The sequence below is a fragment of the Dromaius novaehollandiae genome, chromosome 3 (genome assembly GCF_036370855.1).
Source record: "Dromaius novaehollandiae isolate bDroNov1 chromosome 3, bDroNov1.hap1, whole genome shotgun sequence".
Taxonomy (NCBI): Eukaryota; Metazoa; Chordata; class Aves; order Casuariiformes; family Dromaiidae; genus Dromaius; species Dromaius novaehollandiae.
This window is the reverse complement of record NC_088100.1, coordinates 125,096,533-125,240,711: the sequence shown is the minus strand read 5'-3', so window position 1 is coordinate 125,240,711 and position 144,179 is coordinate 125,096,533. Positions and strand designations below refer to the sequence as shown.

General features: G+C 37.5%; 2 protein-coding genes across 9 annotated transcripts; one reads left to right on the top strand and one right to left on the bottom strand.

Annotated features, from left to right (window-relative positions):
- The first annotated feature begins 32,037 nt into the window (after positions 1-32,037).
- On the top strand, positions 32,038-83,105 carry VRK2 (VRK serine/threonine kinase 2). 7 transcript variants are annotated; one of them, XM_064510043.1, is made up of 15 exons: positions 32,065-32,189; positions 32,412-32,552; positions 43,869-43,924; positions 44,396-44,465; positions 45,325-45,412; positions 45,558-45,666; positions 47,230-47,322; positions 57,133-57,265; positions 67,425-67,545; positions 70,730-70,788; positions 73,641-73,822; positions 78,314-78,487; positions 78,863-79,060; positions 79,888-79,979; positions 82,575-82,678. In XM_064510043.1, exons 2-14 carry the CDS (start codon positions 32,417-32,419, stop codon positions 79,957-79,959), a joined length of 1,491 nt encoding a protein of 496 aa, XP_064366113.1. In that variant the 5' UTR covers positions 32,065-32,189; positions 32,412-32,416; the 3' UTR covers positions 79,960-79,979; positions 82,575-82,678. The 7 variants fall into 7 exon arrangements, with proteins under 7 accessions (XP_064366111.1, XP_025955047.1, XP_064366114.1 ...); XM_064510041.1 differs by lacking the exon at positions 79,888-79,979 and having other exon boundaries at positions 32,038-32,086; positions 82,575-83,105; XM_026099262.2 differs by lacking the exon at positions 79,888-79,979 and having other exon boundaries at positions 32,040-32,189; positions 82,575-83,105.
- On the bottom strand, positions 82,211-123,300 carry FANCL (FA complementation group L). 2 transcript variants are annotated; one of them, XM_026099268.2, is made up of 14 exons: positions 123,107-123,300; positions 120,192-120,250; positions 119,141-119,201; positions 118,050-118,106; positions 113,917-114,014; positions 107,192-107,306; positions 98,680-98,748; positions 87,710-87,860; positions 85,578-85,661; positions 84,883-84,928; positions 84,715-84,796; positions 83,792-83,908; positions 83,385-83,456; positions 82,211-82,919 (listed from the first exon to the last, which is right to left on the bottom strand). In XM_026099268.2, exons 1-14 carry the CDS (start codon positions 123,197-123,199, stop codon positions 82,884-82,886), a joined length of 1,140 nt encoding a protein of 379 aa, XP_025955053.1. In that variant the 5' UTR covers positions 123,200-123,300; the 3' UTR covers positions 82,211-82,883. The 2 variants fall into 2 exon arrangements, with proteins under 2 accessions (XP_025955053.1, XP_025955054.1); XM_026099269.2 differs by having other exon boundaries at positions 107,192-107,288.
- Positions 123,301-144,179: the final 20,879 nt, after the last annotated feature.

Here is a 144,179-nt window from a genome sequence, read left to right as displayed (position 1 = left end):
ATTTACCACTGTAAGGACCTGACTTCTATTAGAACCACAAGGTGCTACAATAATACACAACATTTGATCAGATTGTCTGCATGTGGGAAGTCACAGAATTTGTAGTTAATGCCATAACATGCTCTTGCACTTAACAAGTTAAGTATTGCAACACATCATCATGCTCCAGAGATGTTGAGAAGCATGTTAGTTTCCAAGTTGATTAAACTGCTTTCTTTCATCTGTCACTGCTTGGAATCAACCTTTAAAAAAATACATGTTGTGAGCATTTTGTTCGGGAAATTCTAATGGATTCTCAGGACACCCAACAAAGTGCATTTTATGAGGATTCCAGGATATAGGTGATATTAGATAAAGATCCTTATAAGGAGCTCCGCGCTGACATCTTGTAAGTAGTAGTATTCATTAGCTTCTGTAACACAAAATCTAAATGTGATGTAACTTGAAAATTCCATTTTAATAACACCAACAAAGAGTTTTTATGTTTCTACAGTACGTTTTAAAAACTAAATCCTCCTGTTAATTATCAGGGAGTGCGGTCTCTCCAAGGCTGAGTACCTATTTCTGTTTAAAGGTCGACACTTTAAGCGCCCTAAAATCCACATACTTGCTCAAATTGCCTTGAAATTTGGTGTGCCTCATGGGGATCCAAAATAAACTTAGAGTGATAAGCTTAGGGTCATTTCTGCTAGTGCTTTTCCAGATATGGCCTGGAAAAAAAGCTTTTCCTAAAGTGAACAAATTCTGGTAAACTATTTTTTCCACTGTTGCACACCCTTGGTGGATCAAATCAGTGCTTTCACAGTGCTTCAAATGTTCTTAACATTCACCACAGAACATATCAGGATTTTGAAATCAAAATGTCTTCCAGCTTGCCAACTTTAGTGTGAGCTATGTGGTATAAGAGGATGTACAGTGTAACTTACTCTGCCTGATACCTAGTGGCAGTTTGCATCTGATCCTCACAAGGAATTCTGAAAGTGAACTGGGTATATGTTATTAATAATGCAAAAAACTTTGACAAAGACATATTTTATTTTGGGGGGTAAATACAAGTAAATTTTTTTTGAAAAAGAAAGCAAATTATATATAAAAATTCCCGCCTGGAGGAGAGGGGAACTAACAAACAGCGAGAGGAGGAGACCAAGGAAGAAAGAACATTTTAAGGGCAGTGGTGAGCAAGAAAGGGAGGGCTGGGTCACAAGATTCTGAGAGGAAGACCTTGAAGACAGCAAGGAGGAAAGGGGGGAGCAACTGTCAGGCCCTTGTTCTCCTCTCTCACGTGTGTTTCAGGATTCTGCTCCTCCACATTTGTGTCAGTCCTGGGGAAATGCTGTTCCCCAGGAACAGCGGGAAGAGAGGATGGATGTTCGAGAGCCTCTCCTGTCCACGTGCAAGTCAACAAGTAATACAATTTTAAACGTGTGAAAACCAGGACATTCAGTATTAGATTCTTGTCACCTCTCTGTAGAGGTGGGATGATGGAACAGCTAACCCTCACAACTGACTTGGCCAAAGCAGGCACAGAAGACAAGGCCACAGAGGTGGGCTAATGAGAAGTCATTAGGCTACAAAAACAAAGAATATTATGACCTTATTTTTATAGAGACATTGGCTTAATGAGAAAGTGGAAAGTGACTGGAAATGGTGACTAGGGAGGCTCTGCGTTGTGGGGAAAGTTACAGAAAAAAGAAGGACAGACACACTGGTTTTATAGTACCTATTTAAAATTCCCATAGCCATACTGTAATAAAAAAAATGCCCAAATGTTGGGCAATGTGTCGTATTTGTGATTTCTCTGTTAGTAAGCAGGAATCTCTGATTACATAAAGCATCTGCTTACTGATGGTGTTGCGAGGAAAACATGGCAGGAGCTGATGACCATACGCTGAGTTATTTCCCTGCAACAATTTGTTGGGGGGGGGGCTGCCTCAGCTCAGGGCATGTGGTGTCAGTCCTGTGAGGAGGAAGAAAAGTTGAGCTCTAGTGCTCACCGTTTAAGCTCTTAAAAAATCTTAAATTCATGCATGTCCATTTGTATATAAACATGCATGCTTCACTCATATTCCATGCAATCTGATCCATTTTTTTTCTAAGCGAGATCCGATATTAACAATTTGAAAATCCTATACAGTCCAGCACAACTGGGCCCTCCTTTTCCACATCTGCATGTCTTTTTTTTTTTTTTTTTGGCTAATGCTACCACAAAAAACAAATACAGAGTTTGTACAATCTTATGCATGTGGAATGGGATGACTATGTATTTGCTGCTGTTGTGCATCAATCTGTGAAATGCTCTGAATAGTAATTTTGTCAATAATAAATGTGATTTAAAACATCCCCAAACTATTAGTTTATTAATTAGTATACTATTAGTTAGTCTGTCAGCCTGAGTGACTTTAGAACTTTCAGCTGAAAAGAGTACTTGAAGGGAAAATACCCCAACAGGAAATTTCCAAGAGGAGATTGCTGCCAAGTAGCTTGGGACATTCACTCAGTATCTTTCCCTTTATTAGGACTCAATTCTTTCTTCCCATTCTGGAGACTCGACCCCCCCAATTCATGAAAGTAGCCTACAACCTGGTAAGTACTCCGATGTGTCCATGCTTTCCGTTAATGGATAATCAAGTATATTCATAATCAAACAGCATTAGTGGAGAACTCTCCATGCATTTTAAAGTCAGTGCCAAAAATTAGTCATTCACAGTTGTGCTTGCACAAAATTTAGCCTAAGAAATGCCGGACAGTGGGATTACTTATTTTAAGAATAACATTTTCCAGCATGGTTACACAGAACAGACAGATTTTCCCAGTTAGTACATAACCTTCTGGATTTGAACCAACTCGATTTTTAGTATTTCGTTAATCTATGTCAACTGAGGTATCACATTAAAATCATGCAAAATACATGTTTATCAAGACAGAAACTAATCTTTTTAAAGTTTCACCACAGCAAGTCAGGCCTTCTACTAATCATTACTACCATCCACATAAAGCCAAATGATTGTGGAAAGCCAAAAGGCTAAATCCTGCAACCTGCTCCATGAAGGAAGGACAAAATTGAATCAAGGAGAGGTATGAATCACCTCTTGTAAGAAAAGGCTGCAATCCCAGAAACATTTTGTTAAATGTCCTGTAACAATCCCACAGCAGAGTTTGGTCACCAGTCCGTTCCTGAAACACGTGCACCTCTGGGAACCATATGAAACAGTGTCAGCCTGGTGAAGATAGAGGATTAGGAGGGAGTTTCCCAAGGGTGCTCAGCCAGGACATGGAACCTTTTTAGCCAAGATCTAAGCCTTAAGAAGCAAAAAGGGGAGATGCAGCTACAGCATATTGAAGTTAATTGCCTGAAAAAACCTAAGCCCAATGTACTCTGAAGTGTATATGATCACCTTCTGATTGCTATACAAGGAAGTTGGTTTTAAAGAGCCCTCATTGTAGGTCAACACACATACTCCTGCTGCAGCATTCAGGCTTTGGAGTCTGCATGCATGTACAATTCATTACACACAGGAACAAGGCAAGAGCTTGGAGAAACCCAGGAACAGCATGGCAGAAGCCTGCCTTGCAAACATGAGCACAAATCATGCCCCCATAACAGCAGACAGCTGAAACTGCAGATGTCCAGAACACACTGCCAAGAGTGAGCTGGAGGTCAGAATCTTTGCCCCAGGCCAGTCCAGGGGGACCGAGAAGGGGAAGCAGGTGAAGTAACAGCAGTCTTTACAAACCCAAAAAAGTGACAGAGACAGAAGTGTATCTGACACTCCTGGGTGAGCAGTATGTTGTCCATCATTAAGAAAGTCTTAACTTCTCATAATTATATAAGCTTAATAAAGAGTTGAATTTACTGTAGGAACTCATAGCAGTATTTGCTCCAAATCCATACAGATTGTGATAGAATCAGATTGAACAAGACTATCTACTAACCAGGGCAAAAATTGGAACATTAGATGTGATCAGAAGAGATCACCAGAGCCATGAAAACTGACTATCATTGCTCTGAGAATGAGTTCATCCCAGAAAGTGGAGACACAAAGGATGGGTTCAGAACTAGGACAGGACCAGGCTCAGGTCAGGTGAACCATCCTACTGCTCCTGCTGGTGCTAGAAGGAGAGAGAAGAAAACCTTGCTGCTTTTGAAAGGAACAATTGCCTTTTACAGTAGCATTTAAGACACCTAGGTTAAATACTCCAAAACTAATTTGCTTTTCAAATCTAGTAAATATATCCCACTGCCCAGACACATTCCTGAAAAGTATAATGATGAGCGATTTAAAAGATAGTGAATTCCCATCAGAAATAATGTAATAGGAGGGAGGGGTATGCAAGGACTTAAAAATACACACAGTTTAATGTACAGGTTAAGTATAATAAAACATGAGCTCTTTCCAATTCTTATCCTAGTAACACAGCTCAAAACGCAAGACCAAAATGGCATCAACGCAGAAGATGAGGAATGCTGCTGCATAGCCACACATACAAGACTCCATGCATTTCTAGCAGCATTGATGTGATACATAAATATTATTTAAATATTAACAATAATGAAGACTGTTGTATCCATTATTTTAACATAAACAAGTTCTCATCGGGCACCAGTTCTATGCAACTGGGTGGCTCAGGGAAGTCTTTGTCAGAAGGGCGAAGAATGGAAAACCAGGGTAATGACAACAGGGTGATCGATGATGGAACTCGATTATAATGGCTAGAGAGTGACCGACAGCAAGACATTACTCTGTGGACACAATAGCTAGCAAAGCCAGAAATCTTTGCTCGCCATAGAAATTTCTTGCTCTGGTTAACTACCAGATGAAGTTAGTGCCGGTGTTCACCTTAGAGGTGCTCCATACTCTGAGATTTATAAGGGCCACCCTTCAGAGAGCAACTTTGGGAAACAAGCATATGTCAGAGGAAGAACTTGCTAGGAAGAACATAAGGACCATACAGTTAGAAAGGGACAGGCTTCAATTTCTTTGCCAGCACAGGGACTGTGTGTGCTACAGTACAGAACAAAGCAGCTGAAAACTGTGGGAGAAAATGGTTAGCTAAGGTAAGCTACTGACTTAGTAATGTTCCACGTGTGCTGGGCGAGTATCCTCTGAAATAGCAGGAGTCTCTCTGCAGTTACTGGGACTATAAAGCAACCCTCAACAACAGTTTAGCTAAGAATCTGTTCTAAATCCTGAAGCCCTGGAATCACTTTACTTGGTCAACAGTGGGGCAAAAAGATGATTTAGAAATAGCTTCCTGGTGTGTCTGGAAATACATCTGTATTTCATCATATAATGGAACAAACATGGCATGGTTCAAATGCAGGAATCAGTTATATAGATGATGTGTTCATTATAGGTACAAATTAGGAAGCTCCTTTGGGAAGATCAGCTTATTCTGAAGGTCACTGTCAGGTCAAATTTACTCCAAAGCAATTTTTTTTAACAGACCCTGAAACTAAAATACTGCAATATGCTCGGATTTTGTTCAGCTGAGTTTTTATTTGTGTTTTGCCTTTTAATTTCAGAGAGGCCCCAAAACTGACTACATTAGTTGCTGTGTGTAGATATATAGTCTTTGCAGCATGGAAAACCTTGATGTTGCAGTGCTGTACCTGACAGGAGCAGCTCTTCTAGAGTGACACTTGCTCCTGCTGTCATTCCTTCATCTGCTGCTGCTGACATGAAGCTCCTGAGCCTGCACAGCATGCATTGAGCCCTGTATCCTCTGCAGCCCTACTTCAACAAGACGAGAGTATAACAGGGGAGACGCAGCATAGCTACCCCTCAGCCTTCTCACCCCATTTGGATCTTACATCGCAAGAATGCAACATTGCTACTGTACAGAAGAACTAACCCTCAGCAGGAGAAGGATCTCAAAACTTCCTTAAGGAAGTGAAAAAGAGTGTGGAGCAGCCTGGAAAGGAAGTACTGAGGGGTAAGATAAGGCTCTTGCAGCAAGAGGGGAGTGCACTGGGAAAAGAAAACCAAGGGAAGAGCAAGGGGATCATCAAGGAGGAAGAGAGTGAAAAATGATATCAGAAAGCCTGAGACAAGCCGAAGAAAAGGAGGGGAGGTAGGACGACTGGGATAGGGTAGGGAAGGAAGGGCCTTGCAGCTTTACATTTATGTACACAGACATACATCTATTTCAGTCTTTGCTACTGATTTCCCGTGGGACCTTAGAAGAGACATGACTTTTCCCTAGGCAGATATAAAGTGAAGACAGAGAAACTTCCACCCCACAAGAAAGTGACAGCATTTCAGCTCACTGGAAGGAAATACTACTACTCATATAGATTATATCCACTCTAGTAGAAGTACTAATGTTTTTGTGTCAAAAGCGGGTAGTGAAAGCATTCAATATAAAAGCTTAAACAGCTTATTGTGGCAAGTCAGGCTAAGGAAAAATACGCAAAATCTTCTCTCTTCTTCACTGAGCAGTTAGCCAAAAACTCAAGCGTCTTAGAGTTCATTCTAGCTCGAAGGCAGAACTGGCAATGGAGGTGTGTATTCCCTTCATCGGTAGAGAACATGTAAAGCTCTGTATTCCTGAAGAGAGCAGGAATCCACAAGAAGCAGTGTCTCTGCTCAAATTTCGAGACCCTTTCCCAGTTTGGGCCTAGCCTATAACCCTCCTCCCTGGGATTTTCTGTGATCCAAAAGCTTGTTCTTGATTTTCTTTTCTTATACTCAGAATGCAGACACACACATTCAGTTAGTTCCACTAGATAACATGGTAGATGTATTAATCCTTGGGAATACATCTTCATGCTACTTGTCATCACTTCTGTTTATACTTGACAGACTGGAATATGGTTTGCCAGATTTGGATCAAGATTTTTAAAAAAAATTGTCCCCTGCTAAGCCTAAGTGGTAGGACAGTTCCTAAATTCATCAACTGTAGCTGTTTGTTCAGGGTTTTAGACTACCTCTTAAAAATAAACAAATTATACAACAATAAAGCTGTAGCTGATTCTTATTTTTGTTGCAGCAAGGATCCTTTTTATACTCCCACTGCTGTCCTCTGATATTTGAAGTATTTCATAAAGATCTAGCTTTCTTGGGGTATTGAGAGTCAAGAAAAATCTCAGATCTCATTTTGCAACATTTTAAGACTTGTTGTTAAAAAAAGAAGTTGAAAAACATAAAATCATACAAGTCTAAAAAAAAAAGGAAATAAAAAACCCAACACACACATTTATTTAATCATTTGAAGCCAACCCTAAAACTTTGCAGAGGTGGATATCTAATTTTTGAATGCTTGAGACTGACGAGTCTGTATTTCCTCTGTAATTATTTAATCTGCAGATGTAAAATCTGAATTTTCGAGTTACATGGAATTTACTTGACAGATGTGAGAGACTTAAAGCTACTTCCCAGGGGGAAGCAAAGCCATATACAAAGGAACTGTGTCCATGAGTATCACAAAGCTGCAATCATTTTCAATGGTAGCTACTTAGAATGGAAAATTTCAGCTATTTTATCAGAAGTCCATTATAGAGGTAATAAGTCTTATGACACAGTCCTTATGCAAGACCTTCTTTGAACTAGAAATTGTAGTAAGATATTTGAATACAGCCAGAAGTTGCAGATATCTTCAGTCTACGTTTTTGTGGGAATTATCATTAGCATTTGAAAATTCACCTGTAGTTATGGGTGATTTCATATCATGCAAAATATCAAAAAGTACTAAGAGCAATTTGCTTTCAGAACTTTAACTTTCCCTCAAAGCCACAAAAAGACAATCTTTAAAATAAAAGTTAAAAGGATGCTCTAACTGCTTGGGAAATTTGGAAATTCTGTGTATTTCTGAGTAGGAAGATATTTACATTTTTATTAGACAAACATCTTTTTAACTTGTTGGCCCCAAAATTACAGTGTTAAAAAAAGGCTCTAATATTGATATCTTATCACTAATGGTAAGATTCTGCCACGTAGTTTCAGTGAAATCAGTCAGTTCAATGGGACACTGTGCAGATGCACGACTCACTGAAGGTTCATGGTTTACAACACTATGTTAAGGATGGATAGCAGAAAATTGCCATGCAAGCACCTGCTAAAGCCAGCTGAAGAATACAGAAATTTGGATGCAATCTTTAGCTGTGTTTAAATGCAATAGATCTACCATTGCTATATCAGTTTCCAGGGATTACATTCTCTGATCTTGCAGAGCCCTACCGAAAAATTGAACCAGATTTAAAATATACCTATCCCCGTGAAGATAATTCTGTTCACAAGGGGAGATTGTGTACAAGTCTCAGATGAGGTGCCTCTGAAGTCATCTGAAGAGCCAAATGCCAGAAAGACAAGAGATACGGACCATATTTTGTGATGTTTATGTATGACAAAGGTGACAGAATTACTTGGAGGAATCCTCTGAAAGTCTGTGATAAAATTAAGTTAGCAAAAAGTAATGTTGGTGACCACATTTATAGGAGATGACTTTGGAGATGAGTGCAGAAAGTGGTGAGTAAAAAGGAGTCCGCTGTGTCTGATAATGCAGTCCCTTCAGAAAACATGCCAGAGCATAAGGAGCAAATGTTCCTCATAATGTGCTATAATTCTAAAGGTGGCCAAATATACTTTAAGCAACATGGCTTCCAAGAAGACCTCTAAAGTTATGAGTATTATGTTTTTTGCATAATGGCTTAAAAAACTTTTCAAATATTCACCTTTACTTTGTATCTGAAGAATTCCAAACATTTGTAAAAAAGAATGATAAGAAACACACTAGACTGGATTCTTATCACCTTGACTCAAATAGGCTCATAAAGTGCTTGGTCCAAATATTAGCATGATAGAAGAAGTACCTATGGGAACTGTACGCCATTCAAGTACATTGATGAGTCACCACATAACTAATTTAATCTTTTCTTCCTGTGCTGACCTCTGAACAACAATACATTCAAGCCCAGCTGAGTTATTTAAAAGTAACATCTTAAAACCTGATTTCCATTCTACACAGCAAGACAATAACATGATGAGCAAAAAGGAAAAAAAAACCATGAAAGCAGAAGTGAAAGAAGAAACAATCAGATATTCTGTTTTAAACCTTGTTTCCACACAACACAATGAGGAGTTTTCCATTGACTTCATTGAGCTGAAACTTTACTTCAGATAAGTGGGAGAAATAAAAGGAAAAAGAATAAAATGTAGAAATAGAAAAGTACTTAGCCTAGTAATATAACCTGTGGTTATAAAATGTAAAAAGATTAAAAGGAATTGAGATGAGTAATTTATCTAGTAGATATGACTGTGAGACTTTTAAGAACTCTGAAAATCTTCTGCAAGTAAAAGTTGTGCAGAAAAAGGTTACCTTCTCTTTATTTAATAGACTAAGTTTTCATCACTCAACCAAATGGGATTTCTCAATGTTATGCAAACTTTGACTAAACGCAAACTATTCTAGATATTTTGTTCTGGATGTTACAGTTTACTCAGTGGTTTTGTTCAGAACTATAGAAAAATCAAAAATCATTAAGAATATGACAATTATGACAATTAAATGTCAATTTGAAATGACAATTTTTAAGAGGGAGTAGAGGCCAGAAGAGAAAGCAAAAAGCCTGAAAGAATTTTCACTTGATTAAAAAAATTTTGTTTAAATCAAACTGTATGAAGTTGCGAAAAGCCATTTTTGTAGATGGCTGGTATATTAAATATCTGTCTTGGAAGACACATTCTTATGAATTCAAATATAATACACAAGTATGTTTTAAATACATTGTTCAAAAAGTGGAAATCATCTAGTATGTTACTATTGTCTGGAAAACTTTAGAGCAACAAAGATGATGTGTAGTCACAACTAATATTCTAGCCAGCACCTACCTGGGCTACAGAGTACTGTAGTCTGCTTCAAAAACACTAAGCTAATGTGCTTGAACGCAAGTTTGTTAGTCTGCTGCTTTGAGCTCTAATTCCTTGGAAATCAATAGTTTGGGGGGGGGGGGGAAGACAACAGTTTGTTAAGAAAATCCAAATTCTTAGATGTTTGTTTTACACAGAGGTGGACCATAAAGATACCAGCAGGATTACAAAACACCACAACAGTTTCATAAAAATCTAAATAGTAATAGAGGTGGGTTCCCTTTAGTATCTCACACTCCTGCCAAGTGTCCATTAATTATGTCATCAGACTAATCCTCTGTTGTGCCTTACTGAAGCACAGATTGAGATGTTTGGATTTTATTTAAATCCTAGAAATAACTATAAAGCAGGACTCTTCAATGCTGTGATCACACCAGTTAAAGTATGTGCTTGTACTCTACTTTCAGCTGCTTCCCCTTTCAAAGCAGTAAGAGTTCTTTAACAGTTTCTTTCTTTTTATGATGGTCCATAGTCTCAAGCTTGGTGCAGACAAAAGAGTTGTTCTTGTAAGTTAGTACACTGGTGCATAAATACACAGCATTTGCTTTCTTTGCAAAACTGAAAAATTCTCAAATGACCTCATATGCGAGCATCATAATATATGTCACATGGGAGAGCTCATCACATACTAGCTCCCCACATTATAAGATGCAGGCGAGGGCGCACTTCCAAGAAAACTTGAAAGCATGCTGTCTGGCCTTAATGGTAGCTAGTAAAACTGAAGAGTAATGCATGGAATGCCTGGACTTTTCAACACTTTGTCTACATTTCTGTTACATCTGCTTATGTTTCATGGCTCATTCAAATGTCAGCATGAAAATCACACTTATAAACAATGCCCTCTAAGCATTTATATTTTTTACGGTGCATTTTGAACAAGCTTTTTGATATTTTCATTTTACAGCCAATTAATGAAAAACCACTTTGAGCTATAAAAAGGAGATAATGTCAGGTTCTGACAGATGTTTTGTATGCGTGGTGCATTTATTGCAATGTTTTCACTGTAAAGCTGGAAAGGGAAACTGCAAATAATATTTTGTTTGTCTGCTGCACCTTAAAAACACATCTTGGGGAACCTTCAGGAAAATCAGTGAAAAATCATTCCAGCCATTGAAATCATTTCCTTCCAAGAACAGAAACCTTCAACACTGTTGCCCAAAAGAACAAAAGCTAGGTCCTCTTCTGACTCTCTTTTCATTCTCTTTTTATAATCTCTTGAAACCTGGAATGTAAAACATCTATTATCCGTTTTCCTTTTATTAGGCTTTGACCTCCTTTGCCTTCTGTTCTCTGGATTTCATTGCGCATATCAACTCCGCTCTGGGAGCAGAATTTCTTTGTCTCAAAACTGTTGTCGGAGACACAGGGACAGATAAAATCCTCACCTATTTTACCACATGACCTGTTCCCAGATGGGTCCTCCCCTGTGAGAGGAAATACAGGTGGTCAGTTATGATACATCCTCCTAGTTGTCAGCCACTGGACGTGCACAAGAGATGCAGAGGACAGAACCTCCATGGATGAAGTTATTCTTCCTTTAGTTAGCCTATTCCTGCTAATAGCTACAGAACTGAGGATCTCACCTCTCAAGTGGTAATAAATTCAGATCATATCAATCATCATTAAGATTTAATCACACTAGGATGTTTCCAGGGAGATCTTCCAGGGATGACCGCTGTTGCTGAACATGCATCCACACTGCAGTTTGGGTATTCAAGAACATTTATGTGAATATAGAAGGATATAAGATGCTCCTAGCAAACTGAAGATAAGGAGACAGGAGAACCAGGCAAGACAAGTTCTAAAAATGATATTGTTATTAAAGGGACTATGACAGTGAACAGACCACTTGGGTGACAGGTTGCTTGACTATATGTAGTACAGCCTAGAGCATCTACTGTATATAACGAAACTCAAAGAATAGGTGGAAACTGGATAGTAGCCATTGTTTTTAGAAACAATGCATGGAACTTGACTACTCACATAAAAATATACACACAACTCGATATATCTGGATGTAACTGGAAAGGCCATAAATGAAAGCAAGCAAAAAATCATCTTCTTCGTTTCCCCATGTATAGTGAATAAAGTTCAGCTCGGAATGATCTGCTTTCTCCAATGGCCCCCTCCAACTCTAACAACAAACAAGAACACAGAAGGAAAGGACGGTCAGTGAACTGAAGTGTAACAGATAAATATGACTTGCCTTTCATTAATCACCATCATGTCTTTTATAGCTAAAAGAAAAGAATTATAAGAGTAAACATAGAATTATAAGAAATAAAGGAGTAAACATACTTTCCCATGTCAGGTGATTCTCCAAGGGCTACATGGTTGGCAGAAGTGGAATAATTATCACTAGTACCATTCTGCAAGGGCTGAGTCTGTACCTTTATCAGAGATAATATTGTTTGCAATATTGTCTCATAAAAATGTTTTGTCCCCAACTATAGAGTTCAATAGGGGGTTGGGTTTTATACTTTCTCTGGTTAGAAGTCACTTCCTCATCTAATCCACAAACCTACCTCTTCTTCTCCCAGCTACTAAAAAAAATAAAAGCTATATTATGCCAGCAGATTTTCTCCATCAGGATGTACCTGCTGTCGTTAATGTAGGAGCACAAATTTCAAAATCAAGTTATCCTTGAAGTTTACCAAATAGCGTGGTACAAAACAACTCAGACTAGCTAATGGACAGATCTTTTAACATTTAGACACTTAAGCTTAGGTTCTGCCTTTTCTAACTGAAAATTATGTCTTTTTTTTGTCAGTCTGTCTTGTACTGTTGCGTTACAGCAACATTCAGCATCAGCAACACCGTATCATCTGGGGCAGCCTGGCTCTCAGATGGATAGAGCTCAAATGAAGAATCTAATTCCTCTGGGGGTTGCAGTGCAGTCCCTCGTGAAACTGGTCAGGAATCACAAGCATAGCTGCATTAAGGCTCTCTGCACTAAGCAATAGGTTCCTCATGACAGCAATTTCTCACTGAAGGAGATGAGAGAAAACAAGGGAGTAGGAGGGTTTCCAAAGGGCAACGTAACTTTTCAGTCATGGACTGATACCAAGTTTATGCTCAGCGTTACAAAGACCTTCTAGAGAAGCCTTTCTCAAAACAGACTAATGGTGATCTGGGCAGTCCATCAGCTGTACCCTTTTTTGTTGTTGACCAGGACAGCCTGCACAAGAACAGCAACAGAACTAAAGCCTTTCATTAGACAAATAAAAAAGCATCACAGTATTGAAGAGTCGAGCAAAATTCTTGGAGAGTGGGCACTTACTTTAGTTAGTAAGAAAGTGATTTAAAAGTCACAGTGAAACTCCTCCACAGCAGAGCCAAGGGAACAAAGTGCGTGAGACCTAGAGTATGACAAGATCACTGATAGCTTAAGGGAAACTTTGAGAACTTAGAAACAGAAAGAAAGTGTCATGAAAATTAAGCAACTCTAACCCATGTAATTCTAGGCAACAAGTACCTTCTCTAGGGCAGTGGAACAGTGTGAATTGATTTCTATCTGAATTACCAAGTTGTGTTAAGCTATTGAGCACAATTACTATGAAACCAGAACTAATGCATGCATCTGATTAACAAATTGCTATGGCTAAAATATTGTGTCTTTGGATGATGACATCTATTTGCATGTTAGGAGCAGGAGTAACTATACAGAGGTGGGAACAGAGTTCCCTTTCAATGCAACAGAAGTGGCAACCAGGAATACAAATCTCTAGTGGACACACCTTTGTCTGACAGAACATATGGTTGAAAGGTCTAGAAATCTGAGAGGGGTGAAGGTCATGAGAGCCACGGTGCTTATCTGGTCAAACCATCACAGGCTGTAGAATTTCATTCAGTAATTTCCACCCCCAATCTAGTTAACTAGAAATTTGTGGTCTATCATAACTTGATTGGATGGAAGAGCTGATAGAGATATATCTTGGAAGAAAGATTACTTCTATAGCCTCTAAGCAAGAAATTTACCTCACAACAGACCTGAAAGTCTTTCTTCTCCTCTATACTTAATATTTTCCAGAGTGGGTAATCAAGGCAAACCAAATGGCATACAGACATTTTAAAGTAATCTGGGTTTGGGAAAGCTAAGAGATGGATTTGTCTCTTCTCTCCCAATTCTGTGACTTGACCAATAATTTAATCTCATAGCTGCTGGTTGGGAGACCAATTTTATGTCATCAAGCCTCTTTAAAGTAATCTGGATATTTTCCATGGACAGAAATGATCTATTTGTAATGTAAAATATCCACTGCATGTAGCTATATGTCTAAGGACATCTGTACATGGTGACTGGCCATCTTTCCCTCCTGGAAGAGGAAGGAGAGTCTTGGCCAGGTATGCATTATATGGTTCATTCAACGGGAAGCCATTCCCCTCACAGCATGCTTCAAAATTTATGGTTGCAGAGTCTGTGAAGGCCTAGTAGCACTGTAGAGGTTTTGAGGCCCATATCTGTGTTGGACTAAAGCTGATAGCAAAGATTCCCTGGAGGCCATCACCTTTTCAATGGCCTGAGGTGCTCATTGCACATAGGTTCTTACTGCACTGCACAGTAGATATAGCCCTTCTATGTTAGTATGTGGTAGGCTTATCTTCTGTATGGGTAACATCCACCTTGTTTGCCTTACTGCTTTTTTACATGCCTTGCAAACAAACTTACAAAATGTTTCTTTATAGATTTTCTGCCATTTATTAGACAGAACATAACTGTATTTTCTTTATGCATATTGTTCCTCTCATTTGGATTCAGGTGCCCTTCACTCCTTAACAGTAGGGTGAGCTCTTTAAAAGAGAAAATTCACAGGATGATATTTCTCAATTTGAATGGCATGTTATCTATATGGTGATATTGCTGCTGGTTGTATTGTTTATTATGGTTTCATAAGAATGCAAATATAATTCAATATAACTTTAAAAAGCTATGTTACATAAATTGTTGTATAGCTAAAGCTACTACCTTCTCCCTACAATGTTTCATGCCCACCTATCCCAAAACTGTTAGCCACATGCCCACGAAAACCTCTTATCAAAATTCCTATGTCAGTTAGTTTATAGCCTCCTTCCCCCAAGCATTAACTATGTCAGGTGTTGAACCACATACAGGGCTACATACATACAGGGAAACACCTACAGGGATACAAAGAAGATTTACTGTGTGTGTACAGGCAGTGATGTGCAGGGGAGAAGGGAAGGTGTACTTTTTGCCCTACTCCAGCCCCATGGAGAAAACAAGAGAGTCACCTGAGCAAGGGAAAGGATGACCAAGATAGACTATTAGAGTATAATGACCCATTGATTACTTTGTTGTTGATATTTAGTTAGAGGAGGTAGAAGAATAGAGAAGAGAGCCATATGCAAAGGGAAGGACATCTCTGACATTGTACAGGGTTTGGCAACTAAAAAAACAAAGCTGCTGCATGCCTTAAAGGTACTAAATATCACCAGCTAAACAGCTGCTTTTTATTATTTATGTAAAAAATAGTAGCATAGGAAGACTAGGATTCTTAGAAGGAAATATTTTTTTTTCTTTTTTTCCCCTAAAGACATGTCTCTGGATTTTTGCAAGTAATATTTATACCCTTAAGGGATTTCATCAATTGCCTTCCCATGACAATCTCTTTTCCATAAAGGCTCAGTCTGATGAACCACTCAACTACAGTAGGTCACTGCAGTGATATAATGACAGTGTAAGGGACAGGCATTTAAACATGGCAATAAGGCTGTTTTACCTCATACAGGCAGAAAAATTTCTAGTGATTTCAGTTACAGTGTTTTATTTTGGAGTTGCTTTTATTTTCTTGGTGCAATTTTCCAATGGGGGCTTGACACAGTTTGCAAACAGTACAACTCAACAGGTCAAAGTCTGTATGCCATTGGAAGTACTGCTGGAAAGTGAGGGGCAAAGGGAGGCTCCCTGTATAACTAAAGAACCCAAAGAAGATGGTCTAAACTACAGCTGTTCCCCAAACCTGCCCCAAATTTCAGTAGCAATCTCCAATCTATCCAAAGCTACCCCAACCAAAGGCTACTCCAGAATGTGAGCTGCCAGGTGGACAACATAGAGTCTTGAACATCAGCTCTCTGGATCTCATGACCCAGCCTAGATGAAATTCTTTGCAACACCTATAATCTATACACTAATGATAGATGATGACATTCAAGTCTCTTGTGATTTACATATAATACTGTAAAAAGTATGATGATCTCTCCTTTGCTTCCTTTCTGCCTGCCTTTCCGGCCAATCTAATCTTCTAATCTTTTGGGAAGATGATCAGTGCTTCTGCCACTTGGATTCTAGTTGAACAAAACACTCTTCTTAGAGTACTCCTTGCTTGAGTCCCTCTCTACTTCACTAGCCTCACACATGCAAAATTCTCTTCTGCTTCAGCACCGTGGAAGGTATGGGAGACTTTAAGGGATTGTTCAGATCTTCCAGAACTGCGGCCAGGTAGCATGAGAAGGGCTATCGCATGGCTCCTTACCATGGAATGAAACTGACCCTGCAAACACACGATAGCACCTAAGGAAACATTCAGCTCAGCTTTTACAACTCAACACATTCCATGACAAGGTGGTTTCAGAGTTAATAATTATTTTACCTTCCTGTGTGAGCAAAATTTATACGGACAAAAAAAGCCTGTCAGATAAACAGACCCTCACTGTCTCTGGCATAAAATTCTGTAGCCCATTCATTTGCTACTTCTGGGTCATTGTCACCCCAACAAATTTGTAACTTTTAACATCCTGAGCCCATTTTTGCCAATGATGCTAAGATGTAGATACTGTACAAAGTAGGTTGAAGGGTATTTGTAGAGACTGTAGGTACATCAACATGAAGAGCTATGGACCACTACTGAAATGTAGATATTATCCACATTCATTAAATAACAAAATACTTCAAACCGGTGTATACAAGATACATAGTCACGTATGCCCCAATAGGTTACCAAAGATAGATGTGAATGAGTACTTGTATGTATTTTGCTTAAAGACAGCTAGTAATAGTCTGTTGTTTTCAATGGGATGACGCATTGAAAATGTTCAAATATTATAGATTTCTTTGGGAATAGGGAAATTTATCCAATGTGTTATTACTGTTGTAGCATGAATTGGCCTGAGTCACGGGTCCGGATATTGTGTAGCAGGAGCTATGCAAACAAAGCAACAGAAAGATGGTTTCTACCAACAGGAAACATTTTTCGCTTGTGATCATATGCTAAGTTTCAGCGAGTAGTCACTTCTGCCTATTTTTACCACATTTACTACAGAGAAATTCTAGTCCTAAGAAAGGCCTGTGGATGCCACTGTAATATATATGTGTTAAATGTGCGTTAATGTTGCAAATTAAAGCAATCAGAAAAAATCTAAATTGCAATAAAACTGCCAGACATTCAGTACCATAAACTATTACAGATTTCAAATGACAGATAAGCTCTTGTCCTAAGCAATTTGATCTAACTTTGAAGATGGATATAACTTCAGAATTGGTCCTGTTTTGTGTGCTGGGTTTGAACCAGAGGACCTCAAGAGGTCCCTTTCAACCTAAATTCTATGATTTTGTGAATTTACAGTTACCAATGTTAAATATAAACTATCTCAAACTTTTATGCAATATTAGTTTACACTTTCAAACCATAACTTCTATGTACAGTAAAATTACCTCCATGAAAAAAACTAAAAGCCTTCCTTCTTTACATTAGCTGCATCTCAAGAACATATGTATCACATAATGGACTGAAAAACACTGAAAAACAAATTAATATGGTGCATTACAAAGAAAAACCAAATGTTTCACAGCAAAGCTTTCTATAACCAAAGCTCTATTATCATGTATGACTTGCAGACTTTCCTGTCCAAAGATGGTGATTTAATAGTAATACTTGAGACCTGGACCTATTCTTGCTGGACCTGTTTTTCTTCTAAACTGTGGGCACATCTACATTAGTGTTTTAGTTCAGATCAGGACTACACTTTTGAAACAAAGCTCTTGATTGTTTCCACTTGTCGTGCCTTGTTGCACAACAGTTGCAGAGTATGAGAACTCATTCCTTTTGGAGTGAACGAAGCTGTGGAAGTTGTACTCTCAGAGTGCAGCTAACGTATCCCATCAGCCGAGGGGCACTCAGTTCGACAGATGAGGCAGCTAATCAGAAGTAAAACTCCCAGAACATGTGCAGTGTGGGAAATGAGTCATTAGCACTAATGACTGCACTACACATATATCCACTTTTGTAGTCCCACACTACTTGCTAACAGACACACCTTGCATGACATGGAAGTGCTTGCCAGCTCCAAGAGGGAGCATATTCCTAGTTTTGTCTCAAGCATTTTAGGACAAGATCCAGGTACACAATATCCCTAAACCTCTTGCACTCTCTTTAGTTGAGCAAAACATCAAGTTTTGGGGCAGTTATGAGGGGGAGCAGGCCTCAGAGGCAGTGGTGGAGCACAGCAGCCTCACAGTTTTGATGCAAACTAAATACCATTCCCTTCAGCCTTGTTTAATTTATATGAAAGCCTTCAATTACTTTCTCATTCTATACTTCCTCACTCTGAATGCTGTCTTTTACAATGGTCAGACTGGGTTTTTTGTGGTGCTTACTCAAAGTCTGTTTCCTTTAAATTCCCAACTTCCCCCTGTCAATTCTTTCTTAATTAAATCTCTCATTTGCTGAACTTGCAGTCTGGAGAGAGCCACCAAGAAAATTCTTTCCTTCCTCTTCTTATTTTAAAGGTGTACAGCAATATAGGGCATATCATTTGTGCATATGTATATACAGATAGCAGACCATAGGATATACACGTATGCCAAATGGTGCGCATATGTGCACACTATGGTCTCTCATTTGTCTTTCTACCTTGGAGACTGTGAAGAATTGCCAACATTCAGAAAGTGGGAGAGGTCTTTAAACTAGAGAAGAAAACCTGGGACCACTGAAATAAATGGCAAAGTTTCCACTGATCTCAATGGGACGTGCTGTCAGCCTACAAGCTATCCAGGTCCTCCTGCCATGCAAATATAGACAGAAAATGCTGTGCATGTGAATACATCTAGAAGATATATCCCAGAGAGTTCTAGCTTATGGATGCTGTTGAAGCTGTGTTGCTTTTCCCAACTCCGCATGTCAAGCATTAGTAAAAACTAACTCATGGTATACCTACAGGGTGGGTAAATATGAACCATATATTACTGAGGAAGGGAAGAGAAGCTGGACATAATGACTTATCCAGTTAACAACACAGCACTGGCAGAGCTACTAGAAAAAGGCCAGCAGTCCTGACTCCCTGCTCCCTTCCCTTCTTAGGCATACGGAAGAAATCAAAATGTTAATAAATGAGCAGAACTATTGAAAGCTGCTGCTCAGTGGGCCAAAAGTCATCTTAATGCCCTAGCATGGAAAGAATAGTTTCTGGCTTTCATACAACCTTTGACGCCCTATTTGCAACTTTGAGAGATGACTGCTATAATCTGTCCTAATGCCCATTCCCTGGCTTGCTCATGAATTCACAGTTTCACTGTTGTGTCTATATAATACCTTAAATATTGGCAATATAGTCTCCATTCAGCAGTTAAAGCAACTATGGAGTGTACTGTAGTAAAACAAACAGCTGTACCCTACACAGAATAGTTCAAACCTCCAAATGAAATACTAAAATGAATCTCTACAGTGCATCTAGCTTTATTGCACAGAGAGATGAGTCCATGAAGACTATATACACAGAAGCATTATTTTTTGATGGAAGTATAGTACTTAGCTTTTAGAAAAGCAGTTCTGACTGGATTTCCTGTGCTCTACTTGTAAGTACTGTGTACCCAGCTGTCCCTTTTACACAGCTTTATGTATCATTCTATGTATTATTTATACTTGGAAAAGACAGAGCCACACAGGAGTCAGAACTCATTTACATATCAGTTATGTAGTAAGTTATTGGTGCTATTGTGTCAAAAGGTATTTTTGTTTATTCAGCAGTCTTACAATCCAATGATAACAGAAATAAATTAAAAAATAAAAATTGAAGCTTCAATTAAGAGACAGTTGTGATATTTTCCCCCAAATATGTAATAGTTCTATATTGATTTAACGGCCTGTTACTTTTAAAGTGACTGTTTTTAAAACAGTTGCGCATAACTGCCTTTATTATTACAAAAGCACTGTCAAGTGTAGAAGTATGGAATTAGTGTACTTACATTAGAGAAAATTAAGGCAAAATGCCCATCTTCTTAACTTTACGTGCCTTTAATAGACAATCATTCTTCATCTTTTTCCTTTCAAATGTAAGAAAGCCTGAAAAGCTTAAACCAGGTTTAGTTTAATAAGAGAAAATAAGAGAACTGCCACACAGAAAATGACTAAATTATGCTCAGTTTAGGGGTTCCACTTTTCTCTTTTGCCTAAGGCTTTTGGGACATTAAGGCCATGTTATAAATCCTGGTCAGTGCTTTTTTCTGAAGAGCAGAAATGAGAGTTTATTAGCATCACAGTGGTTGCCTCAATAATGACAAAACAGTTGCTCATTACTGCTCATTAGATTCATATTAGATTCATTTGCAATAGCAATACATCTTCTATTCATACTCGATTGCAAAACAACAGATATGATTTGACACCTGCTGTAGTACAGAATTCATTAGAAAGTAATAATACAAATAGGAATTCAACGGATGGACTTAGTCTTCTCTCTCCGATGGCTCTAAAATTGTCATTTAATGTAGAATTTATATAGGATAAATACAACAGCAGGCGATCAACCTCCTCAAATCATATATGCTTCAATAAAATACGACACACACAGAAGTATATATACAAAAGGCAGACGTACAAACAAGCCAATTAACAGTACCATATGCAGTATATCATGTACTCAATAGTGTGCACAAACTGTTTCAGATGATATTCCTATATATATATTAATGTAGCTATTAATTTTTAGAATCATAGAGAAATACAAAAGTTACATTTTCCTCAAATATTAAGTCAATAAGTAAACAGGTCAGTTTTTCCCTTGAAAACTTCTGAGAGAAACTGGGCCCAGGATGTTACTTAAATAGTACTTAACTGCCATTATCTTAATTTACTTGAATAGTGTGTAACTATTAGTGTATCACTACACTTTGGAACCACCAAACTAATGATGGTGCTAAATTGGGCTGAATTCTCTTTCTTCAGAAAATCCCACGGGAGAAAAAAAACCCAACAACTCGTATTTCAGCAATTCTTGCCATCTTTCCTGTGCAAAGGATGAAGGTATAGCCAAGCAGTTGGTCTTCACATGGTGAAGAGTTGGAAAAGTGGAAGGATAGGTTGCTTCCAAAATCTAGCCCCAAACATCTGAAAATAATGCACATTATATTACCCTGTGCCTCGCTACTGCCTTTCATGATGTTTCTAATGTTATTTCTCAACATACAAAACAAATGTCCTCTTTCTATCCTCTGCCCAGTTCTTAATTCAGCTATCAAATTAAGTATTCCCAACCACTTAACTGTTCACGCAAAAATGTGTTTCTACTCCACAACACAACCAATGTCTGAAAAATTAGAGTAGTTTTGTTCACTTGACCTCTGAAAAGATTTCACATCCCATTTTCTTTTCAATCCTTCTCCTTCCAAAACCTGTTTCCAGCAGAAGAAGTCCTCTTCCAACTCATCCACAGTCATAATCTAGCTCTGCTTTCCACAGCAGAACTGAAGATAAGTCTCTGCCTGCACTGTTTTACAAAAAACATCCATGATTTGACACTCAAGGAATATAGAAGACAGCAAGGATGAATTTCCAGTGAAAGACTGCTAAAAATATATTCTGAATTTCATAATAAAGTACAGCTGAGGTTAGAGGAACATGCAGAGATGCTGAACTGGTATGATATGCTATAATTCTACTGTTTTTAGTGAAGCTATAATCCTTTAGACAAGCTGAAAGACAATGCATTGTATTACTGACTGACTTTCCTCTTGCTAAAACAAAGCTTACTGCAAAACAAAAACTATATCTGTAATAGTCTCTGCTTTGACGATCTTTACACACGGTTCAGTTTAATTGCCCTTCTCCATGTTGGACCTAAACAACAACAGATCATGATGTGAAGCTGCCTTCAGTCTTAAACACTGTGGTCCGTTTTCTGTCAGAATACTGTTTTCATCAGTCTGTCTTGAAGCCAGTTTGCTTTCCTTCCCCACGACTCCCACTGGGAGACTGTTCAGACCTACGTTTGTCTGACAATTAGAAAATTTATATATACATGGCCAATGTACATCCATTTAGCTTAAGATAAGTAAGGTGGAGGAAAAATTGTTATCTATCTTCCCAATATACTTCTGCATCTGTTTGCTATATGTGCTCTCTATATATCCCCTAGAAAGCAATTATATCTCCTTTCAATCTATATTTGGCCTATTTAGCCTCATAAGCCTTTATCTAATACAGTAACATTTTTGGACCCTTTTGTAAGAAAGGTTTTCCATCCCCTCAATCATCTTCTCTGCCTCCCAGTTTGAAAAAAAAAATCTCAAAATCATACAATATACAGGTCTTACTACAGACTTGAATAATTGCAGTATAGTACACTTATCTTTACTGGAAATACTTCACCTGATACAACCTAGGACCAGGCTTGACTTTTTTCAGACTTCTTTTGTCACATTACTAGCCCATAACCATTTTGTAATTCTCCTCTTTTTCCTCCAGGAATCCTGGTTTATAATCATCAGTCTCAAAAATTTTATGTATATATATAGAGCAGCCTCAAATTTTGTATTATGAAATTTCATTACATTTCTCTTTAATGCATCAAATTCTTTGTAAATTTTGATTCTCTGTTTTACCAATGCCTCACATCTTTGTATTCATCAGCAAATTTGTATAAAGATTTCTTTGTTGTTGTCGTCGTTCATTAAATTAGCAACAGTGAATTAAATAGATACTGAGATAGATCCTTAGGGAACAAACTAGTAACCTCTTTCTAATCCATAACTTCCCCTTTCAGTATACTACTTATTGCCCATTTCTCCACTGTTTTACAGTTCTTGCCCTTATTCATACATTCTCCAGCTTAATTAATAATTTCCCATGTGGTTCTGTATTAAATGCTTTGCTGAAGTCCAGGTAGATTAGATCCATCAGGCTTCTCTTGTCTAGCAAACCCGTTATCTTAGAAAAGATAGATACCAAGTTAGCTTGGCATGATGCAAAGCATATTGCATTTTATTCCATTTTCCATTTATCCTCATGGGCTTCTATTATTCTTTGCTTAAAAAATTTATTCTAAAGCTGCTTGCTGTTGAGGTGAGTCTACCAGATTTTTCATTGACCGAATCACGTTTCTCTCCTTTCTTAATTGTAAGTATTTTCCATATGGTGATATGCCATAGCACATGCATTTATTTTCCTCACTGTCTATAAACTATGGAATGGAGGTTGTCATCTTCCTTCTTGACTTATGCCACCTGACACAACACACTCAAAACATGTATTAAACAGAAAGACTGCTACTAAATTATCATTTATAAAAGGCATATAAGTATTCATCCTCTACTGAAGTGGGCACTTTGTTTTCTCAGGATCTCTAGTAACTATACAGTATTATTTAAAGGTTATTTCAATGCAAGACCTCTTGTCCCTGCTTGTCATAGAAAAGCCACATACAATTACTCTATAACAAATATTTGAAAAGAACAGATCATTCTTGGTTCAGCCAGCCATTACAACAGCAGTTCTAAACCTGGATTTCCAAGAGTCACTATATATATTTAAAAAAAAAAAAGTCACATGAGAAGGATAAGACCCACTTAAATAAGCCAAGTGCTTTAATAATCAACTGTTAAGGAAATTATTAGTAGCAGATTATTAGAGAAAACAGAGTCCCAGATACTGAATTTACTAACCCAAACTGCCAAATTACCCAGTCAGTCTCCTTTTATAACTATGTTTCTGTTCACGGAACTGACTGCATGGCAACGGGTATTGGATCATGATCAGGTAAGGACAGGGGCCAATATTACCACTTTATGCCCTGCATTTCTGAGCATTTTGAAAAAGCTACATATCACTATTTTATTAGATGCATTATACAGTTTACATGCTACTTCACCACTGTCTATAACTTTTTTTAACCAAATGGAAAGCAGTCTGAACAGTCATTAAAATGCAATGGTTTCCTAATTTCTCCTGGGAAAGAAGGCATCGGCACCCTGCCTCTTTCCTTCTGGATGGGATCTGAGAAATAACAATGCAAATATATTAATAGTGCATGGTCAGGGCTACTTTCTATTAATATGCCATTAATATAATGACCTTTGCACTACATTTAAAGATCATGAAGATCAATATTTATTCTGAGGTCAGGAAAAAATCAATCTCGCAGTAAAATGAGTCATATTTAATATATCCCATCATAATAATTAAGTTTATATAAAAAGTAGCATTGATATGTGAATAATGGATGCTGTGACAGATGAGTTTCCCTTCTCAAACACTGCATGTAGGTAATCTCAGAAATCGAAAGACTTAAATGAGCATATGCACCTTTCTCCCTGAGTGCTTCACCAAAATTCCTCTTTGTTTCACTAAATCTTTTTACAAATGCTGCTATGCAGAAAAATAAGAAGTCACTGTTTCCTGTAGATCAAGAACACTGGTGTACTACTGCTAATATTCCTGTTATTTCTTCATTTCCATCCCCAGATATCCTTTGAAAAGACTTAGCATCCAAGTAATAACCACCACAGAAGCTGAGCAACCTTCCCCTGCTTTTCAGACCAGTGTATCTTTACTTTTATACCTAGCATAAAACATACAAGGATGCCAGTGAAGACAAACACACTTATTTTATTTGGAAGACTGTGATAACTTCATGTAATTTTTGCCTTCCATGTGTGTTCATTTTTGGAGGATAGAGGCCTGAATAGAAAAAAAAAAAAAAAAAAAAGAAAGAAATTGCAACAACAGGAGAAAGAAGAGTGTACATTTGAACTGCCTATATGGGAAACCAGTTCTAATTCATCACGCCTTCCATGATAAGGTAGGCCTTAATGGCCACCATCAGATAACAGCAGCAGCAATAATCCTTACACAGTAACTCTCATCTGAGAGTTTCAAAGCACCTTAAAACAAGCCACCCCAGACCTCTTCAGATGGATAAAATGAGACAGATATGAAATTATTTGTATAAGGTCAGTCAGTAGCAGAGCAAGGATTAGGATTCCTGGAATTACTCCCATAAGGAAAATCATTCCTGATCCCCTTCTCTGCTCTAACCATTAGACTTTCTCCCCTCCCTGCAAATACAATAAAGAAATCCATTCCCACAACAACAATAGACTTACATCATCTCTTTGCACATTTTTGAAAATAAATGAATGTGGCTAAAAAAACATTTTTTTTTCTTCAGTGCTCATAAAAAACTCTTTTCTAAAGGTATGAACAATAAAACCTCTCACATATGAGAAGAGAAAGAGAACACACCCAGGCCCTGATTGTCTTTTCAGTTACAGTGATAGGAACTGGGAGTAACATCTCACCCCAACAGCCACTAAAATGATACGAAAGGGGGGAACACGTGGGAAGAAGAATCCTGACCCCAACTGTACACACAGATTCTGCAGCTCAGTCAAAAAACAGACATCACTTCTTGCCTGTTTCAGGGCTTCTGGAGCTTTTGTTGACAGAAGCTTTGACCTCAGTGTAATAATCTCCCATTCCAGCTAGTTCACGATGTAGAACTGACTATACACTTCTCTGATATTTGTAGCAAAGTGAGAGTGTTAAAAGCAGACTGCGTAGACAAGGTTCAAAGGCTAAAACAGCCCCCTAGGTTAGCTGATTAGCTATATTCCCCCCTAGAAAGAATTTCTTTCCTGGCCTGGCAAAGGGCAGTATGGGAGTCATTCATTCATTCGTTCAGGCTACTTGTCTTTAAAGCAAATGTCACATATTGCTGTTGTTATCTCCTGTATTTTAATAGAGCTTTTCAAATAATTTTTATTATTATAAGATGAAAGTTCTGAGATCCCCAATTTTTGTATTGTCTTTAAAGAGAGGCCTAATTTTTTGCCTGCCTTTTAGAAGTCTCAGCTGTTTTCTTCTGCTCTGTTTAACACACAAAAGCCTTTAATACTTTGAACTTATTGTGAGATGCAAAATGCAAGAACTGTCTACTTGGAAAGCCTTAATCAGTCAGGAAGTTGGTAAATTATGTCTTCCTGCCATCCATATTGAGTGTCCATTACTCCTAGACATAGCACATTAACTGACTCATTAGCTATTTCAAACCATATGGACTTAGGTTTGGGTGGGTCACTCTGGTAATATCCTGAGGTGAGCTTCCTAATTATTGTAATTATGTGATCTCAATCATGGGGCCAGTCACACAAAATAGTGTCAGAGTCTTTAAAATGGGTGTCAATGCACCTAGACAATGACTGAGATGAGCAACATGCCCCCGGATGTTGGAGATCCCCTGATACCTCAAAAAGTAATTGCTTTAAAAGTTCTGAGAAACTGGCAGTGAGCACAGTGATGAGTGAATAAGTACGGCAAGTGCATGGGACTCTGTACTGATGCATGAACACAAATAGATTTCCTCAGCAGAAACTGGGAAACTTGATGCGTTGTTGTTAATGGTCTTAATACAGAGATGTTACATTTCCAGTGTAAATTTAGCCATGATATTTTAAGCAACAAGGAGAACTGAGGTGTAAGGGGGAATTAAAAGTAGATGTCCTAAAATGTCAGTGTTAAATACCACAAAAGTGTCACAATGCAACAGTGTGAGAAGTTACAAGTTGTTCACCTACTGTAGCAAATTTAAGGGGCTTTGTGTGTGTGAGGCTGCAAGATTTCATATAATTCACTGAAATCTTTTATACTCAAGCTTAGGTTTGAAGAAGAGGAAAAGAAAGGAAATAAATGGAAAATGTATCTAAGTTTTAATGTACAGTGCTTTAAAACAAAGATAGAAAAAATAAAGCCTTAGGACAGAGCTAATAATAGCTTGCTGTATTATTAAATACTTAAATAATATTTTTAAAACACCCATTAAATACTTAAAGTGCTCATTCCCTGAGAAACTCACCACATACGGCTTTTCGTCACACTCTATAACTTACTCTGGAAAGAGGATTAGGAGTAGGCTGCTGCTTCTGAGTCACAGAGTAGGACAGAACTTCTCAAGTTTGTGCCTTACAGGTGTACTTCCAATTTTCAAAGTGCCTCTTAGGCACTTACAGACCTGAAAGGCCAGGTATTTAACAGTACCATGCACCTAAATACACACCTAGGTAGCCAAACCCTATATTCAAAAGTTATTTTGAAATGTAACTTTGGTCCCTGACCTAAAATGATCTACACACATATCTTAACCCCAAAACTAGATCACTGTGTTTATGCTGCAGAGGAGCTAGCCCAGGATATTAGCAATGGTTACTGAATGTCTTAGAAAGTATAGCACCACCATTTTCTTTGTTGGCAATATGACAGCAACCACACCTGTACTGACTCTGCAGAGAAGCTCAGAAGATTTGCTTGTACATCACATCTTGACATACATATAGCAAGCAAAACACATAAATAAAACTCTGAAAGTATCAGGACTATCAAAACATTCAAATGGAGTCTATCAGACCACTTCTAAGACATCATTCTGAGTAACCAGAAACCAGGCACCTGAGCTGCATGAAGGATTCTTCATGAGGTGGGCCTGTGGCCCTCAGCTGTTCCTACTGATGTGCCATTAGTAAGTAAAATAACAGTAACTTGACAGTATTTGCAGTCTCTGCATCACAAGCCTCAAAGGTTGATACCTTTGAGGAGTATAATTTTATTAGAACAATAAAATAATAAATAATTTTTGTAGTGGTATATGTGTAATAGGTGAAAGTATAAACCAATAGAAGGAAGCCAATCTCTTCTACCCTTCACTCAAACTGGATGCACTGCTATAACTTGAGTACATAACTTTAAGTCATATACTTCTCCCTTCATCCAATTCAAAAAAATTAAAATAAAAATACCTTGTGTAAAACTGTTCATGACTCTAAAGGTCACATTCAGTAGTATGTTGGATAGATTTGTGTATTTTTAGTGTTACTAGTGTACACACCTTCCGCCTCTACGGATTCTTGAATTTGGGCAGTAATGCTGGCTCTACCACCTTGAAGGGAAACGGCTTCCATCATAATCAGGTTTTTCTGGGAAAAAAGAAAAAAACCACCATGTCTATAATTATTTTAGCAATTCTTCCCTCTTATATCACATTCCTGCTAATTTGAGGCAATAGTGAAGAAAAAATGGTATTGGAGGCTTTATCTGAGTAAATGAAACTGGCCTGTGTTTCTTGGGAGAGTTGCTAATTGGCTAATAATAAGTAAAAGGAAAATGGGCTGTTTCAAATTCAGCACAACAGGAAAAGAGTTTTTTAAAAACCACAGAAGAGAGCAATATGCTGCTCCCAGGTCAAAGAGTTCTTAACATCAAGTTTGCATCTGAATAGCTATTCTCAGGTAAAGTCCTTGATCTTTGCTGCTTTGGCTTTTTTAGAAGCCATTTTAAAAAGTTTTTTCTATTTTGCTTCTTTTTCTTCTTTTTGCCTCATCTAAAACAGAACTGTATGAAGAAATTTTAATTCTTCACCTGCAACAGTAGCATATGCTTTTTGTTGGCCCACTGGTTATTATTGTTCATTAATAAGTATCTAGATTTAAATAACAAACTCATTCTTCAGAGGTAGCCTTGTATGTCCAGGAAATCACTCTTCTCAGTAAATCATTCTTTGTAAGTAATATTTGTTAGTTTCTATTACACCTCTGTGTATTTGTTAAGTTTTTCTGTTCCTGTAATGAATGCTAAAAGTTTAAAAACCTTTAAGTTTAAATCAGTTCTCTATTCTAAAAACAAAACTGTTTATGTTTTTCTTAGAATTTCTCTTCTCTGACTTTTAGCTATATTTTAGGTCTCTTTATACTGCATAATAATGTTAAGCTGCATAAGTCATAAAACATTTACATGGTATTAAAGATAGGTAAGTTTTCAGATAGTCTTGCCTTTGGATGGAATTGGAGCTATAAATCTGTAATTTCTCTTCTTTTAATAGTACAAGAAAATTTTATATAAAGCTTTTAATTTAAAAACTGTGAAGAATCTAAACCACAGCTACATATGCAGGTATCTGTTGTTAAATGAGTCACTTGGATGTAATGCCGCCTGACTTGAATTTTCAAAAATGGTAACCGATTGCATATGGTACTGTTTGTTAGCAGTAAATCAGAGCCTTGTGTCTCTGCTTTTAGTTTCACTTTTGCTATTAGTTTACAATGACTATATTTCAAATAGCTTCTTCTTTTGATGAGTTTATTATCCTTCAGAACTGTGTGAAACTGTTTTCTTTTTGTCATCTTATTCTGGTTCACGAATCAAAAGCTTAACATGCTCTAGAGAATTTACAGATATTTCCGAACTGTAAAGTTTTGCAGTAAACCCCAACTTTCTACTAAATCAATGTATTTCATTAGTTTCCTGATGCCATAATATTTTTAATGGTTTTATATAAAAGAAAGGAAATCAACTCCAGTTGCATTTTTTACTAAAACAAGAAAAATCAAGAATATGTTCCTCACTTTGTTTCTTTGGGAACATATATCTGTCTACTCATTCACATATAATCTGATTTATTTTTCAACATCATTACTACATATTTTGAGTGTTTTAATTTGTTACTGTTTTCTCCTGTTTCTCCTGAAAAAATGCCTTAAACCATGCATCAATGTATGTGTCTGTCTGTAGATGTCTAACGCTATCACTGGTATCTGCTAAATGTCCAGAAGACAGATGCAAATCTGATCTGAGTTGTGTTTTTCTTTCTTATCCTCATGCTGTACATTTGTGGGCAGGGAAAGGATAGCTAAGAAGCAGCCAGCACTTTCTTATATGCTTTCACTTGAGTTTAATCATTTGAAGACTTCTCTGCAATAGTTAGGCAAAAAGCTTTCTCTTTAAACAGCAGAGGCTGATTCTCTGATTCCCAGGCAACTATCTGAGGGCAATTTATTTCAGAAAAGATCTTTCTGCAGCGGCAGAATGGTGGTTCTCATCCCAAGTGACAGATATCCTGAGAGCATTACCCAAATGGTGGAGACAGTCTCTGTGAATTAAGGTGGTAGTTCCTTCTAGTGAGTGGTAATGGTTTCTCTGATGCAATACTAGTTATCTGTGTAAAAGATAACTCCCTTACAGCGTATTTTGACAGCTGCTGTAAAGGGAGAAAACCCCTATGAAATGCCCTATGGTGTAAATTTTGAGAATTCGTTTGCTTCAGGGCTGAGCTTTCTGCTGGCACTTTTCTTAGTTTCTGTCCTTTTATCTGATTTCAGTCATTGTAAAATCAGAATAACCTGCATGACTGATGAAGGAGAAAGGGCTACCTGCTGTAATGATGGCAATATATACCTTACAATCATAATCTCCCTCACTACCTTTCTGTTCATTAGCAAATAATGTTGTCACTGAAGCTGTTCTGGATTTTGACTATTCTTCAACTCTTGGGATCATCCCATCAAGGGCCTTGCTTTGTCGATAAGAGGAATTCTGGTCATTGCTTGGAAGCAATGATGGTCCACCCAGAGCTGCAAATTACAAGCAACTGTTCAGAGCCATGTTTTCTAAAACCACCTCTCTAAAGCTGAGATCAGACCCAAGGTGCAGCTGCTTGTATGAGTTGGAATATCATATGGCAAACCTCAGCACAGAGGAAGTCAAAGGAAATGAGATTTTTGGGCCTCTGTCTTTTATTAATGTATACATTCAAACCTACAGGGGCAATAAATCTAGAAAATTCCATGTGAATTGTTATCTCGCTCAGTTCCTGTTTAGTAGTATTTTAGCCTTTGGGAATTTGTAGCTGAGCAGGAAATATTCTCTAAAGCAAGAAGGAATTGGAAAGATTATCTTCTTCCTCACCAGCCTTTACAAATGCAGGGTGTGCTGACTGTTAAAGGCTTGAGGATGTTTAGCCATGTACAACAACCATATTTTGCTTATCACTGCCTCGGGCTTTTAGCAGCAGGGGCAGCTGTAGTAGCGGATGGACTGCCTTTCTTTCAATACTTCACCCTGTGCTCTAGCTCAGCTCACATAAACCTTGCACAAGACATGGGCCTGTGATCAGGCAAGTGCCCTGCATGCTCTAGGAGTAAAAAGCTTGGCTTCACTGTGTCCTTTGTTACCAACTCACATGTTGACAGTGCTGAGCATGATCCCTCCAGATCAGCTGCAGCTGTACGCCATATGCCTGGAGTGATGGCCCGCCGGAGGCCTGTGAGGCTGCCAGGGCCCCTTCCCAGTGTGTCGGGGGACTGTGGATGGCCATGCTGCAGATTGCTCATCGGGGTTGCGGATGGCTCCTACTGCTCCAAACAGCACATGCCTCTAAATGGTGTAGCCCAGGGTGAAAAAGGAATTGTGTTGCTTGCTCTTCTGGGTCGGTATCCCTGTTCCTACATACAGATGTGATCCTGGGATGTAATCTGGGTGCAGCAGTGAATCTATGCTGGAAAGATCCTGAAATGTCTTGACTGAGGAGCTGGCACCATGACAGCTCTGTTAGTTCACTTTAACTTTTAAAGTACTTGCTGCTGCCATGCGAGACCCCTGTGAGCTAAGATTTTTTTCAGTCAGGGAACAGAGAGTCTGGCTAACTACTTTTATAGGTATCAAAATACTTCAAGGAAAAAATGTTTCTTCACTTGTGAAATATGAGGGGCGGAAGTGACTTGTGAAAGCTCCGGTGGGGCAGAACACACCTTCCAGTTCCTCGACTTCCAACCTGCTGCCTTTAATCTGCACTTCTGTGTGGGACTGACTCGATATAGCCACAAAGGCAGAAGCGCGTCGTTAAGACGTGGTGCCCTCGCTGCCGAAGAAGCGTAACCTTGCCATGGCGAGCTGCCTCTGCGGTGGGCACAGCGGCTGCCCCACTCGCCAGGCGCTGTTTTCTGACGGGGGGGAACAACGTGTGGGGGTGCTCCTTTCCCTATAAATTGGGCCGCACTGAGTTTTCATTTCCACAAGCAATTCCGGGCCCGCGCCCGCAGCTCCCGCGAGCCGTGTCCCGGCTGCGAGGCCAGGCCCGCCCAGGGGAAACCCGCCGGCTCGCAGGGAGGGAGGGCAGAGCCGGGACGCCGCCTTCCCCGGCCGTCCCCGCCCCGGGATTTCCCGCGGAGGGCAGGCACCGCGGGGCGGCCCCTGCTGCGAGCCGCCGCCTCGGCGGGAAGGTGCCTCGCCGGGAAGTTTGTGGCCGGGGAGAGGCCGCCGGGGGCCCGCGGAGGTGGGAGCGGGCGGCGGCGGGGCCGGGCGCGCGCGCCGCTCCCCTCCCGCCGCTCGGGGGCCGTTGGCCGTTAACGGCCGCGCGGGCCTGCTGGGGGGGAGGAGCGCCGCGAGGGAGCAGGGCCGCGGCGAGCTAGGCCGGGCCGCTCACAGCGTGTGTCCCCTGCTGGGAGGAGGGTGTCGGGTGGTCTTCGGCCGAGGTCAGCTCTGCCTTTCCTCCAAGGCGCGATGCCGCCTAAGGGGCGCGGAAGAAGCAAGCTGCCCGCTCCTCTGCCGGGAGGCGCGATCCTGAAAGACACCGCAGGAAAAGCCTGGAGGCTGGGCAGCCAGATCGGCCAGGGAGGATTTGGCTTAATCTATTTAGGTAATAATACCGATGGTAATCACAGGGGTGTTTTGTGAACGTGTGTTCATAATCTTGTTGTATTAAAAAGACAGTGGTTTAAAATTTACTGCCATGGACGTGCCGGTGGTCACGTGTGCCGGAGTGCGGCTCTCCGCCTGTAACAGCACCCTGTTAGGTGTCCTCGTTGCTCAGAAGTCTTGCTGAGGGAGCAGCACGCCTCTCCATGGGCTGTCCAGCCCGCTCTGCTGCCTTCAGTGTGCTGTCCTGGGGGGCTTGCGAGGGGTAGGCGAGGTGCTGTTGCTGGCAAAGACCACCAAAGAGCGCTGCCTGTATCTGCTGTTCAAAGTGACGGTGGTGCTTCAGCAAGCAGCTGCTTTTGACCTACCACCAATCCGATGCTCCTGAGCGCTCTTCGGGTTTCTGGTTACTGGAAGTGTTGTCATCTGGCAAAGATGTCAGAGCTTGTCGAAGAAACAACAGTAGCAATAGTAAGCTGGGTGTTGCCTCTGAATTAAAACTTTATTTTTCACCAGAGGTGGAGATGCTATTTTTCACTTACTCAAATCTGGTTATGTTTCTATGTTTTCTTCAGAAGAAGCTGCTGCATTTCACTCTGGCTCTGTTTTGTAAGGAATGAATAGTTTTGAAAGGCAGTTTGTAGAGCACTCTGGGTCACTGGAGAGGATATAATGTATGTTGCTATTGCTGGTCTCTATGAAAGAGCAAATTCAGTTTTCAAGGCAGTGTTATGAGCTTTTTTTTGCACAAAATGTGTACAACATATAGAAGCAGACTAGTCCACAATGATCTATCAGGGACTAAATTGAGCTTGTATTAAGACAGCAGTAAAAAATTATCTAGAAGCAGTTTAGTCCATCATCCCTGGAGGCAAACAAGGTTTTTTAAAAGTTAGATAGTGATATGTTAACCCTGTACTTGGAGTAATAATGTTCAAAACTTGATAATCAAACCACCACATAAATTGTGCATGTAGTACATAAATTGACTTCCTATTCCACATCATTTAAAAAAAATCAGTTCTGTTTTTCTCTCTCTTTTTTTTTTTCTTGCTTTTCCTTTTTGTGCATTTATGTCATGGCAAGTACAGTTGCTTCCTTTTTTAGAAACTTTCTTTAGTTCTGGCTATTATCATTTGCTTTCCACTTTTTTTTTTTAAGTTGATCTCTTAACAATGTTTGTTTTGTATAGAGTACTCTGTCAGAAGATACTCTGATAATACACTGGGATACAGCATGAGCTTTCCACGTAGTGTTTTCCAGAATTTTATGAGACATGTTTTTATTAGAACAGGCATCACATCTTCCCGATTCTTCTGCCTTTAGTAACTGCAAGCTGTTCAGCGTGCAGAGCCTCCTTTCAAACATGCAGAGCCATGCTGGATTCAGTATGGTTTCGTGCAGGCGAAGGGGTTGTCCATCAGGCACCTAGTGTTGAGAGAAGAGGTTTGCATTTTCTATGTAAGGGTTAATGTGTTTGGTCTTTTGTATTTGCAGTCAGAAATGTAGCACTCACGTGCCACTGTTTTCTTCATGACAATTTAGTATGATCTTTGTTACGTCTGCCTGGCTGTGTCATTGTGCTTGTCTGTTTTCAGCTGTTCAGGAACTTTTTGTATTGCATTGAACTGTTATTCCCCTCCCTCCTTTATTCCCCTCCTCTATTGTGGTAATTCACAAAGAGCTGAATGGCAACTGCAGACCTGTATTTTATTTCATGATATGATGGTCCCATATGGGATCCGATGTTGGTTCTCTAAAGTGGTTGCCCAGATGTACTGTTTTGCCAGTTAGCGGTGTGTATCTGTACACTACAGGAGGGTGAGCAGTTTTTTTCGTGTTTTGTCTGGGTTTAAGTTACATCTTGACTTCAGGTTTGAGTGGAGAAGCATTCTGAAGAAAAAGTGTACACAAGGCAGTATCTAATGTTCTGCCTTTTAGAAAGAAGGCTAAATTGTATTTTGTTACACTGAATGCCTGTGTAAACCAAGTGAAAAGTCTTCAGTAACAACCTAAATGCCATTGTTAATGCTCCTCTGCAGACAAAGTAAATACAGTCAGTGAAAAACTTGGAGAAAACGAAGGCTGTGTATATGTTTGCAGGTAGTTTGGTGTAACAGAAGTGGAAAAGTAAATTAGAACAGTTGGTGGTTAGGTGCCTATACCTACCCTATGTTTAAGTTGAGTTTTTTTTTATTTTGGACTAGATCTGGCCAAGTCTACTGCACAGACTTTGCTCACCAAGTGTGTGGTTTGAGGCTGTCTGAGAGAACTGCTTTGAATCCTCATGTCACCCTAAAGAGTTGGAGTGCATCTGGTGGGCTCCTGCAGTGGAGTTTCTGTTCTAGTTTCCTCTGAAATTTATAGTTCACACACACCGAACTGCTCTGCAGACTAAATGAGTGGGTGGTGAGTGGGGATGACTGGAGATTCAACTGCTGCTCCTAATCAGAATGCTAATGTAGACATAGCCTAAGATGCTCTTGACAGCAGTTCAGAAGTTACTTAGCTTTAAACTACGTTAAGAAGCTGTTTCACTTCCAAACTTTTTCTTCCTTCTTGATGGTTCTTTTTTTTCTGGTAAGAAAGTAATAATTTGCCTGCTTCTTCCATTACTTAACTTCTATGTGCAATAATGTTCTCTCCTGATGTTAATCTCTTTTATATACTTTTGGGGGGTCAGGAGTTTTGCCACAAAAACAAACCTAGCTGCTGTATGTTTCCTTTTTTCCTATATTGCATAGTGTTCTATTTACACCTTTTCAGAGTCGGATCAGTAGCCATGATTTCTCAGAAATGAGCAGTTACAGAAGAGTCAAAGGGTAGCACACTTTTGATATTTGCATTTTTCCTTTTGATATATGTGATAGCTTTCTATGACCTCTGAAATATCAGTTAGTTGCCTTTGAGAGTTGCTGTGCCTAGGGCATATATGGGAAGTGTTACCATAAGAAAGTAGACCTTAGCATGAGCTAAGAAATGAATGTAAGGTGCATCTTGATATTGCTGTTCAAGAATAAATTGAGAGAGTATGAGGATGTAGAGTACAGGATGTAAAGGAAAGGGAGACAGAAACTTACAGAAAGCTCCCACAGACAGGAGGAATTGAAGGAACCTCAGGTGCAGAGCAGAAAGCAAGGTTGTAGTGGGCATAATTCTCACTGTGTAAGATAGAGTAAGTGAATTGAGAAGACATGAGAAAAGCCTTGTGTGCCTAAATCACTCAAAACATGGTTCTGTCATATTCTCTGTTACAGTCAAATCACACTAGACCTTGTAGATGGTACAGCATGTGGAATTCAGTGAGTGTTTCATGCAGATTTGATTTGTTTTCTGTCTGATCGCAAAGACCGCTGAGATGATTTCATATATTGTGGTGTTTGTTGCAGTTTGTCTCCCACCAAACTGAGGCAGAAAGCTGTCAGTGGATTAGCTGAAAAAGGGAATACTATCTGGGACCATTGGTATTACTATTTTGTGGAGGGGGGGGTTGTTTTTTTTTGTTTTTCCCATAAGTGATGGCATCACTGGAGAAATGCAGCTTCTATTTGTGACGGCATAGCTGGAGAAATGCAGCTGCCATTTTTATAATGGCATTGTATTAGTTTTATCCCCTTCTCTTTCAGAAGGGATATTGAACACTGCACACAGCACTGAACTAAAGGCTTAATCCCCCTTGAAGCTCATCGTATAATTAAAATAGAAAATGGACAAGACTTATTCCCAAGTATCGGCACTGAGAGAAGCTTTCCTGTTTTATCCAGCTCTTTGTCTCTTACACTTGTTTATATTATGTAAAATTTACCATTCAGCAGCTTCTCTGGGGCTTGATCCTGCAAAAGACTTTAATTGCCTTTGAGAGTCAAGGAAACAAAGTAGATGATGAATATCTGAGTATGAAACACAAATGCTTGGTTCTGAGAGGTGTCTTCTTCCTGTATGTTGTTCACCCACTTTGAGATAGTTTTTAATATATATGTAGCTAGATGTGACAGTGACCACTAAACTTTCAGTGAGAAGCTAACCCGAAAAGAACTGTAGAGAGCTGAGCAAGATAGGGGAGTGGAGACAAATTCGACTGTCTGCCAGGTATGAACAGTAAAGCCCTTTTATAAAAGTAAAGGTTAACTTTACTGGCTGTATCTTTTAATAAGTATTTTTACAGCAGAGGTGTAAAGATTTTGATGTGCATTGTTACAGCTTAATTTCCCATTAAGAGTACTCCATACTCCATTAATCTGTAACAATGTACTTGAGAAATTTTGAACTACCTCTGCAAAATATATTTACTATGGCTGTATTCCTTGTAACTTTCTGTTAGCTAAATCAAAGCTGCTGAAAGCTATTTACTGACCCTGAGCCCTAGGATGCAAATAGTCTCTTCAGGTGTGGAGCTTCTAAACTTCTGATTGTGTACGTGAAAGTTACCAGAATCTACAACTTCTGTCCTCTCTCTCAAGCATTTTCCCTGGCTTTCTAATTTTTCTTGCTCTTTCCCCTATATGCCATCTTGTCTGCTTTTCTGTTGACTCGTTCCTTCCCTTGGATTCCCTTTGTGTATTTATCTCAGCCAGAACAAATCCAACAGCGGAAGGCTTACAAATACTGACTCCTCCCAATGCTCCTGAAGAGTAGAGCTGCTGCTGCTGCCAGAAGCAATGTGAGCCATCTAGCTTTGTTCTTTCAAACACTGCTTTTGTCATAGGGAAAGCAGTACAGATCATAAGCTAGTACTGTCTATAGTGTTACATATTAGAAGAGCTTGTCCGTTTGTTTGTTTTTTTGGTACTGGTGCTGATTTGCTGTCAGCCACCTCAGACAGAACTGTGTTATCCCTTTGATAAGGGGGAGGGATGGAGAGCAACTAAGGAAGAATGTGACATAGTTGTGATCTCATGAGTAGTTTATAGCCCTGTGGAGAACAGTGGCAGTACATAAGAAAATTAAGCAAGACTTGAGGAGGGTGCCACTGAGAGCCTTACATTCTCTCATTTATCTTCCTGATCACAGTCAGTAATTAACACTAGGCTTTATATAAATCATTCCCTAGTCCTGCTGCAAGGACTCTATTAATGCACAATTTGGACTGAAAATTTAAATGCAGAAAGGTCATACAATGTTTTGTTACAATTTCACTGCCACAGTGAAATTTGCTGTGCTTAGCACTGTCTGCATTCAAGCTTCTTTTGGAAGCTGATAGTTCTGTCAAATATTGTTACAGATATCTTTTATAGTAATAGTTGTTGCCTCATAAGTGCTTTAATTGTATTACAATTGTATCTTATGATGCAATGGAACTTGGTAAGTGACAGGTGAAAGCTAAGAGTTTTGAAACCATTTTTCATAGGTGGCCTTGCAACAGGTGTTTATGTGTTGTTTTTTATTTGACTGCTATTTTTGTGTAAGTTTTCTTATGATATGGGAAGCTCAGGAAACTGCACATTTCTAAAGTTGTAATCAGTGATACCTCAGTCTCTCTGGAGGCCTGTGACTCGGTATAGCCAAGACATTGACCATTTTTTTTCCTAGAGGAGGCAAAGATTATCAGCTTGAGCAGTAAGTATTGACCAAATGGGTGAATACTCTCTTTTAATACAAGCAGCACAGGGAGCCGGGCTGCTGGTGGAGGTAGGAAAGAGGTGTGGTTGTGCCCCTTCTGCTTTTAAGCTTGGACTACACTGTGCTCTGCCACTGATATTCTGAGGCCTGATGTTCTGGGGATCAGGCTGGCGCGTGTGAAGGAAAGATTGTTTCTGTTTCAGAAAGAGTAATTTCCATGGGTGATTTGTATAGCTTTGAGGAAAGGTGTACATGTGCTGGTGAGCAGAAACTTTGGTGGAAGCACATTCTGTCATCATCGTAGTGTTTGTTCCTTGATTTGAGTTAGGAAGCAAATTTTAGTAACTGGTTTTAGAGAAATGAAGTACTTCAACAGTAGCTTAAATTACCTTTACTAAAGATATTTACTGTATAATGCAGCAAATTAATTTAAAAAATGCAGTAAAAATGATATCTAAAGATATATGTTAAGATGCAGTTCAGCAAGGTCTCATTGTACCTCCAGACGTGAACCTTAGTGTGAAATTAAATTCAATGCCAGACAAACACCACATCAGGAAAGAGTCTTTTCATCTAGTTGCTAATTTTAAACTGCATGAATACAGACATAATAAGTAGATTACCTAATTTTTCCACCCTGTGTCTGAGCAAACTAAGTCGTAAGTTTAGCCTGATTTTGCTACTCAGTAGTTACTGGGAACAGTGTCATTCTGTACCATCTGGTCAACTCTAACTGCTAAAGGGGAGATCTTCCCTGCCTGTGCAACTTCTTGCCAATGCCTGCTTCCTCTTGAGTCTTCTCTCCCGCATCCTCTCTGTTTTTCCATACCATTTAGGCTAGAAGTCTTAACTTCCAAAGCGTAAGTTATTTTTACACAGTGTTCTAAAGTGTGTTAGAAAGTCTGCAGAGATCATTACTATTAGATGTTAGAGTGCTAACACTTAATGTGGCCATTTTGTTTTGTTTGGCTGAATACACTTGTGATTTGGTTAGGAGCTGTTGTCTTCCTCTGCATTTGTCCACCTCATAGAAATTCCGGTCAAGGTTTGAGACCCTAGCATGCTAGGTAGAACTAGGAAGGTAAGAGAGCAGGATTGATTTTTTTCAGTGAGGGGTGCTTTGCTAATACGATAACAGGAAGAGCTTCAGATGAAAGACACGGCACCTGTTGCCTTACGGAGGGTACTCCCTTCAGCCGCCTTTGGCACCTGTACCCAATTGAAACTGGCAGAATATCTTCCGAGTGGGCACTGTGTCAGGCTAGCAGATGGGCTAGAGCAGAATCTTGCCAGAAAACAGTTTGTGCATCAAGTCTTAAATATTAGAGGCCTGGACTCCCATCTGAGAGTGCTGTAAGAGCAGACCATGCATAGCTTTTCTGCCTGAGGTTAAAGGATGTGTCGTACCTATTCCAGCTCAGAGTTAATTAACTTTGAAAGTCAAACAGTGGCTTCCGTTGCTGTGGAATGCGAAACTTTGGCTTTAGTGAGTCAAAAGTAGGGTTTCATAGACAGATGAATAAGAAATAAAATGAAATTTCCAACCAGAACTAAATGTTCTGTACTTGGAGGCATTTGCAGTTATCTGCAAAACAGTTTAGCAGTTGAGCACAATTTTCTCCCAAAAAGAGTTTAGTTAGGTCCTGTAGAAGATGGATTCACAAGCACAATACAGATCCATGTATATGTAATTTGTATAATAAAACTCGAATTCATGAAGATACCTAGAAGAATAATCTAGAAAAAAACTATTCAAAAATGCTGATCAGAAAAGGATCTGTCCAGGAAATGATTTTGCATCATTAGAGTAAAGTAACGATATGAACGGAGCGGCAGGTCTTCCTTAGGCTACATTAAAAATGGACTATAAACACACCTCAAGCACTGGATGTTTCAGTTTTCAGCAAATATTGGAGATGGAGGGGGGAAGAGGAAAAGAAATGTGCTACGTTTACCTTTAAATATTTGCCTTGGTATCCTCCACATGTATGATATATTTAAAATTAAGTGTTAGATAGCAGATGCTACTTCTTATTCATTTGTGTACATTTTGTTTTTAGTAATGGCATTCCTGCAACTTGGGTTGTTTTTTATTGTTAGATGCTCTGAATGACATTTCCCCCCCTTTTGTTAGCCATTGAATTTAACAGCTCTTGGCTTTACTTAAATGGGGTCGGAATTTTTCCAGCTTTCTTGTAGGCAGCCTGTAACTCTGGAGCGTGGTATTAACTTCTGAAGTTAGGTTTTATTTCTGCAAAAACTAAGCTGACAATATCACTCTCCAGGATCAGCTATCCAGTGAAACAAAGCAAAAATAAAATGTTAGCGACCCAAGAACTTCTGAAAGTAATTCTTTTCATGTTTCCAAAATGAATATATCCTCAAAATATCCAACAGTGGCAAAGACACCAGCTGTGGGCAGGAGTGGGGATGTTTTTTCAAACTGCCAAATCAGTGCTGTTTTCTTTTCCACTGTGTAAACTTTGTCAACAAAACTGGTTCTGTGAGAGCCATTGAAAATATTTCACCATATTCCAAATGTGACTGCCACAAATTAACTGCTAAAACTACAACAAGCACATTTGAACTGGCAGATAGAATTGGCATGTTTCTTTGTCAGACTGCATGCAGTTGTGCTCTGTGGTTGTAGGAAATCACGGTTCATCCAGAAAAACTCTTTTGTTACCATGTCATATTAACATTTAGAAAGCTACATTAATTAAGATTGTGGCACTCAGCAACAAAACCATTGAAATTCATGGTTAAAGCGGATGTTAAGACCATAACTGCTGTGCCTGCATGAAACTAGGGAATTCTGGATAGGGGTTAATTTGAGGTAAGTTATTTGCTGTGTTGTCTAGGCACAACAATTGGAAATTATGGTAAAGAATGTGAATCCTGCTGCACTGCTTTATCTCAGAGCATATTTTAAATTCCTCATATACTTTTCTCTGGTGGTAGCTTTGATTGTGGGATGGAGAAGTGCAAGGGAAAATAGAGCTGTACCCTTTGCGCTTTGTAAATGCTGGTGAGGTTGCTCTTGGCATGAGATGGAAGCAGCCACAGCCCCCTACACAGATTCATCTTGTGCCAGTGTTCCCAGTTAACAGTTACGCACACAGTGGTTTTGAATGTATGCATACATCAGCACCCCTCCCCCTGAATCTAAGGAGATCATGCATCTCTATAGTTGATCAAAAGCGACACGCAAGCTATAAACTGGGAACTCTCATATTTGTTATGCTATTTTAAGGTACCCTTTGCAAACATAATCTCGCCGTATAGTGCTCCTGGTACTCTATGTATGTACTTACATGCCATCAGAGACCTCCTGCATGTCAGCATTGCTCTCCTGCAGGGTCTCTGCTTACTGTCCTGCAGTCTAGCATTTAACTGATTGTAATATTATGAATAGCCATGTGCTACCACACAGAACGAGGCTAGCACATGGCTAATTACGAGTATACAGTAATTAAGTATGAGCTAAACTCGCAGGAGAGTATGTGGTGGTGGTCTATGAGGTATGTAATCAGACTGTTTGCTAAACCTTGGGAGCCTTTCCAGTCTGTTAAGTAACTATACATAGTAATGAGACAATTTTTTAAAAAACAGTTATGTATATTTATAGACAAAACATAGTCTGTCTTATATCTGAGCCGTAGTTAAAGTACTGCTGCCTGATACATGAATGGTCAATTAAAACAGTGTAACAAAAGGTATATATGCAACTTCTGCTTATCTGTGTGTAAGCGATTAATTGTCTGAGCGTTATCCACATAGGAAGTTTAGAGTCGTGCTATCCATTGTATGTGTTAAGCCTTATTTCATGTACGTGCAGTAAAAATGATGATACCTTTTCTCCTCTTGTACTTTTGAATGTCATGTTACTCATTTGCTGGAGCATTTGTTCCTGTGTCTTGTTGGTTTTTGCCCAACTCTTCTCCCTTTTCACCTTGTAACCGTTTGTGGTTAGTTTTGTTCTTATTTTTTCCTGAGGATATTCTTTCAGTATGACTCCAAAAAGCATCCACGCCGGCACAGTGTACAAACCATGGGGGTTAGGCCCCTTTGCTGGGCTACCTCCCGTTAATTGCTCTTCTTCATTACCCTGACAGCTGTTACTATCTGTTCCAGATTACCATGAATGAGGCCTCTCCTTATAAAATGTCGAGATGTCTATAGGCAAGTTAGATCAGACTCTTTCAAATACATTTAAATTTGATACTTGCCTATACCTTTCAAGCCTCTGCTAAGTAATTTGATATTAAAATTTATTTTCTTGAAGACAGATTCCTTTCTGATCTGCGTCAGGGAGCACCTCTTACTCTGTTCTGGCCACATGACATTGTTGAGTACAATGAAAACACATGGGATACGTTCCTCTAAAGCGTAATGTCTCTAGCTATCCAGCTCTGTCACATGTAGAGTATGTCTTAATAAAGACCTAAGTACCTGTGCCTTAATCCTTAGTTCAGTAGAAGAATATGATGAGAACAAAATCTGTTTTGTCTTACTAAAATTTCCTTTCTGGTTGTAAGAATAGTTTTAAGTTGTGTTCTGAATGTGACTGCTACCTTCCTGACTCTATAGATAGTTCACACCTTCCAGAGCCACTGTTTTAGAGTATCTCCATATTATCACTAAAGTGTACACACAGCAGAAGGCTGTGGGTTCTCTCTCTATGGGGTGTGCGTACTGCCAGATTCAACCCAGATGATAAGCAGAATTAAGGGAAGATGGCAGCTGAAGGAGTCTGTTCATTCTAAAAATATTTTTATGCTCTGACCATCAAAATTGTAAGCTTGGATAGTTTGATTAGATCCAAGCTTATTTGATTTTTATTATGCGGATAAAAGTGGTCTATTTTTGTGTGTGCCACTAACTGAAGTGTTTCACACCTGAACTGTTGTTGGTATTTGATCATTATAAGAAGTTTGAAAGGGAGACTTATTTCCTAGAAACTGTATTCTTTTTAGATTTTTTTCAGTGATCATTCTAAAAGATGATTTAGTCTCATTAAATTTTAATCCCAGTGTAGCTCTGTGTGCTTCAGCAGTATCAGAGAAAACTGATAGTTCTCTCAGGGTCAGAAGAAAATAGAATCACATTGTCTGTGCAGAGAGGTTCTGTCTCCTGGGCTGTAATTGGCACATGTGGTCAATTATTGTTTTGAAATTTCGACTTGCTCTAAGAGACACAATCCCTCATCCCTCTTTTAGGCAAGTGATGGCTATACTATTCCGAACTTAGGCCAGTGTCTAAATAATGTCAGAATAGAAAGTGAGGTTCTGGGGCCAAATTAATTTGTAATAGTGGAAAGCAGACAGTCCTGTCTACAGGCTTAATGTAGGTCATAACTTTTAAGTGGTGTCTTTGTCACGATAGTGGATTGACGGGAACCAAATACAGAGGTTATCCAATTGACTTGAATGACTAAAACATAGTCTGTTGTAATGTGATACCTCATTGTGGTGCAAAAAGTGATGGAGACATCCTGCTTATTCCCTGATCAACATTGAGGGACAGAGTTCTGCAAAGGTGGATTAAAATTGCTTTTATACATTCTGATAAAACTTTTGAAGTTTTTTATAATTGACAAAATTCTGACCTTTAAAAACAGGTATTCACACAACATGTGGGGAATTGGGAGTCTTTGTCCTACATTTTTTGATTGCCTTATGCAACATTAGCTTGTTCTTTATTTGCAATTATATTTTGTGGCATACAGCTTCATCCCCATCTCTTTCTCATTTTGCAGCTTCCCCTCAAACTCATGTTCCTGTAGAAGATGATGCTGTGCATGTAATTAAAGTGGTAATGTGTAGATCTCATTTCTAAATTGTTAACTTGTATGCAGTGCTTTCCCTTAATTATCTATTCTTATTTTAAGCATTGGGTTTGTACTGAATGCTTGTTGCTTTTGTTTTTTCAATCTTTTTTTTCTTTTTCATGCATAGTGTTTCCTTGACTTCATTAGTGCCCTGAACAGTTTAGTAAGGGAAATGAGACTGTGAATTTAAAACCATGCCTGGTTTACAGTATTTTTGAAAATAGTTTCCTAAATAATTCCCCAAAGAATCAGTGTTGTTTATAAGAACATTTTGCCAACTGATTTTTCTTCTTACTACCAAAAAAAAAGGAGACAAATCAGATGGCAAAAAAAAGGCCAAAAATATATGGGGAAAGGAAAAAAAAGATTTGAATCCTCTGAATTTCACGTGTTTTTTAGGAATTGCTTTCTTTCTAATGCACTTTCTGATACTAAGTTTACCTATTTTTCAATAGGAATACCTAGAAAATGGCCCCTTGTTTTCTGAACTGAAATTTTACCAGAGGGCTGCAAAACAAGAGCACAGTAAGTAATATATCAGAAAATAAAACTTTGAATTCTGATTCAGTTAGTTTTAAAGCCAAGTTTGGTGGGTTTTGTTTTTGTTTGTTTTTTCCTCTGATGAGATCTGATACTTTAGTGCTTTACAGCCAACTTATTTCCTACGTGCTGAACTGAGTCTAGCTGGTGCAGTAATAATTTTAGGTTGCTGTAGGTTTCTTTACTTCGAGGTAGCCCTTGTTCTTTCTGATCAGAAGTAAGAGCAGAAGTGTGCCAAATGATTTCTGCTGAGGTGCACACATCAGCGTGCAGAACACTATATGGACTCCAGAGTCTTAGAACAGAGGGTACTTCTGCTGGTAACTGTTCCCATGAACAAAGTTAAGAATGCGTTTAATCATCATAGAATTTAGTAGTAACTGGGGCAGTTGATTCTGCAGACACTTAAATAAGCATGGATGCTTTTTATTCATGGGAACTGTCCTAAAGACTTTAGATGACTCAGTTTGCTGGTAGACCTAAGAACCTTTGATAGTTTTAAGCATGCTGTATCGATGTACTGTGTTTAAATTTACCATCTATGAATAAAGTAGAGCTTTTAAATGAATTGCTTTCTGAGCTGCTGATAACCACATATCCGTTGCCTTCTAAGGGTGCAAAGTATCACATTGCTGGAACAGAAAACTTTACCTCTTGTTTTAGAGAATATAGAGGACTTAAAAAAGAGTGAAGTCATCATCTGAATTGTTTGCTAAAGTAGTCTGTCAGATTACATTTGTTTCATTGTAGTGAAGTCTTGGCTGGATCGCTAAAAACAGTAATAAAAAATACTAAATTCTCTAGCTACCCTTAACATGATGTTGTCTTTTTATTATTATTACAGTAAGAAAATGGATGAATCTCAAAAAAATAAAATGTTTAGGAATTCCAGTGTTTTGGGGATCAGGCTTGGCTGAATACCAGGGGAAAAGGTAATAATAAGATGAATCGTAATCAAGTGTGAAATTGATGGAAGAGCCATTTTCAACAAAATGAAGACTATGTCTTTTCAATCTTCTGAGACAAACCTGCATTCTCATCTTAAAGGATTTCTCCCTTTTGTGTATTTCCTGGTAGCTATAGATTCATGGTCATGGAGAGACTGGGGGAAGACCTTCAAAGAATCTTTGAAGATTCTGGAAGTAGGTTTAGGAAGGAGACTGTTCTTCAACTTGGGGCACGAATTGTATGTATATATAGAGGGGAAATTGCTATGTTTTTAACTTGTTGAATTCAACTAATGAAATTCTCTTTCTGAAATGATAAAGTTCTTTTAGGTAGTTGTTGAGTTTAGAATTAAATGTATATTTAAGTGCTATGCTTTTTACTTAAGAAAGAGGAAAAAAAAGCATTAAGTGTAAAATCAAGATGCTTTGCAGACTGGAATTTGGGCTTAAATGAGACTTCTTTCTGATAGATTCAAGCATAGACCAAACATTTTTAAATGTGTGTCTAGATTGAGATATGTAAGCCCATTCTCATGTGCTTTAACATGAATTGATTTTTTTTTTCTTTTCCAGTGTTTGAAGAGTATTGTATAAGACACTTATTTGAGAATTTTAATCACAGTGCTGTCAGGTGCGCAACTGTGAAGTTAAACAGTGTTTGCTGAACACACTAGTTGTACAGGCCAGGATTAGGCTATTTGCAAGTGTCAGTTTTGTTTTAAATGTGTGTAGACTAGCAGATGCTAATGGACAGTCATATACACTTTCATTTGTAATATCATTTGTGTTGTGAAAGACTGCTATTACTGAATAGAGATGCACAGCAAATGGAGTAGAAGCAATGGTCACAAGCTGCAAGAAGGGGAATTCCAATTGAGCATAATGAAAGAAGTTTTCACAGAAAGAATGGTTTAGTACTGGAACAGGTTGCCCAGAGATGTTGTGGAATGCCAACCTCAGAGGCTTTTTTAAAACTTGATTGTTCAATGTCATGTGCAACCTGATCCAACTTTGAAGTTAGCCCTGCATCAGGCAGGGGTTAGACTAGACATTTCCGGAGATCCTTCCAACCTCAATAAAAAATAAAACTGTAAAGGGCTTTTGTAGCCATGTAATTAAATTTGTAACACTTCTTAGCTGTCTTTGAACTCCTCAACAACCAAGATTAGACTGTCCTTTGTACAAATTGCCAAGTACGAGCATGTTTTTTCATAACAATTACAGAGCTATCATCCCTTGGTGAGGAGCTGGAGGAGGAGGAGGAGGCGAAATGGGGAACTGAGGTGCAGGCCATGCAATAATTGGCAGGATCAAATATATTGTAAATTTTTAGGGCTGATTGTGTTTGTTTTTCCTCTGAAGAGCCTGCTGTTATCAACAGTTCCTCCAATATTTATAAAGTGCTTGATTTACTCTTCGTTTGTGACCTTAGAAGCTCATATTCTTAAGTATTTAGACAGGGATACTCATGGCAAAGTATGGCTTATTTATGATTTGCCATTAGCTATGTGCCTGATGGGAACAGAATATGTGGACAGAACGGAGAAGGGAAGGGGCAGAGCTTTGCCACCGGATGCTTGGCTGCATCTCGTACGATGCGTAAAGATGCAACACAGAGTGAACCTTCCAGGAGGGGAACCAAGAGGGAGACCTCAGTCCTACCTCAAAATAAATTTGTCATCTCACAGCCAGTGCGGCCCCTGAGCTCACTGTATAAGTGAGAAATATTTGGTGGCAGGGTGAAGGGAGGAGTGGAGATGATGATGATGATGCTTTCCTTTCTGTTCTAAATCCTTTCCTAGTTGGACACTTTGGAATATATACATGAAAATGAGTATGTTCATGGTGACATTAAAGCAGCAAATCTGCTTCTGGGCTACACCAACCCACACGAGGTAAGCACTTTTAAACTTATCTATGCTGCTACTCTAATGTGCTTAGAACTGTTTTCAGCTATGCATATTCTGCACTAACAATTCACGTATTAAAAGAAGAGAGAACTTGCAGCATGAACATTGTCATCCTACCTTCAAAAATCTGATACTGGCTTTCTGGAGCTTAAGGCTTGGGAGGGAAGCAGGACAAAACTCTTCTTTGTTCCCTTATTGCTCCCCTGATTGGGGTGATCGTGAGGAAAGGGTAAAATAACCTACAGGGTAAGTTAGGAGACCTAAAAGCTACTCTAGATTATGCCAGTTTAAGTATAGAAGTATGGTTTAAGAATCTGGCCCATTGTATTACCTTTCTTGGGAAGATCTAGTTTTCTAGTGCTGTCATGAGTTGTGGTTGGTCAGTTGACACTGACTCTCATGTCTTGCTCGTTGTAGTGGATGTAGCAGGTGAATATCATTAAGGTTGCTGCTCTCCATCTAACACTGCTAAAGCCTAAAACTAGCCATGAAGTGCACATGTTTATGTGAAATGCTGTGAAACAAACCTTTCGATCCTGGCCTATTTACATGCTCTTATGATGTGTGTGTGTGTGTGTGTATATATATATTATATATATTTAGTTAATAAAACTTTGAGGTATGTTTTTCTCATGGAAAACAATCTAATTTTACAAAACAGGGTCATCCCTTTAATATCACTTAGATATGATTAGCTATAAGCAATATTTCTGCTTTTCTTTCAATTTTTGTTTTCCTACAGCAGTGACAAAGAAATAGGTATTGCAAAACAACTCACTGCTGTTGAAGGTTGAACCACTGAACTGTGTCTGATTTCTTCAAAGCTGCAGAAGTCCTCACCTTTAAATGGTTGATTCAAATTTAACTTTTCAGCTTTCTGAAACACATAGATTAAAAATTATCATGACTGTTTAAAACAGTCATGTTTTTAGACCCTTATATCAATTAGTATAATGTCACTTTATGGTATTTACCAGCCTACTGAATCTGAGAAGAAGGGTATTTATTTAGAGGCAAAATGATCTGCTACTCAATCCCATTAACATAACTCAAATTACTTGTTTCGTCTTGGTTTTTGTGCATTTTTATGACAACAAGATATGCTGCTGTTTTCAATGTTGAAATCATTTTGGATGTTTCTGTTTACAGTAGTGATAAAGGTATAAGACATGTAGCTGACTTTGATCAGTTGCTTTTGACTTAGCCAGATTGTGGGGTGGTTTTGTAATTTGTGTCTCATGACTGGATAAAGATTGTGCTACTAATATTTTATTTTTATGGGTGTTCATCGACAGATCAAAAATAAGGTAATCATGAGTCACTGGACAGATGTTTTGAGTAGAAGTATAACTTAAATACCAAAAATGTCAATAGATATTCCAGCCTAAGTAAATCCTAGCTAATAGTGTACAGTGTGAGTTATTGCTGAGAGGTTTTGTGTAGAATTTTTTTCTCAGTAAAATTTTTCTTTTCCATTGAAATACTCCTATAAAACTTTAAAAAGTGCCCACTCTAATTTAGAAGAGTTAGGAGGAAAGGATTTCTAGTACCTGCTTGCACTGGCAAGGTACGAATTAAACTTTCATTTGTGTGTGCCTAAGAAGAGAGAGCTGTTTAGGTGTGTTTGATAATAAAGTGAGTGTGGAGGCAGTTAATTCCCTAATCATAGGCCCCAGAGACAGTGCAAGTGGCCACAGGCCTGCTGCATGGTCATAGCATGCTGACAGAGCCTAAAATTACCATGTGTGTGTGCATGTCATGATTATTTGTAAGTGTATTTTAAAGTAATGTGTACTATATTTAGCTTACACGGCAAGGCAGATGGTTTAATGGGACTTCTTTCCTTCAAATAAAAGGCAGTTATCCAGACACAGTTTGCACTGTATCTCAAAACATGTATGCTCTGTGGCTAGTGGTGCATGGGAAGAGGGAATAATAAGGCCTTGCCAACACCACAGCAAAGTTTTTTTTATATTAGAAAATCTGCATATACCGTATGACTGAGTAAGCCTTCTCCTAGAGTTGTTGGTGGTGGCATGCTGTCTGCACCATAGCTTTGAGAACTGTTCTGTACCTGGGCTCTCTACACTGTAGTTAGGGGCCATACTGGACAATATCCTCACACAAACTCCCAGCATTCAGAACTGGGCATGTATTTCAGACACATGATGTTGCATTTGTCCTGTTTTGGCCATTCTCATGTGCACAAAAATTTTGACATGAAAGTTGCTTCATTCTACTCCCAGCGTTTCCTGTCCCTATGCTAGACTTCATGATGTGATGCCTTTTCTGCGAATCAGGAGGCTGTCTTTGTAACATGCTGGCAAGCTGGATATGTTACGTATTTATCAAAACAGCATTTCTGGAAGCACTGTATGGCCATTGACCAGCTCTGACCAGATTTGTATCACCATTGACTAAGTATGACAACAATATGGAATATCCTGTTCTGTATTCTCTTTACTGCTGTTGGAGATGCAATATTTTAATTTGGCAATCCTGTATTAAGCTCAGATAATTCATATATAACTTCAGACTCTATTATTGCTACTAAATGCGTATGAAGTATTTTGTCTTACTTTCTCTGTTGAAATGGAGGATAGCTATATTACCTTGTTTTTTAAAATGGTGGAGCTGGGATTAAGTGATTAAAGTGATTAAGCTAATTTCATAACTAGTGAGAGGGAACTTCTCTCCAATAGTAGACTCAAACTGGGGAGTAGAACACAGGCTGACAGACCTCTAGCTCCAGTGGGAGTTAGCATAAAGAAACTGTGTGACCTAACAATTTCTGTGCTAGGGGGTTCTTCCTCTTTAGTGTTTAGATGTGTAAAAGAAAATAAGTTTGGAAAAGTGCTTTATTTTACAATCTTTAAAGAAGTGTTAGTAAAAAAAAAAACCCTTTAATCTTGTTTAAAAAAATCAAAATTCCAGAATAATTTCCATATTCCAGAGAGAGAAATCTGTGTTCAAAAAGACTGTGTACATTAATGTTCAATTTTGCGCTTGCTGTTTAGTGGCTCTTTATGTGTACTATTATTTTATGTGCAAATTTGCCACTAACTTCCTGTAGTTTCAAGAAAGGATCATTTGTCTGTGCTATGCTTTCTGCTGTTATGCTGTCTCTTCTATAAATTAACCTAGCAAACTTACACCACAACCAGTAAATACCATAGCCCTTTTTTGAAATAACATTTGGAATCCATATGGTTACCCCTTACCTTCTGTGGCAAAGCAGAGAGACAAATAAGCAAAGGTCCTGTCACTCTGTGACCTCCAAATGATGTTTAGAAATGGTTAGAAGATCAGAATCAACTGACCTCAAAGAGCAGCTTGCTGCAGATCTATTCAATAGAAGGGAGCAAGGCCATTCAGTGAGTTACAGGTCAAAAGATCAATTCTCTAGTCAATATGTTTCTTAACATGGAGCCAGCACAACGACTGACAGAATAGGAGTGATGTACTGAGGGAAGTACTCAACCCATGAATCTAGGAGAGGCCTGAAAGCAAACTTGAAGTGATCAGATCTATAAATTACAGAACAAGTGAAGCACTGTCTCAGTATTGTGGTGAGTTAAAGGTAATTCAGTACATAGCAGTAACTTTTTATATGACAAAGCAGAATGAGCATTATTGATATAGACCCTAAAAGTGAAATTTGAATCCATTAACCTCATTTAAATTGTGATTCTTAGTATTAAAAGGGACAGCCTGTCATCAGACAAAAGCTTAACATCGGAGTTTTTAGTACAGGAAAAATGGTTTGGAAGAATGCCTCTTTGAAGCAGTTATCTTGTAGCATTTTTTCCATGGAATATATGGGCAGATGTGCTTCAGTGTGGTGGACTCTTAAGACTGTATCAAAAGTTCTATATTATTTGATTTTTTTTTTAAGCTGTAAATTTTAAAAACAGATTTGCACCTATGAGTTCCGATTTTGGTTTTAAGTGTTTCTTGGACACCATAGCTACAAAATAAAACTTGCAGATGTAAATCATAGATAGTCTTAACAGAAAAAGGAAAAATAAGAATGCAAAAATGCTTTAAAATACTAATTTTTAAGACCAGGTTGCTGTGGAACAGTACAGAAGCAACAGAGCCTACACAGTAAGCACTCACGAAAAATGCTCTGAAAAGAATTCTAGCTTTAAACCATTATTCATTCTGAGATAAGTTCTACTTTCTGCTGTTTACATTTAAATAACCTTTATTTTGTTAAAAGGTAAACAATAGTTTGAATTTTTTGCAATCAAGTATATAGTTAAAAAAATCGTGTGGAAATTGACTTCGCCATTCCAAGAGTATTCCTACTTTTTGATCCAATACAACAGATGTGCTGATGGGGAGATGAGTTCAGGAAGAGTGAAAATCCTTTCTGTTCCCATTCATGTGTTTTGGGAAGAATATAGTACATAGAGATATTGTACAGAAACAGTTGAGTTTTAACACATGAATGCTGGTTACTCCCCTGATCAGAGATACAGCTTCCTAATCAGATGGCCTTAATTTTCTTTCATCGGTCTTATTTCTGCATTTGGCTAGAACTGCTTAGGCTGGTTTGATTTCTTTTTGTGATTATGGTCCAAATACTTTGGAATTCAATTGATTCCAGTATTGAGTTTGTTCACTTGCTTCTTGTTGGCCTCAAAAGAACAAGAATGACACAGAGTGGAAACACACTGGTAGAAAAGAAAGGGAGAGCAGAGTCCAAATCGGGCATCGTGGAAGTGGCCTTAGACTTGGACTGCAGTGATGGCTGGGCAACCTCATTGAACCGATTTGTAGCCAAGTAGTCCTTTGTGAGTTTACAAAGGGGGCTGTTTCCTGGATAGGATTTGAAAAGAAGTAGAGTTAAAATTAAAGATTGAGTGTAGCACTACTTCAGCGTTGCAGTGAGCCAGATGTCCTCTTACTGTAAGGTCTTTCAGACCATTTGAAAACACGGAGATACCAGTGACACTTCTTTCTCAAAAGTCTGGAAGAGGTATAATCTACTGGATTAATTTCTTAGATTTGTTTAGGCTAAAGTTTGTACAGTACTCCAGATATTACAGTTCTCTTCCGTGGGCTCTCTGTTCCAGTATTAGTCCAACCTGTGAGATGGTTTCACCCTATATAGACTCAGTCCTCTGAGTCCACTTGATGCTTGACTTTTTTTCTTTTAATCTAAAATGTCCAATAAACCATGTTCCGGTCAAAATGTTGTTCTTCCATCTTTACCTGTTACTTTTTGACAAGATTCAGACAAATTTAACAAATAATTTAAACTTTTTATAACATAACACTTTGCTTATGTTTTTATTAAGAATGCTATTGCTTTGCCAGAACTTCTGTTTTCTTGATATGTATATTTTGTGGTACTTACAACTTCTGCTTTCTTGATGCTCTTCTTTCCAAGAGTTTGTTGCTGAGAGAGTTTCTCTCTCAGTATTCCAAATGAGGTTTTCTCCATTCCTTTCTCAAATCTTCTGATTTTTCTCTTTTTTTCTTCAAGTGGAACAGCCTTCTAGGCAATCAATACAGAAATTAAAAAAAAAAAAAAAAAAGCTGAAAAAGGTGGTTTAGTGGTCTGGCATCCCCTCACAGGTGCAGACAGTTTCTCCCCTTCTCTGCTTTGGTTAATCCACTCCTCCTCCTTACTTGTCTTGCTTCCTTGCTTTTGTGAAAGATGCTGTTTCTGTCCCAATCGCTGTACTTCAAACTTCTTACTCCAAGATGTATTTCAGCCCTAAGACTTCCTTTAGCCTGTCTTTTTTGTAGAATAATGTTCAAATTGAGTTGACAGCTCTATGGCCATTAGCAACTAATCTGCCTCTTATAAGTTCAGATCTACTTAATTATTTACAGAACGTTGTGTAAGCTTAATAATGGAACCAATTGGAAAGAAAATGTCCGAAGAAGAAAATCTGGGTATCATTATTCTTTCAGTGATAAATCACCTGTTATGTGTTTTTCAAGATAAAGAAAATACCATGAGACTCCGAAGTACCAGGCCCATGGCTTCCCAGATCAGTGCAGTTAAAATATATATGTTTATAGGTGTTTTATATGTTTAGCAGATATTTAGCACTTCAGATATAAAGCTCTGTGATGAGGGAGTCATGCACAAAAAAGACCAGAGGACTGCTAAATACTACAGCTGCTTGCTTGTGCAGATAAATAGTTATTTGTGCCTATGTGGCTGTTTGTTTGCATAAGATGGGACACATTCATGTTTGCATGAAATTAAGTGCTAAGACTTTGGAAGTATGGCCCATAATCTGTAATAAAATCTATTAATAACAGACGATGCTAAGCACCGCTGAGTCTAGTGCAAACTGATTTCTAAAAAACATTTTTTTTAAGAAGAAACAAAACCTGAGTAAAATCAGCTAAGTTAAAATAAGTGAGTGGGGGAGTGTGTAAGGAGTGTATGATGTAACACAACTAAACCAGTTGTTCTATGCTAATGTCATTGTTGTACCTTCCTGATCCTTGGTATCATTTCTTTTGTTTGAAATGATTTATGTATCTTATTCTGCTTCTCTGTTGTTTTACCTTGTTTCTGCTTTGTTCTTATTATACAAAGTGTGCAGATGAAAAATACTATTTTATCATATGGAAACACATGCTAACACTGAAACTTCAGCTTTTTTATTCTTCTTTTATTCATCCTCTTTTCCACCCTCCCTATCCCCTTTTAAAAAAACCCAACAGCAATAACAACAACAAAATTACTTAACTACCCCTACCTGCCATGTTCTGAGTGAGTTCGAATTTGGAAGGGCACGCTGTTGCTTTACCAAAAAAGTGACAACTAGCTATGAAGAACTATATATTTTATGATGAAAGTTGTATATTTAGAACAGATGAAATCAAGAAAAGGAAATTTAGATTAGCATAGTCCTGATAATGGTGGTGGCAAGGTTGCAACAGTGCGTTGCTGGTTTTGTACAAGCTGAAGGGGACTGATTTTGTTGGTCCAACACTAATGACCAACTTGCGTTTGTATAGCTTAAGACATCATTGCTTCTTGGTTTTCAAGTCTTGCCTCTTCCAGTCAAGACAAAATAACGTAAAGCTACTTTTCTCTTTCAGAAGTTTTTTTTTTTTTTTTTTTTTTTTGTTAGTATAAATTTAAAACAGCTCTGCTGGGCTACTACTGAAGGTATTTAAAGCAAATCTGTTGCTTAAAAACGATTTAGGAGTACACAGTCACCATCTTACAGATGAGACACAGTAACTTATTTGCATGGTTCAAATTTGACTGACATATATTTGAGACTACTTTCTAGACACCCCATTCAGATGCTTCTAAAGACCACCAAGGCTGGGCTGTCACATGGGAACAGTCTATTGCATTTGTTAGCATTTCCAGCCCAGATGGAACCAGAGAGCTGGCAGAGATGTTTCTTTCTTGTTTTCTCTTAATGGTTAAATTCTCATTTTAGTATAAGGTACAGCCTGAATATTTAAAGATTGAAGTCCATTCCAGGCAACTGTACATGCCAGACATCTACAGTCAAGCAAAATCCAAAATTTACTGCTTAGCCAGGGAGGAGTACACCTTCTAGCCTCCTTGCTGCTTCCCAGCCCACAGAGGATGTAAAAGACTCACAAAACTTGATGATGTGGTAGCTCAGATTAGTTCTAACACTGACTATGGGCTCAATTAGGACAGGTACCAGCGCATCAGGAATATGCCAGAGAATGAATGCGGGAGAAAATCAAATCGGTGAACCCAGCAAAGCTTATGCCTTGTCCCAGATTTTCTAAACATGCCTGCGATCTTTAATCTTGTCTCACAGTTTGTATAGTCTGTCAGGTGAAAAACATCATCAGTAATCTTAAAAGCCATCAGCCTGCAGGAAGTGAGTGCTGCATCCCAGCTTACACGCTCCAAATAAGCACAGATCCTGCAGCAGAAACAGTAAAACCAAGAGACTAGCCATCCCAGGATTTGAAGCTGCCTGGAGCACAAACAGGAATCAGTAATTCAACAAAATGTGCTACAAAATAACGCGTTAAGTTTTCTTGAGGGTTTTTGTTTGTTTGTTTGTTTTTCCTCTACTGAGAGTGATATAATTAAATTAAAAGTGAGTGCCAGAAGAGTTTATTATAGACTTTTATAGGATAAGCTATTTCTTAGCTAAAGAGGAAACAAAAAGTAAGCTTAGAATAAGAAAAAGAGTTTTTCTTTATAACATAATGTGATTTACTAGAAATGATCTCTGTATGACTTCTGATGGTCTAATTTTTTCCCCAGAGATCAGTTCCATTGGTGATATAATAGCAGTCATAGATTTTTTTTTTTTTAAGTGAAAAATACCATACTTGAAATATTTCTAAAAAGCAATTACCTAACGTGAGAACTGGTCAATGTAAGGGGGGCAAAGGCCAGGTGGGAGTGTGAAAATGAGAGGGAGAAGATAACCTATGGGATATTATGGGGTGGACAGATTGTGATTAAATTCCAGCTGCTTTCAACAAGTTACTGCTTGTCAGCTGCCCTGCAGTGGTTAGCCATGTGCATGTATTAAGTCCACCCCAGCTGGAAGGTGGAAGATGTTAGTCTGAACTTCATACAGTGGACTTGTGCCCTTAATTTAAAACATGCGAATGGCAGAATTGACATGGATGCACTGAGCCTGTAGAAGAGCAGAGGCGTAGGAGTCAGGTGACTTTTTCAGGGCTGTCTTGACAGGCAGCAGAAGAGCGGGAAGTAAAATTCAGTTCTCTTGAGCTGTTCTGCTTTCTGCTTTACATACCATGAAAGTGAGCCTGACTTGTAAATTTAGTCCGTTAGTATTTATTTTTGCGGCAAAGTGCTAAGAATGTGCAAGTACATCTCCCAAATATGACATTCACAACTATGGGGATTTCCTCTTCTCTCTCTGGTTACTTGGTTAGCTGCAGTGAAGCGTCTTGGAAAAAATGACCCATCCCAGGATATGGAAATAAACGTGGCAGAGTACATGAACTTGATGGATACACATGGGGATCCAGTTTTTTTTTCTCTTGAGCTGATTTAATTCTGTGGGTTTGTTTCAGAGTAACTTAGTGTGCAGTTTGACTCTCTGCCTTTTTAAAAATTCATTTTGAATTTCAGAAGGAAGTCTTAAATTTTGAACTTGGGAGTGATTTATTGAGCTTGCCCTCTGGGTTTAGAGCATGAGGGGCAGGGAGCTGGTTTGTTTTGCTTTGTTTTATCTTACATGTTCTGTTTAAATAACTGCTACCAGTGTGAAGTTACTGGCAGTGACGTTTGTAAAGATGAGGCTACAGCCCGGCTAGTGCCCAGCAGTCCTGTGGTCACGTTCCTTGTTTGCCCTGGAGTTCTGTGTTCTAGGGAAAACTGCTGCCTCTCACACTTCCTCTGTGGCTTCTACTTGGTGCCATTACTGTGAAATTGTACGGTTGCAGTTGATGGAAGATTTGAATGGGGGTGAAGTGTGCGTGTTTTTAGTAAGGAGAGGAAGGGGTCCCATAAGCAACATGAGGATACATAAAAGGCACGTTGCCATTTACGATATCTAGATGACCACCTGGAGAGGAGAGAGCTTAGGAAAAAAATAAGAAGACTGAAATTCTATCAGACTGTGAAATAAGATAGGAGTTTGGTAGTGGGAGGATTTAAATGGGGAGGGCAGCAGTTATAGCCCCCAGTTGTACATATTTTATCCTGAGGCACCATTTGGTTTAATAAAATTTAGATCTGAGGCTGTCCTTAACCTATCAGTTTCTTAAGGCTTAATTATAAAGGTTATACTTTCAAAGGACAAAAGCATTATTCATTTGTCTGTTCATGTCTTCCAGGTTTATCTTGCAGATTATGGACTTTCCTACAGATATTGTCCCAATGGGAACCACAAACAGTATCAAGAAAATCCTAGGAAGGGCCATAATGGGACAATAGAGTTTACCAGCTTAGATGCCCACAAGGGAGTAGGTAGGTTTCTTTTTTTTATTTTATTTTATTTCAGAGGAGTGATTACAGAATGGGTAATCAGGCTCTGTGAGCTGATATATACAACAGAAGTAGTCTTGGGGATTGCTTGGGGTTGATCCGACCCTTGTGTGGTGACCTCTTCTTGTACCTAGGAACATTTCTTTGGTGCTGGTGGGGGGGAGCATGATTAAAACTGGAAGGCTACTGCATGTATGGTACTGGAAGATAGACCAAGATGCCTTAAGAGAAGCTTGCCATTAAACTTGATTGATTTGTGTTGGGAGTACTAGTTTGTATTTGCTGTGCTCTACAGAGACAGAGGCAATATTTGTTACTGTTGCATTGTCAAGGAGAAACGTTTCAAGTCTGTGAAGAGGCCTTTATGGAGATCTGTATCTGAGTGTCACCATCCGTATTATTGGAGGATATTTCAAGATGACATTCCTACTGCGAGGAGAGGACCTCTTCTGAAGCCATAAAGTGTTAACTTTTGAAATCTTTTTCCAGTAGCCTTTCATATATCTTACTTATTTAAACTCACTTTGATGGTATTGGAAACACATTTGCAGGTAAATTACATACATAGTCCTTTTATTGGATATTGATTATACTGCCTTGCATTCCAAGGCAGACTTAATTCAACAATTCCCTAATTAGTTAAAGTCATAACCTATGTCTTGTATTCATTTACCATTAATTAAACCTTAGCTGTTTATTACACTGCAGTCCAAATCCAATAGCAGACCCATAGAGCCATGGAAAAGGGAATGGGAGGTCAATATCGAAAATATATGGTGCAGAGTCCCACTGATGGCTGCATTGTTCACAATCAATATGGTCAATGCAACACAAATTTCTTAGTTGCTATGTCAGCAAGACAAAAAGTCAATTCTCATGTTATGGTAGTGAAAAAATGGTGATTATTGAAAAACTTTGACTCTTAATACAAAACAGTGTTTTTGTTAACTTTTCTTTATCCTCACCCCCCCAAGATCTTCTAAAACAAAAGGAATGGTTTTATATTGCCAGTTTTGCTAAAATCACGGTGTCACAAGTGAGAACTACAGAAAGTTGTGCTTGTTAATAGCTGCTGAACTGTTACCTTAAACTAATACTTTCTAACGAGTTTTAGTTGGCACAAACAACTGTATATTATTGCTTTTTCTATTAAAAGGACCATTGACCATGTAATGTAGAGGGTCTTGATAATTTGCCGGCGCAGTTAAAACCTGCAGTCGTTTAACTCTGGTCATTAGGAAAAATGAAATAAGACTGTCAAGTAGTTGCCGCTAAGACAATTGCATGATTTCACCTGCTAAAAAATATTTTGTGGTGAAGAGGGCATCTGTTTCAGCCTCTTCTAGATCACCCAAGCATGTAGTGCATTTTCTGGAGATCTGACTCTGGCTGTTTTTCCTGGTAGTGTGAGACATGTGACTAAGTACTAGTATTTTATGTGGATGCTGTTGGAAGAGTAGCTAGAGGTTGGTGTATTTGGGATTCAGCAGTTGGATAGATATAGCAATCAATTTGCCTGATGGACATGTAGCAGGTAAGCTAGTAGCATGCAAGTGTGAGTGCCGTTGTTGTCTTTAGCAAACTCTGGGTTAGATTACCCCCTCAAGTGGCTGAAGTCATGGTTGAATGGCGAAAAGTGGAGGACTCTGGAAAAGAAAATATTCAGAAAGGTAGCTTGAGTGAATTTACTCCAGTCTTAGAACTGAAAAAGCTTATGCTTGTTAATAGTTGCAGAGAGAAAATCTCCAGGTTTTTTGTTGCTCCTGTCAGAAAAGCCTGCAGCACATGATGTGAAATCTGGCATGTTGCAGAGAATCCGAAGTATTCACACTGAATACCTCTGCTCCAGCTCCAGCTTTGTAACAGCCTGAATCCATTAAGGTCAAATTACCAGAGTTTCCCATTTGCAGCAGGTTTCTCAACATCCCAGGGAAAACATGCATCTGCATTAACTGTGTGAGATTCTGCAGGTCTAGATGGCAAAACACAGTGACTGTTTTCCTTTGTCTTTTGTTGCAAGGTGTAGAGTTGTAGAGATGTTTAAGGACATTAGGGCACTGCAAGTTTTCCAACACTTGGGGCAAAGGTCTTTGCTCAACAGTCTCTTGGACCCTCAGTTCATGATTGATTCTCTCAGCACAGTCTGTCCTCTACAAAGTGAAATGGGGTGCTCCTCTGAAAAGTATTTAAAGGCTGCATTGACAACCTTAATTCTGGTGTTACCCAATTTTTCAGGGTGAAATATTTTTAATTTTAATGCTCTTTGAATGTAGTTTAATTTTTAATAATTATTTTACATAGGTGAGATCCTTTCCAGTGGGCTTTTCTTGAGTGCGTATAGTGGCATAAATGTTTCAACTCTCAAAATCCCTGAATAGTACCATTTGTTGTATTGAGCTAAACAAATGAGAACATTGTGACTTGCTTTGCTTTCTATTTATTAAGTGGCTACCTGAATATATAGTGATTTGAGATTCATGCTGAAATTTAAAACAAAATTACGAATTTGTTTCTTTCCAAAGTGCTTATTGGCGATGCTTGAAGCTGATTGATAACCTCCTTCCATAACACCAGTCAGATGCATCCACTTCCCACTAATTTAAATCAACACTGGTGTTTCACTAGTTGAACTGAGAGATTAACCCAGCTGTATACTTATTCATTCCCCAAGCTCTCTGTGGAAGTCATCAAGTGTAGAGGCTATGCAGTCCACTGAGATCCAGGACATTTCCTCACATGGACGCTGTATGGCAACACTCTCAGTGCTGGAATTAGTAGTCTGCATTCTTCTGACAGTTTCCGGTAAGGGCCGAGTTGGATGTGCTGTTCTTACGGCAGCCGATTGTGAATCAGTGTTTTCAAACAGGTGAGCTTAATGTGTGCTAATGGCTACTGATGGTCCTGGTGGTTTGGACTTTGTGCAGGAGCTATAGAGTAATTCTCCCTGAGTTAGGTGAAGCTGGGACCAGCTGCCCTGCCTTGCGTCTTGGCTCTCCGTGCTATTTTTGTTCTATTTTTGTAAGTTTTGCAGAGTCCACTGTGTTCTGTCCAGTGTGGGGCGGTTCTAAAGACTGCCGTAGTGCTTCTTGGAGGCTTCCAGACTTGTCAGGTATTCAGCACAACCTCAGTTACATCCTCTGTCTATATCCAATGTTAATTTTGAACCAAGTCATGGACCAAGGCAAGGCTTTGCCGCCAGATCTGGCCACACCATCGGCTTTCTTGTATTCAGTAGCTGGGTTTCTTTGCAGCCTAGCCTGTGGCCAGTAAGAGGCACTGAACAAGGTAACATTCTACAGGGCACTTTTAATTAAAAATCATTTTACTTTGATGCAAATTCCATATGACACACAACTTCATTGTTAGTTTTAACATAGCATTTGAGTGTGTGAGTATAACTTTGTACTCATTTTTAAAGACCATACTGTATAAACAGTATTGCATTTTTGCTTGTTACTTGATAATTAAAGAGAATTATATCCGCACCCAATATACATTTAAAAAATTGTTACACAGTGTTAAAAAGTAATATTTGGATCAATGCAATTTATGGATTTTTGTAGATTTTCTACTCACTGAGGCATGCAGTCAATACCTAATTTCTCTGGAGATACACTGCGCTTAAGATATTGAGTTTTTTTAAATACTCTAGTCCTGTGCATTGAGTGCATAAGAGCAGTTTTAATTTGCTGTCATTGATGAACATAAGAGTATGAACTGTCTGTGTTGAATTCTCTCCAACACATATCTTGAAATGTGTGGCAAACAAAAATAATTCTCCTCTTCCTTTTAACAAACATATTTCATAATAACTACTAGCAGTTTGGTTGTCGGTTGCATTGGGTAATGAACCTACCTAAATTCTTGCAAAACTGACATATACATCTGGAATAATAAAAGGTATTTTAGGTAGTAGGGGTGATTTTTGGCAGGCTTAGGGGTATGTAGAGCATCTGACAGTTTCCATCAATTAGGTCCACTGGTTATCACTTTTTTTTTTTTTGTAGTTAGTGAATACATTCCCTCCTAAGCTGGTTTCATTGAGCAAAAGTTTGTGTTTTGTTTTTGTTTGTTTGTTTGTTTGTTTTTGTTTTCTTATGCCCTGTTTTCAGGCAGGACAGTTGCGTTTGATGCAACCTGTTGGCTAGCGCTTTGTGCCCTTCATGCTGGGCTGTTGCAGTATGTGCTCCTTGAGGTCCGTCCAGGATGTGGACACACTGTGTTTGTACAGCACAGTGCAGGCATCGGCCTGGTCGTAGGGAAAGCTCTGTGGGTTTTGTTGTTGTTTTCCCTGCTACTCTAACGGAACCGTTGCCTTTGACATTAAAAACATAGCTCAGTGCTGGTCCATTTTACTGTTTCTTTTACTTGCAGGGGTTGACTGGAATATATACAGGGTTCGTTTTGTGAGGAAGGATGTGCAAGAATATTAACACCTAAGCATCTAAATAGATTCTTTGTGAACCTGCATGTCTTCCAGAGCACTTCAGCTCTAATTGGCTCTGGATTCAGAGGTATATTTGGAGTTTGTCCAGGTATATTTAGTAGTCAGAGGGAGCCTGTTGGTGTTTTTTATGTTGGTCAAATGAATTGATTTCTACATATGAATATGCAGAATATGCAATGAAATAGATTTGCTGCAGTTTGGTATGTGTTTCCCAAAGACTGTATGCAGGACAAATTGTAAATTGAAAAATAAAAGGAGAGTTTAATGTGTGTCATGAAAAATGGGCAGAACTTCGCAGTGCAAAATAAATTAAAAGATGTTTTAGTGTTTGAACATTGGATAGATTGGAAACATGTGCCCAGGAGAAGAGAGAGCAGAAGGTTATAGTAAGTGAAAGGAGAGTCAGGCTTTGGCACGGAGAAGGAAGAAGATCAAACAGGTTCTTAAAAACTTCTCTGTAAGCTTATTCTGTCCTGCTGAGAATGGCTACAAGTAGCTAAAATATAATGATGAGCATCACAGCTTTCCAGCACAGCTGATGAGTGTGGCTTGGAATTGGCTGTTTTCTTTAATTTTGGCTTCTCATTTTCTAAACCAGAAATTCCAAGTTAGTGAACCTTATAGCTACTTGTCAGCACCTACTTGTCAGCCTCTTACCTCCATGATTTTTTCTACCACGCAGATGTGAGGGAATAGTAAAACTTTGTGTCCCTGCTCTCCTGTAACCTGTTTTCCTTACAGCTAGCTTGGGACCCTTTACTTCCAGTTCCCAACCAGGTTGCATCTTGCCACCACCATTTTATCTCATGTGCAGATCTCGTGCTGAAGCTCCCTTACATCTTCCCACCTTCCTACTGCTTATACTCCTGCCCACCAAACCAGGCCCCCAGCCCTGTTGCTTTCAACACGCCACTCTTCACTAGTCCTGAATTTTATTCTCTCTCTCTCTCTCTCTCTCTCTCTCTCTCTCTCTCTCTCTCTCTCTCTCCATGTTTAGAAGAAATGAATCCCAGTGCTGGTTCCACTCGTTTTATGAATGCAACAGAGCAGGTGCAAAAATAGGGAGCTCTGCAGTTAGGTACTGCCAGTCAGTGAATGTATGTAACTGCTCGTTTGGAGGTTGTTGTTCTTAAGCTTGGGAAGAGTTGGGAGGTGAGGCTCTTGTGATTGTCCAGTACAGTTGTGGTATTTTGATGAGTTTGAGGATCACAGTTCGGGAACTTGCAGCCTGTAAGACCTCCTGGCTTGCAGTGTGCTCACAAGTTAGGACAGGTAGGACAGAGGCAGGAGTGTTGCAGCTTCTGTGACTTGTGAGGTGAATTATGTGACTGCTGGGCATCCCGTGACTGATAGGACATTGCTGAGGGGTGAGCTACTGGCCAGCCTTGATCCTGGCTTTGAAAAGACATGAGCCCGCAGGATTACGAGGCTGATACTGTCCAAGTGGCACCTCTGTGACTGCCTGGTGCAGCCTGCAGGGAGATAATGGAACTGCTGGGGAGTCCCTGTTATATCCTCCCTGTGAATGGGTTCAGGAACCCTTCCCAGGTACGATGTATGTTTTATACCTATCAGCTGTGTGAAGAGCTGTGTGTGTAGCTTCAGGATTCAAGTTTGAGGCATTGGCCACAGTTGACATAGGAGAAGTTGCTCATTGCCATGCCCCAGGTTGAATTCTCTGGAAGAGCTGTTGTGCAAACATACTTTTTGGGCTAACTGTATTTTTCTTTCTGGCATGCCATGACTGGTGGTGGTTATTACTCAGTGAGTACATTAGCAAACAAAGTGCCATGCTAATGATGCAAAACTGTATAGGGGGAAAGGAGAAATTGTTTCTGGCCCCTGCAAGCAATTATCGCGAGACTGGATGGATCTGTATATAATGGCCTACATGCAATAAAACTTACCTGACTTCTTTTCTCCTCTTAACCATCCACTCTATTCAGTTATTTACTATCCTGCTGCAGTGAATTCTTCAGATTGACCAGGACCTGGGGGAAGAAATACTTCACTGTTTGCTTTTCTGATCTCTTCCTTCCTACTGCCCCTAATACAGGCACTGATTTTGACAAGTTCTCATGTTTGTCTGGTTTTATCTTCTCAACTCTGAGTTAAAAAGTTCTGTCACTTTTAGTTCATTGTAGACTAAAACACTGTGATGATTCATTTTTGACATAATTACACTTCTCCATGGTCATGTTAACAGTCTTTTTTTTAAGGACTTTTGAATTAATGGTTATGCTATATGAGTTATATTTGTTTGCGAATTAATATGAATTTGTATGCTGATAATGTCATTAAGAATTGGTGGTTCCACTGCATGTAAACACAATAGAAGCAACTAAAATGGTCCTTTCTATGAAAACTTTCCAGTCTAAAGAAACAGCAGTGGTGAAATTGTAGTGTAACAGTACTAATTAAAAATAATTTCATCTCTGCTGCTCATTAGCCTCCTAGATCTTTACAAAGGGCTTGAGAAAGTTGGCTTAATAAGGGCCATAGAGGAAAACTCTCATTTTTATATGGCTGGAAGATGAGTTCTGCAGAGCATTGTAGTATCGAGAGCTTAGAGTGGCTGATGTGATATCATTTATGTTCTATTTTGAAATAGTAATCTGAATTTATATTAGAACTCAGCAAACTGCCAAATCTGGTATACAGAGAGACATAATATATTCTCTTCTCAGTGTGAATTGCTTCAGTTACATTATTCTGAGTTATTGTTCAACCCTATGCCTGCATGTTGAGTATATGTGTTTGTGTTGTATACAAAACTTCTTATGGTCTGACTCTGATTTCATTGACATGGTTGTTAATTCATTAACTTCAGTGGAGTTGTTCCTGACTTATCTTTGCAGGAGTGAGTACAGAATCAGGCCTTAAATCTTCAAGTAAAAAAGTTAAACTATAAAAATACTGTGAAATAAAATATCACCCAAGTGGTCCCATTAAATAGTATTTCATATGAGACTAAAATACAAAAAAGAAATCCTGATGAATAGGAAAGTAGAAATCAAATATCTACTTTAAAAAACCAGAATTTTTTAATCTACTGAGGAATAAAAGAGAATTTGATTTAAATAAGTATTATTTTGAATATATACTCCTGTAATAGTGACAGGTTATCATCTGGAATTGTTTTGTTATTGCACGGCTATCACATTTAAAATGAAGCCAGACTAAGTTCTTGCAGTTCATGTTTAATGAGAACTCTTGTAATCTGGAATCATATTAGCAGATTTTTTCCAAATAAAAATACAGTCGAAATACAAGTATTAGAATATAATATGGGATGAAAATCTATTCCATTGTTCATAGATCGTATTAATTCATTAAATATTAGTTTGTTTATGTATTTGCAAGGATCAAAATTACTTTAAAAGTTGAGGAAGCTAGCACCTCTAATTCTGAACGAAGAAAGGAGCAGGGAGAGAGCTAGTATAGTCAAATAATCAAATGTTGACATTTTCATGTGGATCTATGAAAAACACATGTAAAAGTCTTTATGTAGTAAACACTTTCAGGGATCTGATAGATAAAGTGACATGGGAATTTACCATCTCTTTGTAGAACATGTTCCTTTTATTTTTAGTGATATATGGTTTAGTTACATGTATTACTTCTTTTTTTTTTGTTTTGTTTTTTTTTTTGTTTTTTTTTTTGTTTTTTTTTTGTTTTTTTTTTTTTGTTTTCAGCTGACTACTGTGGCATGAGGAATGCATTAGTAAAGTCTTACTTGCACGTATTCCTGATGTAGTGGTCAGGAAATGGACAGAAGATCTAAATGTGAATTAGAAGGTAATTAGACATGGCCAAACTAAGTAAACTTTACTCTCTGGGGACTCTTTCATCAGCAAACCAGTTATCTTAGGTTAGCTTCCGAAATCTAATTGACTTACCGTTATTTACAGCCTCATATCAATTACTCCCTCAGTGGAAAAAAAAAGTGGTCCGGTGTAATTTTGCTAACTTTTCTCAAAAGGCCACTTTGTGTGTAGCCCATCCTATACAAACAGGTGCAAGAAAAGCATTTTGTGAAAATTAGAGGATCTGCAATCAAAAATGCTGGCTTATATGGTTATAATCTGGAATTGCCATAATGGAAAAAGGAGTTGTGAACACGTGTACGAATGGAATTGTTCCACAGTTAACAGGAGATTTATGACTGAAGAAATTGCTACAGAGCAGCAAGTGGTAGAGACTGTGTTTTTATTTTAATATGGGAGCCAAGTCTTGCATTAGGACATTGTTGAATCTAGGGCAGAAAATAAATGACACCCAGGGGATGGTGTAGCATTCTGTTAGATTGAAGGGCCTTTAATAATCTGATAGCCTAATAGCAGTTAAGATAGAGAATGTATAAGAACTAATCTTGTCTTCTGCTTTTATAGTAATGTGTGTACGGTAACAAGAAACAGTTATGATATGTTGGCACTGTAGCTTTTAGCGGATGACTTCTTAAATTAAATGACAAGTTTGCTGAGTGACTTTCTGGAATTTATTTAATGAAGATCCATAAAATATGATATCTGTTTACAACTGGATTAACGGCATTATGCTCTACGACTAGTCTGTACTCTATAAGAAAAGTACGAAACAAATCTGAAATCTTCTTTCATTCTTGGAGAGTTCACATTCATTTCAGAAAAGTATAAATTTAATTTTTACATCCATTGTATCTTAATCGTGATTAACAGTTTCTATGTTAGCATATTGTATATTGTCCTCTCTCTCAAACTATAGGTTGTAAGTGAAATCTATGCAAAGAAATATTGCAGCAATTGTGTGTGTTTTATTTTTTTAAGTTTGTTTTACTCTGAGCAGCAATAAGCGGTAGTAATTCTATTGTGCTTTTTTTTTTTCTTTTTCTTGTAGAAGTCAATCTATAGATTAACTTAAGTCATCTCTTTTTCTGTACAGGAGATACTTGGGCATGGTGTTAATTTTTGGTAGTATTATTTCTATTGTATTCTGCAGTCGGTATATCTGTTTGGGCTGTTCAGGATGAGAGTAAGTTGTTTCTGAAATAACTTATTTTTTGGAAACAGTAGTGTTAAGTTTACCTAGGACTTGCTAAACAACAAGCATATTTTAGCCTGTGCTACAACTCTCTCTAAACAAACTGTTCATGGTACTTGTAAGCAGACAACTTTGGCGTGTAAATGTACACTAGATGGCAGTTTTGTCATATCTTCCAAGTTCAAATAGCTCTGTAGTAGAACAGGAAAGGCCATCAGTGTTTAGTCTGCACTCACAGGGTCCCTGCATGACCAATGTGGACCCCATGGACTTCCTGGAACATGTGTTAGCAATTTAGCAGCAGACATTTATTTCTTTGTTTTACTGCTTGGCTCTTTGAGAAAGTGTTGGTACTCAGTTATGGGCTGTCTGGATCATGTCAGAGGCCATGGGGATCAAGTCCATGTGACAGGCCAGACTGAGGAAGGATGAAGCTGGAGGAGGTGAGGAAACTGACCCTTACTTCAACAGTAACAAGTCACTGCCTGTCTGTGGACTGTGGCCAAAAGCCTGGGCGTTTTAGGTCTAATACAGCTGAACAAACAAAACATTTTGCCCATTTGGCTTTTCCATATTTCATCAACAGTAGTTCAGTCAAAGTCTTTTCTGTTTGCTAAGAATTGGTTCTTACTCTTCATCTTTTTTTCTCCCTTTCCCCTCCCTCTTCTGTTTTAGCCCCATCTAGACGAGGTGACCTTGAAATCCTTGGCTACTGCATGCTGCAGTGGTTATGTGGGAAGCTACCCTGGGAACAGAACCTGAAGGACCCTGTGGCTGTCCAGACTGCGAAAACAAAGTAAAAATAAAACAACACACATGCACACACCTATAACATAGTCCATCATTTACCAAAAGAGGTCTGAAATGGAATTTCAAAGACAGGTCACATCCCATAGGATATCACCTCGCATGAAAGCTAAAACAATTTTCCTTAATTGAGAGATGTTAGAACCTGTTAAAGATGCCAACTCTGTATGCATATATACTGTTTTGCACACGTTTATGTATGTACTGCTGTGGAGATGTGATGATAAATGCACAATACACAGTTATTTCCTTTGCTGCATATCTTTTAATACTCTTTTTTTAAAGAAACAATGTTTGTGAACAAGAGTATACCTTATACTGCATGCAGAAGGACATTGTAGATTTCCACTAAATTTCATGGGTGCTTGGTAGAGACAATGGTACAAAAGTCCCTTAAAAGTTTTCTTTCACACGTGCATTTAATTTATTTAACTTTCTGTTTGATACCTATTTTTCAGATGTTTTCATGTAGGTTTTTAATGCCATATAAGCTGACTGCTGTTATAAACATTTAAATACCAAAATACTAAAGCATTTGCTTAGAATCTTTTCTTTTTCCCAGCGTGACTCATTAGAGCTTACTAAATCAACAGAGTGTATTAGTATTTTCTTTCACTGCTTTCACAGTTGGGACTTGAGAGAGTTAATTGCATGTGGTACAGTGTAGCCTGTAGAAGGATATACAGAAGAGTAGTTATCCATAAATGTAACATCACAATTGGAGAAAGCAGCAAACTTTTAAGTAGGGCAAGTCACAACAGAGGTACACAATAGGGATAGCTGATCCACAGAAATCAATCTGCAAATTCAGTGTGGCATCAGCTCTCAACAGAGAAAAAGGTTAGCCTGCAGACTGTGGATAATACAGATTGCATCTGTAAATGTTGACATCGTATGTTATGTTTAATATTTCTCTTTTAGAAGTTCTGATCATTACACAACCCCCTGCAAGGTAACACTTATACAATTCAATGTTAAATCAATTTAATCAATCAAGCTGCTTCACTAATTCTTCCCTTGCGGTTAACCCTTAGATTGCTCGTATTTCCAGAAAGCCAACTAAAGAGATGCTTAGGAGGAAATGCACAGAAAACGATACAGATTTCATTTAGCAGAAATATCCTCTTAGCGTAATAGATTATGTTCCTTGGCATTAGATGATTTGACCCCTCTTACTTAACCTGATTCTTCTGTGCCTATACTGTTTTAGAAGGCCAGAAACAGGCATCAGGATACATGTGCATAGCCAGCTGCTTGCAAGTTGCTAAGTACACTACCAGCACAGGCAGGTCCCTTCTAAGCACTCCAGTCCTCTGCTGTGGAGACTGTATGATTGTGGTGAGGAAGGGACTAGGACAGCTGGAAGGTGGGGTGCAGCTGAAAAGCAGGAGCCAGAACAGGACCTCAAATTCTGTTGTTTACCAGCTGCCTCTCCTCCTTCCCCTACAGTTTCTTAAGTCATTCTTTCTAGATGAAACTAGAAGCACTGGGGTGTTGAGGCAACTGTGCTAAAGCATTGGGCATTGGAAAGGCAATATTTAAGGATTCCTGCTGGTAAACTTGATTTCAGAACTTTTCATGTCATTCCATAATTGGAGGGGGTGCTCCATTTGAGTTAGGATTTTCAGTTTTGGGGAAATGAAATACATTTAAACATACACATATTTTGCTTTAATTTAGCTTAGATTCTATTTCTGATGGTAAAAAATAGCTCCTGGTTAGACCAAAGGTCCGTTCGCCTGTTACCCTGTTTTTAGGAATGGTCAAGAGTGGAAGGTTTTGAGAAGAATACAAGACGAGCTCAATTACCTTTTTCATAAACCATGTAATTATTGCAATATTTGAGATTACTTCTGTATTTATTATATGGGGAAATGAAATCACTGTAGTATAAAGATGTACATTACAAGTAACTACATGTTAAATAATCCCATCCCCCTTTCCACTTGTTACGAAATACAAAAACTGCATAGGGGGCTTTACAGGGTATTTTTCATGGGCCCAAACTTTGCCGTGTCCCTCAGTTACCACAGAAGTAGGTCTTGGGACAAGGCATACTCAGTGGACTTGATTCTGCACATTTCTCCTGTTGGCCGAACTTGGCTGAAATTAAGGTGTGGATGAAGCTGGTGTGTACCAAATGAATTAAATTGCAATGGCTGGCTAACCAGATTATGGAATCGAAGGCTATTAGCCTATGTCCTCCGATTTTATGTATTTGAGAACACATCCTGTGGATGTGGTGGATAGACCTTTATGATTCCTTTAAACAAGAAAAACATGGGATTTTGAGTCTAAACAGTAAGTGGGAGGAGGAGAAAAAACACTATACATTTGTATACTTCTGCAGCTGTGCAAAACACAAAGCAGATAGTCTTGTGTTCTTTGCCTCATAAAGATTTAGACCATAAATAATACTTTAGTAATGTTGTATCTTTTTTTAAAAAAAAAGAAGACCTATGGTGCCACAGTGACACTATGTAACTTAAGTTCTATCCTTTAATAGTATTAACAGCTAGACTGAACTAAGAGATTTCATTCCCTCAGAGCAAGCTGGCTTGTGCTGCTGCAGGTTGCTACAGTTTCTTAGGATATGATTTTTTCTGAGCTCTGGTGTACTGGGCTATCTCTGGTTTTGAACAAATAGAAAGTAGATCTGTGGTCCTGCGTCTTTAGTTATAAAGCTGGATTTGTGGTCTCTTAACCTCCCTCTCTCCCTTTGTCCCTGCCATGCCTGTTTGTAATACTGACATTCATCACCCAGCTGCTCCTGAGCAATATGGCAGAAAGAATCTGATGTTAAATGACTACTAGGCAGACCAGAACCGCTTCTTAAATTTCAAAAGCAAATATTAATCATTAAGCTGAAATCAGAACAAGCAATTTAAGCTCCAAGGGTTTTCTTCCTTCTAGAAAACCTAAAACATCTGCAAAGAAAAACTTAATGCAAGGCTAGTTGTAAGTCCAGTCTTGCTGAAAGCAGCAGCCTCCAAAGAGTTAAAAATATAGCTGGTAAGAGGAGACTTTTTTTTAAAAAAGGAGTACTATGAATCATTAGCTATCCCGGAGGTCCACTCCCTTTGGAATTGAGACTTGCTGTCTTCCCAAATCCCAAATGAAGGATCACCTGCTCCAGAACCACATTAAACTGTTGCATTTTCATGTTGTTTCAGACTTATGGATGAGCTCCCACATTCAGTGATGGAATGGGATTCTTCTGGAAGCAAATGTAGTAAGTACCATATAGCTCTTTAGTCTGCTATGAAAAATACTTAAATGCCTTACTGTGTTTGCAGTAAAAGTATTATAAAATTAACCAAGCCTTCTATAAAAATAACTTAATCAGCAAGTCTTGCACCCTAAGGCAAATGGCCTGAGTCCATGCAGTATTACTGGGCTCTGATCTTAGGGCAAACTATAGTGTGCAAGCAGAAGTCATCCTTATGGGACCCCTTGAAATCACCCCTGCACACCACCCTTTGCAGAATCATAGTTGTCAGTATAAGCATCCTAGAGATAAGAATGAGTATTGGGGCCAGACTGACAGATGAGCGCAGGCTAAGCGGAGTCTTCAGGGCAGCTTACAAGCTGCTGAGTAGTCCCTGTGAGTGGTCTAGGTCTCCCATCCTTCCTCACTGAGCCCTTCCAGCCCTTCCCTTTGTTCTTCTCTAATGCCTGTTTGACTGACACTGTCACTGATGTGTTTTCTTGCTCCTGCCCTTTTTATCTACTTTCTACCTTGTGTTTTTGTCTTGCATGACCTTCTTGATTTCTTCTCTTGTGTCTGAGTCAGTTGCACCTATACTTTCCTAATGGACGCCTCAATTATTGCAAGCCTAGAGGGGCTACCTTGGGTCTCAGCTTCTCTCTTCCTCTTTTCCTCCCGTACTCCTTTTTTTAAGTCCTGTCCACATCCTCTCTCTCCTGGCCTAAACTTTCCTTCCTTTTCTGTCTTGTCATGTTTAGCTATTGCATTAGTTAAATCCTGAGGAGAAGGTAGCTGCAACTTCTTTCCCATAGATGGAAGAGAAGAGACTAGGGATGAGGTTTCCATTGTTAGCTTCTTTCCTACAAGGTTAGGAGGTGATTCTTGCCAGATATTGGAGTACAAGTTTGGGGTGGTGGGTGGGCTTTAAATCTGGGGAAGAAGGGAATTAGTAAAGAAATCTACATACATGGTGCTCGAAGATATGTTCTGTATTAAATATGATATTAAGATAACAAATAGTACAAAATACACCTACCTCATGAATGGATGCATTTGAGCCAGTTTTCTTTTATCCTGTTTGTGTAAAATCTGGCAGTGGACTGACTCTTGATATATATGTATTCAACAGAAGAATTCAGCCTGCAATATCTATACTAGAGCTATATTTAGCTGATAACATGGTACTTATGTAATCTCAGAGTAAATATTACATAAGTCAGACTCATTAATTCAGAGTGTAATTTAATTGAACTTATATAGTGGAACTGGATCAGACCCTTCATGTATAAGCCTGTTATATTTTAAGCAATTTTAGATTGCAGGGTTGTTTACTGCAAGAAGAGAAGGTAAACTTCTGGTCATTGTTGAATGCTGGTTATTCTACAATACATGATTCTAGAGTCAGGATACTTAGTGCTTTACTGTTGGAACATTTTTTTTCCTGCTACTTTCCTGTATTAGCCCATAAACAATTACTAAGTAGATGATGCAGACGCTAGGGCTAGATTTTCAGCCCTCGCAAGTGGTAGTACCAGAATCCTGATCCGTCTCATCTGTGGTGAGTGCCATATAGTGACATATCTGAGTGCAGTCAGATTGTACCTAGACTTTTCTAACCATCATTTCTTTGTTGTTCTGTGCCTAGAGGCTAGCTTGAGCTGTTGAGTTCAGCCTGAGCTCTTCTGGCTGAAATGCTGCCTTTATTGTTAATACTACCACCAGAATTCTGGAAAAAGGGGACTGCCAGCAGAAGGGCCTCCTTCGAACACTTTATTTTTACATAAATGTTAATAACTTAATTCTTAGACTCTGGTAGTTTTCCTTATTAAATGAGAAAGTTATACCTGCAGGAGAGAACTGAATCTAATACTGGCATATCAGATCTCAGCTATCGGTAATCCAGGATTTTAGGAAACACTCACTATCTTAGAAATACAGGTAACTGAAAATAGTAAGCAACTGTCTATGAAGGTTTATTGCTTAGTATATTAGGAGCTGAAAGAAAACCAAATGAATGTATGGTTTGGCTTGTCTTATGCTTCCTGCACTGAAATAGTACAAAAGTAACCCAGAGAAAAAACCTTTTAGTTTAGGGAAAACACCACTTCCTTCAAAGGTAGTATCTATTTCTGATCTATTCACTTATTTCCATGAAATTTGTGTATTTGAACAATTGGAATGCTGGTGTATTATATATTATAAGAAGATACATTCACAATGTACATGCATATTTAATAAAACTTTACTTGTGGGACTATAACATGTTTTTTCTCTACACATTTTTCCTAATAGTAGTATTTCTACACTTTCAGCAGCTTCCCTGTCTCTAGAAGTACTCAGTAGCAATAGCAAAATAATGCTGTTATTAGGCTTTATTAGAACTTACTCTCAAAAACAGTATTTGTCCAAGTATTAGATTAACAAACAAAAAAAAATTTGCTTTTCTCCAAAGCATTCAAGGTACAATATCTATGCTGATTAAAATACTGTTATTGAGAATATTCAGTATTTAAAGGATTTTACGATTTATCAAATATAAAATGCTTCTATTTTAAAAGAACTATGAACAATTGTCAATAAAATATTTTGATTAACTTTTATACTTGTGGGCTAGCTTTCAGTAGCATACAAATTAGTGCATTTCTATAACAAGACATAGCACTTAAGACTTGGATAAACCAGCTAACCTTTATGTTTTGCTTTTCCCATCTCAAAAAGACAAGATACTGTCAGTTCTACATTTTGAATGTTGTCTTCAGCTGAAATTTTGTTATCTTGTTTGGCAGTGTAGCATTGGCATCCATTTTGGAATTAAAACCTTTCTGAAGTTCTAGGTCTACACCAAGTGAAATTTACATTTTAAATATGCTCCGCAGGTGAAATATCCAAGTTTTTGGCATGTGTTTATGGCTTAGCTTATGATGAAAAGCCAAAGTATCAAGTGCTAAAGAAAATCCTGCTGGATGGACTACAGTCAAGTGGAACTCGCTACGATGGCCCTCTGGAATTTTCCTCTGCAGGATGCACCCTAAATCATTGTGCTTCTAAAATGTCAGAAGTAAGTAAGACAGTTCTGGGATTATTTTCTGAAATCTCCTGCTGGGTGGTTGCCTCTCCTTTTGTAAAAGAAGAAACAGTTTAAGATCTCAAAATGAGACTGACACAGCAGTTCTTTTGCCTTAAAAGCACCATGTTTGTTAATTCCTGTTTCCCCTGGCTTTGCTAAATAGTGGGATGTCAACCCTTAAGGAGGAAGAACTGTCATGAGTCCTTTTGACCTACAGCCTCTCACTTCAAAGGAGTAGGTCTGTGGAGAATCATGTACTTTCAGGATAATGGGGAAGTCAAGGACTTTGTTCACTAACATCTTGAAGACAAGCCTGAATGCCAGGTTTTTCTTTCTGACCAGATTAAAAGCAAAGTTACCATTATTAGCGAAAGCATTTAATTCATTTTCTTGCTTTCAGACTGTTCTTTGCCATTTGCCTTTATGTTCTTACAGCCACTAATCTGGAGGATGTATTATTCTAGGATTTAACTGTTTTATTGGTATGTAGTGCTATGTGATGTACTAACACAGAGTTTTAAAGCTGACAGCTATCATGTTATGTTTTTCCTTTGTATTTTTAAGTCTGAAACTATACAGTTAATAAAATCTTGTTTTAATAAGTGGAGATTGATGTAATTAGCAGCCTTACTGGACCTGCTGTGAAATGTCAGTCCCGTAATACCTCTGCCTTGAGACTACCCATATGCAAAAGCCCTGCTTCTTTCTCTGATGCGTGTTCAATAAGGCAGGGTCAGGGTACCATTCATTTTTAATATTTCTTATGAACTTTGGACCATCACAAGTGTACGTGAGCCAAGAATGCAGGATGCAAACTAATGTGACTGATAGGCTGCTAGATGAATGGTGATTCAAGTATCAGTGCACAGATGGTTCTGATTTGCTGAGTTTTGTAGCTGCTGCAACTGAAGACATAAAATATCCTTCTAGTCATAAATTAGCTCTTTGGAAGCAAAACCTTGGCACCAGAGCTTTACAACCTTCAATTAGTAGGGAAAGAAGTATTTGAATGACTGTGGTATTGACATCTGTAGGCCTGCATAGTAATCATTCCTAATAGAAGAGAATATCTGTTTGAGGGGGTTTTGCATGGCTAATTAACCACCAGTGAGAATATGTAATTTTTTCATGATCTCCTGATTGTCACCTTTCTCTCATGATACAATTACATTTTATTGTAGCAAGTGCCTCACAAACCAATTGTCAGCACTATTTACGTATTACAGAAGGCAGAACAAAAGTTCATGTTTAATAAAAAGCCACTGGATTTTGATCTTGGTAATTACAGATTCTTATTTTAGCAATTTTATTGACTTTTTTGTTTTTATCACTTTTTTCATTTAACAAAACCAAAAGCTATTTCAGTGTCAGTATTTCCCTTGCTATGATGGTCACCACTTAATCTCCACTAATTTGAGAAGCTTTTTTTTTTTTTTTTTTTTTTTTTTTTTACGTTTGTACAGTTTTTTGAACTTAATTGAAATATCAAGTAGTTGTTAACTTACCCAACTGATGGGGTTGGATTTCTGATTCACAAGAATCTTTGATTACTTAGAATCCGATACTGAATAGTAAATCTAATTTTTTCTAATTTTTTGGACACAACAGAATGCATAACCTTTCATACAAAAGATGCTGAACCAACTGTGTGAAGATTAATCTCTTTGCTCTTTTTTTAATAGCTAAATGTGCTTAAAATCAGTAAGATGTAACAGGTGATTGATAGGAAAACTGCAGATAATCTGGAAATATCAAAATTAGAATTTTACTCCAAGTTTCATATATAAACCTGAAATTTAAAATGAAAATCATTCTGATGTTTGAAAAAAAAATCATTCTTACATAGTCATACATGCATTTTTGGATTGTTAGTGAAAATTAAATAGCTAGATTGTTGGACTAAAGATTTATTTTACTGTTTGAATGACACTATTTCAGGAGTGAAAGGAATGTGTTCTGTTAATTTTATCTCTGAGCCTTAAAGCACAACATTTTCTGATTCTTTCAGGTTTTCTGCCTGGCTGAAAGCTTGGCCTAAAATAGTACAGTGGCATAAAGGATAGATGCTGAACTTTCAGATTGTAAGAGCTGCTGTGGCACTTGCTGTTTGCAAGCGCACAACCCCACGTAAAAATCTGAGTGAGAAGTGTCAGTTATCACCCCTTTTGTTCCTTAGGCCTAAGCAGAATTATTTCTGATGGCCAATAACAAGATCAGCGAGCGAGCAAATTACTAGATCTAGGCACCTAACATCACTTTTTTTAGAGAGATTTTTTCACATTGACTATCTTGCTGCTTGGTAAGAATGCTCCAACAATAACTTGTTTTTGCAGTGTTTCTTTAGCTAGTTCTGCTTACTGGGAAGAGTTTCTGTCACATTCACTGCAAAACAGCTATGGGAAGATTTCTAGGGTTATTCAATAGACTTGAGGAGCACTTTAATGAAGCTTCTTTAGTAGTCTCAATGGAGGAAAGAAAAAAAGAAAAGGAAGTAGAGCAGATAGATAACTGAATTTTCTTCGAATCTGTTGGCGTTTTCAGAAAATCTGATTTTCAGTCTACGGCTCCTGGCCTTGGAGTATATTCAAGGCCTGGCATGCTTTGGTGCTACAGTCCTGACAAAGAATGTTCATTGACAGAAAGGCACTTCCCACTGCATCTCTTCATTGCAGTGTCTGTAGTTATCCTAGGTTTGACTCTTTTCATCTCTGCCCCTCTGCATTCTCTTTTCCACCTCTCCTTTTATTCACGAAAGAGATAACTTAGGAATAGGAGGAACCACTACAAACAATCCACTGTTGCCTCACTTGAGCAGGATCTGACTCAGATGACCTTTTTGACTCCACCTGTACCAGTTTGGTACAGGAAAGAGATGATCTCAGTGAATTCCCTTCTGAAGACCAGAAAAAACCCATAGGTACCAGGAAGCAGATCCTGTAACACTAGTTCCTTGAAGATGGTGTCAAGAGGAATTGCTACAAATCGTGTGCTTCAGGATACAGCTCCCTATATAGTACGTGAATCTAATCTTGACGTGACAGAAGAAGGATAACAGTAGTTACATCCTGGCTCTTTGTTTCAGTTGCACACCAAACACAGATGATAAAACATGGAGTTATTTCTCAAATTTGTTTACCAGTTTTTGGCACTGGATAAATCTTTCAGCTTTTTCACCTACAGTGAAAGTGCTAGGATTATGGCCAAATGAAATATGGTAAGGCCAGCTGACTAGTTGCTACATTTTGTACATTTCATTAAAAAAAATTACATCAATACCAACTTGTAATTCTTATTAGTATAGAATATGGTAGTCTTTAGGCATACAGTAAATATTTTCAGAAATGCTCTAAGTCTTGTTTTGAAAGTGATTTAGTCATTTAAAGCATGTACACGATGCAAAGATGCTGTGAAGATACCAGAGTTAGCTGTCAACAAGATTATCAGCTCTTGCATGATGCAGTACAGTGCTATACAGAGAAAACAGCTTGGGCCCCAGAATTCAGATAATTGTCAGTGTGGCACTGAGGCTCACCTAACTAATTCCATTTCTCAAGGCTATCTACAGCGTTATGGCCTGAGTTAGACTGTTCGAAACTAGCTTGAGTTATTCAAAACAGATGCACCTTTATGTTGCTAAACATTAATAATTTTCACAGAGTAAAACTATGGATTATATTCTTAAAAGGTCTTTTGGATTAAACAGTAGATGTAAGTGCCCACTAGCATTTTCAACAGTATTTAGTTTGTGCAATTTCTATCTCCTGTATGCATTTAATTTGCAGTACAAAAAGGAAGCTTATTACTTCATTTTTAGCTGCTACATTCAGATGCAGCTGCTGCATAGAGGACCATATGCAAACATTACAGTTACAGAGTTATTAGTGTGCCAGAAGTACCAAAGGCATGTGGCATACAGCCTGTGTTTTGGCTACATTTGTCTTCCAAGTTATAAAAGCCAAAAACAGACATCATTTGATACTTAGTGCTTAGAGCAGCACTGGAAAAAAACTTGCATTAACTCACGCAACTATTCAGAGCATGTTCCCCATTACATTTTAGAAGACTGTAAAAGAATGTAAGACTTCAATCTTAAATTAGATTACCTGAGTCCAAGGACTTAGTGATTAGCTTATTTTAGACAGTTTTGCATTTGACTCATTCCAGTGATAAGGAATGTTTTCAGCTCTCCTGAATAATGATACAAACAGTGACATATTGGCATTGTTCCCATTAAAGGTTATTAATGAAGGTTTTCAAATTTATAACTCTGAGTTTATTTTGTAGCATTCTTCCCAAATACAGCATAGCTCTTTGTACTGTTTGAAGAAAATAATGATAATTAAAATGGTAAAAACAATTATTTTGAGAGAGATTGTATAATCTTACTCTCATTTTACATTTTTGGTACTGAACTTAAAACACTTTTCTTTGAAAACACTGAGGGATTTTTACTATACAGAATTGTTAACTGTACATCAACAGGTCTGCTTACCAAAGCCTATGCCAAAGCCAGTTCAACAGAAGCAAAAAAGAATGGAAGGTGAAGAATATGTCTGTCAAAACAAAACCTGTACTGGGGTAACACGCAGACAACTCCAAGATGAAGAAAAGCCAATTAAATTAAACACAACACTTCACCAAAGAGAGCCTCAGCAGGTGAGGATTTTGGCACTGCAGTAATGCATGGAGTCCCTGGAGAGGCTGTCTATCTGCTTTGATAGCTCAATGCCTGCCTTTTGGGGTAGGGAAGGGAAGGGAAGTCCTTTTTTTTTCTTTTTTAAAAAAAAAAATAAAATCTAAACCCTTAGTCGTAAGCAACAGAAGTTGTCATACGCTTACTGGATTGCACTATTCCAAACCTAAAACCCTTCTTTCTTTCTTTCTTTCTTTTTTTTTTTATTGGTAAAGCCTAGGTAATAAGTGCAAACAGGGTGCTAGCCTTACCTGTCTCAAACCTGACAGGTTCAAGGATTGGAATGGTACCTGTGACAATTGTGAACACTGTTGATTTTTTTTTTTTCCAATATACAGAATTACTGTCTGTATTATCAACAGGTTCATGTACCAAAGCCTTCACCGAAACCAGTACAACAGAAGCTAAACAAGATGAAAGATGATGACTGTAACTGCCTAAGCAGGCCTCATGCTCGGGTAACACGCAGACAATTCCAGGCAGAAGAGAAGCTAATTAAATTGAACGACATGATTCAGCAGCCTGAACTACAGAAGGTGAGGTTTCCGTGTTACAGTAGAACAGACATGACGCACTGTGAAAGAAAGAACAGCTTTCTTAAAAAAATAATACTTAAAAAAAAAAAAAAAAAGCTACAATGCAAACTAGATGTTTGCGATAAAACCGTAAAAGTTGGTATATGCAAATGCTTGAGCAGGGGGCTTGGACTAGGTGACCTCCAGAGGTCCCTTCCAACGTTGACTGTTCTGCGGTTCCTAAAATTCATTTGTTTTTTCTATAGTTTGGTAGTAAAGGCACTGCACTTCCAATATTGCAATGGTATATCTGTCCAAAAGATGAAAGTATTGGGGTAATAGTGGAAACAATAGTCTCCTTTTATGGTCACTGTTAGTTTTGCTGGTAGAAACTTACTTCAGTAGTTTCCTTTTCTAAATAATGGAGAACTTTATAGCACTCTTGAGTAACTGAATTCTTAAACAGTAATCTTAAATACTGACTTCTTAATCTGAGGATTTCAGAAGTTAACTTATTCAGCTCAACTAGTTTTGGTAATTACTGCATAAAAAGGTTGAATGAGTATATTCAGTCTTACTGTGCAACTGTACTTTCTTAGGGAATGAAAAAACATTCATCAAGGTTTTAGTAAAAATAATGCAGAGTAAAGTACATCTTAATAAATATAGTCTGTTCTTTCCTTTTCTTTCTGTGGGGTTTAAATGTATTTTAACATGGAAACTCTGCCCTGTTTGCTTCCTTAGTATAGAAGGAAATAATCATCATATAACAAGTTATTTATTATGTACAAAAATGAAACTTTACAACATAGTTTTATTATTAATCCAAAATTCTTTGCTTCAAGCAGTCTGCTGATCACTGCCTGGAGACTCCAGTACAAGGTAGGAGAGTGAAGCAGGAAAAGCATAGCTGTATCTGAGAGCATCAGGCAGTAAAGTGGTGAGCAGAACAATTTTTGGAGATGTCTTGGCTGACAGGTAGACAAATTATGATAAGTCTCTAGAGTCCTGACACACAGCAGAGACTGAAGTTAGCAATTAAGACTTTGTTTTTGCATGAAGATATTCTAGTGCTACTTGATAGTCCTCAATTAGCAAATTAAAAAAATTAAAAATACATTAAAATTAAACACTCCCCTCACCCTCTAATGTCTTCCTTCCTCTATGCTTTCTACAAAAGCTACTTTAGTCTTAAGTAAGAGGTGGGTATAGGAAGGGAGCCATGTTTGGGGTTTCTACTGCAAGGTAGGAAAAGAGCTGATATCCTGGTACCTTCCCCTGTTCCACTTGAACAGCAAGCACACACCATGGCTCGTAGACCTGGACACTGGAGAGTAACTTTGGGGATTTCTGCTTTCCTCCTCTTTGGGGGAGGAAAAAAAAAAAGTACATTTTGCAGAAATGAGACCAAATCACTGGTCTAGTATTTAGATTGTGTGAGTTTTGATTTTGTCATTCTGAAGGAAAAGCCACTGTTCAATATAATTAATAATGCTGTGACTAAGTAGAATAGTTCTGTAGTACTCATCCAATATTATGCATAATAGGGGAGAGTTAAAATGGATGTCAGATTAAAATTAAGATATTCAAATCAGAAACTGGAGGAGAAAAAAAGGCCAGGATGGTGTTTGTTCTATATTGCAGGCTTCCTCTTCCTCCTTTCCCATAATTTAGGAGAGCAGTACAGGAAAGAGAAAAAGGAAATTTTGGAATACTGATGTTATGTAAATTAAGAGGCGTACCTCATGCATAAAGGGGGAAAAGAAACAAAGCTTAATGCAGCAACATTTAAGTACCATATTGCATAAACAAAGGGAAAACAGAAAACAAAATTTCATATATGTAGGTTGAGTACAGCCATGACAACCAAGGAGCGTTTCCTTCAAACTCTAATAAGAATGTATGATGTGGAACAGAGGGAAGTCTTTTTGGTAGCATTTTGAAAGAACAAAAGAGGAACCAGGTTTGATGGACCAAAATTGCTTGCAAGAATGTGCATGTGACCTCACGAAAGGCAGGGTAAGCGTTAGCACAAGAGCTCTGGAGTGGTTGGGGATTGGGTAATACTGGCCTGGGAGAAGGAGTCAGCTGTACCTGCACCAGTGACTAGCTGCTGTGTGCGTCGTGCATGCCCCAATTCCAGACACTTAGGTTACGCAGCTGCCCGGAGGAGTTCACAGCAGGTGCCTCACTGCAGCTTAGACAGGTAGATGGGACGACCACTCTTGTTGCTGTCAATAGATGATGCAACTAAAGGACTGAACACAGAATGTGGAGGGAAAGTTGTGCTCTTCCTGGTTTATCTCTTGAGGGAAGCCCATGCAGGAAAACATCACCCAGCTGGGACAATGACAGGATGAGAAGAAAGAATTATGAGAGGGTCTGCTTAGTAAGGCAGCAGGAAAGCAGTTATGATCTAGGTAGAAAAGAAAAGGAGAAACATTTCTATGCTGAAGAGGAAATATATGAATGAGAAGAGTGAGACAAGAAGAGTAGGACAGTTGTGAAAGACCTGACAGCTGGCAAATTGCAAGAGACAGAGTAAGGAAGACATAGTAACATGTAAAAAAGAATGGGGAAACAAACAAAAAAGCAGAGAAGAAAACACTTATGAGCTGCCCCTATGCTGGACATCACAGTATCCTTTCTATAAGGCAGTGCCCATTTTTCATTACAGGAAAACAAAGTGACACACCTGTATGTCACTAATCTGAAAGAGGAATAAAGCACTTGATAAGACCCAAAATTTCTATTAGATAAATACAATTTAGGTCATGAATTTTTGCCAAGAAGACTATATTGCTAGAGTTGAAAGTACATGGGATGTATGCAGAAATATAACATAGTATGAATGAAATCATGGAATGAAAACTCAAGTTAGAAATTTGTCTAAGGGAGAGTAAAATACATGGTAAAAGGGGGATTTTGAAGTGTTGGTTATATAAGAGACAGAATCGTAGGTGTTTGGGGCTTCATTTCAGAGAATGAAGATCAAAAGGTAAGCTAAGGATGCTGTTGCATAAAAGAGCACCCACTAACCAAGGACAACAAAAAACACATTAATAGCATATTTTTGCAATCAGTGATGAATCAGTTGTTCAACTTCACTATGAAACGCAAAAACTTTATACAACACATACACAAATTGAAACAGCAAATCAAACTTCTGAGTATTGTCTAGGTTTCCAGGCTAAAACTTTATTAGCAGGAGCACTGTGAATACTTTATGTATTAACACTGTTGGGAACAAAAACTAAAGATACAGAGGAACATCAGTGGTTGATTTCAGTAATAAATATGGAGTATTGCTGTCTCAAAGGCTGAGTCATAATGCATTTAAAATGAATAACCCTGACTAAATTCATGCAAATTCCAGAGTTAAGACCTTGTCAAAACCGCATTGCCTTCTCAGGGATAACTTTATTACCTAGATGCCATCTTCAGTATCTTTGTTTTTCTGATTCAACTCTCACTCACTCAGATACTAAGTTCTTTGCTTTTTGTTTGTTTGTGTGTGGTTTTTTTTAACCTGCAGAGAGAGACTGGAAGAGAATTACCACACCTGCACTCTCAAGCAGTATTCTGGGAAGACAAAAAGAAACAAGATCAACACTTAAGTACAGATAATCTAGTATTTTTGCAAGAAACCAGTTTTGGTATTACTAGTTCTTTTATACCCACTAGATTTAGGCTTGCATTTACTGGAGAAATATACTGCTACGGTATAACTATACTTGTGCTTCTATTATTAATATCACTTTCCTTGTATTTTCTTTGATGCAACTGCTTCAAATGTCTTCAGTTTAAGTGCAGTGGTGTTCATATCAAGCTGTTTTTCTATTTTTCAAAGTTTCTTCATGGAGGACTTCAATGTCAGGGGCTTGGAAAAGATTTTTGTAAAATATCATTGTAAATACATATCTTCTAAAAGCAAGTTCTATTAAACTTTCAAAATCTACACTGAATAAGTTACACATGCACTAAACTATTTTTATTACTCTGTTTTCTACCGTTGGTGTTGGGATTCTTTTTCTTTGATATAGCAACATTAAAAAATATCATCAAATACTGTGGCATGATATTTAATTATTCTAACGTTCTTGTATCTTGATAATTCATTTTTAGCCATCTTCAGGCTCTCAGTTTCAGCACATCTGTAGTTAAATGGTATACTGAATGTATGGGAGGGTACCTCAAAACTTTTCCTTTTTTCTATTCCACAAGATAAAACAAAGATAAAAGCCACAAATTCTATTTCAGGAAATATTTTGTTATGATTTTTGCCTTTGTCTAAACTACTACCCACTATTTAGTTCAACTGCACATTTACATTATATTTTCTTACCTTATTACAATATGGACATTCACCAAAGATGACATTAAAACTCTGTCTGCTAGAAGGAAGACCTTGCAGCCACTGCAACACAAACCAGTGAATTAAAATTCACATTTGTTTTTTATCAAATTTACAAATGGTCTATCTGCCAGAGGTTTTTGTGAACAGAGTTCATTTGATAAACATCTGACAAGGTGCATGTCTAGTTAGATTCTGTATAACCACAAATTGAGGCAGGTTCCTCTCCAGTGAGCTTACTTATGAATTGTGAGTTAGAAGACAAACGAATTGCTAGAAAAATTATTGCGCTTCCTCAAAGGATTTTGCTTCAACTGAAATTTTAACTGTGCAACATTTATTTTGTGGGATCTGTAAGTAGCAACTAAGTGAGTTTGTCCCATTAATAACTTTTTTACCTCATACAGGCAAGCCTGGTGAAAAGGCTGTCCACATCGGGGATCATCACACACTTGATCTGGAATAGTGCCATCAAGTCGATAGGCATAGCAGATTCCACAGTCCTTCGTAAAATCCTTAAAACACAACATGTTTTAGCTTACAGTAGAACTGAAAGGAAAAAAGAGGACTGGTAACACAGAGAAATGTGTTTGGCTCTTTGCCTTTGGGTTTGCAATTTTCATTACTTAGAATTACTAAATATTTTTGCCTTCAGCTATATGTTTACATCATTATGAAGCGTAAGATTAGTCCTAGGATGTACAAGCCTTTCCTAGGTTTTATTTTATCCTCTCACTGAATTATGTCCAGTCCAACAAGCATTTAATACTCTCGAGCCTCAGTTTCTTTTTCTTTATTAAAGACAATGATTTGTCATTACATTCGGACATTAGACACAAGACCTCACAGTCTGATACTGATTTAAGAATTTCACAAGTGAAAACCAAGTTAGTCATCCAGTGCTACAGCATTGTCAAAAATTAATTCCAAGTTTGCTTGAAATGCAGCAGTATTTGGATGGCCTCTCGTCCCCTCTAAGCAGCTCTACCTAATTAGAACTTTAAGTCATCAACATCCATAACAGAATGTTTGGATTTTCCACATCTCATTAGCTACTCTGGAACTTCCTCTTCCCCTTTTAATAGCAATAAGGCGATTAATAACAGGCTTCACTATGAAGGCCACAGGAAAGTGTGCACCTCTAATCAAAGGTTAACAAGCTCTGACAATTGTTGCTTGAAGTTCAGAAGTCCTTAATGACAATATATTAATCCAATTACCTCTCTTCTAAGTCTCTTATTTTTGCTGGCAGTTATAAAGTGACCATTTAAATTTTACTTATTCAGAAATAACAACTGATCATTAACAAAAAGCAACTTACACTTTTTTCTAACACAGCACGAGATGGAAAGTCAATTTCTAAGACGTCTTTCAAGTTTTGTAATAGGCTGATTTCTGGATCCCTGCAAGTGATGGGGAGAGGAAAAATTCAACACGAGGACAGCAAATACAGTTTTAATTTCAAACATCTATTATTAAGGATGCTTACCACAAGTGCATGTTGTTGTTCAGCTTAATTCTCAAAGGATTAACCACTGCAAACAATGTACATGAATAGTTAAAATATCTTTAGAGTCTCCCTTCTCCAGCCCTTCTCCTCCCAGTTCCACCTCTTACATTTCAGCACCAAAGAGGAAGATTTTTGTAACTATTTAAGGAACCTAAGTCGATGACTGTGCTTAGTGATTAGTTTTGGAAATTCATTACTCATTTAAAAACATTTAAAAAATCATACTATTGAAGATATGATCTCATTTCCCTTAAGGAGTTGGTAAAAAGCTGTGTGAAACAAAGTGAAATACTTCAGAAATACTTCCAAACATTATTAGGGTATGTGAGGTGCGGTTTTTTAAACAAAATTACATTAAAAAAATGATTGGGTAAGCACCTGTGTGAACATCTGTAGGACACATGGTTCCCCCTAAATTGTGCTGGGAAAGCACTGGGAAGAAATGTGACTCTCAACACAGCAAAAGAGCATGCCTTGAATTTAACTTGTGGGGGAAAAGAAAAAAAAAATTGACATCTACTCAGTGAAACTCTCTTACACACAGGTTCAGCCTAATAATTTCTGGCTCTTTAAGTAAAGCTTATCCCCGGAGACTGATACAGCTTAGACTAGTATCTGCTTACCAGAGATCAGATTATGAAAGAGAAACAAATGGTATATGTCTGCTGCCTTACCATGATCTGCTCCAAGAAAATAACACTCCGGAAGCATGTTTGGATGCCTAGGATCTACCTCTATGTTTACTGAAACATTGCTGCCTACAATGAAAAAACAAGTAAATGATTTGCAGTCACAGATGTTCAAGATCTATTTGAAAATTGAAACATTAACTTTTTTAACAGTTTTAAAATACTTAATTCAGGTTGTGTTTCATTACTACAAGTAATGAAAAAGTTGACAGGTATCTGAATTAATTGTACAAAATATCAGTATATACTAAGTATTTCAATTTCAACAGACTGTCATGAAAAATAGCAAGTGATTAAAATATTTGCCAGTCTTACGTTTCTGAGAGACTAGTCTTAACCTTAAGACTTCCACTTCTGAATAATCAAACTCAAGCTACATGACACAATCAATTTGAAATCCTAGTGAAATTTTAAAATACTACAGATGTTATTAATTCCTCATTATCTCTTATGGTCAAAAATAGGAAAAAGACAATATTAAGCAGTAAAATCAACTAAGTAAGTCCCCTCTACAGCATACTCCTGGACTGAGCAAGCAATGGTATTTTTTTTAAACAGTAAGCTATAAGCATATATTTTTCTTTTAAAGGATAGCACATCATCAAATCATCCTCATAGGATTTGGTATTCAAAAAGGGGTAAACAGCTCAAAAAGTGTTCTGAAAGGTTTAAAAACTCACAGCAAATACCCTTCTAAATGAAAAGATGTAAAACCCATCAGTTTGGGAAATTAACAGGTATGTAAAGCTTGCTCTCTTTAAAGGAAAAGTAATATCCTTTAGTGTTCAAAGTGTCTTTCAAGGGCACATCCCTCTCGCATGTGCATATTCTTTTTCACAAGAGATGACCTGGTTCTGGGATCTGAACTACTTTTTGGGTTGCCTGTTTCTTAGGACCAATCTCTCTCCTAGCCAGAAAAATCCACATCCTAGTGCTTAGAGTGGAAGGACCAAGTGGCCTGGAAGTGAATCCTGCCTGCATTTTGACTATTACAAGGAGATCGAATGAAATCAGAAAGTTTAGTCCTAACTGAAGATTATCTGTGACCCATGCAAAAGGGCTCAGAGCTTTCCATCATCCTCCTGTGATGTGATGTGAGGAACCTTTTGAGGCTTCTCTTTCTTTTTCATCAGTCTTTTTTCAAAGTACAGCAGAACCAAGACAGAGCTGCGCTGACCGTGCAAAAAGAGTTTTGCTGGCCCCACGACGTTCTAGCCCACTGCTCAACTTCTCTCCCTCCCTGCCCCTCCTGTCACTCGCACCACTGCCAATGAAGGAGCAGTCCCAGAGCAACCCTAGCTCCGCTCCTTCCTCACTCCGCAGGCAATCAGTCTTTCTGCCGGTTTCAGGGACAACTGAGGTCTACTTTTGTCCAGTGCATGTTCTCAGATTTCTACAATAAACTTTTGACATTTTGGGCTTAAGCTGAAAATCAGAAATCTTCTTTCAAAGATAACATTTCCCCCTGTATTTTTGACCTCTGACAGTGGCAAGTTTTTCCCTTGCAAGTACAAGACTCCTTACTCTCTGTTTTAAGACCTTAAAATGCCACACATCACCATGTGAATTAAGGTACTTTTTCAGATGGGTAACACTGTATGCCTCTAATTCCCTCTCTTTCCTTCTCTCATTTCTTTGTCCTTTCCACATGCCTCCTTTAACTGCCTTTCTCCCTCCTGACTGTACTCTAATTCTCCTTTTGCTCTTTCAGGATAGATTAATCTGAAATGTTATTCTTTTGAAAAATCTGTAACTGGTGAGAGAATGAGATGGGTTTTTTTATAGCTTTATTTTTAAAATTCAGATTTTCTAGAGTTATAGAAGTCCTCAACTTTAACACTTATATGTTCATAATTTACGAATACACAAGATTCTTCTACAGGAACTTTCATTTTATATTTAACACTGTAAAGTTGTACCTAATTTCCTAAACAAGTTCAGTATTCTGTGGAAGGTTATTTTTATACACAGTAAAGAGTTTGGCTTTTTATCATTTTCAAGTGCAGCCTTTAATTTCCCTAATTCAAATAGGCACAATCTTCTCAAATAAGCAAAGCAAAAGAGCACTGTGTCTTTTACTTCTAAAATCCCTTGTATTCCTTCTAATCTTTTCATACCTATTGCAATTCTTCTTGTTGTGGCACTCCGTGTGGGATTTTCGGGCTCAAGGACCCATGTGTTCCCATCTATTTCATCCATAGCATCCCAGAACTCTTTCAGTGATTCTAATGCTGCCAAGAACTGGCTATGAATGTCTATTAGGGAGTTCTAAGAAAAGAAGAAATTTAAACAAATTTTACATAGATCTCTACCTACAGCAGTACAGAATAATCAAAAACCAAAATGTAGGTAATTTTAGAAGTGTTAAAACCTAGCACATATACAATTGTGATATATATTATCATAGCGAAAAATGTTGATCTTTACATAACGTTCAGTGTTTTTAATTCAAACAACAGAAATTAAGTATAGCTGATTTCTAAGTACAAATACTCTGATCAGATTTCTAACATATATAAGCACACCAAACCTGGATTTGATAGTATTATATATTCTTTTTCAGAAAACTATTCTGAAAACTGATAAAAACTATTCGTTTTCATTATAACTTGTAACAAACTACTGTAAAATGTAAGTAAAAATCACCATTATCTGCTATTTAACTTCTGAGTTTGTCCTCTTGATGAGTGATTCTTATTACAGTGATTCCTACTTCAAGATGGGCTTGACAGCCCATCACCTCAGCTCATCACCTTGGCAAAAACTAACAGTACAAATAAGAGTTGATTGTTCCAGTCACAGAATAGGTCCTATCACAAGTAATTTATTTTTAAGATGTTTTCATATATGAAAACTATGCTTTCAGGACTGTGTTTTCCCTCATGCCTGACCCTAGGACAGCAAAAGCAGAAACCCTGGGATAAAATAAATCTAGAACGAGGAGGAAAGGCTAAAAAGCATGCAGCTGATATGACTTCTTCCAGCCAAGAAGTTGATTTTGCACCATTTAACACAGAGGACAATCTGGACTTCATTCCTGTAAATGCAAATACATTTACAAACAATACTGCTATTCCAGCAATGCCTTAATGGTATTAAAGAAAAGGAAATCCCCTTAACTCTTCTCACTGTCATTAAAATAGTATGTTGCTACATTCCAAGTATTTCTAGCTTAAACATATATAAAGCACTTACTAATTTTTTTAATTTGAAACAATATGGTCTGATAGCTTTGAACCAAGGCAATATTATAAAAGCAACTGTGCATATGGAAAATCTCTTTTTGCACTGATCATTTTAATAACACATTAAAGAGAAAAGTACTAGATAACTATCAAAAATTATGACATTTTGTCTTTGCTTCAGCCGAGCAGCAACGCAGTGGTACCAAATAGACACACCCAGAAATGCCTACATAATTAAAGTAATTTTTAAAAAATAAATAAGCTAAGAAATATAACCTAACAACATCATCGTCTCAAAATTAAGCATTATAGAAACAGATGCTTAGCATTAAATTTCAAACCATCTAAATATGGCAAGAGATAGAAGGAGAAACCATGCAACAATCAGAGGATTACACCCAAGGGATTGCAGTATTTGAGACTGGATTGGATAGAATCAGAGAATCTATGATTAACAGGACAATATACAGAACAGTAATTCAAAAGAGATGTTTTAAAAAGCATCACTGAGCAAAAAAAGTAGTAACTATTTCTAAAGGAAAAGACTAAGTAGAGAAAACACCCAGCAGCCAAGTTAACAACTTTCCAGATGCAGATGCCCAGAGGGTATACAATATACGACTATGAATTTAGGGAACCAGAAAGAGGTGAAAGGAGGTGAAGAATGCAAGAGGAGGAAAGAGATGAGTTTTGTTTGGAGCAATAATGGTTTTGAGTTGAAGGAAGCTTGAATCTGATAAAAACAGTGGAAGAATTTGGAACTGTCATGAATAGACCAGGGGGAGAATAAGGAGCAGTCAGAATGTGGCTTCATGTGGACAGATGAAGCTAAGACAGAAAAAAGTGAAGGTGTCAAGAAATCAGAAAAAAAGAAGACAGTGAAGGAAGGGTTAAGTAGGGGAAAAAAAGTGGTTTGAAGACAAAAAAAAAAGTGGTTTGGAGTTTCAAAGCTAGAAAAAGAGAAAACATTTGGGAGTACAATTTATAACATAACTAAGAATGCATGAGTAAAAAGCAGGAGCAACAAGGGATCAAATAAAGAGATCATAAAGTACATTTCAAAACAAAACTAAAAGGGTGTAACAAGGGCCACATTTCATTTATCTTTTGGGCAGGGAACAAGTTCTTGGGGTCAGAATTAAAAAGCAAATTAAATGATCAGTTCTTAAAGAGGTATTTTTGTATATGTACACACAAATATATCTGAAATGGTTTCCTTTAATCATTTGCAATTATTTTCTTCCTTTCTCACATGGACAAAAGGAGAAACAAATTATATAAATACTCTCAGATGAAGAAATATGACTTTATATGTGATATGTTTTTATATTTTATACATACATATTTTAGAAAGAAGTGGTGTAGCTGAGAAATAAAATGTTACATTTTTCCTGCTGTTATTAAATTATATTAAAGTAGGAAAGCACTTAAGCAGAAAAGTGTGAATACTGCCAATTTCAAAATGTAACGCTTATTATCTTTAAAAGCATTTTGTTACTTTTATAATACCTGAAGTGATATAATAGTGTCAGTCACTTAACCACATCTTAGAGTATAATATCTTCATCTTAAGTACTATTATTTCCAGTATTTTAATAATTTTCACACAGTCCTGAAATGTGATCTTTTGTGCTCTGATGACACTTAAATTAATAGCATAATTTTCTGGTACTTGCAACAGTTGCTTTCCATTTTGATTTTTTACATTTTTCTATATCACATACAGATAAATCCTCTAATAATCATTTTTATCTTTATCTTTCGGGAATTCAAAGGGCTTCACTAGAAAAAAGACACATCAAGGGATTATAACCCACAGATAAGTTTTAAAATCCAATTAATTTTAATACTAATTGTAATTTTTCAATGATGTTCCTTAAAAAGGTAGTTAAATCTTTTTTTTTAATGCACTGTTCATTTGATCTTATTTGCATGCTTCATTGATGTTGCCAGCTGTCTCCCTCTATATACATAAACGCATCTATAGCTATTTAAATATATCACATGCTTGTCATGCAAACCATAATAACAATAGCATTCCTTTTTATTTGATTAACCAGCTAATTTTTGGTCATTCCCCAACACCGTTCTTTTAAAGACTGCTATCAATGCTCTTTTTGTCTGCACTACACCAAGATACTTGTTAATAATGTCGAAGAATACAAACTATCTTCTTCTTGGTAACCTTTGTACAATTGCAGTAGGATTAGTATGAAATATGTCAAATATTCTTTGAAAAATAAGACATTCATAATCCAGTATATCATTACTGACTGCCTACCTGACTCTAGAAACCATCAGCAAAAATAAACTGGTTACTCCATCCTCTGTAATTATTAGCTTTCTATGCCCATCAGGCAAAGTATACATTACAGGAACATAAAGAATACTGTGGCATTCAATCTTTCATAACAACTTAAAACAAAATGAAGATTTTCTTTTATCTATAATATGTATCTTACTTGTTATTTCTAACTATTAAGGATACTGACAAGATCAGCTGTCCATACCAGTAGTAATTAGTAGCTAGCATAAGCTAGGAAATACTAGCATTAAAAATGGCCACAAAATCTTACTGTAGCTCTTTTGTGCAAAAGGATTTCACCTCTTTCCTGGCTATAATCACATGCTATTTTTTGCATGGGGTCACTGACATTTATTGCATTGGCTGGAAAGTGATCCCTCTGCAACTCTGTCCCCCCCAGTCCCCAGGGTGACATGGGTTATAAAGCCAGTGTACAAGGCACTAAGTGTGGTCCAAGCTGGAACACTGCATGTAATTCCAAGCAGGCCTCCTCAAGAAAACAAACTGCAGTTGAGACAAAATATTTCTAAGATGAGGAATGGAGAGCCAATGATTAGAAAAGAACAAAGCAGTTGTATTCATTTAGATGGGGAAAGCAGTGTAAGAGGGGATGTGATTATTATCCAGAGGTATACAGCAGTAGGGTACCAAGCGCCTAGAGCTAGGGACGGTAGGAGAACATGACAGGTGTGAACTCATAGGAGGGCATCACCGGAGCAGGTTCCTCACCACCCCAGCATTGAGGTTCTGGAAAGGCCTTCCAGTCCCAGGACACTTCACGGCTTTCAAAGGGGAGCTTGATAAGTTTCTGACAGAGGTACTGCATTACCTAATGACCAAATTCCCTTTCCGCTCTCTTAAATGATCACCACAGCCGCCCAAAAACATGAATGAGTTTATCATAAAAATGCACTTTCAGATTAGATGGCATCATTCTAAGTTTTCAAATGGAAAAAAACGATAGACTGTGAAAAAATGTTAGTTTGGAATCCTCAGCTTGAGGTGCTTCATCCGGCTTTTAAGAGGACAGCGTATTTTTTAGAGCATCACATCCAGTGACCATAGTCACAGCTGTAAATGCTCAAGACTTCTTCAGGTTTTTCAGATTTTAAGTTGGGAGCATAGAAAATGAGGAATACAATTAGTGATCACTTGTGAGAATGCAGTGTAAGTGACTCTCAGCACTGACAGTTTTCTCTGTCTGTAAAGCATTTATTCAGCGTCAAACTGCCAGCTTACCCTAGGCTCTACAAGGCAAAAATCTGGTATATACTGATACAAGATATAACGATATAGTCTGAATACCAATTCGATGTTAATTTGGAGGGTCGTGAATCTGTGATCTCAACTTCTGAAAACAGGTGTTTGTGGAGACTGGGTTAAAATGGTTATTCTACCAAAAAAACCCAGGAATGTAAACATATCAACTTTCACATGATTCATCAGTGGCTTCAGAAAACTTTGATCAAACTGCTTTTTTTTGTGCTATCAGATCATACTTTTCCTCTTTTAACGTCAACAGCTGGAGGAGATGAAGCACAAATTTTGGTCAGTGAAAATCAGATATTCTGGACAAATCAAGCTCTTGAGACAAGCATACTCTATTTGTGGCAGCTCTTGCTGCCCTTCTTTACCCCGAAACCTCTTACTTTCTGCCTCTCTCCAGACTGGCCTCATCCTATATCTCCTTTTCTGCCAGTGAAGAGCCTCACGTGTAACCTTGCAGCATTTTTGTTCCCATTTCTATCCTCTGCACTCTCATCTCCATCTCATCACTGGTAACTCCTCATGCCAATTCCTTCTGTTTCCTTTTACTGTATTCCAATATCAAACACTTTCCCAAGTTTACCCCCATTGTTCTGTAATACTCGATTCATCAGTCACTTAAATTCAGATTACACTATTCCCTTCAATTAAAAGAATAAGCAACTGAAAGAAAGTCACTCTGCTCCTGGTTCATATTTCTAGAGCAATAGAGGCTGGAAAGAATAAAGAAAAAGTCTTGATGAGTCTGGGACTGCCATGAAAACCATGAAAATCTTCAGTAATTTTTAATAAGTGATAATACACACACGGTAATATTCCTGCCAAATTTCAAACGCTCCCTCCAAATGCTGGATGGACTAAACATTAATCAAATGGTAGAACAAATATTTAATTAACGTAAATGCAGTGTATTTTATTACAGTTTATTTTATTTTTAAATAAAATAATATGATTTTATCTTTATTCTGAGAAAAACAGTTTTGTTAAAATTTTCCTTCAAAATTTTGCCCAATACAAAATTTGCTTATCCTTTGAAATTTGGAAAAATTGAAATTACTGCAGATCCTCCTAAAGGAAAAGGTCAAGTACCCTAAACTATAGGTGCTGTTACCTGCTTGCCCTTTAAGCAGTCTTAAAAATGGAATAAATAGCAAGTTGAAGGAATTCACAATTGTCATAAAACTGGGAAGAAATTTCAAACATGTAAGAAAACAGAAAATAAGAGGACATGTAAGACTTTTATAAAAATGGATATAAATGAAAAGGAAAAAGAGTAAGAAGAATCTAGATTTCAATGATATCTAAAGGAACTGATATGATAGTGAATAATGTTATGAATTAACATGAAATATACCAGTGAAAATTTAGACTACCAAAACAAATAATGGAGAACAAGACAACAATAATTTCTGTACAAGTCTAGCAAACCACACCAAAAATGCTTCCCAAAAGATATTTATAAGAACCACAGTGTTTAGCAGTGTAAAAGATCATTGAGGGAAGAAGGCTTGAAGAGAGTGTCAAGGTGTATTTGGAAAAAAAGATTTTTAGAAAATAGAAAGCTCTCCCTCAGATTGTGTACAGATGTTAAAGACTAAGAAATATATCAACAGTCCAAACTTATGCAAAAAAACCCTGACCTACTCTTATTAGGATAAATTTATAAAAGAAGCTTCTCCTACACAAATTGTCAGGAAAATACTTACTAGTTTGAATTACAAATAGACTCTACCAGAAATATCCTGTACCTATTGAAGGTAATTGCAAAAAATCAGTATTACTGCTATCAGTATGATTAGAATTCCACATCAGAGCTCTACAACTTCTAAAAAAGCAGTCTCATACACATGTACATTTATGGTTTTAGTGTCAAAAGACACAGCGTATTACTAATACTGAGATTTATAAAAGAAATTCTAAGGAATTTCATATAGATGGGGTGGTGAAGAATATACTCTTCTACCCCAAAGGGGTCTTCTACCCCAAGGAAACTTAGTTTCTGAATTTCATGTCAATTCTTCTCAGCAAAAATTCCATTAGTAGAAGCTAAGCTATATTAATTAGACTTAAAAAATACTTAGATAATTCCTGCATAAAATAAAATATGCTGAAAGGCTTCTAAGAATATTTGTAATATTTAAGGACAAATCTTAGAAATGTATCTGTTAATTCTTTGTCTATATAGATTACAATGGTCAGTCTTGGAATGACATAGTCAATCCATTTTAACAGAAAAGCTTACCAGAGTTAATATACTTGACTGCTACGATTTTAATCGGTCATCTTCAAAAAAGGAGCATATTCATCTATGCTTAAAACTGCTCCAGTATTACAATTGTACAGTATTTTGTTCAAGCATAGCTGTTTCCTACAAAACTGCACTTGCCCTTGTTTAATCCTTCCTTCTTGATTTGTACTCCTCTGGTGACAACTTGGTAAGAGCAGCCCTGTTGGTCAGAACAAACATTTCTCTGATTAATCCTTTCAAAATTGGTGATTTCTTAAAGCCCTGAAGTAACTTATGTCTCTGAAGAGAAGGTTACGATTCGGTTGCCTAAACAAAGCCATCTAATGCCTTTTGAGATGACTTCAGGTATCCAAGGCGACATGGCACTAGCAGTATGACCTAAGCCAACATGATATCCATGCTGTTCTGAAGCAGGAGCTAGAAGCCAGACAAGATACCTTGAGGCATTTAAAATGGCACTAGATGTCTATGATTAGGCCACTGAACAGCTCCAAAGGACATGAATGCTCCAATGTCACAACCTCTCTGTGGCTATGGTACAGCTACAGAATCTCTTTTGTAGATTTGCCACAAATACAGATTTGGATGGACCTTCATACATATTTATTTTAGGAGACAACTGAAGTCTTAATTAAGGGAAATGTCCCTTTTATAGTCAAAAGTTTACTCCTCCTCTAGAATGGTCTTACCCTCATTCTGTATCTTAGAAGGGAGCCTTCTGTGGCAATGGTTTTTACCTAAGAAATATTAATCTTGCCACTGCAAAATGATACCTATTTCACTATTCTGAGCTTGGACAGTGTTCACACATGGGATTTCAAGCAGTAAATGAAACCTAAAATACCCATTCACATCTTCAGACCAATTAAAATATAAGTGTAACACAAAGTTACAGTTAAAAGATTTGAAAGAAAATACAAGTCATAATTATGGAACTGCATTGCAATATATATTCAAGAAACTCTACTAGCAGGTATCAGGAAAACCACATCTATTAACCTGTAAGCATTAGCTTACTAGAGTCATAGGTAGACAGAATACAATTTAATAAAGCGAACAGCTGTTGGCTGGCAAAGGGATGTCCTGTATCACCTAAATAATTTATGATTCTTCAAATATGTTTGGACTACTGTTTATTTCTCACAAACTTGAGTTTTACAATTTTCCTCCTCCTTAGCATAAATCAAATTGAGAGAGAACATTCTGAAATCTTTGTAAAGTTTCTTGTCAGCTATCTCCACTTTTTGTATTGATAGATACATAGAAAGCTGAGGTCTGTGAAGCTCCTTTGCTTAAAAAAAAAAAAGCACAAGTATGATTAATTTTATTGTGTTCCCATCAAAATAACTGCAGTCTAATTCATACCACTATACCTTCTGAATCCTATATTATTGCTTCATTGCTGGCTAGCTGCATGACCTCATTAGTCATTAATTTCCACTCTCATGACCTTCATGTACCAAACCAGGTGGGCAGTGGGCAGTATAGAAACTATACCCTGATGTGAGGGCACCGGAATACAGATGTACTGAAACTGCCGAACTATGCTTACAGTATATGCTAAAATGTGGAGACAGCACATTTATCTGGTTATTTAGAAAAAGAATATAACTGAAATAAGTAGACGTTCTTGCACTTGTCATTGAGAAGCACTCTGCATTTATTTGGCACTTATAACAGTAGCAGCAGCAGCATTGCCCTTGGTGCTGATTTCTTACTACTCTAAAATGTCTCCTCTGAGCCAGAATACACTGGCTGTTGCTGATCATGCTGTGAGACACCTGCACTGGCTACTAGGCTTGTCATGACGCACAAAACCCTACCATCTTCAGCTTGACATTGTGCAAGTTATAATTATTCATCCAAATGAATATGTCAGAGCAGCAGCAGCAGACCTCTCATCAGAGCAAAAGAAAAATACATCAAAACATTATCAACCCAGCAGGAAGACAGGGACCATAAGGAAAATTACCCATTTTTAATATGGATGCCATAAAGCCATGTCTATTATTATACCAAAAAAAAAAAAAAAAAAAAAAAAAACCAACAACCCCTCAAGTTTAAAGTCCATAAGCACTGAAAGGAACCTGAAATAGGCAACAGCACACAGAAAAAAAAATCAATTACCTGAAATCTATTTATATTCTCTTTCACAGGACTTTATATTATAATAATACAATTGCACGATTTTAGTTAAGTCTTGTCAGTTTTTACATTAAAGGTGACCTACATATATTAAAGACTTATCAGTATCAAAACTTCATGTAATTCTAAGTAGCAGATATGTAAAGTGTGTTCTCTTTCCCTTTTAGGAACCAAAATGTTCAACTACTTGAGGACCTGCTAAATTTTGCTACCAGTGGTGTTTGAGCATTTACTATGCTTAACCCTTATTTTACCATAGCATGAAGATTGCTCACTGCAGTGATTTTCATGCATTTTGAAAACAGAAGAAATTTATAATAGTGTAAAACATGTAACAACTACAACACACATTTTTTCAGAAGTATCAAATTCACGTGACCCACACAGACAGTCATTTTTCAAAAAAAGGCCATACAACTAAAGCAATTCTATCAGCAAAATGCATAGTTTGTTGGTATTTGGTTCAATATTATAGTAGACTATCTGCTGCTGGAATTACTATCTTATGGTTTCAAAACAGTCTTCAGTTACCTAGCTACCTCTATTGTTCATGTTTTCAAGGAGTCCACAGATAATTCTTATTATAAAAAGGTTTTTTAAATCCTAAGCACTGGAATAGCATATTTTTAACATGAGATTTTTACTTGTTTGTAATGTTAATATCAAATATATTGGCTACTATCTTTAACTTGACAAGTTAAAAGTACATTTTATTAAAACATAAGTCCAGCTGGTGGCTTTAAACTTACTAACAGTAAACTCAGAGAAGCAACTACTTTCAAGGATATGTGAAATGCTGCTAATTCAAGCTGACATATATTGCAAGGCTGTAAAATTAATAAAATAATAATATTAAAACTATGTATAAAGTTAGAAATAATATCTAAAATCCTGCCTGTAGTATATGGAATCCAGTACAAGCTAGGGGAAAAACAATATCTAAATTGTCCCAAACCGTATCAAAGAATCAAAAATTACAAGTAAAATTACATATGGAAATAAATATATTTTTCATTTCCGATGATCCATTCCTGTAGTTATTTCCTCAAGCTCTCATACTGAAGTGATCTGAGATGGCACACAAAACCTAGAGCCTTGCAGTCACAATTTTACAGCCATCCTAAACTCACAGCCTTTCAAACGTGTTCCTTACACAAATTTATCACAGTAAAGACATGCTTTACTGATGGGTAGAAAACCTGGCAAGGGTTAGAATTATGAAAAGCCATCATTTACATACAATCTATTTTCTTGAATTAAATGAAATTAAACATCAAGTATTTTCTAGAGATAATTCAAATTAACTTGCATGTAAGTTGGCACATTTAAATCCATTTAATCAAGTACACATCCTCTACTAAAGGAAGACAGATACATAAAATAATGCAAGAGAGACTAAAAAGACAATGGCTCTTGGTTCTTCATATTAACAATATCATTTAAACTATGAAAACAGAACTCTGTTAAATAACTTCTTGTTGCACTTTTGATTATAACTTAACTTTTAACACCTTATGGAGACTATATAGGATAACAAACTGAGGGAACAGCTTTTTTTTTTTTTTAATGTCAACTTCAGAGGGTGCTTATTTCCTACTCATACATATACTTTCCCAATATTATTCCTAAGAATATGACATTTCAGCAGCATGAACTGCTTAAGAGAAAAGCAGGCAGTAGGAGTGCAAAATATACAGCATGCAAGATACAACTACAAACTATGGAAAATATAACAATATCATAATGGATACGGAGTTCAATTTTATTACATTTACATAAGAATGTATAAAAGTAAAATGTATTAGGGGAAAAAACTGGAGTTAAAAAATAAAGTCCAACCCATTTGTATTACACATTATTACCACCTGCATGTTTTATCTCGTACATACTGCAAATATATCTCAGTTATTAGAAAAGATGCATAGTGCAGCATTTTACCTGTGGCATCCAAGAAACAGCAAACTGAACAGGAAAATCCACAAGACAATCTGGTGGTTCTGTAGGATACTGAGGGAAGGAAAAAAATACAGTTTTTCTTCTGTTTTGTTTTTTTTCAAATGTGATTTAAAGTGAGACTGATATTCAGCTGCCAAATTTGATAATGAAATATGAGCACTTCAAGCATCTTGAGAACTTGGCTTTCAAAAGACAAACATGTAAAGCATTTGCAGAAATAGTTATAAATGTTAATTATCATTTAAAGAAGAAATCTTCACATAAACTTTTTTTGTATATCAGATCTTACTAAAGGCAGGGCAATCATAGCTTCTGATGTGTTCAATGTTTTCAAAGACATATTGAAAAAAGACTTTTAAGACAAAAAGGTCAAATATGGAAAAGTATCTTTCTTGGCATCTTGACCATATCTATCTACAAGAAGCTTAGCACTACCATGCAAAATTCTCACTCCTCAGTTACCTGCACTGGATAGGAATGGTTAAAAAAAAAACCCTTTCCTGAGTCACGAATTTTCATTTAAACTAGAATGTCTGCTATTATAGATAACATTTTTTGTTTTGAAACTTAAAGTAGTCAGATTAAGCACACACCCCTTTAGAAAGGGATGACTGTACCCAGAATTAAAAAAAAAAAAACTCTCCTCCCTCTCCCAAATTAAAAATTACCAATGACGAAAAGAAAAATAGCTGTATTAAGAAAACTGAAGCTGTATAAACAAGTTTGGTAACTCAGAATATGACTATAGACTATTCGCTACACCAGTAAATTTACTGCAGTTCAGCATCCTAATATGAAGTCTGTAGAACAAACTGGTATTTTTCTGAGAAATAAAGTAGTCAAAGAAAAAAATGTTTAGTTGAGAACTGTGTCCTTTATAAGAGCAACTATCCAAAATTTTGTACAGCTTATCTTCTGAGAAGCTGCACCTTTTAGTCCAATCCAACCTTTAGTACAAGACAACCTGTCAAATGCTAATAGTGACCTGTGTAGTAGTTTTACAGAAATTGTATTAGTATTGCATAATCTGCCCATTCAAGCAAGTGTCACAGAGAATCTTATTTGGGGAGACATAGGGGAAAAAAATCTCACTTTCCTCACAGAATTAAAGAGCTAGGACAAAGAGATGAAGCTTAACTATGCTTCTGCCCATAACCACTCTCCACTCAAAGTAAAGCCCCAGACACAGACACTGTTATTATTTACCAGACATTCTTAATTTTTAATATGTATCTTTATTTTACACAAAATGTATTTCTGCACTAGTTTCCAATTGCTGTCTACCATAAAGAGCAAAAAAGAAACACAGCTTCCCTAGAGCATCCATTCTTACTGCTTTGATTTTCTTTGAGAATCCAGTAGATTTATGTATTTCACAGAAACTTCTTTAAACTTGCATTTTTTATTTGCTTTCATTTATGTTTTTTGCTAGATATCCATTTTACGAAGACAACTTTTGCAACTTGAATATCTTGTGCTTTACAGTTTTATCAAATTGGTGGCAGAAAAGTTAAATAACAATCACAGAGCAAGAGAACTGAAACAACTCATTTGGGCAGGAGACAGTTACAATTTAAAAATGTCTATCCACAAAAGCTGTTATAGTTTCTTTCTTTCTAGTGCTGGTATTGTTTTGCAGGATATACTTCAATGCTTGCGTAAAGTAAACTTGTTTTCTGTATATAAAAGTATGCCTAGAACAGACTAAGACAGAACAATTATTCTGTAGGATGAGTTTTGGGACCAGCCCAGTAGCTTTAGCCAATTATATGCTAGCTTTCTTGGTAAGTAAATTCATTTTATGCACTCTTTCATAGAATGCCTTTGAACAAGTGATTGCAAACAGATTCCACTAACTTTATATTATTTTTAAAGAAACCCTACAGCATTTTTTCTCTGCATTCTTAGCCAAATTTTCTTTAACAGCACAGCACAATGTTGTACTTCTGTGCACCAGCTAATTACCAAGAACCATGCATTTTTATGCAACAACAATTCTGTATATATGTTTAGTATAATGTTTTTAGACCTTGCAGGATGGAATGCTATATAAAATAAGGTGAGTGACTCCTGAGGAGATGGTATCATAAAATACTATGACAGAGCGTATCAATGACATTGTATTTTATATTACAGTTACATTCAAATATATATTTATGTTAGAAATCATTCTATTATTCTTTATAACAATTTAAGCAATTATTAAATACTTACATTTAGTTTTTGAGCATGACTCTAACAGTATAGAGAAAAAATATTTTCATAACCCTAGCCAAACCACTCATACAATTATTGTCAAAGCATCTTGTTCATTACATGAGATGCAAGTTCTTGCAGTTGCCTATTAGAATTTGGGGGATTTAAAATGGCAAGCACCCAACCTGCTTCCTAGAATAACACATGAGTTTCTCGTGCAATACAAAATGCAATCTGATAAATCAGAACTAATGTATTTAGTTTTATACCTTGTAAAACGCTTTCAGAAAACTTCTCTAGGTCATTTATTAAATGATGAATGGATAAAGATATCTGGACCAAGTATTTTCAACCAAACAAATTTGAAAACTGTTTCACAAAATGTAATCTGAGCATTAAACAATTAATCCTTTTATAAGGCTAAGCCTAATAATTCATTAAAGTCCAAATTTTGTAGCACGTTATTTGGCAAATATACCTAACTCTATGATAAGAGCATTCTCAATCATTTCAGATTTACTTCAATCTCCCAAAATTTTCTAGAGACTTTACAAATGCAGTTTATAGAGAGCAAATATTTTGAGAGGTCAGTTTCTGGTACAAAAACATTAAGACAGGGACAACAAGTGCAAACATTTCACAATGCATTAAGTAAAAGTCCTCATAATGCATCCAAACTTTACGAAAGATAAAGAAAGAATATTTAGTGCTTTCTCTGAATGCACGCAGTGACTTCATGAAAAAGAATTTATCAAATCATTTAGAGAAGTATTTCCTCCTGAAACCATTGTCAGCAGGCCTAACAATTCATTTCACTGCATGGCATCCACGAGGACACAGCTGAACAAACTCATCTGCCAGAATACAAACTGGCAATATATGCAGGGGGGTGGGAAGGTTTAGCTCATATACTCACCTTATCCAAAGAAACAGCATAACAAAAATGAACATACTTTTATTAGAGCAGGTTATCACAAGAAATCCCATTAAAAATACTTCAACAAAGTGTTTCAAAAAGTGTTAGACATGTATACTACTGAAAATCAAATCTCCATGTCACCAACACCATATTTCACACAAATTTCTATTATGGCAAGTTTAAATGCCAGACATATTTTAAAAAGGACAGACACAACTGATCATTTCATCGTAACAATCACTTGGAAAAAAAGTTGATTGATGACTACTTGTTACAATAGACAAGTTGCATAATCTAGTCTTTTTATTACACTGTATCTTTAGTTGTTAGAACATGCTGACTTCTGCTACTAGGAGTCTCAACTTCAGACATTTTATTACTATAAAGAAAATACACAAGTTTTCGCATGAATAGAACACAGTAATCTCAATTCCCCTTACAGTAGGGTGATAAGGCTTGCCATAGGAGACAAAGGATAAAGCACCACGCTACCTAGAATCAGGTATATGCTACTAACCCACTATTATGCTGAAGCAATTTGGTAAACATGTGGCAATGCTCATGGATACAGACCTGAATCTCCAGATTCTCCTTGCTCTGCTCTTCTTATATAGGCAAGAGAAGCACAGTCACATAACAGAGCTCTAAAATCACATATACAGCCAGGACAAAATACTCTGCAACCACAAAGCCTTTCAAAGACCAGTTACAAATCCTGTTGCAGGAGTTAAAAAGCTATGTTAGGGACAAGATCAAACTTCTGGACAGCACTGACAATGACTGGAAACTGCAAGCAGACTGCTTAAATTTGGAGAAACCTATAACTATCTATGAAAATTGTATTAGAATATTTTTAAAAGTTAGTTGAAATTGGATTTATGATGTTGTTTTTCAATTAAATGAATGGTTTGGCTTTAGCTTGATTACAGCATTCTTATAGAAACATAACCTATATCAAGACAAGATTCTTCCTCAAGCACAGGTGACAACATTGGTTTCACTGACAAAAACAGAAGTATCTGTGTGCAAAAAGTAGGTGTTAATAGTTTTATTTCATTGAAGCAAAAAGTTGGAAGTAGCTTTTATCATCCACTAAAGAATATGCAAGAGCACTACAAAACTCAGACCTAATTTTAGTTTACAAGTTTTGTAATTTCATTCTTGTAATTCAAATGAGCAATTTCACTCCAAATGACAAAAAAACTATTCTTGGAAAATTCTGTCACTCTCTGTATCTTCATTACGTAATCAAGTGTTACTCCAATCTTCGTTTTACATGGTTTCAGATAAGAAACTCATCCTGGGTTAGAAATGCAAGAGCAAATTTTAGACAACTAAAAGGGGGATGTAAGACAAAAAAGGAAAATTCTAACACACAAATTTTAATTCTATCATTCTCCTTTTCATATTGTATTTTTAGAGCTGAGGCCCTATCAGCATAGCAACACGACCAGATCGGATCTCTATGTTGAGATGGGGTTTATGAGCAAGCTACAAGAAATCTATACAGCAATAGCTCCCAATAGTGAAAAGTAAAAACTGTCCAAACTTGCCTTCAACTATGCACTTTGCAAAAAAGCATAGATATGAACATTAGGGGATTTCTGGATGAAGACTACTGCTTCAGGCTAATGGACATCTGTTACCAATAGCTGGGAATAGGCCATCATCTGCTCTTTCTCATGCTTAGCTTCAGAGTATCTTTAGAAATGACCATAACTAGAACATGCATAATCAAATAACTAGCCAGTTGTATTTTAATAGTTGGTTGATCATCCTTGAGAAACTAGGGGCTATACTACCGTGTTAGAGTTCTGAAAAACTCCTATGAAAAACGTCACTCCCATCATCTAGAAGAGGAAGGAGGAGGATCTGAGGAAGAACAGGTCAGTTAGCCTTACCCTGATCCCTGGGAGGGTGATGGAGCAACTACTCCTGGATACTATTTCCAGATATGCAAAGGACAGAAAGGTGAGTAGCTAGCATGGATTTCCAAAGGGAAAATGGACTCCTGTAACAACCTCATAGGCAAGCTGACGAAGTACGAGCTAGATAAGTGGTCAGTGAGGTGGACTGAAACCTGGGCTCAACTCCGGGGTCAGAGGGTTGCCACCAACTGCACAAAGCCCAGCTGGAGACCAGCCACTTCTGATGTCCCCTCAGAAGTCGATACTCAGGCCAGCACTGTTTCACATCTTCATTAATGACCTGGATGAAGGGACAGAGCACACCCTCAGCAAGCATGCTGATGACTCTAAATGGGGAGCAGTGGCTGATCCACCAGACGGCTGTGCTGCCATTCACAGCATCCTCAACAGGCTGGAGAGATGGGCACAGGGGAACCTCATGCAGTCCAACAAGGGAAGAGCAAAGTCCTGGTCCTACACCTGGACAGGAACAACCCCATGCACCAGAGCAGGCTGGGGACTGACCAGCTGGAGAGCAACTCTGCAGAGAAGGCCCTGGGGCTCCTGGTGGACGACAAGTTGACCATGAGCCTGCCATGTGCCCTCGCAGCAAAGGCGGCCAACAGCCACCTGCGCAGCACTGAGAGCGGTGCCAGCAGGTCAAGGGAGATGATCCTTGCCCTTCACTCAGCACTGATGAGCCCACACCTGGAGTGCTGTGCTCCCCAGTACAGGACAGACATGGACTTCCTGGAGCGAGTCCAGCAAAGGGCCGCAAGGATGATTAAGGGAATGGAGCATGTCTCACACCACAAGAGGCTGAGAGAGCTGGGACTCTTCAGCCTGGAGAAGAGAAGGCTCAGGGGGATCTCATCAATGCTTAGAAGTATCTGATGAGAGGGTGCAAGGAAGTCAAGGCCTAACTCTTTTCAGTGGTGCCCAGCAACAGGATGACGATGGGACAATGGGCACAAATTGGAATACATACAGGAAATTTCACTTAAAGATAAGAAAGAATCTTTTTTTACTCTGAGAGTGGCTGAACACGGGAACAGACTGCCCAGAGACACAGTGGCATCTCCATCCTTGGAGATATTCAAAATGCGACTGGGCATGGTCTTGAGCAACCTGGTCTAGCTGACCCTGCTTGAGCAGAGGGAGTTGGACTAGAAGATCTCCAGAGGTCCCTTACGTCCTCAAATCTGCTGTTATTCTGTGACTTTTTTCCATATAAAACTACAGTATTCCTAGAAACCTATGCTGTTTAGGATCTCCTTCAAGGCAACTACTCCCTGCAATATTTCACATATACAGTATATTTTTATAGTCCCTAAGGTGATAAAGTCAAATTTGAGAATTAAGAAAACCAGAAATACATAAAAATCATTTACTCAAAAAAAAAAAATCCTAGGAATAAATATTCTTCAACAATGTATCGGTATTCTCCAGTTTTTGGAACTTAAAATGGAAGATTCAAAAATACAGTCATTTGAGTAGCAAATCCTCCACATTTCTCTTTTTGGACAAACAATGGTATCTTGTCACTGAAAAGCTCCTAAACACTGTGGTCTGCACTGCGTAGTTCTTTACCCCATTAAAGTCCCAGCCCACCTTTGCAAAAACAGCTGTTGGTCTTAAAATCAAGAACATGGTTTTCTCCAAAGTTTTCCCCAGAAGAAAGTCTCAGGACTATCTAAAACTTCACCTGGGAAGGTATCTCCTCAAAGCAATAAAAAAGAAGCACTGTCAGTATATTTTCATTAAGCATTCCATGCCATGGATTCTTAAAAGCTCTTTCTGTGCTGATCTGAAATATACTGATTTTTAGGATAGACCGCAGGGCTCATTTCTTTGGTCTTTGGATAAAGAGTGGGAAACCGAGAATCAGCCAGTGCGTAAATGTAGTAGTGTTTGATCATTGCTGCTGCTTGTTAAAATTGGGGGACTGCACTGTATTTTGTTTCTGCACTTCTAGACTTCTAAATAGTTAGAAGGCCAAGACAGTACTGTACTTCAGTTGCCATAAAATTAAAAAAGAAGCTTAGGGGCAATAACCCGCATCTCATTTCTAGTGTCAGTTGTACCAAGTGTGGAATACCAGCTCCCTTGTAAGCAAAGACAATATAGTCAGGGTACATTTATATTGTTCCTGCACTTCAAATGGACCATAACTATACTTTCTGACATCATATTTTTCCATCAATGTATTTAACAGCTGACTGACAAGCAAATTAATTATGCATTCATCGCTCTATGTATATGTGTGCAAATGTACATATATATGTATATTTAAAGTACACTTTTATTATTTTTTTGAAAATCAATTTAAGCAACCTCCACTCCCAAACAGTACTTTTTCCACAAGATCCTTTGTCCTTCTGGGGTAAAATTAACTTGTCTTATAAAAAAACAAAAGATTTCAGGTATTTACATGGAATATAGGAAGTCTAGGAAGGTGAAATTTGATCTTATACTACCATGTCCAATCCTCATCTCTTCAAGACTATTACTCCAGATGTTGGACCAAGTACAGTCATAAACCATCAGTGTTTAGACAGGTAGTACAGTCATTGAAGTGACTGTCTTGGATCCATTTTTTTCCCCTGAATGGATTTTCTGGAGACAACATCAACACCGTATTACTGTCACGATACAGCCTGGATATTCCGTGTTTCTGGTAGGAGATTCATGCTCTGCAATGTGAAATTTTTCAAAGAAATAACACAGTTTGAGTTTATCAGGAAGAATTAAAATTGTGTTGCCTCCAAACATGCCATTGGTTTCATTTCCCCCAGGAATGATTCCAAGACTGCTAGGAAATACCTATAGGACTTTGCACTGCCAAAACTCAAGCAGCCTTCTACACTACACTTAAAACAACAACACAGTAAATTTGCACAACACAAGTCAAGGCAGTATTTAAGGAGTTATAGGGATAATTAGTAATGGGAACGTTATGTTAGAAGCAAACACTGTCAAAATCAGTCAATTATTTAGCCTAAAAAGAAGTAATTTTTTTAACATAAAGACCTTATTTCTGTAGGCAGTCTGTCATAAATCTTTGTCTCTACAGCTTAAACAGTAAGACTTGCTAAAGAAGCAACTCAGCTCTAATTCTTGTTATATGCTTAGTCTCTGGATTGAGTGATAATGAATGAAAGTCTCCCAAATGGCTTTGCCTGTAATACAATAAAATAATTGCAATATCATAAAAAGCTTTTGCATGTGGTGCACAGCTTCACATGAAAAGATTCTTACAGATAACTGTAAAGTAGTATGAATTTTAAATGAAGTTAAAGTCTGAAAACTCTACTCTATATAAAACCATTTTGCCAAAAAACACATTATCTTGCATAACAAACACACACGAATTTCTAGAGAGAAATCAACTCTCTAAAATCCTAATGAATTTAAATAATGCATTTCTTTTTTCCAGGATGCCTTAAAACATTTTCTCCATATATAAATTCACCTTTGCATTTAACTTCAGAGTGATTAGATGTTGTCGACCACACGAGTCTTCAGCTTTTAGTTTGACTGTGGTAAGACCAGTATCCACATATGCAACTCTGGAAAAGAAAAGAAAACTAACAGTATTGTAGGAATTACAGTTTGAAATGTCTGCAATACTCTTATTAGTCTGTTAGAAATATTAATCAGAGGAAGTCCTATATGCCAACCATTTCTGCTGTTCTAGATTTACTGTTGTTAATACACCAGTCTACTGCTTAATGCAGTCATATATCTTTGGGTTATTTACAATGTGTGTCAAGGCTCATGCTGTGGTCAGTGAGCACTATGTTTCAGTTTTCCATCACTGGAACCTTTGACACACACAGCATGTTCCTGTCAGCCTCTACTTATGTACACATTAAACTTCCTGTCAAATCTTTGATCCATTTCTGCAGTTTCTTACAGTATGAGACTTTTATGCTCTTGATTTGCTTTTCTCTTCAATGAAGTTTCTCTTTTATTATCAATACTACTATTGTGGAAAAATCAGTAGATATTGGCTCATATTCTGAAATTGATTTTCTACAGATAACAGTACTGGAACAGGTACAAAATGAGTTGTTTACAATGATTTCTTTTTGTTTTTATGACAATTTTCCACAGTATGCATGCACCCAAGCAAGTATTAAGTACATATCAAAGGTTAATAAGTTTTAAAACTTAGGAGATAATCACTGACTTTTTGCATAAGATGTTACTGATTTGTGTTTCTCACAAAAATGAAAATGAACACAATTGTTAAATACATCGTTCTCTAGAAATATGCTCTCCTGAGCAGTTTCAGCAGCTGCCAAAAAGATTCAAACTTATCCATACATTTACTAGTGAACTGGGCACGTGGATATTTTGACGTTTTCACTATGTCAGTCTTGTGTAAAGATAAAAAGCAGTGTAAGATTATTGTACAACTTATGACCTAGACTAATGGTAAGACCCATCAGAGTTCAAAGTGAGCATCTGCTCGCTGACCTAAGCAACATTTTTTTTTAAAACTATTAGATACTAGCCTGATCACTTGAGCCAGCATGCTGGGACAAATGGTTCTCTTTCAAGAGCAACTGGCAAGGGAATTGTAGAAGCTTGTTTTAAACATGAAAAGAATAGGACTAAGGCAAAGGCTGTGTCCAGTCCTAGGTAGGAAGTGAAAAAAGAAAATCATCTCCATAGATCATACAGCTTCAATATGCAAGAACTGAAAAGTAAAAACAGAAAAAGCAATAGCAGTAGTAAGTGGGTAAGTAAGTAAGAGAGATACATTATTTCATGTTTAATGCTGATTGTAATGCCATATTAAACAGTCCTAAGATACTTGGGAGTATTTTGACATGCCTTATTTTCCCTTAAACATTTGAAAGAAATATGAGTCTTGATAAAAAATGCAATTCAACTGCAGGCAATAAACTGATTTTATTTAGACAGAATTCAGACCATCCCTATTTTAAGTGGAAAAATCATTACTCCCACCTCATTCCAAAGTTCACCTTAAAATTATATCACAAAGTTTTTTTTTTTTTTTTTTTTTTTTTTTACAGACCAGAAGAAACTGTCTACATCCCAGCCCTCCATCTACTTTTGCGTGGGGTGGGGGAAACCCCAAACCAATAGCCACAGCACAGTATGGACACTCCAAGAAAATATATAGTGTCCTGTCCAAAACACAGCACAACTGGTGCCAGCCATAATACGTTGGCAGTTAGATGGTAAAAGAGAAGAAACAAAATTAAAGGGACACTGTCAAGGTGTCTAGGATTTAAAATTACCTGTTCTGATAGTTACCTTTTTTGGAACATGCCATGCTTGCAATGCCAGAAAGATATAGGTTGTTTTAGTCTAAATTAATGGTTTTTGCAGTTCCTTACTCTGCACTGGGCAGGATAGAACAAGATTAAAAAATGATTTACATTTCCTAGATAGCAATGGACACAGTCATCTTAAATTTATTTCCTAAATCCTTAAGGATTCAGTGCTTTTTATAATTAGTTTAACAACCTGACAGAAAGACTTTAAAATAAATATTTATATGTGTGCACCTACTTATATATTTAAATTATGGATATACACACACATGATTATATTAAAAATAATTGCAACAACATTGTGACTATATTCAATGATATTTGTAAAGAACATATTCAGTTTTATTGAAAGTGGATATTAGACAAACTGCAAAAAATAGTGTATTTAGAAAAGGTGCAAATGATGACTACCTACTTAATGATGTATATATGGATATATCATAAAAATTCTAAAGAGAAACTACTTTACAAGTTAAAGTCCTTTTTTTAAAAAAAAAACTTCAGTTTTAGGATTCATCTTTAAAAGTATCTTTTTAAAACAGTCTAAAATGTGATTTTCTCTGAGCTTGGACATAGAAAAGAAGTGTATGCTGCACCACTATAATTCAGTTCAATTTGGAAATTCTTACAACTTTTCATTATCCTGATTTCAACAACTATCCACTACTAGATGACACAACTATTGAAGTTAAACAACACAACAGCTTTCAGGTATTATTCATTACAATGTACTTCTTAGAGGTTTTCTAATAAAACATTGTCTCCCTTTCAAACTTTTCCACAACCAGCAACAGCAAGGAACAAAAAAAATTCTCAGACAACAAGGGGCAGACAGGGTTGAAGAATGCCCAAAATGAAAATTCATAGCTAGTCTCCTTTTTTCTCAACAGAATCTAAAAAGCAATAACGTGCCCCCAGGGAATGAAGGAGGATTCAATTTTCCATTTAGTATAGGAAAAAGTAGCTTAGTGGCTACCTGTTCTGTAACATCTTTCCACCAATCTTCGGATAAGAAGAGATGAAAAGGTCAGTTCTGTAGCACTGCAGAAAGTTGGACAACCTTGTAAAAGTCATACAAATCTCCTTACATAATTGTATGATAAAAGAAGGAATTGTTTATATAGCTGTTATTTCACCTATATAAACCTTTATTCCTCTGTAGGCGCCATCATTTTATCTTATACAGAAGAATTTAAAGACCATAGAGATGAAAAACCTCAGTTAAAGCTGAGAAATAATCCAACATAACACATAAATTATATTTCATTGAGAGCACATGATAAAGCAGGATTCCATTGGAAAGAAGAAGGCAGGAAGATAACATACTTGTGACATGAAAAATCTTGGCAAGTATCGAGCAGAAATCAAGATTGTATCGAGACTTGTCTTGAGGCAATAAGGAACATGACTCACGCCATGGACTGAAAAGAGACTGGTGGTCGTCAAGAGTCCACATGATGGTGATAGGAGTCCTACAGACTGTTTCAGAGTCAAAAGCCTACCTTCCTGAGGCACTGTCATTGAATTCACTAGTCAGATTATGAGATAATATTAATACCCTTTCCATTAGCTTACTACTACTACTTGTGTGTATCCTCTCTCACCTCAGCTGACACAGACAATGTTTATTAGGTTTGTGCTGGTATGTTCCACCTTCTTAAAATGAAGGAAGTATCCTCGTTTGAAGTCCTCAGCTGTTGGGAGGAAAACACTGGATTTCGGTACAATTCTAGAACCTGTTGAACCATGACTTTTGTGTGCACATATTCAAAAATGAAAAAAAAAAGCATGCCTCTTCTTTGCATCTAAATTAGGTCAAAGATTCAGTATAAAAGAGAAAGTGATTATATAATCACAGTAGCCGGCCCATTTGCAATCTTCTTTACTGTTTTTCCTTTCAGTGGTTGAGGACAAAAGAGGCATAAGATCATTTCAGATAATGTCTCCCACTTCTTTCTGAAAGACTTCACATATTCCTTAGATAAAAGTCATTAGAACACACTAAATTTGTACCATCTCTGAGAGCTTCTTAGCTCACTTCAGAGACAAAGCAGCCACAGCCTATTGCTTTGATTCTCTTTTGTCCAAAATTCTTTTGTTATTCTATCAGATTTGGATGCAATCAGCTTCATCAGCACATTCCAGGATGACCCAAAACTCACTAGGAAAAAGTAAATATAGGATCCAACTGAACATGACAAGCCAGTTCTTTTCTAAGGCAAATCCCGTCAAATTAAGCCGGAGGCTTCTGAAAGTGTGAGCAGTAATCTTTCCTGGCAGTACTAAATGAAGGTTTATTTAGTGCTGCAAGAGCATATGAGGATCTTTTTAATAAACATGTGCACATACATGTGCATCACCTGCAATTCCAAATCAGTCTTGACTAAAGCAGCCTTCTTTGTAGTTCATGGATACATTATATTGGTAAAAGCATACTAAAATTAGAGGGGGTATTTGCTAATATACTTCGTATCACCTCTCCAGATTATTATTCCCCTTTGAATTCATAGTTCAGATATGATCCCCTAAACACAGTCTAGCATTTTTATTAATGATTGACTTCCCTAAACAAAAAAAATCAAATAGTGATTTTATCTGTAACAAAGGTTGATTAAGAGGTGTATGTATAATGAATTACACCACTGCACTGGACAAAAGCACAGAGAGCTGTGCGTCCCAATGAAAACCATCCTTGCCTAAAAATCAGGTGAAATTTTGCCTTAGAAGTACACTCTCTGATAGAACACTGATGTGGTTTTCTGATAATAAATCACTGAATGTTTTGTATGTAGAGCATGTCAAAGGAAATATCAGTTTCATGATCAGCTACTGAATTGTACTTTAGAAGTGTATTTTTGGTATATTTAATTACATATTCTATTTTGCTTATGTGGGTTTTTTGAGCTTTTTTATTTTGGGGGAGAGTACATATTCAGAATTTATTTCCAATGGTAGCAAAATTGCGTAAATACGTTTAAGAAATTTTAAATAATAAATTTGCAGACCTGAGTATAAGAGATCTGAAAAGAATGTCTTCAGCCAGCACAAGTATATACTTGGTAATGGATATCACCAAGAAAACTTCAGCTGAATTAACAAGGATATTTTAAATCTTTAAGTAAAAGTGGGTATTCAAAGCAAATTCTTATTTAATGTTAACTACAAGTAAGTTATTTATACATGAATCAGGTGAGAAAACTCAACACTGTTCTTCAACTGAAAGCCTTTTTATTTCATGTAGTAAAAACCAACACTTATGAAAGTTAGCTTGCCATCTGAGAGTAAGGTAAAAGTAGATTTGTCTTGAGGAAAGCCTCAAATGTAGACTTTTTTGCTTTCCTTTTACAGAACCTAAAAGGTAGCTTCTCAGTCAAAACTCTTCAACATCCTACACAGTCTTTCATCTTAAACCCTGAAAGAAGGCACCATGAGATTAACTGTAAATTATCAGTGAAATTAAAGACAGTCTATAAATATATCTCCTTCATGTCTCCCTACATTGAAACAACTACCTTCTTTAACATCATGCAGGTCTCCTGGAGGTCCTAGTGGAAAGGATATAAATCATTCTATTGCAGGCTCTCTGGTCTAGGAATACATGATTCAATATCAGAGAACTTGCCAGTGCTGGCACATGTGATGGCAGCTAAAGCCTTTCAGGTAAAAGTCTGCAAAACAGGAGGCTATCGTCTGATAGTATATGGGACTCTGAATAATATAGTCTGAACTCTTCAAGACCCTAATGAAAAGGCACCAAGAGACAGGTATGTGTACATTTCTTTCCTTAACAAAGAAAAATATCCTTTGTTAATGTGTCATTCTTTCCTATGCTATTAAAACAACAGTTTTAGTGTGAGATTCACTTCTAGTTCCCCTTTCCCCAGAAGACCAGAACCGTTGCTACTTATTCCACACATACTCAATCTATACTACAGCATATATCCTGAAACCATGTTCTTGGGTGCACTAAGCCTACACCCTCAGGTGATGAACTTACGCTCTCTTCATGCAGTAACCAATTTTCCCCACTTGAAAATGCCCCCCCTCAAAAAAAAACCCAAAGAAACCCAAAAAACATAGCCTGCTTGCACAGCTGAATCAAGACAACCTCTTGGAGACTCCTGAATGCTCTCCATTAGCCCCCATCTCTGTCTGAGCCCATCTGGATAGCAAAAGATATGTATCAGTTTGCTGATCAATATCAGTTTACGCATCTGTTTGCAGGGGTTTCAGCAACAGCTGGACTGCTTTATAGTTCTTCAATGACAGCTTTCCAAATTCTCCCCTACGCTCGCATATACTTTTCTTGTAGGTTTACCTTTTTTTAGATCAACCACATTACTCCTTTATCTATGGAAGGCCTTGTAGCTATGGAAAGCAGGACAGAATTGTTCTCTCAGAAATAAGCAAATTATTCTAGTTTTTAAAAATGTGTGATCTAGGTTTTTATGACAGCATAAAGACTTTTGCTGCCAACCATAGCTACTTTGCTAAGACAGTTGTAATTATATCACTGTTATCCTTCACTACACAACAGGAAGAATCAAAAAGTTGTACAAACTAGGTGAAAAGAAGAAAAATGAGAAAAATAAAAGCTGTGTTAAATATCTACTGTGCCAACAGTTTATAGGTCAAATAAGAATTGATTTCTTAGTAGTAACATCTCACCTTTCAGCTAAATTGTCTGAGACTGAGAATATGCCTTCTGTTTATATAGTTGTTTTTTTAATAAAAAAAAGAGCAGCAGAGAGTGTTTTTCATACAAAATCACAGTATCTGTAGAGGATAAGTTAACTGAACAAGTACAATTGATATGTTGAATTCATGTACCTAAACAAACAACAGATATTCTACAGATAATCTCTGTTAAGTAATAAAATAAACATACTTATTCCAACCCAATATTTCTATATCTCTGACAAGACAGGAGTAGTATTCTGGCGGCCGTGGTATATGCAGCTCTGGTGTATTCTTTAAGGCAATTTCCTGTTTAAAAGAGGATTAAAACATCATTAAGAGACATTTCAATATTTTTGCATCCATTTAGTCATGTGATTTTTGTAATTCATTCAAAAATATTAAGCTTATGTAAAATTAACTGTACACTGCATTTGTTTTGTTATAGCCTCCAGCTAAAGCAGACAAAGAAGCTGTTTGGTAAATTACTTTAGATAGTGGTAATGAAAACATCTGCAATTTAAAAAAAAAACACAGATGTTGACAACATAGTCTTCACGTGCAAGTATCAAGCATGCCTCTTTTTTCAGCTAATAAATTTGAAGTCAAGCATCTTGATGGAAGGAACATTTCAAAAGAAGGTTGTATTAAGCCCACAGCTCTCTCCTGGGCTCCACAGCCACAGAGATGGTCCAAGCTTAAAAACAAAACAAGTAAGGAAAATAAAAAAAAGGGGAGGGGGTAAGAGAGGTACAAGTTAACAGCTGGGCAAAACATTACTACATTACTGATGCTTCACCATGAACAAGATTTTTTCATTGTTACTACACTGAACGTTGTACTGAGATACGAGGTGAGAGACAACTGTCATAAATTGAAAAAGGGGGGTTCCAACAGAATATAATGAACAGCTTTCTCACTATGATGACAATTAAGCATTGAAATAGGTTGTCCAGGGAGGCTGCAGAATCTCCATCCTAGGAGGTTTTGAAGATAAAGACCTCAGCAGAGGATAAAGACCAGATAAAGACCTCAGCAACCTGGTCCAAATTCAGTGTTGACCCCACTGTGAGCGGGAAGTTGGACTAGAGACCAGCCTCGCTCCTAAGCAGAATGATTCCATGATGAAATGGAATCCAACTGAAAAACAAATCAATCTTCGGGACAATTCTGTTAAAATAATAAAAGTGGCACTCTGACAGATGAGCAAAGGATAAACCATGAGAAAAGACTGTAACAGTATTACTTTGTTCTTACTGCAACAAATCTCTGTTCGCCTTCCAAAGACTGAATATACATGCTTTGATTTAAAAGCAAGATCAGCTTGTACAAGCATAGCCAATAAGTTCATGTCTTCCATCTATTCAATCTACTGCAGAGTTGAGCTACTCATGAAGCAAGTTCTGAACCACCATTTTACAGTTAACATTTAATGGCAAATGACTTTTGCAAAATATGCCTTGAAACATCCCACTGTAAAAATATAAAATCCAGAGGTGCAGTTCAGCACTGACTTTGTCAACCAACGTAAGTCTCCTTCACTCACAAAGAATGTGTCAAATCTTCTACCAGACTAACCCTGCCCTTCAATATGAAAGTCACTGTAATACAGGTGCAAGACAATGCAAAACCATTTCATTATTTAAAATGGAATGTAAGAAATTAATTTCATCATATCAGACAACTGCTCTTGGTACTACAAGAGTGTCATACAGCAAAAAAGAGATTTTGAAAACATGAGAGAAGAGGTTTCTTTGTGCTTGACGGATGAGAGAGGGAAGGAGATGCATTCAGGGCATTCCACTGCCCACGTGGAATGTACAGTGAAGTCATGGGAGAGGGATTTCCCAGCCATCTAGGAATCACTAAATAATGCTGGGATTAAGATACTATTGTAATCATGATGCCACATACTATCAGTAAAACTGCCTATTATGATTGATTGCTGTAATTACTTTACATCACCTCTAAACCATTCTACTTTAGGATTTTGTGCAGTGAATGGATAGCTATCAGACTCTCTATAAAGTCTCAGAAACAGTGCAGAACGCACTGCAGCAAGCTTCTATTGTAAGTTAGAAACAGCTGAGTAATTTCTGAAGATAATTATCAAAAATCAGTGATACATTTTCCAGTTGTGTTTGTTTTATGATTAAAAAAGCATTCCAAAAGAGTAAGTGAAGTGCAAAAGAACTTTTCAAAACACAAGTGGCTGTCCTTTCAAAAAAGTTCTTGACTGGGAAGCAAATGTGATTGGAAAATAGTATGTCACAAGCTGTGATGTTTTTTCAGAAGCTGAAGCTTTGCACAGTTGATACCCATAAACAAAGGGAGAGAGGGAGAGAGAAGGGACAAGACTATTAATGCACTGATTAATGCTACAAACAGTTTTTCTAGTGTTACCAGGGGGATATCTTTTGGCTAGGTCAACACTTTTCCCAAAAATAAAGCTAGTCACTGTGGATATTTAAAAAAATCTACCAGCTGCAACTCTTAACTGTACTTCTCAGATCCTGGCTACTTCTCAACATAAGGATATCTACCCACTATTTACAAGATTTCTCTTGATATGGGATTGTTAAAAAAAATTATACCCCAATTTCTACTCTCTTTGTTTATCCATCACTTAAAAAGCTTGAGTTCAGAGGTGTTCAGCAGTTCTTTGGAAACCTGAAGAGGAAAAATTCCTACTCCTTTCTCTTGGTAATACATATTTCTAATCAAAACCTAAGGACTAGCATAAGATCAGGCAATCTGAACAGAGTTTGGGAGCTGGAACTATTGGAACTTGCATGACAATAATAGGGAACCAAAGTCTTCACCATGCCTGCTGTGAGATAAAACTGCAATTATAAGTTACTGGAAAATCAATGCAGAGCAGAAATGTTATAAAGCTTCAGAGTTTTTTCAGAAATATCCAATTAATATCTCATTCTGACATCACATTACATGACATGTAAATCACGTGGCCAGAAAATACATTTTCAGGCTACAGCTGGCTGTCTGACTACAAAGAAAATGCTAATATTTTTTTAAAAAGACAATAAATCCTCCAAGCAATACAGAACAGAAGAAAAATCAGTTTTCCAGAGAAAACTCTCATTGCAATTGCAGACTCTTACAAAATGGTAGCAAAATATCCCATATTTTTATGAGAGGAAATAAAAATGTCAAGAAATACCAAGCAAAAAAAGTAATGCTATAAGCAAAATATTTATGTTAGTACAATTACTGTGGTGACCAACTTCAGGATATCTGCTTTAAGATTTTAAACTTTTTTTTTTAAGCCTTTACTCTTGATATAAAAAGAGATGACCTTACAAACTCTATGATTTAGTTTGGAACTAAAAATAGTATTTTTCTATTATTTACACATACAGATAATACAGAAATTCTGGCAAAACAATCACCTCTCCCAAATTCTCCTACGCTGTCTTTAGTTGCTGTTTTCTCTATCGGCATTCAGGATCACTGCATGGTGTGAAACATTTTACTATTTTGAACAAATTATACTTTCAATACATTCTCATTTTCTCAGGGCTTATGTATCCAGACAAATAGATCGGCATAACTATTGTGAAATATTCCACAATAGCCACATGTGGATGTTCTTATGTCTTCTTCCAAGTGCCTTTGTCTGGTTTAGCTTAATCCAGTTTGGCAGGGATTAACCAACTTCGAACAAAGGCATTCCTAGTATAGAGCACGTGTGTAATAAAAGGAGAGTATTTTTGTTGCTGTTTTGAAAAATACTTATTGTGTTTTATTTCTAAATTAAGTAGGGTATGAATGTAACTATTCTTTGTAGAGAAGGCCTATAAAGTAAAATTTTCTAACTCACATCAAAATATCAAATTCATGTTGTTAACCAAAACTTCGCTACTTTTATAATCCCTGACTAAAAAACTTTTGATAAAGAATAAACAGAAGTCTCCACAATACAAAAGAAAGCTTTCTACATTTATGGATCAAGCTGTCATGCAGGTGAAAGCACCTTTAGCAATCCACTGATAGTGCACACTCTCTTTGTATGATTATAAGCCTTCTTTACCACCTGGACAATACCAGAAATTCCAATAAGAGCATTGTAAAGAGAAAGCTTTTATACCTAACCAAGCTAGATCACTTGCTGGAATTTTGTTTTTTTCTAAAACAATCCATTTTCTAAAGAGTTCATTCAGTTAAAATCTTAAAGGGTATTTATGTAAATATTATGTAAGCAGCATGTACACAAAATTGTCTCTTTTTTAACTATCTGTCAAATGGTAAACTGTAAAAAAATTGAAAGTGAAAACCAAATCTTTAAGAACACCCCTTCTCCCACATACGTATTACGTTACTTACCATAACAGTTTTCAGCTCCACCAAAAAACTGACAAGATCCGGACAGCTGTGCAGCCTCTGGAGACAACACAGTATCAGTTCATTTTCTTCATCTCATAACCTTTTGTGGTAAACAGTTTTAGTCTAACTAGGTATTTTTCCGGTATTGTGAAAACAACCAACATAGAGAAAAAGCACAGCATGTTTAAACGTTCAATTAAAGAACAAACCTCTCAGAGTACGGGGAATTTTACTGACAAATAAACACTATCTTTGTCAAGTAATGTTGCATAATACATTTATATAGTTTATGAAGACTTTGCTCCTTCTTTATTTATGAAGACATTTATAAAGACTTTAGTCTTCACCAACGAGAACAGAAGCTTTTGAATTACTCAAAAATCCTGTCTGTTTAGCTACTTTTTTTTTTTTAATAAAAAATGATGAACTCTGCAGACCTCTACCTTTTGCTGCTGTACATGTTTAAGGACCCCTGCCTGTCTTCAGATGCTGTACATGTTTATGCTTCAGTTTCCTCAACTCTGTACCTTTGGATACTATGGAGTCACCACCCTTGTTCTACAAAGGGGTACACAGTCCGTGAGATGCAGTATTTCAAATAGCACATGTCGCTTCTTAGAAACACAACATTCGTCTTGACTGCAGACTTGTGCCCTTGCCCCAGAGTTTCTTCTGGATAGGGAGGCTGAACTAAGATTACCTGGCCATCTACAATACAGAATTAGCTAGATATATCCACAATTTATGTTAATTTTCTTCTTTGTATTATGAACTGTTTATTAAAAAAGGAGGAAAAAATCTTTTTCTAATTGAAGAATTAAAGAAAAATTCCAGTAAGATGTCAGCTGTCATTTAATAAAATCTGTTCTATCTCCAAAATATAAAGGTTGAAGAAAAATAAATATTTACCAGAGCCTATCCATCTCTCTTTAGCTCAGCCTGCAAATCCTCAGACATTTCAAAATAATGAATCTTGGTTATACAATGAAAGAAGAGTTCTTTAACACTTTTAGACTGGGTGGATGAGTATAAGCTTTTCAGAATTACTCTAACTATAAATTTAGACAGAAAAAGCTTTAAAAGTAGTATACCTGCTTTAAAATATGCTGATATCCATGCAGTATCTTCTTTAGGTGCCAGCTACACTCTATCCTAGACAAATAGTATTTTGTATGAATTTTAAATGCAGATTCATCATTTTTAGACAGAATCAAAAAATCTGATACACATTAACACAAAAGTTTTTCCTCAAAAACACAAAGGAAGTAAAATTTCTTTGAGTTTTCATATTCAGTTATTTAAAATCTTCAAATGTCATGATCCATAGTTCATTAAAAATTAATAAGCAGACATTTACCCACAAAAGCCTCCATTCTTTGTTGAAAACAACAACATAATTCTTGCAAGTTAATATGACTTCATAAAACATACCAATGTTTAAAAATGGTATCCTGAAAATGTCAGAGTTAACTATAATGTAGTTCTAAGTATCCAACCTAAAATGTAATAAAGCTATCTAGTATCACATCTGTTCACAGTTTAGAACAGGCCAGCCCATGTAGAAGTATAGAATAGAATATGAAAGACTAATTGTGCCTATGTGTGCATATACACAATACACACACATACTCACATATGCACAATGTTAAACAATTGCACCAGTAAGAACAGGGTTTTAAAAGAAATGATCAGTAACACCAATTAATATGTACTAACATGAAAGAAAAAATTATGGTTGGTGTGGCTTTTTTAACTTGAAACATTATTGCTTTAACATAGATCTTTGCACTGATTTTTCTGTTTCCCAAATGGTGACATATAAATACAGTCTGATTTAAATGAACACTTCTGTGTTTTCAAGTACATTGATTTTTATATAAACACAACCAATTAATTCCAACAGGTTTCAAAGTTAATTAAGAACAAAATATTTTGATATAGGCAATGTTTATTGTCAGTATTTATTAACACTGATGCTGTAGGACGCTGTACAACCCTGTTGCTGTGTGATTTTAAGTTGAAAACAGTAAGAATTACCAAATTTGACAAAAAATTATAATTCATAAGTATATCTATCACTGCTTTTATCAAAATAAACCTTTTGTTACTGCACTTATAAATTTTTTTCAAAAACTATCTTACCTTGCATTTTTCAGTTGAAAATCCATTGGTAGCAGTATCCTGACATGGAAGTCTCTACCCTTGAAAATAAGCATTTAATTGATAGGAAGGTCAACAACGAAAAATCATTAGACACTAGGGAAAGTCTTAGTAGGAGTGGCTACTAAGAGAGAAACTTTTACTTATCTGTGTTTCAAGAATGTTTTTCAGAATTATTACAGAGAATTTCTTCATTTAGAAAAAAAGAAACATGAATGACAGGTGGAAACTGGCACTTATAATTCACAGAATTCAATAAGAGCTCTTCAATACATCATGTTTCATTAAGCAAAAACAATACCTTTTACAACAAAAAAAAACCCATTATCCAAATCTGGACAAAACCAAGAAATATAATCTTATCCAAGCCATGCTGAAATATACAAAAGTCTTTCTTCAACTCTAGTTAGTTAGAGGAGACTTTTATCATAAAAGTACTTCACTAAAAGAAACTTGGGCACTGATCCACAACACATTTCAGCAAGGTTTTAGAAACTAAACACAAACAGTCCCACCTACATGAATGTAAGAACTGTATCAATAGAAAAAAAAAAAAAAAAAAGTGAGGCTACTCTTCAATGCAACCCACTTGTGGTATTTTCAGTTTTCCTGATTTCTGATCCTTCCTCTACTGTCTTATGCAGTGATCAAAATGGTACTGAAGTAAAGGCTTGTGAATGGGTTTAACACCACCCTGTAGTGAAAGGGGCAGTTAAGTCATCTCAAAACTTTTGTTTCAGACTCTCAACGTTCCATCTCTAAACACGATGACTTATGACCACAAATTCTGAGATTTTTCAGAAGGAAGTTAAGAACAACAACAGATTTCCTTCTATGATAGGATGACTGACTCGGTGGATGCTCTTTATCTTGACTTCAATACGGCTTTCGACACTGACTCCTGTAACAACCTCATAGGCAAGCTGACGAAGTACGAGCTAGATAAGTGGTCAGTGAGGTGGACTGAAACCTGGGCTCAACTCCGGGGTCAGAGGGTTGCCACCAACTGCACAAAGCCCAGCTGGAGACCAGCCACTACTGATGTCCCCTCAGAAGTCGATACTCAGGCCAGCACTGTTTCACATCTTCATTAATGACCTGGATGAAGGGACAGAGCACACCCTCAGCAAGCATGCTGATGACTCTAAATGGGGAGCAGTGGCTGATCCACCAGACGGCTGTGCTGCCATTCACAGCATCCTCAACAGGCTGGAGAGATGGGCACAGGGGAACCTCATGCAGTCCAACAAGGGAAGAGCAAAGTCCTGGTCCTACACCTGGACAGGAACAACCCCATGCACCAGAGCAGGCTGGGGACTGACCAGCTGGAGAGCAACTCTGCAGAGAAGGCCCTGGGGCTCCTGGTGGACGACAAGTTGACCATGAGCCTGCCATGTGCCCTCGCAGCAAAGGCGGCCAACAGCCACCTGCGCAGCACTGAGAGCGGTGCCAGCAGGTCAAGGGAGATGATCCTTGCCCTTCACTCAGCACTGATGAGCCCACACCTGGAGTGCTGTGCTCCCCAGTACAGGACAGACATGGACTTCCTGGAGCGAGTCCAGCAAAGGGCCGCAAGGATGATTAAGGGAATGGAGCATGTCTCACACCACAAGAGGCTGAGAGAGCTGGGACTCTTCAGCCTGGAGAAGAGAAGGCTCAGGGGGATCTCATCAATGCTTAGAAGTATCTGATGAGAGGGTGCAAGGAAGTCAAGGCCTAACTCTTTTCAGTGGTGCCCAGCAACAGGATGACGATGGGACAATGGGCACAAATTGGAATACATACAGGAAATTTCACTTAAAGATAAGAAAGAATCTTTTTTTACTCTGAGAGTGGCTGAACACGGGAACAGACTGCCCAGAGACACAGTGGCATCTCCATCCTTGGAGATATTCAAAATGCGACTGGGCATGGTCTTGAGCAACCTGGTCTAGCTGACCCTGCTTGAGCAGAGGGAGTTGGACTAGAAGATCTCCAGAGGTCCCTTCTAACCTCAGCGATTCTGTGATTCTCACAAGCAAGAACATACTTCTTTCCAGACTGAATACAGCCCGTTGGCACATCAGTTGCTTTCAAACTCCAAAGCTAATGTTTATAGTATGCCTCAATTAAACATATAACTTCTGACTTTGCTACGTAATGACCTTAGTCCTGATCCAAAAAATCACATCTGACAGCAGCCACTCACAATCCAACCTTTACATCAACTCCAGGATGTATTCTAACACAACGAGCATTTTAAAAAATACAGGTGTTAAGAGTAATGGAAATAAGAACACATGCTTGCAAATGAATTTTAAAAATTAAAGGAATCTGCAAAAACCTTCCTGAAATCAGACAGGAAAACTATGGTTTTGAAAATGCAACTGTGACATAGTCCATGCCTTTTGATTTTTATTTATTTTTACAGAAGAAAATCCCATGCTATTTCTAGATGAAAGTACAGGTGTTAAATACCATTTCTGCTGTGTGCACATGCACGTGTGTGATGTTTTAAGGAACTATGGCTGTAGTGTCAGTGCACAGTGCTCTGATGGCAAACTTGGCTTAAGAGCATCCACCCTCAACCTGTCTCTAGCTGTTCTCCTCCTTGTACAATTTACCACATCCTCAGATCTACGCGTCTTTACTCCGTTTGTGAACCAAGCCGACAAGAGGCAGCACAGGCCCCGCGCCTGGCCAGAAAGCGAGCTGCCGCGGGAAGCGGCCGCCCCGGGCCCAGGCAGCCCCCAGGCCCGGCAGCGCGGTGCCGACCAACGGCTGCGGGCGCCCACGAGCGCAGGCGGGTGGGGCGGGGGGGAAGGGGGGGGGGGGGCTCCGCGCGCCGCTGTAACGGCCGCCGGCCCAACCGCTCGGGCGGGCCCCGGGGCGGGGGAAGCCCGCGCGCGCCGCAGTACCTGCGCGGTGAGGAAGCCCTCGTAGGCCGTGCCCTCCCGGTTCTGCGGCAGCAGCAGCGGGCACTGGCGGAGCACGGCCCACGGGGCGGCCATGCCGCGCCGCTCTACTCCCCTCAACTTCCCGGCACAGCCGTTCGAATCGAACGCGCCGCCGGCGCAGGCCCCGCCCCCGCCGCCAGCCGGCGCACGCGCGGGGGGGCGGGGCGGGCGCGCGGCGCGGCCGTTGGGGCGGGCGCGCGCCGGCCGTTGCCAGCCGTTGCCCTAGAGGCGGTGCTGTGAGGCGGGTGGTGCTGTGGGAGGGCCTCGGTGAGTAGCGGTTTCCAGCGCTCGGAGGAGTGCGGCTGTCGGGGAGCCGAGCCGGCGTGTGCTGTAAGCGAGCCCCAGAGCGTCCTCACACCTTCACACATCCTGAGGGGACGAGCGCCCTGGGCTAAGGAGAGCCCTGGAGCAGTGTGTGTGTGTCCCAAGCCGAGGAAGGGGTCGCTTCTGGCCCATCTGGTTTATATGTTGCTCCTCCAGGAATTGTACAGGTCTTTCCCTATGGAGGGTGGTAAGAGCTCTGCTGCCCCACTCGCCCAGGTCTTGGGATAAATGCCTTTCTCACTTTTCTGTGTTGGCTGTTGCTGGAATCTAACAGTTGCCATATTGAGGAGAGCCCAGAGAAAGAGTTAAGAAAGATGATTTTTAGTTTTTTACCTATATTGTAGGGTTTCCTGTAACATAGGAATAGGTGGCAGGAATCCCTAAAACCTTGCATACAACTGAGGTTGCAGCAGGCTGAGCATCACGCGAAATAGAGTGAGAGGCAGTTTTTGCCTGAATGGTATGTTTGAGAGAGAAAAAGCAGCTTAAAAAAGCAATAAATAACTTACCAAAGTCACTTAAGAGGTGTGTTACAGGGTTAGCAGCTGAATCTCAGGAATCTGCAAGGCTGCTTCCCTTGCAAACAAGAGGAAGCGTAATCTGATTAACCTACATCACATTAGGAAGGTTTGTAGGAGAACCATGTATTTATAGACCAGCTGATAAAGGTTCTGTTGTTGGACATGGTGAGATGAGACTATGCCTAGAAGCTTGTCAACTTTTCCAGCTGTATCATCTAACAGAAGAGGTTATTTCTCCCAACCTACCTTGAATCTCTTATGTCTTCAAACCAACACTTCTCAATGCTGTAGAAAAGAGTTCAGAAGAGTTCGCAGAATATAGAAAAGGCAGTATTAGTTGTGAGGAGCTTGGTTGTTGCAGGCCAGGGAAATGAGAAGTGGCTGCAATTACTTGCTGTAAGTTTTTACGGCAGAGAACCACTGTCTCTGTTTAATTGCTGGCAGCAGATCAGTTCCTCCAGGACAGGAGGAGAATTGGAGGGGAAGTGAAGAGAAAGACAAGAATGTACTTGCTGCTAGTTCTCATTTCTGTGGCTTGGGAGAGCTGCATTTTGTTCATTCAGGATGATTGCATGGAAATAGATGGGTAGTCTTATGTTGTTGCAGTGGCTGAAATACTGCTAATATGTGAGGACAGGGAATGAAGATGAAGCCTTGTTTACTCATTTGAAACAGATGTCAAAGTTCCTGTGTTCTCTTTGTATTCTGCCACAGTTTGTCCTATCCAAATTCTGCCAATGACTTGCTATGGCTTCATCCAAGCATCAGATGTACTGTGTGCTAAAAAAAAGCCAATTGCGAGGTGAAAGCAGAGTCCCAAGAATTGCCATATAAATTCTTCATTATATTAAATTTTTCAGGAATTTGCAATAATAAAAGTATGTACTCGGTGCTGGTTAACATGTTTTTACACCTTGCAAATGTCACTGATGATTTCCAAATTTCCAGCAAATTATCAGTGTTACTGAGCAAGACACGTTCTAGCAGTTCACTTCCTTTGCAAGTACAAATGTTGCTCTAGTCACCTTTTTTGCTTCAAAGAACTCTGGCCAGATTAAGTTACCAATTCAAAAAACATTTTCTGAATATATGCACAAACAGTTTTTAAATGGTATTATGTTTAAGCTGTGTGTCCATGGTTGGCTCACTAATGCTGTTCACGTGCGTTTTATTACCAACATGGCTCACCTGGAGCAGTTAATGCAATGCTTCATAGTAAATTGCATCCTTCATATTATTTATTAATTTGAGGTTGATCAAAACATTTATTCTCTTGAGTTGTTTTGTCTCACTATGCATTACACCAGAAATTACCTTATTTAATTACTAAGTATCCTGAACTTTACCAAGCACAGAGACTATTTCTTGATAGCGTTAAATGCAAGACATTTTTTTTTCTCCTTTGGCCATGTTTATCTTAGTTTCTAACATTATGAGAAATGTCAAATCACTTTAGCCAAGTGCAATTACTGTGTAATGTGTCTAAATAAAAATATTGTAATACCAGAACGATAAAACGTTTTAGTACTGGGATCTAGAGAACATTTATTATAATCATTAACTTATACTGTGTACTGTACAATTTTAAACGTCATATAAAAATGCAATTTAGCCTACTTGAAACATCTTGTTATTTGGATCTGGCACACAGGCTTCAGCTTCCTTAAAATAGGAAAGTAACAAGTTAAAAACAACAAAGAGGTTTGGCAGATATGCATCTGAAAGCAAAGGAATCCTGATCTGATCTCTCAGCCATAGGCCACCTTCACTAATTTGATCACAATCATTATTTGTCAGAAGAATCATAACGGAGTTTATTAATAATTTGTCCTTTTAAATCTTTCGCTCAGCCAAAGTATCAAAATTAAAAAATCATGACTGGAATGACAAAATACAGAGTATAAAGACAAATCACTTGCAGGTAACAATTCCTGAATATCTAATAGGCTGGATTCTCTTAGTAAAATTATCCTGTGAACAGTCAGAGACAACACAGACCTTCACAGAAGACAGCATTCATGCAAAGCCACTCAGTAACTTAAAAAACAGTCCATGGAAGTCATACAATTTTCATAGCAGCATTTTTTTTTAATTTAAAGATATTATGAAAGGCAAGAAAACAACAGTGCGTTAGTCTCCTACATTACTATCACCAACATAAAACAATCGATTTAAAAACATGCAAAATTGCTAATACTGTTATTGCTGTCCTCCATCATAAGTCAGTGTCATTTTATTCATCTTGCCTCTAAGAAATGACCTTTTTCTTGTGTATCCCCACCTTTTCCCACAAATCCCCTGATTGACAGAATCTCATCCTAATCCCATTTCCATTTAGAAGTTACAGAAAAGCATCATAGACCTTAGAGGGAGTAAGTAATCATAATGGAAAGATAATAATATGTTTATGAAATCTGGAATTTTTTAAAAGCAAATTGAAAAATTACAACAGTATTTCAAGCCACTAAAGGTCAATGTTACTAAGAGTGCAAAGCTGTCGATCAAATATTTTCAAACTTCCATAGTTTAGGCTGTATTTTGATATAGAGCACCTCTATTCCAGAGAGCCCCTCTCTTCTGAGGTAATTCCTTTTCTATTTAGTGATCACATAAAATCCGGTGATAAAAGCAATAGTTGTTTCTGTGGAAAAGCCATACTAGAAAAGTATTTAGTGTATTTTAGCTGTCTTTTAAGCAGTGTGTAAGACCTAAAAACACAGAGTTACTGCACTGGGTTCTGTTCAGGCGTCTGTGAAGTGCACCATAGTCTACAGTTTCAGAGTTCCTGCTGTACTGAATTCTGAAAGGCAAAAGCATATGAAAGACAGTCATGTTTAAATATAGCAAAAGAATAGTTTAAAGAGCATGTAGTGCTACTATTTTTTCACTAAAGTCTAAGTAGATTGCTTATGACTACAAGCAAGAACATATGTGATCAGAATAAACTGGAAATCAGTGAAACTGAACTGATGTCCTGGACAAAAATTAGCACCTAAACCCTGTCCTCAGCTAAAGAAGAAGCCCTCCTCTCTTGAGATTTGATTTTCTACTACTTGAATCACAGCTCAGACACAATAGCAGCCATTGAGTTTTCTCTAAACCAGCAGGCCCTGGTTGTATTCTGAATGAGGTTTTACTGTGCTGCTGCTCCAACTGAATGACTCACTGTTGTTGTGAAAGACAGGCCTGCTCCTCCCTTCACCCTGTTCCTGGTCTTGCAGTCTCTTTTTATAACTTATGCCAACTCTAGTTCTTGATTGATCCTCTTGTAAACTGGGTCAGTTTGCTCACTGGCCAAAAACTAATTGCTTTTTTGATTAATTCATTTTAGGCTGGCCTGGCTCACTGAAGCTGTGACATGAGCACCAGAGCTGATGTGAAGAAAGAATCAGGAGGGCACAGCCATAAGGCAAACCACCCTTTTTGGAAACAGTAGGATGTTAGATCAGCCCCTGGAAGAGCATGCAGGTGAGAAGCACCAGGATTCCCATTCTACTACAGTCCTTCCAATCCACAGCCTGTTACTGGAACATTCCTTATGTATCCCCCTTTCCTTCGTCTTACACCAGAAGCTTTTGGTACAGAATATTTATTTGGATTAGCATAGAGTTATCTTACACTGTACTTTATCTCTGACTATTTTAAATCCATTTTGCATTATTAATGGTTCACAGACTGAAATGGAGACTCTGGCCACCTCTATTGTATACCTCAGTACAAAGGAGTGCTGCTGTTAACGAAAGTGTCTTGAGCAGCAGATGTGTCTTTGTTCTTATGATTTTAAATGCAATTATTTTTCTATACTTAAGAACTTAATATTAGAAAAAATACACTAGTAACAAAACCAAGAACACTGATAATTAAGTGCAAAGCACTGGATATTTTAAAATGTCTTAGGTCCAGAGGGCTCTCAAGCTTACGTTCATCTTCGTACATACATGCAAAATCTTGGCACTCTGTTTGGCAGATGACCCAGTGATGACTGATGTATGAACATTAATGCATTCACATAAATTAACTTTTGCGCATAAAGAACACAGACCCTTTAAGCCCAATTACATCTTCCTGAATTGTATAAATATTCCCTTTGCAGTTAGTGGCAACTCAACACAACCAGGCCAATCCATATGTTGTATTGATTCTAAAGGCACAAGAGTATGCAGTTAATCCCTTTCAAACCTTGCAGAGCACAAACTCTTGGAGATCTTCCAAGCAGCCAGATGAAGGTTGCCTTTCAGAACCAGTGAATGTATGTTGTTACGAGATTTCAAAAGACAGTCTCGGGCCAAAATCTGTCCTTGCTTTTACCAATGTAAAGCCAGAATATTTAGTGAACATACATATGTATGCATCAGTGTAAATATAAAACTGATCATTATGTTGCTAGCAAGGGTGTACTGCTAACATTGCCTTTCCGTAAGCTTAATCCCTAAGAAAACCAAACTGAAGATAACAACTCAAACGAAGACGTTGTTTTGTCCAGGCCAGAAGTATTATAACCCCCAAAATATTTGACAGACACTTCATGATAGACCTGAGGGTCTCCTGCTCTGCTAATAGATTTTGCCTGGAAATAATTCAGATACCACAGTGATAACTGACAGTATAAATCCTCACAGATAGGTTGAACACCTTTTAAAATTACGAATACACCCGTGATCGGTGTTCTCATATTAATGGGAATTCCTGTACACACGAGTTGTCATACCTGCGACAGTCAGTACAGCTATGAAACTCAGAGGTGTTTTTCCATACAGTTATTAGAGAATCTGATTTAGCACCTTTAGCTGTGTTCTCACTAAATTGTTGTCTGTCAGCCAGCCACTGAGTCTCTCAGTATTTTGAGCCTGTGGTATTTCACTTAAGTGTTGCCACTGTGATTTTATAGGATTTTCTGAATACTGTAGGGATATAAAACCAGCTCTCAAGCATAGACCAGAATCTACAGTCTGACCGCTCATTCCCAGGATCCAGTTCAGAATCCTCAGATTTAACAGTGTAGCTGAATCAAACAAATGATACTGAGGTTGAAATGAACTATGTTACTAAACAAAAGTTGTATTAATATGGTGTTAAAATATATTGTTATGATTAGCTAAGTCCCAACCTTCAAATTATAGTGTGCATTATAAACCAATGTTGTCTAGCAATTTAAAAAATAGTGCTTGTGTTATCCAAAATGAGAGGTCGGTGAAGACATACAGGCATATCACTAAGCATCATTTTCCCCATCTTTTCAAGGTTTCCTCACACTCAGTTTAAAACATTTACATGATAAAAACATAAATTTTGAAGCAGAGCTAAATATACTCTTTTATAAACTTCATGGTAACATAAGTATGTAAAACAAGAAGGATCTAAACTTATATGTGTTTTTAAATGATAAAATTATCCAGTATTCCCAGATTGTTGGTACGTGCAAAGTATATTGACAGTGAGCTCTGTAATTTTTAGAACACTAAGGTCCTTTAGAACACTAAGGTGAGACATTTCTTCCCAGTACTTTAAAGAATTTATCTTTAATTAATTTTAACTCTTGAACCATTTAAAAAAAGTACCTGAAGATCACAGAAAATTCAGCCATTATGCACAAATAGCATTCTATAAATTGAGGCAAATCCATTCTTTGTCTTAGAAACAAAGATATTGAATAGCTGCTGTTATGGATAAATTTAAAGTCGTATGTGATCAGTGACTTAAAAATCTATCATATCTGCACCTAATGAAGAAAGCGATAGTGTTTGTCCCCTACTTTTAAAGCTCATGGATACAACTCTGGTGGTTTTATGCTAAGCAAAAAGTTGACTTTATAGCACGTTATTACATTTAACTTTACAATAGTTTTAAGTAAGTGCATAAGAGGTGCACAGACTATAAAAGCAGGGACAATATTGTGCAGAAATTAGAAAGAAAGAAGAAAAATACATAATGTATGATGTAAAAAGAAACAGATAAAGAAAATTAAAAGGATTTTACTAGAGAAAAACAATTTCATTTTATTGTAAAGCTCTAAATGAATAAAATAAAGTCTTTGAATGTGAAGATGATTAAAAAGACAAAATCATTAGCTAAAGATATTTACAAATTTAGACTTTCATTTCGATTGTAATTTTAATTAGCTGGACACTGGGGGGGATGAAAATGAAAGCCTACATCATCTACTTACTCTTTAAATTGCATTCCACCTTAATTTTCTGCTCTTCAGTTCTTAATTTTCTCTATTTTTGTTCTAAGTAATCCGGTTATCAGAATAAAGTGATTTTCTCTCAGCCAGGTTTAACATTCAGTGTTTGAGTCTGTGAACCAAAAGTTCACCCCACTGCTTCAATTTTTATTCTTTCAATAGCAGAAACTCTCCAGGAAACTTTTCCAGTCTTTTGTCTGTACAGCAGGGTGCTTTTATGTACACATGACAGTTATGTAGCTAATAACAAAGGATTCTATTTTAAAAATAATTATGTTCCATTTACACAGTTTCCCACAGAATTTACTCATAAAATACAGGATGCACCAAAAAGATTAAATGTCATTTTCCTGTTCATTTTTTCTAAATGTAACCAAGTTATTTGCCTTTTTGTCTTGGAAGAACTGCATGACCAAAAAGTGGTCAGAGTCAGTTTATCCTTAAACAAAAGAAATAATTACATTTAGACTGTGTCTACAGTATGCTTGGTGATTTGTATCCCAGTCCCAGTCCATGGACAGATATTCTCTTCATAACAGCTGTCCCGGTTGAAGAGACTGTTGACCTGCCTGGTTGAAGAGACTGTTGACCTCTGTCTGGTTGACTGTCTCTTCTGTGCCAGGAGGGGTGTTCTCAACTGATAGTTCAGGTGAGAGAACACAGTGGATCCTCCTCCTTCTAGCAAAGCCATCCAGGTTGATTTAAGTATTTGATGAACGTGATCTGAAGAAGATTACATGGCATTTTCCAGCAAAGCTCTGGAGGCAGAAATCCATAGCTGGGATGGGTGCTACAGGTGCAAAAGCAAGATAGTTTAGTCAGTGTGTTCATCCTCTCTGTCAAGCCTTATCTGTGTGAATGACTCCTCACCGTTGCTGCCTTCCCCTGATCATGTGCTATCATCAAGATTAACATGAGATTCTTCTGCAAGTTGTATTGCAAGACAGCTTGTTGGCTGATGAGGGTGAGCTGTAGGAAAGGCATAAGGGGATTATCAACACATTAGGGCTTTCATCCTCACTGATAAACAGAAGGTTTATGTAAAAGGGAGCAAACCTGTATTTCACCCCTTAACCTAGCCAGGTTACCTGGTTTGGGCTACATGTATGCGCTGAAATCCAAATGTTTTTCCTTAAAGGTCAGCAGAGGAGTTATATTATCTGGGTACATGCTTGTTCCTTTCTGAATAGTATCTTTTAGGAAAGATTCAGTCCTAAGAGATGTGTTATATGCCATACCTATATGAAATGATTAGTTTAGTTGGCTGAAGAACGGTGAGCATAGTTTGATCTTGACCAGATCATTTAATCTCATTGTTCAAAAGCAATTCAGTCACAAGTCTTCTGCCCTGTCTCCCTATTTCAGGAAAGAACACAGCTAGGATTTATTCAGACCCTTTCTATAAGAGTTTTCAGTAGCTGTATCAACAATCTTCAGCAAAGCCTACAAATACCTTTCTGTACCTGGGAGTTCTCTTCTTAGTGTCATTTTAGTTCAGATCAGCAGTGTGCTTTTGAAGCAAATCTCTGATTGTCCCTGTGTTCTGTTCTTTGGTTCACATTGTGAAGTGCTGTTAGAGCACATGAACTGGATTCCTTTTGGATTAAAATGAGCTGAAAAGTGCTCTCTAGGAGTGCATCAAATGCACTCCAGCTACAAATGGGCATTCAGTGCATGGAACCTGACTAGAGGTAGTCCAAAGGTTTTGCTTGTTTTCCCCCTTTTCTTTCTTTTTTTTTTTTTGTAAGTCCTCCTACTAGTCTGCACATATTGCTAATGTAGATGTAATTTAAGGATCATCTGCCTCAAATTCAGCACCTCCCTATTTCCCATATTACTCATTTCCCCTTTTACAGAACTGGATGTTCATCATGTAGTCACCCTCTCCCACCTAATTCTGATAGGTTCAGAACTCTATCAAGATATCACTGTCTGTTCCCTGGGCAGAACAGCCAATTGCAAATGTTATATTTAAAAACTAAAGGTCCACATAGATGACCAATTTATGATCTCAGTTGAGCCAATATAAATCTGGTATAGTTCATTGACTTCTACCTGCCTGTAGTGGGTTTATTCCAGATTTACTCATGTCTAATGAAACTGAGTTCTGACAATGGCTCCGATTATTGCTTTTTGAAGAATTAACTAGTAACCTAAGTTGCAATATGGAGTCCTTGCACCTTTGAACAAGATTTCGTAATTAACAGTTGTGGGTCAAAAGCATATATTCAGTCCAATGGTGCTTCAAGAACTGAAGTGCTTTAAAGATTTTGCCTAAGAAAGGGAGAGCTAGGCATATCAAGACATGAAGGTTTTAGCAAAACTGCATGGAAATGAGATCTGGTCATTTGATGGAATATATAAATACATAAATGAAAAAAAAAAGAGAAAGGTTTGGTCTGCCCCAAATGACTGATAAGGTTAGCTTTCTCTCTGTGGGCATACTGTAGAAGTTTTAGAATTTTGACAGGTTTCAATTTATGAGATTTGGTGGAATTCTCCAAAGGAGAGGTGAACTGCATGGGATCTGTAAAGGCCATGTTTCTAGAAACTGATTATTCTCAAGATCCAAACTGAGAGTAGAGACATTGGCCTAGAGTTTCTGTGCTTCCGTCCTATTCTTTAGGGAGTATGTACATATGCTAACTTTAGCACTGTCAAGCTAATATCTGTATAGGTGGAACCTGACCCTTACAGAAGCAATTCAAAGCTTTTAAAATTAGGTTCTTGCTTTGTATTGCTCCCTAGAGGAGCCTGTCTGTCTCTAGTGACCACAGTAGTTTAGAGAGGCAAATCTCCATAGACTAAATTTAGATTTTGTGAGTGCATTCCATTATTCCTATACAAGCACAGGAGTTTTCCAGGTGTAACATTAAATATGTAGGTAGAAATTTATAAACAATTCTTTTGAAAATACAAAAGAAAAAAAATCTCATTTCCTTTACGTGCACTCTGCAGAAAGTAGCTCAAAAAAACCTTCCCTTTTTAAGTCAAGGAGGCACACATGACTTCCACAGTGTGCACAGCCATTGAATAAGCAAGCATCAATACCACAGAGTCACTTCTTAAACTAGAACTTTCCTAAGTATCTTTTCAAGTTTTAGGGGAAGGCTTCCCATCAAATATTTAGCATCTACACCTTTTTTCCTTTGTTGCTACTGTTATTTTTCCAGGTTATTTATCTTAATGGAATTTCCTTAACAATGGCAGACACCTTAGGGGTTTTTTTTGTGTGCAGTCAAAGTATCTTAGATATTCCTAATAATTTAATGCCAGTTCTATTTTGTCATTTTTTTCCTGACTGACATTTTTCTGAGAGTCCAGGGAGTAGTTTGAATTCCACTCTTCCCCGGTGGAAACACCCAGCTGTGGAACTCTCTTCTGGGCTTTCAGAGTCAGCCTCCATCCCTGGATTTGTGAATTGTTGAAGAAAAAAAGGAACAGATAGGCTCACGGGTAATTTGCTTATCTTAACCAGTCCAGTTCAAATAAATATGATTACTCATCCCCCCTATTCAAGAAAGAAAAGTCATTCAGAAAAATATCTAAATAAAATATAATCTAAACATATATTTCAGACCTGTCCAGAACAGCATGGCTTTGCTGTCCTGAGGAAAGCTCTGTTTCACAATTCCCTGAAATTAATAGAGATCTCACTTTAGGGAGTTCTTTTTGTGTCGCATTATCAAGCAGCAGGTTAAGTAAATGAATAATGCTCTACCCAGTCAACTTACAATAGGTGCAGATAGCTGATTTTCAGAGTCACTGACTGACTTATATTGGAACAGATGACTAACTTCAGATAGCAAGTGCTAGGTCCAATAAAGCATGTGGGGACTGAGAGTAGGATTAAAATAGAATTCAGGCACCTAAACTCAACTACATTGCATAGCATATATTAAGTATATAGTAAATAAACATTTTTCAATTAAAGTTAAAAATGAAATTCTTGACACTGATAATTTTTTTTTTAACTCTGAATCAGACTCTTGTATGATAAAAACTGTTATAGCCCCATCAGCTTTTGAATTTATACTAGCCCTGGGTTAACCTCTACAAGTCTGAATGCTTGGAATTAGTTTCAGGTGCAGTAATCACAGAATGAAAACATGTACAGAAACACAAATTTTTAAAGAAATAACAAAGCTAAAACAGGTTTAGAGAATTATCCATCAAATTATATTTTTAAGACTGGCTATTAAAATGTTGATGAAAGAATATAAGATGATGAGTCAGGGACACTAAAAGACCAAATGCATGGGTTCTACAAGATATTACAATAAGTACTAAGAATTCCACTTTATAACCCAATGTGATTAAATAGCATACTGCTGAAAATGCAGATGTTATACTACTATAGTAAAAGAAAAGCCTTTTAAAGATGTTTCTAATTAAATCATGAAAGATCACAAAAAAATGGGGAGGGGCTTTGCTAAGAGTACAGCCATATGGAAGGACCAGGATTTGAGGCTGATCTTTGAAGTTTCACACTTCAAACTACAGGACCTTGAAGCCACTGAAACTCGAAGACCTTATGGTGAAACTGGCTAATGTTACAGTGCTGTTGCACTACTCAGTGATATGTGTGAGCTGCCTATGAGGAAGGATTTTAATAAAGGAAAATCTGTTTTTATAATGACCTTGGACTCATATTTCCAAGGTAGCTAAAGACAAGGTAACATTCACGGCAGTGTAGATCCGTGCCAGCTATGTAACCTACGCGCATTCAAATCTCAGTTAGCCATGTTTTAGAATGGCAGTCATAGGAGTTTTGGGAGAAGTCAAATATTCCACTTGCCTTCAAAAACAAAGGTATTAATAGCATATAAGGGGTTAGCAATGACAGCAGGATTTACAAAGATAAACATTTGTATTTGGGAAAATTTTTTTTAATAATCCTGATTTCTTAGGCATTGGACAAAAAATTGTTTCTGGGCGAAAAGTGTGAGCTTTTTGTTATGTATTATAGGGCGTGTTGGGAGCACATGTCAGTAGATAATAAAATAGCCCAGAACACATTTGAGATCGTGGACCTTGCTTAATCTCAAAATATTTCAGTAAAGATTCTTCTGTTATAAAATCTGTATTCCAAAAGCTTTTCTTTTGTCATTCAACCCGGTGTCATTGTGTGTTGTCTAAAGGAAGCACTTAACCCTAACAAATTATGGATGAGTGTGCATAGGTATAGGAGCAACCCCATGAATCTCTGCCAGGCCTCTTTGTTCTAGGATATTCCATTCATACACTTAAATCCATTTTTACAGGGTCAGGTCTGGCTCTTTGTCACTGTTTTCTTCTACATAACTAAATTCTTCCAGGCTGAACAAAAATGTTTTTCTGTTCAGTTTTATGTTCTCTCTTCCTTATAGAAATTAAACATTCTCATTTGGAAACTGATAATCTTCACTTCCTAGCAGATCAGTAGTAATTACATCCTTCAGGATCTGAGACACGACATTCCTTAAAGTCAGGTGCTGATGGAATTGTGAAACTTAGTCTTTGTTATGCACGTCTTCTGAAGAGAGAGTTGAAGGAACAAATTCTTTACAGGGTTGGACTTGCCAAGCCTCTTGGCTGACATCCCAAACTAAAAGCTCTCTTGCATTTTGAAGTCTAGATGTGACCTCTTCACCTGCTCTTCTTGGGGAACTACTTTAGGTTGATTGCCTTATTCATGTCTTTCTTATCTCTATGGTTCTCATAACTTTTTTTTGTTTTAGTACATTGATCATACTATTAACCCAGTCAGTGGTGTCTGAATTCACTCAGAAAAACCCATCCAGCCATCTAGTGAAGTTCAGTTTGTATTCTGTCTCTGAGAATTAATTGGGTTTTATGTGGCACATCTACTTTAGAAAGCGTATTGGAACCTATAGCAGTGTGATGTATTATAGACTTAATGCATCCCAATCCATTAAAAACTTCGTCAGATTCATTAGCTATAGCTTGTATATCCATTTCGACAGACAAATTTGTTTGATCATCTGCATTTGCAGTTAGCTCTTATATCCAAGCACATGTGGGATTTCTTCTTCCACTCTATAACTTTAGCCAGTGGCATCTCCTGTGTAGATGGAACAGTTTGGCTTCAACCCCTGGACTTTTTATTTGCTCACTAATGAATCATATTTAGTACTTTAGTATTTGAGCTGTGGGTGGTGGTTTTTCTGCCTGTGTTTACCATTATTACATTTCACTCACCTCTCAAAACTACTGCATGTTGCTCTTATTTCTGGTGTCACAAGCTAATCTTTGAAGGGTCCTGCTTTGAATGTTTAAACAGAAACAGAATAATTAACTCAGTTTTTTCATGACCGTCTAAACCTTGCTCTCTGTGTGTATGTCCAGGCATGTAATCTGGTTTTACATATTTTAAATGTTTTTGGAAGTAAAACATTTTTGGAAAATGATTGCTTTCATAGTACTCCTGATATGCACCCAAAGTTGTGAATTCTGTAGATGTGACTCTGGATACCGTGACTATTTTTTAAAAGGCTTAGCTGTTGACAGCTGTCAAAAGAGGCTTGGAAACACAAGTTGTATGTTCTCAAATACTAATTATTATACTAAGTAAACTAGAAAGAAAAAAAGTTTTCTCTCTAACACAATGACTTAATGCTAGTCTCATGATTCTTGGGAGTCTGCTGACAAGCATTTAAAGGTTGCAAGTATTATGCACCCTTTCCTCTCATCTCTTCATCCTGGTGTGATTACTTTCATATTCTTTGGAAATTTTTTTTGTTTAATCGTTTAACTGTGAATTTTGTCTTTATTGAGTAGAATGGATTTTTTACACAGATACATTTCAGTTATTTTTCTAAAATTTGTTAACTATTTCTTTTAGAAATTATTTTGTTATTCATGTAAATATTCAGTTTTTATAACATCCCATTTACTTTATACAATAATCCTTGTAAAATCATCACTATTTATAGGAAAACATTCACCATCTAAACAATTCCATGGAAATGACTGAAATATATTAGATGTATTTTTATTTTTTAAAAGAATATGTATTTTATATTTGGATAACCTATTTTTACTTAAAATATTGGTGAAATAAGTGTTTTTTTAGAGTTACCATTTTTCAGTAAGTGAAAAACATCAACGATCATTCACATAAACCTTCTGTACTTTTTTTGATAAAAAGGGATGACATTTTTATAGGAAAGCAAACAAATCTGAAAAAAGCATCATCTCCCTCGCAATATTTTTAAGCTGCAGTTAAAAAAATCTGAATTAAATTTTTTGGTCCAGTCTTCTGAATGTTCCATCTGTCAGCTATTCACATCTAAAATATTCTGCACTGTTATGTGCATGTGCAGAATAACACTCAGTGGTCTTACCATGCTAGTAGCTTGAAAAGGAAACATATCTTTACCAATAACTTTTTTTCTGTGTATCAGTGTTTATTTGTTGTTTTTAATTGTTCGGCAATTTGCTGTCCTATTTCTGGTTGTAAGGAAATATACAGTAGATCTTGAAATCCTCCGGGCCTATGACATGTAACGGGGTAGATGATTGTTCTCCTTTTTGTCTTATTTTTGTACAGTACTTCTTCCAGGAAAATTTGGGAGTGTTTTGAATGCCTCTGGGATAGCAAAATTCCTTCCAGCATGAGGAACTGTGGTAACTTCATTTGCTCCACTTTTGTCAAGATTCCATTTATTTCTGACACTATATAATTAGAGCAAGTGGTTGTTAACCCCCCCTCTCCCCAGCTAATTTCCTGCTCCCATTCAAAAGCATAGATCAAGGTCATGACAGGCTGCACTCCTCTCACATGCAGCATGCACTGACTCCAGTGGATCCTAGACTGAATTCTGGAGTTGATACACTTAAAGAAGACCTTTCTTCCAGAACAGTCTGAGTTTTCTGCTTTAAAAAAAATTCCATTCACCTAAACAGAAATTCAGTGGAAAAATTATATATGTTTAACATATGGCATCTCAAAACATCTGATACTTTAAATCTATAGTAAATGTCAAGTACATTTTTACTGTCCTCCCTACATTACCTCACTTGGATCATTTGTCTTTCAAAGGACTAGTAAACCTTAATTTGCTTTAGCAGCTTTGAATGGATTTTTATTGTTTCTTACTGCAGCCTTTCAACTCTAGTAATTTGAAAACTAAATATGAACTGCAAACCTCAGTCAATCCTGTAGTATTCTTTTAATATCAATTTTTATATAATTAGCCCCCAAACTGTGTTCAATTACCGACAATTATTCTCATGCACTTTGAGGGACAATGCTAATTTCACACTTAGCAGCATTTTAAAAGGAAGGTGGTTCGAACACTACAGAGAAAAGTTCCTCTCTCAAGAGCTGTACAGCATTATTGCAGACCTTAGGAGAAAAATATGATTCCATTGTAGCACAATACCAGAATTCAGATTTTACAAAAACACACATGTATATACTGATCCTATTTGGCAGGTTGTGCGTGTTAGTATTCTTATAATGCTAGTTAGACTTACTATAGACTTGACTGTGCTCTTTTTAAACTGATAAAATTGTGGAAAAAATACACAGAAATTGATAGGCCAGACTGAAACCAATGATTAAAGTGATATAATTAGGATCTCTTACAGCAAGATTCCTTTTTCTTAAGTTGTCTAACAGATACTTAGAAGCATATCTCTTAATATTTAGGGAGACTAAGCCAGTATACCTACAAGGTATTTTACAGCCATATCTGTAACCACAAGCTCTAATCTGTGCTGTAAGTCGGTTTGGATCTGTAAGCTAATTCCAAGCCTGAGGCTGTGTAACCTTCTTAATGCAGTGTTGAGGCTGTGCTAATAGGCCTAGTTTCTCGAACTTGCTTGTTAGGTGGGACTTAACTCTGCACTGAAGTGCAAAGTGCAGAGCTGGCCTTTCTTCAGTCAGATGGGATTGTGGGCAAAACAAACTGATGTCTTTTTGCAAAGAACAGGAGATGCTTTTTCCAATAGAGGGAAGGAAATCAGAATCTTAAGTATCGTAGCCTTTACTTACGCATTGACACTGGGCATGCTAAATGAAGTGGAACGCAGGTACCAGATAAGCAGCAATTTCCAGAAGGTGCTATCGCATTCAACCTCAGATATTTCCAGTGTGATTTAATATTAAAACATGATGATCCTAAACTGTTATAGGGTGCTTTCCCTCAGTTTTATAGAATCCTGTGTTTTCTTACCTTCAGCGTATTCTTTCCATCTGCCCTGTAAGGACACAGGTGGAAAGGATTGGTGGTGTCATTAGGGAACTATGGTCATGATTTACAACTTCTGCTCCAGTGAGGTCAGTGGAAATGTCAGTCCCTTTGTAGGGCAAATTATTTTTGTTATGCCTGTGTTTTCATTGGACTCTTTGGATCTTGTGGCAATTGGAAATTCTATTTATTTATATGTATACTTCTAAAAAGTTGGTAGCAGAGTCCAGAGACTTGGGTACTCTATTATTATAGAGTAGTAAAAATCCAAATAAAGAAATAAATCCGATGACGCTTTCCTCAAATGAGAGTTACAGAATGGAGTTAACAGATATTCATAAGTAGCAGTCTTCAGAAGATCTTCTAAATTATCCAGTATGTGCTATGAAGTTTAAGCAGAGAAGACAAGGAAACAGTAGAGTTATTGTCAAAAAAGCATGCAGACACTTAACAACAAAAATAACAACCTTTTGTTGGCAAATGACAGCCAATCTTAGCTCTAGTGTATATCATAGCGTAATGATTTGAAGAAAAGTTACAGGATAAATAAAATGATATGCATTGCAACTTCCCGAATGCTGTCCAAATAGCTGAAGAATAAACACCAGTAACAAGATTCCTGTCATGTAAGGATATAAAGTTTATTTTAGTTTAAATGTAAACTTTGTGTAGAGTCCTACAAACACCATCGAGTATTTTTGCTCTTTCATTCTTTATAGTAGGCTATAATTTCAAGTGAAATGCTGATTTAAATCTCTATAATCATGACATTAAGGTGAATCACAGACAACCCACAGTAGTAAGTGTGATAACCAGTTGCAGGTTTTTGCAGTATCTTGTATTGGATTGGTTGACATATTTTTCCAGAGGGTTGAGCTATAGCTTCCTTCCCTTTTATGACATGCCAATGCTATTATATTTCACCGGGAAGAAAGTCAGAACTTTATAAGCAGTAAGAGTTGACTAGAGGTCATGCCAGTGACTACTCAGGTAACATGAGTGACCACATGAGAATGTAATAGAAACAAGCCCCAAATCATGCACAATCAGCAGCAATCACCTAACCTGGGGAGATGAGGTGAGCAAATCAAATGGAGCACTTTGAGGACATAAGCAAATTATGACTCAGAGGCTAAGTAGGATCTGTCTTTGGGGAAATGACAAACAATGCATGTACAAACCCCATCTTTGAAAAGTATGTTAAAATGCAGACTGATCCAAAGCTCACTGAAGGCAATTTTTTCTGCTGACTCAGTAGGCTTCAGATAACATTCCTAGAGGTGAAAGAAGCAGCCCCAGAAGCTTTTGCAGACTAAAGAAGGGTATGACTTCCACAGTATCCTACAGTTTGTGTAGATACAGTATTGAAAACAATCTCTATGCTGTTAGTAAAGCTTAACAATCCACAACTTCACAGCAGTAGTTATTCTCTCTAAAGTGAATAATTCCTGTAAGAATTAGGAGAAAAAGCATTTATAATACACACTATAATGACTCCGGCAAGACCTTTAACAGCTTAGCAGGTAAGTAATATGTGTTTTAAAACTAGGTTACTCTAATATAGCTAATTGCAGTGTTTTTAGCATGGTAGATGAATCCAAACTATTATGTGAATAATATGCTTTAAAAGTTAGCTAAATACTTTATGTATTTGCACAACAGATCTCTAAGAATATTTTTTACCAGTTCACATAGCCTCAACAAACATTTTAAGGTGGAAAAACTGAAATAGCAAAAGATAAAATTCAGGGAATATGGAAAGTCTGGTTAAAACTGCCAGAGCACAAAATCTCATAGTGAAGACTGAAGTTGTATTGTGAACTCACCTGCTTTTGTTTACCTACTACAGTGTTCCTGGTATATACCAAGCAGTATGTACAGCAATACCTAGGCACAACACAGTGAGTTAATAATGGAGCTTCAGTCTTAACTGTGAATTCCCTTGCATTAGTTGGTATATTGCTGAAATAGATGGGGTTTTGTGGTTTAATATGTAGCAGCACATAGAGTGTCAGCTGGAAATCCATTTCACAGTTGTGGAACAATCTACAGAATACAATAAACCCATTCCCACCTTCCCATTCCCTTCTTACAGTAGGAAGCCAACATTTAGAAACCCATAGCAAACCAACACCTGCTACGTATAAATCACAAACATGAACATAGCACTGGACCTGTTCAGAGAGGTACGATGGGAGAAAAATCCACGAAGAACCCTAATATTCATTAGGAGAACCTATCATTTATTTCACAAACTGACAAGTGGCCAGTGAATTGACTTCAGAACAGCCATAAAGAGAGAACTGGTTATTATGCTAGTAAAACTTAAACAGCAGAGCTTTTTAATAGGCTGCACTCTGTTAGGAGTACACTGAGGGAGCCCAAGCAGGAAAAGGCAATAATCACATCTAGCAGTAACAAGAGGATCAACTAATATCCATCATAATTTCTCCCTGTTTTGCTTCTCCCTATTAGCATGACATATAGAAGTATATAACTGCAGTAGAAGCAGCCTAACAAGATACTATGCAAAACAGGTGCAGAAACAAAGGCATCTTCCATGTGGAGAGTCAGCATTTTTGCCTGAAAAAAACCTGTGTGCTATGCAGGTTGGAGCCTAGGTTGCCCATTATTGTTACCCATTGTGTGATGTGTGCATTATTTTATCTCCTCCTGCACAGTTTGGTTGTGACATACATAAAGCATGTGCTCATAAAGTTTCCCACAAATGCACTGAAAAGATTCAATATATGTCATGGCGAGCATATTTCTTTGTTAATTCCATAAAGACAGTCTCAAGAAGCCCAGTCTCCTACAATTTTTGTGTCTGCAGTGGGAGAAAATGGCACATTGCACGCTATCATTATCACAGAATTACAGCATACTATGTAATACGATTACTCTTGCCAGGGAATGATAGTGGAAATGGCATTGCCCCATTACTAATGCTTAATGTATGACCAATCAGAAGCTAAAAATCATATGACCAGTGGCAGTTTATGCCATCCCATCAGTTAGTAAATTGGATGCAGTTTGTCAGATGGACACAATATCCCTCCACTGTAGGTGGTCTCTGTTTCATTAGGTTTCAGATTGATGGTAGTGAACAATAATCCAAAAATGTGTGATAGGTACATCAACCTCATTTTTCATTAACAGTGCTTCCCAGACCTATTGGAAGCAGGTACAAAACATAGATTTTGTTTGGCTTACTTTGATCCATGCAGAGACTATTGTGTATCTGACTTCACTGCTGGAGGCTTATGGTTTCAGTTAGGAGTACCTGGTATAGCAACTGTATGAGGTGTTTTTGATATAATCTAGTCATTTAGGTATGTTGCAGAAATAGTGGGTGGCAAAGCTGCTAAATTTTTTTTTTACAAAGTAATGAGCAACCAACATTCAGCTTACATACAAGGCATTGAAGTTACTAGACCGTCTTTCTAAATTACATGGTAGGTATAGGAGCAGTAGTGATTCTTTCCCTATTTCCCAAGAGAGTAACAGGAATGTTGCTGTCATTTTGCTGCCTCTGAGAGAAACTAAAAGACTGAAAGTCTTTCCCAAGTTCACTGAAATGATATACAAAACATCTTTTGGATTATCCTACATGTTTGACTTATAAGGATACATTTACTTCACAGTGAAATAAATTAAAGCATTCTATTTATGTTGACCAAGCACTAGCTAATTTAAATTAACCCTTTTTTAAAGCCTGGGGCTTTGGACCGATGCAAGTAATATAATATTTATAAAGATGGTAGAAAACTGATATGACACACTGTAGCAGATGAATAGGAACAGCTATCATCAGAACTGATAGGATAGCACAAGCTGTCTTAGTAATTTTTGTACTGAAAAAGCAGACATATAAATTAGTAAGTTAAAAACACTTAGCTTTAAAAATGAAATCAAAGCTCTAAGTACAATATTATGAAGAAAATAACCATCAATTTTCTCTTATTTAAACTAGTTTTTAATGTTAAGATGAATGGGTCTTATTATCTAGAAGTATATATACTGTTAATCATGTAACATAAAACTATATATGTAGTCAAAATAGGCAATATGGTTTGCTCTTTAGATGCATTTCTTATCTCAATTTTACGAGAAGTTTCAATCCACAATATTTCATTGTCTCTGTCTAAAAATGTGTGTCTAGCTCTTGAAAATTTAAAGAAACCTCTTCATCTGAACAGCATGAACATCAGCACTATTCTGTATGGGGCTGAGGACGGGGGATGTCTGCATGTGCATGTATTTGGCATGAATATATACAGAATATATTGGTGCAGGGTCTCACATAATGCCATTTTTTTCAACAGCACTTCTTACCGTTGTTTAAGAATATCTTTTTGCTTTTATGCTTTTCTGCAGCTATCTAACATAACTGGGCAACTTTTCTTATGAAGTTCTAAAACATATGTCCATTGCCCTGGTTTTTCAGCCTTGAGTCTCTCTCTTTAACAGATCACTTTCAAGGTGACAATACATTGATATTCTGCTTTAATTAGTGTCATGAAAGAGAAAGAGCCCCTAAAATGTCAATGGTTTGCAAAAGTTGTTGGAGCATCTTCTTAAAGCAAATCTGAAGAACTGGCCCTCACTATTTTTTTTTCCCTTTCACATGATCCTATTACAGGAGTTTTTTTGTAAACTGGTGTTATAAACGATTATTTTTAGTTAAGAGAAGCACCAGGAAAGATTAAAAAATGGATATAAAGACATTTTGGTTCTTGATCTTCTTTCTTCTCATCTCAACCTTTAGAAAGTCATGCTGGAAGAACACAAGGAACAGCAGGAAGGTT

Bases quoted from the DNA above. Each gene is read 5' to 3' on its own strand.
- VRK2 (XM_064510041.1), top strand. From the start codon at position 32,417: ATGCCGCCTAAGGGGCGCGGAAGAAGCAAGCTGCCCGCTCCTCTGCCG. The intron at 43,925-44,395 runs GTAATGTGTAGA...ATTTTTCAATAG, and splicing joins CTGTGCATGTAATTAAAGTG to GAATACCTAGAAAATGGCCC. The intron at 45,667-47,229 runs GTATGTATATAT...ATCCTTTCCTAG, and splicing joins TTCAACTTGGGGCACGAATT to TTGGACACTTTGGAATATAT.
- FANCL (XM_026099268.2), bottom strand. From the start codon at position 123,199: ATGGCCGCCCCGTGGGCCGTGCTCCGCCAGTGCCCGCTGCTGCTGCCG. The intron at 120,251-123,106 runs GTACTGCGGCGC...CTTATTTTCAAG, and splicing joins AGGGCTTCCTCACCGCGCAG to GGTAGAGACTTCCATGTCAG. The intron at 118,107-119,140 runs GTATACTACTTT...TGTTGTCTCCAG, and splicing joins ATCAGCATATTTTAAAGCAG to AGGCTGCACAGCTGTCCGGA.